The 134505-nt window shown below is 47.0% G+C and overlaps 7 protein-coding genes, 1 long non-coding RNA gene and 1 other non-coding gene across 13 annotated transcripts; 2 read left to right on the top strand and 7 right to left on the bottom strand.

The window, feature by feature from the left end:
• Positions 1–14564: 14564 nt before the first annotated feature.
• Positions 14565–20577, top strand: LOC143735312 (uncharacterized). Of its 5 annotated transcripts, XR_013203085.1 has the most exons (5): positions 14565–14776; positions 14868–15124; positions 15272–15360; positions 15472–15717; positions 15753–16868. XR_013203085.1 is itself a non-coding variant. In XM_077225458.1 (4 exons), the coding sequence occupies exons 1-4, from the start codon at positions 14574–14576 to the stop codon at positions 20224–20226; spliced, it is 576 nt and encodes a 191-aa protein (XP_077081573.1). In that variant the 5' UTR covers positions 14565–14573; the 3' UTR covers positions 20227–20577. The 5 variants fall into 5 exon arrangements, 3 of the variants coding, with proteins under 3 accessions (XP_077081573.1, XP_077081574.1, XP_077081575.1); XM_077225458.1 differs by lacking the exons at positions 15272–15360; positions 15472–15717; positions 15753–16868 and adding exons at positions 19641–19700; positions 20171–20577; XM_077225459.1 differs by having other exon boundaries at positions 15472–16868.
• On the bottom strand, positions 20088–20194 carry LOC143736391 (U6 spliceosomal RNA). The gene has a single exon (XR_013203421.1). It is a non-coding gene; the product is annotated as a U6 spliceosomal RNA (small nuclear RNA).
• Positions 20578–26280: 5703 nt separating the features above from the next.
• Positions 26281–27154, top strand: LOC143735385 (uncharacterized). Its single transcript, XR_013203150.1, has 3 exons — positions 26281–26554; positions 26647–26790; positions 26876–27154. It is a non-coding gene; the product is annotated as an uncharacterized LOC143735385 (long non-coding RNA).
• Positions 27155–48298: 21144 nt separating this feature from the next.
• LOC143736388 (uncharacterized) lies at positions 48299–53710 on the bottom strand. Its single transcript, XM_077227128.1, has 12 exons — positions 53514–53710; positions 53228–53424; positions 53093–53143; positions 52832–52923; positions 52254–52711; positions 51409–51727; positions 50502–51300; positions 50173–50397; positions 49813–50078; positions 49468–49724; positions 49141–49389; positions 48299–49051 (listed from the first exon to the last, which is right to left on the bottom strand). Exons 1-12 carry the CDS (start codon positions 53708–53710, stop codon positions 48385–48387), a joined length of 3777 nt encoding a protein of 1258 aa, XP_077083243.1. The 3' UTR covers positions 48299–48384.
• A 10305-nt stretch (positions 53711–64015) lies between these two features.
• LOC143736387 (uncharacterized) lies at positions 64016–69427 on the bottom strand. Its single transcript, XM_077227127.1, has 12 exons — positions 69231–69427; positions 68945–69141; positions 68810–68860; positions 68549–68640; positions 67971–68428; positions 67126–67444; positions 66219–67017; positions 65890–66114; positions 65530–65795; positions 65185–65441; positions 64858–65106; positions 64016–64768 (listed from the first exon to the last, which is right to left on the bottom strand). The coding sequence occupies exons 1-12, from the start codon at positions 69425–69427 to the stop codon at positions 64102–64104; spliced, it is 3777 nt and encodes a 1258-aa protein (XP_077083242.1). The 3' UTR covers positions 64016–64101.
• Positions 69428–79736: 10309 nt separating this feature from the next.
• LOC143736386 (uncharacterized) lies at positions 79737–85148 on the bottom strand. Its single transcript, XM_077227126.1, has 12 exons — positions 84952–85148; positions 84666–84862; positions 84531–84581; positions 84270–84361; positions 83692–84149; positions 82847–83165; positions 81940–82738; positions 81611–81835; positions 81251–81516; positions 80906–81162; positions 80579–80827; positions 79737–80489 (listed from the first exon to the last, which is right to left on the bottom strand). Exons 1-12 carry the CDS (start codon positions 85146–85148, stop codon positions 79823–79825), a joined length of 3777 nt encoding a protein of 1258 aa, XP_077083241.1. The 3' UTR covers positions 79737–79822.
• A 7901-nt stretch (positions 85149–93049) lies between these two features.
• On the bottom strand, positions 93050–100873 carry LOC143736385 (uncharacterized). The gene is made up of 16 exons (XM_077227125.1): positions 100677–100873; positions 100391–100587; positions 100256–100306; positions 99995–100086; positions 99399–99856; positions 98554–98872; positions 97787–98445; positions 97661–97713; positions 97332–97556; positions 96972–97237; positions 96627–96883; positions 96300–96548; positions 95874–96210; positions 93695–94035; positions 93275–93603; positions 93050–93195 (listed from the first exon to the last, which is right to left on the bottom strand). The coding sequence occupies exons 1-16, from the start codon at positions 100871–100873 to the stop codon at positions 93050–93052; spliced, it is 4176 nt and encodes a 1391-aa protein (XP_077083240.1).
• A 10303-nt stretch (positions 100874–111176) lies between these two features.
• LOC143736384 (uncharacterized) lies at positions 111177–114598 on the bottom strand. Its single transcript, XM_077227124.1, has 7 exons — positions 114293–114598; positions 113386–114184; positions 113057–113281; positions 112697–112962; positions 112352–112608; positions 112025–112273; positions 111177–111935 (listed from the first exon to the last, which is right to left on the bottom strand). The coding sequence occupies exons 1-7, from the start codon at positions 114596–114598 to the stop codon at positions 111269–111271; spliced, it is 2769 nt and encodes a 922-aa protein (XP_077083239.1). The 3' UTR covers positions 111177–111268.
• A 9890-nt stretch (positions 114599–124488) lies between these two features.
• On the bottom strand, positions 124489–132312 carry LOC143736383 (uncharacterized). Its single transcript, XM_077227123.1, has 16 exons — positions 132116–132312; positions 131830–132026; positions 131695–131745; positions 131434–131525; positions 130838–131295; positions 129993–130311; positions 129226–129884; positions 129100–129152; positions 128771–128995; positions 128411–128676; positions 128066–128322; positions 127739–127987; positions 127313–127649; positions 125134–125474; positions 124714–125042; positions 124489–124634 (listed from the first exon to the last, which is right to left on the bottom strand). Exons 1-16 carry the CDS (start codon positions 132310–132312, stop codon positions 124489–124491), a joined length of 4176 nt encoding a protein of 1391 aa, XP_077083238.1.
• Positions 132313–134505: the final 2193 nt, after the last annotated feature.

Below are 134505 nucleotides of genomic sequence, written 5' to 3'. Positions count from 1 at the left end.
CCCCTATCAAGCATTATTAAATGTGATCAGAATAACTAATAAAACAAACATTATCTTCCTTAAATTAAGGATCTAAAGTGAACATACTTTAATAACTTAGTTTCAAGCTTCTCTACTTTTTTGAAAAAAGTGATTTTTTTGTTGTTGTTGTAAAGCTTTAAAGTAAACACTGATTTTGAATTAGCAAGGGAACAAATAATTTTCTTTCCTTTTTTCCTCCCTTTGTTACATAGTGATTATTAACCTGAGAACTCACTAATCACTAATGTAATAACATAACTTTACCCTTTTAACAACAACAGTGTGATCAGGAAAGATGTTTATGTTAGAGCAGAACCTATTAATATAAAGCCTGAGGTCAATCTCAATCTGTTAGAGCGAGAGGTAATGCCTGGCTCACACTACAGGAGTTTTAGGCCGATTTATGCCCGATTTCCCCTTCCCGAGAATCGGAGAAAATATCTTGTCGAGGACCTCGATCGGTTCCGATGTTCGGCACAGATTATCTGGTAATGTGAGGCGTTCACAGATCGAATCTTGCACCTCCCGATCTGCTCTCACACAAATCGGGCTCGCCCCGATCATATCAAACATGTTTGATATTTATCGGGATGAGCAAGATTGTGATTACGTCAGTACTGTCACAATAGCCAATAAGAAACAAGTAGGGCTGTCGTGGTGAAGGAATGAGGTAATTTTGAGTGACTCATCAGCGTGATATGCACATAGACTGTAAAAAAGGATATGCGGTATTATCTTTATTTATTATCTTTAATTATTTATTTATTTATTGCTAAAAAAAAGTGTTACACTGTTGTCAGCAGGCACGAAGACTAGTACATGTTCAGTGATGAAACCGAAACAAAAGAAAGTGGAGTAAACAGAAGATACAGTGTCAAAATAAGGGTCCACATAGTATAACAGAACATAAACCTGACACAAGCTTGTTAGATCATTGTTATATAACAGTTAGTTACGATCCTGTAATCTCACCAAACGAGAGGCTTTCTGCTGATATTTCACCAGTATCGTCATTGCTCGTCTCTGCGTGTTTATAGTAGACAGGCTGTCACACAGTCCAGTTACACAGTTAGGCCACTAGGTGGCGGCAAGAGACTGCCTTTGAGTGAGTCATACACTTCCATTGAATTAACAAAGAAATTCGGATTCATTCTAATATATATGTAATGAAACAAGCTGTTAATTATTTTAACATTTAATTTTAACTTTGAGCTCCACTTTATAAGGCTCAGCTGCCCATTCCGGCGCATGGGCAAGGCAACGCTGAAGCTGTCACGTCACCTCATAGAGATGACGCCATTCATTAGAAATATCCTTAAATGTTAAAAGGATGATTTTTTTTTTTTGAAAGATTTCGCTTTAATTGGTCACGGCATATTTTTCAAATATAACTTGATCTGAAGGACAGATATTTAGTTTACATCCACTTTTCCGCTTCCGATCGCTTGCGTGAGATCACGTGATCATGGTGGAATGATATCTGGCATGCTAATCTTATTAACATTTTGTAGTGTGTGATGCGCCACGATTTTCAACTCTTGTAGTGTGAGCATGTTTAAGATTTGAGGGAAGAAAATCTGCAAAGATTCTCCTTAAGTGTGTGGTGCAACCAGATTTCAAAATCGGTTAGGATTTTAAAACTCCTGTAGTGTGAGCCAGGCATTAATGACATGGTTTTGTCCAAAACTCTGTCTAATCCAGAATAACCCTGTTACCGTTGATGTAGCCCGCATGTCCTCTGTAAGACACATTCTGGCCTGCCGCCCTGGCTTGCTCCATCTTCGGCCATGCAGCTGCGCGAGCCTCCCTGTCAGCTTTGCAAAAGTCTTGCTTGAAGTGAATTCCCATATCTTTGCAAATCTTAGAGTTTTTGGACAACTTCCAGAAGGAATCCCGGTGGAATCTCATGGTGAACTGGATAATAACCTGACGGTCTCTCCCCTCTTCTTTTCTCCCGATGCGGTGCACAGTATCAACTACCGAATCCATCAATGTATCCCACTGCGGTGCTAATTTGGAAAGGATACTCTTGACCACATCTCGGGTGTTTTCGTCAACTTTTTCTTTCAAACCATGTATTTTAAGGTTCCAGCGTCTCTTGTAACGCTCCAGCTCCGTGACTTTATCTTTCAGCTCCTCGTTTTCCTTTACGAGACGGGGCATTTCTTTTTCTATCGCTTGAATCTTGACCTTGCATTCTTTAATCTCAGTGGCATTCAGCTCCACTAGTCTGGTGACATTAGCCACCATGACAGAGTTTTCTCTCAGCTGGTCACCGAAGCGGTCAATTCTGGAGGTGAGCTTTTCTATAGCTTCAACAAGAGACGCCTTTGGAACTTCAGACGAATCCTGTGAGGTTTTTACCTTCGAAGGTGGCGCTGGAACTTTCGTTGGAGTAAGAGGGGAACTCTTTCTCTTTGTCCCACCACTGGTTGAAACATCCATCTGAGCGTAACCATAGTCCATGTTTGCTTGGCCTGATGTAGCGGCTGATTTAGGTTCGGTCTTTCCGTTTGGCATGTTCGGTTAAAACTTCGATTGGGCTTTAATAAGTTTCTGAAATAAAATGTTTCTATCACTTATTTAAATGTTCAATTTACCTTTTATAAATCTTTTGACCAATCACATTGAACTTTGAAGTAAAAATTTCGGGGCAGGTGAATGAGAGCTCAGAAAGTGTTGCTTGCCCGTTCCGCCATCTTGCCGAATCGGAACGCTGCAAAGTCGTGAGTCGTGGTTTGACATTCGGACTTCCGCGTTTAAACACCTTTTCAATAGGCTAGTGCAAAAAAGCTAATTTTTGCTAATTCTAAGCAACTACATGATGTTGACAACAAAGATGGTCAACTACTACATTTTCCACAATCGATCAAAATGGGCAAGTATTGTTTTAATGGCACACTTACTTGCGAATGTCCACTGAATGTCCAATGTAGTGTGCAAACAGACAACTAAGTTACATTTTAGCCAACTACAGATTGACCAGCAAATATCTCTCACATGTGTTCTAATGCTGTTGATTGTCCTTTAGAAACAATAAAAAGTTCATTGTAATGACCTGCCTCATTTTAAACAAATATTTTTAGAATCAAATTACATGAATTTACCAAAGTGATTTTTAATTATCCAAAGTTTGTAGCATGTTCCTATTGAACAGACTGACTTACTCAAGGTGGAATTTTGACAAAATCTCCCTTACTGTGAGTACAATAATCAAATATGTTTATGAAAAAAATACTGTAATTAATCTAAAGTATTTTTTCATGTTCCAAAGGGCGTAGTGCTTTACTAATGACCAGACTGACTTACTACAGGTGAAATTTTAACAATACCTCTTACTGTATGTACAATTGTCAAATAAGTTTATGAAAAAATTACTGTAATTTACCTAAAGTATTTTTTTCATGTTCCAAAGGGCGTAGTGCTGTCCCAGTGTCCAGACTGACTTACTACAGGTGAAACTTTGACAATACCTGCCTTACTGTACTTACAAAAATCAAATATGTTTATGAAAAAAATACTGTAATTCGCCGTAAGTATTTTTTCGTGTTCCAAAGACTGTAGTGCTTTCCTAGTGACCGGGATGACTTACTACAGGTCAAATGTCCACCATAACTCGGATAGTGGATACTGTACAATTATATATATATATATATATATATATATATATATATATATATATATATATATATATAGATTACATATGTTTATTACGTATGTTTATGTAATAAACTGTAATATATGGAGATTTTTAATTGGCGATCTACTGATATTCCTGGCGTTCCTGGATGTTAAATGTTGAAATTTCTGTGGGATTTCAACCACTGAATTTATGGAAGTGAATTTGTAAAACGAAATAAAATGGACTGAAAATTGCCTGTTGAGTATTATAGGTTGTATTTTTAAACAGAATGAACATTTTGGAAGGGAAATCTGAAAGGTGAATATGGATTATTGAATTTTTAATAATGAAGATGTGTGTAAAATGTTTTGAATTGAAATATTCACAGCTTAAAGGGATAGTTCACCCAAAAAAGAAAATTCTGTCAGTATTTACTCACCCTCATGTTGTTCCAACCTCGTAAGACCTTCGTTCATCTTCGGAACACGAATTATGATATTTTTGATTAAATCTGAGAGCTGGATCACTCCTCCATAGGCTTCTTAAGGGATTGAAGCTTGCCAGCCCCTAAAAGTTATTAAAGATATCGTTAAAATAGTCCAAGTGACTACAGTGACTCAATCTTAAGTTTATCAAACGACGAGAATACTTTTTCTCGTCAACATGAGGGTGAGTAATTACTGACAGTAATAAAAACAGTAATAACAACATGAGGGTGAGTAATTACTGACAGAATTTTCATTTTTGGGTGAACTATCCCTTTAAATAACCATGTTGAATTTCAGCCAATAAAAATGCAAGCCCTTAAAATACAATGCATTGAAATGCCAGCAGGGTTAATGTAATGCATGTTTTTTTTTTCAAGTAGTGCAATTCAACAAGCTTTTTTTGTTTAATAAAAAAAGTGTCATTATTTACTTCCATGTAAAGACAGCTATGTCCAAAGGTTTTGGAAATAAATAATGTACAATGTGTGATATTTTGTTGATATTAAGGAATTGAAGGAGAAAGATATTGTCTGTTGTATAAAGGAAATTATGGGTCGGGGTTAATTTGATTGGACAAGTGTGACTAAAGTTAAGTTAAACAGAAACTTTTTTGTAAAAACTCCTTATAATAAATTGAGCATTTGCTAGAAACATGCTAGTAATGAGTTAAATCATGCTTGTCACATGCTAGATCATGCTAGCAACATTGATTTTAGGAGATTTTAATCCTTGTTTTATTGCTTTATAATCGGTAGGCTACTCAACACGTAGTACCCCAGAGTGCAGTCTGGACGATGGGGCAGGGCGACACGTGTCGCTCCGCCCACCCCCAATTTAATTGGTTTATAATACCGCAATCTTATTGGTGTACACGATTTAGGTCTGAGCATGCGCATTGTTTTATGTATGATTTTGTGAATGATTTGGCCGTATCGAAGAAATATTAAATGCTAACTTTAATCGTATCTTATTAACGGTTTGCCAGGGTTAAACAAACAGGCTTATTGTTAATGCATAAAACATACACTTAAACTTTATATTTTGATTTCACGTGGTGATATTATAATCTTAAGGGTCTAAAGATACTAACTGTATGGTCTTTTCATAATTTAAGTTTGTTTTCAGAGATCGTCACATATTGTAATTAAACTGTAGCATCCTAGCTAAAGTCCCATTAATTAGCCACGGTGAGCAGTCAATAGCAGCGTTGCTGATCAATGTTTCTACTATCGAACGCGCAATAATCTCAGATAACTCAATCCAGCTATACTAATCATAACCGGCAGGTGTGTTCGAAGAACCTAATTAGCCGGATCCTGATGAGCACTATGATATTATCTTGGATGTCTCGTTTGATCTCGGATGTTTTAAGCAACGTACGAAGAACGGGCCCCAGGTTACATTATGATTATTTTTTTGGCAATGTTATTATTGTATTGTATCTTATGGGAGGTTTTCTATTCCCTGTACATTTAATGAATTCTCATGAATGGAAAATCTGCATTGTGAATTCTACTATTATCCGGTATGTACTTTATCACTTGAATCCTAGATGGAAAACCCAAGGTTTAGATGGAGGGGAAAGGAGCTGGCCATGCACTTCACGCCTGAGGCTCAGTCCATCAGGGCCAAGCCTGAACAGCCTGTGGTTTGCAAGAAGCTGGAAGAATGTGAGGCAGAGGCCCGGGCCCGTGTCGTCTCAGAGGGTGGTGATCCTGACTCCGCGATGCTGGTTCTGAGCCGGTATGCGGTTCAGTTCGGCATGTACCGGGGTCAGACCTTTAAGTGGCTCCTCGAAAATGACGTGGCTGGGTTGTGGGGCTGGTGGCTAGCCATCAGCAGGAGCGTGAGCGCAGCGACTCCACATCTCCACTGATGGTCCACAAGGATGCCTTGGCCTGCCTCACAGCCTGGACAGGAGGGCCAAGCCCTTGTTGGATTTCATAGGTGCAGGGCAGAGACACTGAAGGAACTATATGAGTCCAAGGACAAGGACCACATTGGGTGAGAACAGTCATTTATGGCTATGTGACGTCAGAGCTCGTAACTGGGAGTACATCGATCTAGTACGAGTTCACGGGTGGGAAGTCACGGGTTTGACTGCCGTTCCAGAGCACTTTCACGGTATAAGGTTGGAAAAACACGGGTTACAGGTTGCCTGGAACGCGGCAATAGTAGGCCTACTATTTTCGGAAATCATAGGCTATATTGCGCAGGTGCACGTGATGCAATGCCGTCAGAGCCGACAGAGTGTGTAATTTCAGTGCCAAATAATTAGGTCAAAAACGATTTAATATACTGCAAATAGCCTATTATTATTAATTTTTATATATATATATATATAATTAATTTAAGCGGACAAGGCTAACAAGTAGGCTGCGCAGCCAATTATTCTAACGTTCAATGGGGGTGGGGGTGGGGGGGGAGGTTCTCGCATTTCAAGTTCGAACAGGGCCTCGCACATCTGCGACGGCACTGCTAACATGTATATATTCCAAATATACTTGAGTTCAGTATAATAACGATCACTGATTAATGCTTTACTGTGTTGTATGTTTAAATAATGTATAGATCCGTTCTGTGATGATCATATAGATATTTGCTAGCTTATTGTGTAATGACTGAGCAAAGACATTTCGGATAATGCCGTTTATGAGCGCTACGGGCCACTTAGTGGTAAGAATCGCTATTACAGTAAAGAATGTTATGTTTATAATAAAACGATATTGGGATAAATGCCTGCTGTTGTTAATGATTTTGGAAATGTTTGATGTGATCTAATTTGATGTGATCTAATTATTGTTTATTATTCACTGTTTCAGACCACACAACATACTACCTCAGATACCATATCTAAAAGGATAATTCCATTCAATGCCCTGTGGTCTGACTGTGCCGTTCATTGTGCCAAATATTCATGCTGGACCTAATTAAAACTGTTATTCCTGATTACTGCCTCCTGTGTTCTGACCGACACACCAGTGTGAGCACAGCTAGTTTGAACCAGTGCAAATACAGTCCTCAGTAAATTTATTAATACAATATATTTATAAAATTGAAGTATTTAATATAAAATTGAAATGTAAGCTAATATAAATACACAATATCAAATATAGAGTATTTAAATGAATATTTTATTTAACAAATAAATGAGCGACGGCTGGTGGTACCATCACAGAGAGGCACAAAATCACTCCAGAACATTTCCGTTCACGGTTCTCTGCTTGGTGGAATGATCTCGCTGCCTTCATCTGGGATGCAGAATCCCTGGCAACATTCAAAAGACAACTGAAAACTGAGCATTTAACCGCATCATCAAAATAATAATAATAATAATAAAATGCTATGCTTTCACTTTCCTTTAATCCCTCTCTAGTTTATGCTACTCAAAGCAAAGTCTGAAATTGTATTTTGAGCACTTCTTTTGTTGCCTTTTCACGACCTATTCCTCATTTGTAAGTCGCTTTGGATAAAAAGTGTCTGCAAAATTATTAATGTAAATACAGAATGTCAGATATTAAGTCTAATTTCAATATTACAATTTACATTTATTTAATACACTTATTTAACAATATCATTTCAATTTTGTGATCTAATTTTAGATTACATATCTAATTAATATCTAATATGTTCTAATGATAATGTGACAATAGCACATGACTCCGGAAGCACATGGCTACTTAATATGCAAGTCTCAAACGCCCCCAGATTATGCCAAATTCAGCAATTTGTCTAATTTAAACAGGACAAGCATCCCACAACCCCACAGATGACCCCATTGGGGTTTGGGGAGCATTACCCTGGCGTTCAGGGTCACTGTGTGCTCCCTGTGGCTCTGGGGGGCACAGTGGGCCCATAGAGAAGATCCATCAGTATCTGCATCAGTATTATCTGCGAGCCGATGTTCGGTTCCCTATGTTCCACTTTCCCAGCGTTCTGATTGGCCCGTCCACTTGCTCGCCATTGGTCGCAGCGAAGTTCCACTTAGAGTGCATCCCTATATGGTCATTATGTGAGGTTTGTCATTGGTCCTTCTCGAAAGTTCCACTAAGCCCGCATCCTGATTGGCCGGTGGGCGGGACCACTACCGAGCGCGTTTGACGAAGTGGGGGAGGTATTGCTCAACAGTACTACGCAGTGCTTTGAACATTTTAACCAGATTTTATTACGGATCAACTGATTTTTTAAATAATTTGTTTGTTTAATTTTTGTGTGTGCTTCAAATGTGCATAAAGTAAGAGGTAATTAAGGGCGAACACATGTTTGCATTTTTATTTTTCGTATTTACATTGAATCCAAATGTCATGGTTGATTATCATGAATATTAATATGAAGCAATGGCTTTGTCGTGTTGATTTATTTTCTTGATCTATAGTTACCGCAATTCTGTGTGGTTTTGTAAGATTTTATGTGCCTCGAATTAATATTTTGAAAAAAAAAATATGAAAGCATAATGCCATACATTTTAATTACTGTAGTAAAGCAATGGTAAGTTCGTGGTCACTTTACTGATGTTTTACTGTGTTATTTTAATACATAGTTACTTTAGTAAAACTATGTCTACCTCTTATTATTTTATTATTATTTGCATTAATTTAAAGTATTCAATTCGATTCACATTAATTTGTATAGTGCTTTTCACTATACACATCGTTTCAAAACAGCTTTACAGAAAATGCAAGTTTCTAGATTACAAGATATTATATTGATATATATACAAGATATTATCTGTTATCAGAGGTGACTGTCATAATAATGTCCATGTCAAAAATGTACAAAAATAAATACAAATAAGTACAAAAATAATACAAATCATGCAGTTAGCAAACATCATGTATTCATTTAGACAGAAGCAATGAGCTTTATATAAAGCAATTATTACAGGTTTTGATCATAATGATTACAATATAAAGAAAATTTAACTGTTTTGATTTGGTTGCCATTGGTTGTGTGTGTGTGTGTGTGTGTGTGTGTGTGTGTGTGTGTGTGTGTGTGTGTGTGTGTGTGTGTGTGTGTGTGTGTGTGTGTGTGTGTGTGTGTGTGTGTGTGTGTTTCTTGTAGAAAATGGATTTCAATCCTCGATTTCAAAGAGAGCCCAGTGGTGAGCTCACCCTTAAGCCCTCTTCTGAGGCAGCGGCCCTCGCTGCTGTCTACCTGAGAAATCCCACTCCGGGACGCCCATGGCCTGCCATAAGGGTGAAGGAGGAGGCCGTTGCTCGTGTGTCAGCACAAGGAGGTGACACATCCAGTCACCAGCTCGTGCTGAGTGAGAGCGCCCTGCAGTTCGGCCAGTATACCGGGGTAAAACCTTAAAATGGTTGCTATCAAATGACATTGGATATGCATCCATGGTGCTGGCCGTCCATCAACGGGAGCGTGAGGGAGGAGACACCACCCAGTCTGCCATAATGGGGAACAAGGATGCCTTCCTTCGATACGCTGGGAAGGGTACATGAGCTTATCAGGCTCTACGAGGCCCTGTCACCATACAACAGGGCCCGAGTAGTTTACCCTCCCCGCTACAGGGACAGGCCAGCTCGGGGGCGCTTCATGGCAGCGAAGCCAAGCCGCACCACTATACCTGGTGTGGAAAGCTTGAGGCGGTAAGGCTACACTTCCTTCATACATTTCCCTGATGTACAAACAAGCTGCTTTATGCTATGTTGCCCATTATCATGCTCATATCTGTCATTGTTTTTGTCCATTGTCCACAGCTGCCTGGTCGGAGAGACCTCTGGACCTGCCAGCAGTCCCAGCGCAAGCCGGCTGGTAGAGGCGGTATGCACCCAGCTCTGCCGCTTGATCCCCTCGGGCAGCCGTGCGCGCGGTGTCCGGAGGTCGCGGTGGGACAGCATACTGCTTCGGTACCAGCACATCCGGGACCTTGTGCTGGGCCACCAGAGGCTGATGGCTCGGGCGCCCATACAGCTCTATGAGCTGAACTGCAGGACCCTCTCGCTGTGGTATGTTTGATGCTTTGGGCAGTGTTATGGTAATGACATGTTTGAATGACATGCTCTCAAAATTGTACACGTAACTAAAATACTACGTTGAAATCCGTTCTCATGTTCACCAGGACGCAGCGGGAGAAGCGGATGACTGTGCTAGCTTCAGGCGTTGCAGCAGAGGGACGACAGCCAGCGGCTGCGGGTTCGGCGACGGCGCCGTGCCCAGCAGCAGCGGTGGATCGTTCTCCGGCAGCAGCAACAGGCCAGGCGAGGACAGCAGCGCCAAGGGCGGCGGGACCTCTGGCAGCAGCACCGGCTGTGGCAGCACCGGTGCCTGTTCTGCCAGCGCCAGTGCGCCCACTGGCGCCTTTACCGCCTGCCCCCTCAGCTATTGTCCTGGCTATACCACCGGCTGCTGCAGCTGCAACAGGACCTTTTCCAGCAACACAGCCTCTCTTTCTGGAACTCTCACTGCCCCAGCAGAGTGTGAGGGTGCTCCCCATACCAACGCTCCCTCGGACAACGCCAGCCCCACACGTCCTCCCTCTGCCGCTGGCTGCCGCACATCACGCCGGCCCTCGGCTGCCTGCACTGCAGCTGCTGCCAGGACAGCAAGGACAACAAGCAGTGCAGGCAGCACCTCCTGCTCCCCCTCCTCAGCCTCGCTCTGCGTACAAAACTGAATGGCTGAGGAGGAAGAGGGCTGAGCAGAGGGCAGCGGCAGGAGCAGTTGTCGCTGCCCGGGCCGGCGTGCCACAAGAACAAAAGTGCAGGAGATGCGGCCAGCCAAAGCGGAGGGAGACCGGACACACATTGTCTGTCCCATTCACACCTGTATAACACATTCACACCTGTATAACACATTGTCATGCATTTGTGCTGTTCTGATTTTATGCGCTGACAAGTTATATAGGCCTTTTGGAGATGTGGGTATGTTCAATAATGTGGTCACTGTCTTTGGAGTTACGTCCAGTTGCCACTGGCTCTGTTGCCGCCGCGTTGGTACTTCACACTGTATGCTGCTGCGTTATGTATCCATGCATGTCTGTAATGAGCCCTTATACTATGCGTCTGTCTGCTGTGATTGATGTGGTTTAAAATAAGAGGAATGAAGCCTTGTGCCACTGTTCTGCATCAATACCACTGTTCTGCATCTCGCCCCAGAACATTTATGCCATGTTTCTGCTCTGATGCTCTATTTTTATTATTATTACTATCATCATCATCATCATCATCATCATCATCATCAAAATCATCATCATCATGTTTTATTGTATTGTAGTTTGAAATAAATAATCTATTTCACACTGTAGTCTACTGCTGCTGTGTTTGGTGTTTTCTGCATCTATACATCATCATCATCATCAACAACAACAACAACAACTGATATTTAATTGATATATTTTTTACTGAAGAAAAAGGTGAAACGAATAATACATGGCATGTAACTTTTATTTATACATTGAAATAAAATTATTGACATAATATAAATGTAATATAATGTTTAACATAACAAATTTTAATATATATGCAGAAAAAGGTGAAACAAATAATACACGGCATGTTACTTTTATGTATACACATGAAATAGGCATAATATGAATATAATAGTGTGTAATATAATGTTTAATATTTGTGCTTCGGTCGGGATTCGATCCTGCGTTTTGATGGTGTCTCGTTTGTACCGCGTTTGTGCGACTGGGCATGCGCGAAGGCACTAAAGCTCGTATTGTCGAGCGTTTGTCGAGCGTTTTCGGTTTTGGGCCAATCAGCAGCTCGTATTGTCGAGCTTTTGTCGAGCGTTTTCGGTTTTGGGCCAATCAGCAGCTCGTATTGTCGAGCGTTTGTCGAGCGTTTTGGGCCAATCAACGGTTAGTATACTCAAGCGTTTGTCGAGCGTTTTGGGCCAATCAACGGTTAGTATACTCAAGCGTTTGTCACTCATAGCAACCAACAAATCCAACGGAGAGAGTCTGACCAAAGAGTATAGAAGAACAAGAGGCGAAACTCAATAGAACGTTCCATTGCAACAAACGCGCCCAGCAGCAGCGCTACGCTTCTGACATTTTGGGGTGAAAGCGCCTCGGCAGTGTTAATGTGTCGTTCGCGAACGAGCCGCTCTAAAAGCCGATTCTTTGAAAAGAGCCGGACTTCCCATCACTATCCACTTGCTTTTTCCTGTCGCTATGGCAATATCAGCTGCTTTGTTTTTTTAGTTTGTTTTTTTAGAGTAACGTTACATTAAAGATCAAATCCAAACTGAATGATGACAACAGAATACAATCGCTAGATTAGTGATCATCAAATCCCTTTTAACAGTTTATTTCACAGACTTAGACAAGTTTTCTACTTTTTTTCCCCACAAAACCTTTAGTATTAGCATTACAAACACTGAATTAATACCAACATATAAAAGTAAAGGACGTGCTATATCAGATAATTGGGAATGTTGGACAATATTTATATATAACAGCAATAGAATAGCTTTACAGACAACTTTTTTTTTTTTTTGCAGTAGCTACTATCTTATATTAATGACCACTATGTAAACAAAAAAACACAGCCACTGTCCACCATGTTCTATAAGATCATCATGTTTGTAGCATGATCCATGGGATTACCCATACAGAAATTTAATATATGTCAATATAAGTAAATTACATATATAATGTCAGTGCCCATGTATGTCTGCTGCCTATATGAGAATATATGCAAAATTCATATATATAAAACACATAGACATATATGAAACAATATAGCAAAAATGGCCGTTTTCATGTAAGTGCCATATATTTTCCCATATATGCACATACATGTTAAGTATATGTAGCCTAAGACGCATATATGTATATATGCATGTACTTATTTCAATGCATCAGTATCACATGCATGTATGTTTACATACATTTATTAAATATGTGGGAAACAAATATGTATGTCACATATTTATACTTAATGTTGTCCATATATGCGAGGAACCAATACTATACTGTAATACATGCAGATATATGGTATCATATGGATGAACTCAAATATTTTCTTCACATGTTTGGACACATAATGTTCATATATGTTGCAGGCATATATTGTGTTCTCAGATTAGTCAAATATATGTATAGATATGTCATGCTATTTAAAATATAAGTACATATATGGCCATATATTACATTTTTGTAAGGGTAAAACGTACAAAATATATTTCAGGCCTAGTGGAGTTGGTAACTAATAATAGTAGTAAATGTGTAAAGTTGCTTAAAATGTAAATACTCAACAAAGCAACTGTTATCTGTGCTGTTGTCCAGTGATCCAGTTGGAATTTTCACCCCAAAATGGCGGCCGCGCTACCGAATCGCCACCTAGTGGCTGTTACCAAAAAAGCATCAGAGTTTCGCCTCTTGTTCTTCTATACTCTTTGGTCTGACTGACTGAGTGAGTGAGTGAGTGAGTAAAACAAAAATAAATAGAATATTACGAATGTACTGACATAACATTGTCTTCCCAGAGTACTTTTACAATGTACTGACATGGAATTTGTCGATGTATTATTACGTCTCTCCGTCGATCTCTGGTTTTTATATTTAAAGAAACGTTAACGTATGTTAGTTAATTAACGTCAACGTCAGGCGTCCTGTTTACACATTTAAATCATATTTACACTTTGAATTTCGACTCCAAGCTGTAGTAACTACATTTACATGGTCTAAGGAAGATAACCAGGTAGTCTGATCAAAGATTAAATACATTTTGAGAGATCGCTAACATGTAATGTAATGCAATGCATTGGAAATTAATGGGACAACATGTGGCGATCTCTGAAAACAAAATTAAATTATGAAAAGACTATACATTTAGTATCTTTAGACCCTTAAGATTATAATATCACCACGTGAAATCAAAATATAAAGATTAAGTGTATGTTTTATAAATTAACAATAAGCCTGTTTGTTTAATGGCTGCCAGTGAATAGGGGGCTGACCCTGGGGTCATCATTTACCTGTTGTGTCACGTTATGTTAATTTGTTAACGTTAATATTTCAATAGTGAATGTGTAGTACTAGTATATCATTAATCTAATGTATGATATTCCTGTTAATATGGCAGTTAACATGTAGTTTAACCTGTAATGCTCGCTTAATGCTGTGCTGTGTCATTGTAGAGATGGTTTTTGCAAATTTTAAAATGACGGCCTCGCAGCAGCTTGTCCTGCGGGCCTCTGATGAGGCGGTGGTCTTCATCGCCGCTAAGGGGCCACGCGGGACCGCCGCTGCTGCGAGGGCCAAGAAGCCAGAGGAGGTGGAGAAGGAGGCCCAAGCCCACGTCGTCTCCAAGGGCGGTGACCCTGGTAACCACATGCTGGTGCTGGGCTGCCACAGCATCCAGTTTGGTAAGTACCAGGGTCAAACGTTCCGTTGGCTCCTGGAGAACGACGTGGGCTACACCACGCAGTTGGTTGCCAGCCACCAGCGGGAGAAAAGTGTCTCCGACAGCCCCCTTATGGCCAACAAGGACGCACTCGCCCGGTACTCGTGCGCCCACCCTGCTTTTGCAGAGCAGCTGCGGTACCACCGGGTGCACGAGGAGGCCCGGGCTCGCGCCACTCAGCCCGGGTGTGAGGGCGAGGCGCTTGTTGGCTTTGGGGACTACAAGGAGGCCACCCTGAAGGACCTGTACGACTCTAAGGAGAAGAAGCACCAGACGTAAGTCCTGTTGTGGTGAAGGGCAGTGGACTGTTGACAGGGTGCTGTGACTTGTTGATATGCGTGTTAATCTTTGATCATTGTCTTGCAGCTTTGTCAAGTGGCTACGGCGGAAGACACCGCAGCCTGGGACCTCGATGGACGCCGCCAGGAAGTACATCCTGGATCGAGACATGGAGCGGTCGGCAGAGGCGACTACTACCCCCCCACCTCCCACCAGCAGCAGCAGCAGCACCACCACCACCAGCAGTGGCCCCAGCAAGGCCGCTGCCTCCACCACGCTGCCGCCTCGCAAGCCGATCGCTCCCATGTTCTCGGCCCAACTGGGAAGGCGTCCAATGGCCCCAGGTGAGCTGCAGGCCAAGGTCAGGAAGCTGATGACCACACCAGCACGGCCTGCAGTTCCAGGTAGATCTCTTTCTTTCTCTTTAACACAACAGAGGTTCAGTGTACAGGATTAACTAACCATTGCCCAACCCAATCTACATCCGTCAGAGACCAGCGCCCCTCGGTTCCGCCGCCGCCCCCCACCACAGAGGTGACGGACAAGGAACTGGTCCAGATGGCCACTGACTTAGAAACGGGTAACTGGCACCACACTGGACGTGTCACACTGTAACATTTGCCTTCAATATATATTCTTCTGTGAGTATTTTTGTATTAACTGTAATGGTTTCATTTACTGGTCGCTACAGCTGATGCTTGAAGGACAAAGGTAGGTTTGGCAGGTAATGTAGCCGTCTTTGTCGGAGGTAGATGTGCCATCCTCACTAACGTAGTGGTAATGTAGATTTGATTAAACACCTTCACATGTCTACTTCCCTTGGCCCTGCTGCATCTCTTAACATCCACCTTGTAGCACTAGACCATCTGCCCTATCACTGTCATGCTGCACGTCATCTAATCACTGGCATGCTGCACGTCATGTGAACAGGATATATGTATGTTTGTATGTATGCCTATGGAAATACAGGAGTAAGACACTTTGGGAACAGCTGGGAAGGGACCTTTGACCCTGTTTTAATTATTCTGATTTCTTTTGATTATTTTAATTTCTTCTATATACAGCACTTTGAATTACCACTGAAATGTGCTATATAAATAAACTTGCCTTGCCTTGCCTTGCCTAGTATTTACCCTAGTATTTACCTTTGGTGGTCTTAAGTGTTAACTATTGATGAATAGAAGGTGCACGGGGGAAAAGAAACCCGCTGAGTAAAGACCTTGAGAATAGTAAAAAGCCTCTTCCTGTCAGTGTCTCACTCACACAGCGTAACTTCTGTGTGGTGACTGGGTCCTTCTTGCAAGAATAAATACCTTTTAAAAGACAGTTTGTTTCAGAATGTCTCTTACGCAGTGATGATGGTTTGATAATGAATTTTCGCCACAACATTTATATGCACATGATGTAGATTTTTAATGAATTTTGAATTGTTACTGTCCCCCCAATGTTCAAGACATGGTTACGGCCTTTCTTCTAAAACCTTGGTTCTTGGTTCATTCTTTTTTAAATATCTTAGAAGTATGATAATGTAAAGAATGTTTTATTAGTCTTTCAGTGCTAAAGAAGATTCAGAGTTATCTTTAAAGGTGCTTACATCGGCTAAAGAAACATCGGATGGTAAATGCGATCATTGGGAATACTTGCAACATTTTCTTTGCTTGGAAGCAGACCATCTCTTCCTGTTACTTCTTTCAACCCAAGTTGAAGGTGTGAAATCTACTGTGAGCCAGTGAGACGCTAATGCGAGACTGACAGGAGAAAGTCTCAGGCGGTGATATAGCTTTACTTCTAAAACATTGGTTGCATTCTTTTTTCATATGATAATGTCAAGAATGTTTTATTAAGTCTTTCAGTGCTTTATATACATGGCATCTCATTCTCTTTCCTTCCCTGTTGTCTTTCTTATTGCCCTTTTTGAAGAGGCAGTACAAATGATGTACATGGTTACAAAATGAAAGTATTTGGTCCAAACACACAGTGGCGGTCTTAACATACAGGCATAGGTGGGCGGCTGCTTGGGGCCCCCTACCAGCGGTCATAGTAGGGGGCTCCCAACCATCCTCAAAAAAAAGAAAAAGAAAAGAAAAAGCCCCTTATCATCATGAACGCTTCAAAAGCATGGTACATTTTATTCATATTCTTAAGAAATACGTTGAAACGTTGAAGTAGTAGTTAAAATGTCCAGTTCATCTGTCCCTACAGACACACCCCCTAAGCAAAGATGACAAACTTTTTTACGGCTACTGTGAGAAGAAGTCAACAAGTAGGACTCTCTCTGTGTCGGAGGCGTGTGATGTGGAGAACAATCTCTCTTTTCTCTCTCTCAAAGACTCTCACTCACTCACTTACTCTCTCTCTCTCTCTCTCACTCTCAGACTCTCTCTTTCTCACACACACACACACACACACACACACACACACACACACACCGTCTCATTCTCACTCACACACACACACACACACACACACACACACACACACACACACACACACACACACACACACACACACACACACACACACACTCCATATGGATTTGCTTAGAGCTAAATGCCACCTAGCTCTCTCCAGTTCGCCCCTCTCACTCACTTACTCACACACACACACACACACACACACACACACACACACACACACACACAGGTTTGTTTGTAGAATGTTTGAAATGTCAATTTCAAGTGCAATGCCAATTGCAACCTCACTCACTCCCTTACATCAATTATTCATATTGGCAATATTAGCTACATTTACACATTTACATTTAGTCATTTAGCAGACGCTTTTATCCAAAGCGACTTACATTTGAGGATTAAACCAAGCGAGTCATCATGGAGAGGCAAAAACAACGCAAGAAGTGCTCAGAATACAAAGTTCAAACATTGCTCAGAGTAGCATAAACCAGACAAGTGAAGATTTCAAGAAAAAGTTTTTTTTTTCTTTTTTTTTCTTTTTTTTTCTTCTATGTTAAGTGCTCACGGAGGAGATGAGTTTTCAGTTGTCTTTTGAATGCTGTCAGGGATTCTGCATTCCGGACGAGGGTGGGTAGGTCATTCCACCAGCATGGAACCGTGAATGAGAATGTTCTGGACAGTGATTTTGTGCCTCGCTGTGAAGGCACCACGAGCCGTCGCTCCTTGGCCGATCGTAGGCTTCTGGTAGGAATGTAGACCCGTAGGAGCGAGTGAAAGTAGGAGGGAGCTGAGCCGGTGGATAATCTGTAAGCAAGTGTCAGCGCCTTGAACTTGATTCGAGCAGCGAGTGGTAGCCAATGCAGGGAGATGAACAGCGGAGTGACGTGGGCCCTTTTGGGCTCGTTGAAGACAAGACGAGCAGCAGCATTCTGGATCATTTGTAAGGGTTTAGTTGCACATGATGGAAGACCAGCTAGAAGAGCATTGCAGTAATCAAGCCTAGAAATAACCAGGGCCTGGACAAGAAGTTGTGTTGCATGCTCAGTTAGGAAAGGCCTGATCTTCCTGATGTTGTGCATTGCAAACCTGCATGATCGAGCTGTCTTTGAAATGTGGTCTGTGAAGGTTAGCTGGTCATCAAAGATTACTCCAAGATTTCTGACTGACCTTGATGGGGTGATTGAGGATGAGTCTAGCTGGATAGTGAAGTCGTGCTGTAGAGACGGATTGGCAGGGAGAACGAGAAGCTCAGTCTTTGCCAGATTGAGCTGCAGGTGATGTTCCTTCATCCATGCCGAGATGTCCGCCAGACAGCTAGAGACAGCTAGACAGCTAGACAGCTAGGTATATGGCTGTTTGTGGGGGTTTACCCTAACTACTTATCTTGCTGGTTATATTGACATTGATTTGATCTTAAAAAAAAAAGAATAAACAGTGCTGGTTTTCCTGGCATTTTGGCAAAGACAGGTGTTATCTGAAACCTTATTCTCTGTTGGGTTCCATCGTGACTATTAGTTTGTTTTGTGTGTTCTTTGCTTTCCTTCATTTTGGAGTAAAGAAGTGTATGCGCAGGGTTTAAAGGGGAAGTTTTTTTTCTCCTCTCCAACCCCGTAGATTAGCTTTACCTGCCTATCCACCATTCAGTCGGTACATTTTTTTAGAAAATAATTTGTTTTTATAACGAAGTCTCAAATATTAAACTGTTTTTATCCTTTTCACTTAATACTCTAACAATTGCAGAAAATAGTCTTGGATGTTTAAACTGACGTTTAGAGAAATAGCCTACAATGATTGACAAATATGATATCCAGTCATAGCCTACATCTATAACTAGCCCACTTCAGTTTAGTTCAGCGATAGCCTACACAACAAGTTAGACAACCTTTCAGACCAACACAATCTCATGAAAGTGCGTATCTATACCACGAATATTATTTCTCGTGCCAATTATAAGCCAAAAATGGTTTTAGCGTGCATATGCTACGCACTGAAAACCCCTTGGGTAGGATTAGGGTGGGGAGTGCGTGCGTAGGCTATTACACGCCATAAAGTGCGTAGCCTATCATATGCACGCGAAAACTGCGTAGCATATGCACGCAAAACCTCTTTTTGGCGTATAAATGGCACGAGAAATAACATGCGTTGTATAGATACGCACTTTCATGAGATCGGGCTCTTCAGTCTCAACTCTAGCATAATTTAGTTTTGAACATCGACTTTTATGATGTTTCTTTAGTTTGATCTGTCAGATGAATCATGATGCTCGGAAGGAGAAAGCTGTAACAGTCCTGAATGCAGCGAAAAGCGTTTGTCCTGCAATTCCTCTCAATTACGAAGCTTGGAATTCATTTAGCCTATGTAGAGACATTTTTTGACAAGTTTGTGTTTGTGGTGAGTGAAAATTAAAATACACTTTGTATATAATTCTCGTTTTCTCTCTGTGTTTAAGAAAAACAAGCCAAGAAGAACGACGCACATTTGTCAACCAAGACAGCGAAAACAACACATGGTAAGTGAATTTCAATTACTTTATACATTAGCGTTCAGTCTATATAAACATATTTGATAAATTCGTGTCGATATCTGCTAGTTTGAGTAAAAGGGAACGAAGAATCGGAATGATCATTAACGTTGCGAATACTGTCAGATTAAGATACTGAGGAAACATTAGGATGGTAAATGCAATCATTACAAATACTTTTTTGATTGGAAACTAAATGTTATAAGTGTAAATTCAGTAAATTCCAGTGAGCCGCTCTAGCGCCAGACTGCAGTGCGATGCTGCGCTCTAGTGTGAAGGCTGCGTATTGCAGGCTTAAACACTGTTTTTTTCACTTGAAACTGTGTGCAATATTAATATTTACAGTTATTTCATAATTAATAACTAATAATTAATAAAAATGAGGAACGCTTCACGAATTTGCGTGTCATCCTTGCGCAGGGGCCATGCTAATCTTCTCTGTATCGTTCCAATTTTAGTATATGTGCTGCCGAAGCAAGCACGAACTAGGAGAATCGAGGAGAGCTATTTATAGCCAGGACCTCCAGGAATGTGCCTCAGTGTTGGTAAGTGGACAAACCACTTTATCTACTCACTTATGTCAAATGTGACTGTAAATCATGGTGATATGAACCCTTAAACCTATAAAAACCATGATATTTTCAAATCAGCAGTTTTGTTTTGGTTTACCGTAGTATAATCTGTGATCTCTAGACCATATGCAAAGAAAGACTGTCTCTACGTGCTGGGATAGGACATCTCGGTGTGACGCAGAGACGCTCTTTGTCTGGTGTTACGCGCCCTCCCCCGCAGAATGCGCAGGACTTTGCCCGTCTACGGGGGAGGGCGTTTAACAGGAGACAAAGAGCTCCTCTCTGCCTCCCACCCATGGTCCCACCGAGACGTCCTATCCTATCAGAGCTAGTAGAGACAGGCTTCTATCGCATAGAGTCTACAGCTCAGATTATACTATCACATTTACAGTCACATTTGTTATAAGTGAGTAGAATAAGTGGTTTATCAACTTGCAACCACTAAACCACATCCCTCTGGGTCCTGACAGGCTTCTTTCACACATGGTCTACTGCTCAAATTTGATCAGTCAGATCACATTTGATATCCGCGTTTCTGGCACAATAGGCTCAGAGACCAGGAAACTCTTTTCAGAACAACTGTGGCAGTGAAAACACTGTGAAATGTCTAAGAATCACCAAACTCAGAACAGCCACTAGAAAGAGTTGATCTGACGTCAGGATCAACGGGGGTTGTGCAACATACTTCCGTATTCGGGTCAAATAGGTTGCAGCGCTTCCGGGTCAGGTCTTTTGTATGTTTTTCTGTTACTTTGAAGATGCCTTTAAAGGAGCTACCGAAGATGAGCAAAACTGATGTCCAGATTACATTCGGATATTAAAATTGAATAAAACGCCGACACTAAAAATAACTAGCTAGGTTAACTTAAAAGTCCATAGATATCACGTCAGTTCATACTTCTGTTGTTAACAGCAGATTTTTTTCTGCAAAGCTTAATGTGGCCATGGGTTTTGTTAATAAATCCATCAGAGTGATGCCAATGATGATGGTTAAATCAAAGGGGAGAAGGTACATGTTATGTGGAATATGACTAAAAATGACCACCAAACCCTGTCTAAACTTATTTGAAAAAGTAGTGGGCCCGGTGCAATGTATAGTCAGGGTAACCTGAGAGATACAATACAAATTGTTTCAAATTGTTTCAAATTGTTTCAAATTTGTTTCAAATTGTTTCAAATTTGTTTCAAATTGTTTAAAGCTTCAAATTTAGCTGTAAAGCAGCTCTAACAAGCCAACAGTGTCATTATACAGCTCAAGTGTGCTCTGTGTTGATTCGGTTCATAATAACTGTTAAGATAATCAATTGTGCATACATACTGTGTATACAATGTATTTGTGCACACACATGTACGTGTGAGTGACGTGACACACTCCTGTGTGCTCCACTGCACACTGAACAAGCAAAAGACACAAGATATTACTGTTTTACATTTGATTTGTCATATCCATGTGTAGTTTGGTGGTTTGTGTGTAGAGTTACTATGCAAAAACACAATTTTTTAGAAGTGTTTGCTTTTGCATTAGTGTGTGTGATGTTTTGAGTATTGAGAAAAGGAGCTATAGCTTCAGAAATTGTTTATAAGCATTCAATATATATATATATATATATATATATATATATATAGGCTATGTAGTAAATAACACCCAAAAGACACTCACTTGTCGCCATCTAGTGGTGTTATTGTTTTCCAAGTTAGTTTTGCCATCACAGGAATAAATTACGTTTTAAAGTATTTTAAAACAGGAAAAAATAAGTTATTTTAAGTTGTAACAACTTTTTACAATATTACGGTTTCACAGTATTTTTGATCAAAAAAATGCATCCTTGGTATTAAATGTCAAAAAGGCAACAAAACAAAAAGTCACTCACTTGCACTGGTCAAAAATACACTCAAAAGTCACTCACTTGCACTGGTCAAAAATACACTCAAAAGACACTCACTTGTCGCCATCTAGTGGCATAATTAAGTTTCCCCACTGTCTTAAAAATAACTCACCCTGAGAAATATTCAGTTTTACCAAAAAAAATATATGAATCATTTACCCCTTTGTGGCCATATACCGATTCTGATGTTTTACGAATAATCAATTTGCAAAGACCTTTAAACCGTTTTCAACATTTAGCACTAACCATATTAAAGAAACAAAGACCATTGTTGGCATTATTTGAGGTATAGGCCTACGATCAGTCGGCACTTTTGTGTGATACGTTTTTAAAGCTCTTTTCACTGCCAGTTTTCACTGGTAATTGTTCACTGCAATTATATTGACGAACGCGTGCAGGATATTAAATAATAATAAAAAAAATCTCGTTTTGTTATTTTGACCAATCGCTTTGCAAAATGGTTCACCGTTTCGAGGCAGCCGTTCGCAACGACACACGCTGGTGTCTAGATACTTGTTCAAATGCTCGCCGCTGGGGGGCGATAACCCTTTTGTGGTCAGAAAAGAGTCATACCTCATACGGCATAGCCAGAGAACAACAGTAGCCTACTAACGCGTTAGGAACATCAGGATAGTAAACTTTTGAACACTATAGAGGAGCTTTACAACGTGTCCTAACCGGCCCTAACCTAACGCGGTTACGAAAACGTTTTAATTCGATACGAAACCGAAACTCTCTCTCTATATATAGCCTATACAGTTTAGTCCAAAACGCCACGTGACTCACGTGCTGGCCAGGTTTTGATAAATACCAGGTCCCAAAAGTGATCTTTCTAGGGGCCAGGGGGGTTTCATGTTCCAAACGAAGTTTAATTAATAGATGATTTAATAACATTCATTTTATGTACCCTCAGCTCCCCTACTTCCAGCGGGTATTCCCTCATGTTGTACCAAACCCATAAGACCTTTGTTCATCTTTGAAACATGACTAAAGATGTTTTATTTCTCTCTATTTTTTTTATTTTTTATCTAATGAACATTTTCAAGCTTAAAAAAGTAGTCTATAGGTTATGAATAGATCGGTTCCATCTGGTTTAAGCAGTTTAAAAGTTTCATGGCTCAATCACAGATTTAATTTAAACTTTATTCATATACAAACTTTGATAAATGCAAATATATAGAGCTCATCAAATATGGTAAATTGAATCCGTAGGCTTGATGCATAAGAACCAGTGAGTTTTTTCTCTCTCACACTTTTAACATTTAAAATAGACTAAGATAGACTAAAATATCTTCATTTGTGATCCGAAAATGCACAAAAGTCTTATAGGTTTGGAGTGACAGTGAGTAAATCACTTTAGGCTCTGAATTAAGATTTTTGGGTGAATTATCCCAAGAATTAAACATAAAACATACTACATTGCATCAATTTTTTTAAACAAACCCCTGGTTTCACAGACAAGGCTTAAGCCTATAAGACTAAAATGCATGTTTGAGCTGGTTTAACTGAAAGCAACTTGCACTGATAAATTTGTCTTAAAATTAGTCTATTGAGTCATTGTTTTGTCTCAAGATACACACCTGTAATGTTTTTTTTTTCTAAGGCACATTTTAAAAAGCTACTTAATGTCCTAATTGAGCTAAGGCCTTCCAGACCAAATTGGTCACCGTGATTTTGCCAAGTAAGATGTGTCGATATCCTTTGTTGACCCTGGAGCAACATTTAATCAACCAATCACAAGCCTCCGATGTCATCAGCGTGTGACGACCAAATGCAGTCATTTTGATTTAATTACCAAAGCTTGCTATTCTCCATAACTCCTCACAGTCTTCTGTCTCAAACTATTACACACGTTCTGTTTAGCCTTAACAATTTAATCCAATTTAATAATCATTTTTAAAAATACCATTAACTCCAGGTCTTTAAAACAGACTAATATTATTTTGGTCAGAATAAATTATGTTAAAAAGTAAATGCTAAATTATAGGCTAATGTTTCCTTGTGTTTTCAGAGTTATTGAAGGAGCCAAATGTGGTGATTGTTCAACCAGTAGATGGTGGTGTGCACCAGTGGTGTTGGTGTAGGTCACCTGTTCATATCACATGATATTTGAAAACTTCTTTTGGGTTGTGTGAAGGGGACAGGTGGTTCATACATATGGTTCTTATAGATCCACTGCTTTTAAACTCATTTTGAAACTGATCTTGCTGTGGATATTGTTTTTTTCCAAACTATGAGCGATCTTGCCACCTCACTGTGGCTTATATAGGAAAGCCACTACAGTTATTGCTATTCTGAAAATGATCTTTTAATTCAGTAACACTGAATTTTAAACTTTCTGGGAAATCACGTTTGATACAATCCTTTGCATTTTTTCCCACGTTTTTCTTCCTCTGTCAAACAGTTTCTCATCGGGTTTCAATGTTTCTGTAGTAGATTAAAGAGTAAATGGTTATATTCCTGTTCATAGCAGCATTTTGTTCACTGGTATGATATATATTTAGTGTTGAGAGATGATCAGCCGTCAATCTGTGTAGTTTATCAGTGATTCATGATGGGTAAGAATACGGTTTGACCTCTGACTCTGATTTGACTGTTTTTTGAGTCTTTTTTTTTTTACTGTAAAGCTGTTTTGTGAGGGAATCAACTGTGAGGTTCATAACAGCAGGACAGGAAGAAACTATTCACCTACAAACTGAACAAAGATTAAACAAATGGCCTCATACAAGATGTTTGTCCACCAACAGATCAAAGCACATTTCTGAAGAAAAGTGACCGCAGCAGTTTCAGTCTGACTCAGTTTAACTGCGAGTGTCACACACACCTCGGTACGACTGGCAGTGTGAGATGGCAGATGTTTTTAGGCTACTGTTTGCAACATGTGAATTACTATTATAAAACCATTTAAACACCCACAAGCATGATTTAATCATGAAATTTAGCTCGACTAATCTAATATTCATGCAATATACCCTTCTTCTTGTAGGACATATTTTAACAGCCTGAAAACTACTTTTATTATTTTATATTTGATATATGTTAAATGATAAAACGCAAGAATGTTTTCCACTATTAAAAACAATTAAAGTCTGAATAAGAACCAAAGAGCATTTATACCTAACTATGTATCATGCGTAAAGAGTGTGTGCTTTTGATCCACTAGGAGGGTCAAACTCTGTCGTGGGAGGATTCACACACCAGATGAACAGATCGAGTGTGTTTGGCGGATAGTCTTATTCGATTTCACCGAACAAATGTAGAAAATGGTTTGCACGCTTGTTTTGTTCTGTTTGTGCTGGTGGCGTTTGACTGGTGAGTTATAAAATCATTTGTACGATTTAATTTTATTCCCGTTTCAGCGAAATAAAGCCTCTACTGTTCAAATTAGTCAGAGGATTTTCATTTGTTGTTCTTCCCAGATAAATCAAATCGAGCGGAGATATTATGTTGGGATAGGCTATACTCTGAGTTCATGACTTTCAGTGACACGGTTTTCTAAAGTTCCCAGCAGATTTAAATGACCTGGTCATGTAAATTCACATATTTATTTTGTTTTAAGCAGATATAATTTTAAAGTTCAAATTATTAGTTCTCACAACCATCTGTAAATTTCCTTTTCTTTTGTTTGGGATGTCAGTTCACATTGAATTACAAACTAGAACTGATTTCAGGCTTTGTAAACCAACAAGAGCCATAACTTATTCCTGTTGAGACCTGTGAGACGCACGCACCGGTCTCTCGTGCCGCTCTCTCCCTCGTCCTGCTCGCCACAAATAGAAAAAGAGATGTTTCACACAAATCATTTTAACACTCATATTATTTATGTCTTTAGCTGACTGAGTATTTCAAGGTTTACATCACAGCTTCATTCACTTCCAATGCAAGTGGTAATATTTGTTCTGGTAATCATTATAAATTATGCTAATTACTAAATGGTGAGTTTAACTTGTACCGAATCTCTAAAATTCCTTTAACGATTTACATACTGAGGTGATTTATCATTTTATAGTTTGAGATATCAGAAACACTCACTGACTGTCAACACACCGAATATAAGATTGTTGTGTAGATTTACCCCTATTTCTAATTTATTCTCTCATGTTTTTGCAGCTCGTCTGCCCACTCCTTACATTACCAGAGATTATTCTCAAAATCTTTCATCACACCAGAATTGTTCACTGGTGTGTTCATCAGCGTTGAGTGCGAGTGATGCGACTCTCTCCTGGTACAAAGGAATCAGTGTATTGTCCAGCATCAGTGTGAGTGATCTCAGCATCAGTCTCTCTTTATCAGGATAAAAACACCTACAGCTGTGTGCTGAACAATCCCATCAGCAACCAGACCACACATCTGGACATCAACACACTCTGTCACACATGTGCAGGTACCACAGCACTGATGATATTAGTTGAAGTCAGTGCTGATATTAGCGTTAATTGACTGATCTGATCTCAGTTTGATGTTTTTATTCCTCAGACTCCGTCCACTGTTGTGGTCCTACTGAAGCTGTGATCCGATTGGTCCTCTCTGCTCTGGTGGGCGTGGCTACTGTCATTGTTCTGGTTTATGACATCAGATCCAGAAGAGCTGGACAAGATCAAGCACATATTCACTTATCAGGTACCTAACTGATGATGTCATTTCTCACAAACTGTTTTTGCATAAATATTTGTTAGATTTATGGCTTTATGTTCATCTTTTTCAGGAAGTATTGAAATCTAAAGCAGCCCACTGAACATCAAAGGTTCTTCAAGTGTATTTCTTGTTTTTCTAGTGTTTTCCTTTTAAATGTAGTTTATTACTCAAGCTTGTGCTCTCCCTTTGCATTTTCAGTGTCTTGATATTTTTAAATACAGTTTGAAGGGCTTTATTGTTCATATTTCAGATATGTAAAACAAATGAATAAAGAGACACACAGATCTCACTTTACTACTACTGCTCTCCATTTGTCATACTTTGCTTAAATAAAGTTTTCTCACTCTGAGGTTCAAGAGTCTCTCCATGTTTTATTACATTTATTATGTCGAACCGTGACTCCTGGAGGAATTAAAACGTTATACATATTTTAACAAGTTCAGCAGTGCACCTCGAAAAGCTTTACATTAATAAAACAAAATTTATTAATGTTTACCTTACTATTAAGCTTATTCTTCTCTAAAACATTTTTTTTTTAATTATTGTATTTGTGCAAGATCCTCTGCAAGATTTTCTAGTGCAAACCATCACATAGCCTACAGCTAAAACAATTTTTTTATTAATTTATTGAAAAATGTACATTATTATTACATTAGAGTTTTCCTATATGGACTGTTTTAACACAAGGTTCAACAGAAACGGATATCTCATCCAACACTCATGCAAAATTTCACTCTTCTGCTCTTAGTTTTCATACGGGCCATAATTCATTTGAAAATGTACGATCAACAAAATCTTGTTGATTCTCATGATGTTAAAGGAGATGGACGTGTGAGGGGAAAGGGGAAAGCCAGATAAATATCACAGGTCAGTCGTGTTTCAGATCAATCTGAGTGTTTTCAGACATTTTAAGCATCACTATCGTGGGGTTTTCAGTGAAAGAAAGAAAATGTTTCTTAAATATGTTCTGTTATAGCGTCTGGTTGGTGAGTTTGAAATGTGTTTTTATGCCTTAAGTTGCTTCTGTTCTGGTACCATGTAATAAATTACTGGTTAAATTAGTCAGAGACTATTCATTCACTGTTCTCATGTGTAAATGACATCGAGCGCCCTCTGGAGGAATACGAACATAATGTCAGCAGTGCGCCACTTTTTTAAATTTTTTATAATTGTATAATTATAATTTTAACTTATTGAATTACTATTAAACTCATTCTTCGTTGTCTTATTGATGCAATATATATATTTTTTATATATTTATTAAAATGTTATTTTTGATCCACTGCAAGATTTTCCAAAATATACAGCTAAAACATTATCACTATTTTTACTAAGGTACTGCCTAAATTTCATGCATAACAGCATCATAAAATTAGGTTTTTGAAAATACACAAGATTAGATTAAAAGACGTCAGCCGTTACGAGTTAATCAGATCTGTTTTAATAACACTATCACATGAACATACAAAGATCTTTCAAGTTCTTTTCCCTTTTCCAGAAAATAATAGTTTATTTGGGCTAAATGTAAAAGCATGTTTTCCTTGTCTGATGCAACTGAGGTCGTGGGGTTTTCGTGAGAAGTTTGGCCTATTATGATACTTAAGCCATGACTTTGAAATTAAAAAGTATTAAATAAAAATTAAATTAAAAAAGTAAAAAAATAAAATAAATTCACCCAAATTTAGATTTCACCCCTCATTGCTTAGAACTGTCTAAATGAATACATGATGTTTGCTAATATTATCCTAGAACTGTTTGACATGGACAGCCACCTCTGATAACAGATAATATCTTGTATATATATCAATATAATATCTTGTAGTCTAGAAACTTGCATTTTTGGTAAAGCAGCTTTGAAACGATGTGTATAGTGAAAAGCGATATATAAATAAATGTGAATCGAATTGAATACTTTAAATTGATGAAAATAATAATAAAATAATAAGAGGCACAGACAATCAGACAGCCTTGAACAAATCAATCATAGTTTTACTAAGAGTAGCTAAATATATTAAATAACACAGTACAACAACAGTATAACCACGAACTATTGCTTAACTAGCCTAGTAGGCTAAGTAAAATTATGGCATTATGCTTTCATTTTTTCAAAATATTAATTTGAGGCACATAAAATCTTACAAAACCACACATAGGCTAATTGCGGAAAATTAACCATGGTTTTAAACACAGTATCTATAGATCAAGAAAATAAATCAACAAAGCCATTGCTTCGTATTAATAATCATGATCATATTTCAACCATGACATTTGGATTAAATGTAAATACGAAAAATAAAAATGCAAACATGTGTTCGCCCTTACCTCTTACTTTATGCACGTTTGAAGCAAACGAAAAAATTAAACAAACAATTATTCAAAAATCAGTTGATCCGTAATAAAATCTGGTTAAAATGTTCAAAGCACTGCGTAGTACTAGCAATACCTCCCCCACTTCGTCAATCGCGCTCGGTAGCGGTCCCGCCCACCGGCCAATCAGGATGCGGGCTTAGTGGAACTTTCGAGAAGGACCAATGACAAACCTCACATAATGACCATATAGGGATGCCCTCTAAGTGGAACTTCGCTGCGTTGAGACTTGCATATTAAGTAGCCATGTGCTTCCGGAGTCATGTGCTATTGTCACAGTGTCATTAGAACATATTAATGTTCTAATTTCTAATAATTTCAAAATTGAAATTATATTGTTACATAAGTGTATTAAATAAATGTAAATTGTAAACTGTAATATTGAAATTAGACTTAATATTTGTCATTGTGTATTTGCATGTATTCATTTTGCAGACGCTTTTATCCAAAGCGACCTTCAAATGAGGAATAGGTCTTGAAAAGGCAACAAAACACAAGAAGTGCTCAAAATACAATTTCAGACTTTGCTTTGAGTAGCATAAACTAGAGAGGGATTCAAGGAAAGTGAAAGGATAGAATTTTGTTATTATTATTATTTTGATGATGCGGTTAAATGCTCAGTTTTCAGTTGTCTTTTGAATGTTGCCAGGGATTCTGCATCCCAGATGAAGGCAGCGAGATCATTCCACCAAGCAGAGAACCGTGAACGGAAATGTTCTGGAGTGATTTTGTGCCTCTCTGTGATGGTACCACCAGCCGTCGCTCATTTATTTGTTAAATAAAATATTCATTTAAATACTCTATATTTGATATTGTGTATTTATATTAGCTTACATTTCAATTTTATATTCAATACTTCAATTTTATAAATATATTGTATTAATAAGTTTGAGCCGTCGCTCATTTATTTTATTACTCTATATTATTATTATATTTAAATAGTATATGTTTTTATTTCATTAGAATACTCAATATGATGCCTGTCTCTTGGTATACAGGTAGGTATTGCACAAATGTATAACAAAACAGAAATATACACAGATATGAGAAAAAAAATATTTATTTATGAACAAATATTAACTAAATCATATTTATACAAAATGAATTTTTTATTATTAATGATTATCAATGTATTATTATTTATTTTACAAAACAAAGATATTTATACAAATGTATAAATGCAGTATTGTTTAGCACCCTGTCCTTTCTTAATTTCCTCCATCCACTGCCCCACAGTCTTCCCAGAGGCCTTTGCAGAAAAATGGACATCCCGGAACTGGCTGTGGCCAAACTCTTTAGTTTTTGAGCGTCCACATTTTTGGCAAAGGTACTGTTCCGGGTTTTTGTCTTTTTCTATGCGTCAACCCTTGTGCTGCGGCTGCTGCAGCTGCCTCTGCCTGATTTTTTCTGCCGCCAAGCTGTTGTCTTAGGCAACTTTTGGTCATGTGTGTTGCAGGTGTTGGTACAGCAGCGGGTGCATGTGTGTGTTCTGGTAGGGGTGCAGCAGGTGCTGCAGGTGAATGCAGCAGGTGCTGGAGGAGGTGGAGAAGGAGGATGGCGGCCTCGAACATGTACTCTTGCCAGTCCAGATGCATCCTCACTGATGGCGAACACAAAGGCTGAGTGCACATGCTGGACTGGTTGTTTAAGTTATGACAGCATGTGTGGTAAGTGTTCAGAGGCCACCAAGGGAGCAGAAAACGGCTGGACGTTTTGCTGCAAGACCTCCTTCTCCTGCCTCTTCTTTTTGGCATTATGCCTACCTACAGAAAAGACGACATGGCGATAGTCTGACCAGCAGGGTAAATGCGGCAGAGAGACAGGCAGATAAAAAGCCTTGTATGCCACAGGTACGTCACACTGTAATGCTGCTGCGTTACGTATCCATGCATGTCTGTACTGAGCGCTTATACTATGTGTCTGTCTGCTGTGATTGATGTGGTTTAAAAAAAGAGGAATGAAGCCTTGTGCCCACTGTTCTGCATCTCTGCACAGAACAGTAATGCCATGTGTCTGCTCTGATGCTTAAAGGGGTGGTAAAACACGATTTCACTTTTCTAACTGTGAAATGTTGCTGTTTGAGCATAAACAACATCTGCAAAGTTACAATGCTCATAGTTCAAAGCAAAGGGAGTTATTTGCTTTTAAAGAAAAGGACTACAACAAACGGCTGGTAGGGACTACACGACATTCCTCCCAGGTTAGTGACATCAGCAACCCTAAAATGTACATAAACCCCGCCCCCGGGACACGCAGTCCATGTTGAGAAGAGGAAAAGTTGTTTTATAAGAAGAACATTTGTGAGTCAGCTCAAACTTTAGCATCCTTCTTTTCACATGCAATAAAAAGTCACTCTGTGTGCATCTCACAACAGTTCCTATAGGAGCGATTTATAGATTATCATGACAGAATTATGCTAATTGAAGATAGTTAACTCCACATCAGAAACATAAATTCATCAACTAACCATTCAGAGACGTCCTGTTGCATTCTACATGTTGTCACTTCTTCTTGAGTCTCTCCATCTTTGTCTGACTCTGTTTTATACCCCCCTGGTTTTTTTAAATTGTAAACATGGTTACTCACAGCTGATGTAGCCAGCGCATTTATTTATTAATTTCGAACGGTAAACAGTCAGATTCACCAGAACTCCTTTACTAGGTGTCCTCTGTCACTTTTTAACGGACATCCTGCAGCCAGAATCGAGTACTCACCCAGACCATGGTATAATAGAATGCTAATGCATAATTTAAATACATAAAAAAGCTCCACAAATAAAATAAATGGGCAAGACAATTAGCATGATCTTCATGAAGACAAATAAATGTTCTATAAATGTCATTAAGGACTGTTAACATGGCCTTTGTGAAGGCAGATTAACATTCTAAAATAAAGAACAGTCTTTTATGACTGTTTAATGACCCTCATGGGAGAAAATAAGTGTTCTAAAATAAAGAACAAGCATTTAAGACTATTAACATGGCCTTAACTGTGGGATCCCTATATACCCTTTGTTTAATTAAAATCTGTACAAGTACAACAAATATGTATAAATGTAATAATACATACGTACATATATTAATTATATATATAGGTCAGACATGGCCTATTTTAACAGAGAAGCATTCTGAAATAAAGAAGGACTGTTTCGTGGTTTTTATGAGGGCAAATAAATGTGCAAAAGTAAAAAACTATAATTTAGGGAAATTTACATGACTCATGAAGGCAGGTAAACCCTAAATTAGGTTTTGATATATATTAACATGGCATTTATTGAGGGCACATAAATGTTCTCAAATAAAAGAACAATCGTTAAATGTTCTAAAATAAATAATCATTATTAAGGACAATTTATATGACCGTTATGAAGGCAGATAAACCTTTTGAAATAAAGAACAATCACTTTGGAATAATTACATGCTCTTTATTAAATGCAATTAAATATTCCTTAATAATAAGAAACAGGACATTTACAATATTTACACAAATAACTATTTACAGTGAAGCATTTCTCCTCTCCTGCAGCCACTCTTCTACAGTCTTTCCCTCTGCTGTGGCACAGAAGAAGAAGCTGCCCACCCTGGTGTGCCCAAACTCTTTTTTTCTGGGCTGCCCACATCGACTGCATGTGTAATCTTTTCTTTCACGTTGCTGTGGAGGGGGCAGCCCTTGCTTCTGGGCTAAAAACTCTTCTGCCTTTCTCTTCCTCCACAAAGTTGTTCTGCTCAAAGATGGAGCAGAGAGTGACGCCGGCAGTGGAGCAGAGAGCGATGCTACCGGTGGAGCAGAGAGTGACGCCGGCGGTGGAGCAGAGAGCGATGCTACCGGTGGAGCAGAGAGTGACGCCAGCGGTGGAGCAGAGAGCGATGCTACCGGTGGAGCAGAGAGTGACGCCGGCGGTGGAGCAGAGAGCGATGCTACCGGTGGAGCAGAGAGTGACGCCGGCGGTGGAGCAGAGAGAGACGCTGGCGGTGGAGCAGACAGGGCGGGTGCTGATGCGGGGGGAGGATGTCGCTGATTGAGTGCTGATTGAGGTGCAGCGGGCACTGACGTCTTCTGTTTGGCTACAGGAAGAAGGGTGTTAGACACCATGCGGATCTGAGGCAAGGGCACACTCAGAGCCAGCACGTCTGCTTCCAGCTTCTTCCAGTAGTTGTTGTACCTGTTTAAAATGGCACAATTAATAGGATGAACAGAATATGAGAATTGTAAAATTCCTTTTATAGCTGGCTTTAAAAAGAAACTACTTACCAGACAGAAAGCGTCCGCTGATTGACCTCAAACAGCTGAATCCTTGCCCGTCCCCTCAGTGCTGGGCAGTTCCCCACCAGCCTCCGTATGGCCTGGTAGTCGTGTAGAACGGCAGCCCAGCGGTTCAATGAAACTCCCCACTTCACCTTCCCCGCTGGATGAATGGAGGAAAGCTCCAGACATACTGCCTCTACAATTCGACTAATATTGGGCCATTGCGCAGGGCCCGACCCCTGCCCCAGCACACACCTGTAAAATAAAATAGGGAATTATAAAGCATATAGTCATTTACATTATTAAAGCTCTGTGTGCAAATATTTAACTTACCGCTTCAGGCTCTCCTTTCCATGACAGGTGGAGGTTTTGGAGTGGGTGGCCTTAAACCTGCCTTGTAAGAGTCTCCCCTTGTGTCTCGTCGGATAGGAAACACCTTTTTTGTCACTGTCCGGCAGTCTGTCCCACAGCCGAACAATGTCAGTGGCTTCCCTATCTGAGACACAAGGCTTTTCTCTCAGCTCGACGAGGTACCTGGCCAGGTCCACCACTCTGTCAAAACCTGGTGTCCCGTCTGGTCCTCTGCACACCTAACAAGAAGAAAGAAGAAATTAGTGGATGGATAAAAAAAGTCCTCCATATGATGGCATGGCAAGGGATGCCTGCATGCATACAAAAATCTTCTTGGGGCTCAGGAGGCAGGTCCTGGGAGGACTGAGAGGGTGAGGCTGAATCCTGAGACAAGCGTACAGCTTCCTGGGTGGACACTAAGGAAAGAGGGGAGATGGTGTGGTCCTGCTCCTCTGCCTCATCCCCAAATCCCTCATCTTCTGCCTCCCCTAGGTCATCTGGGATTCTATCTGGGGCATCTGGGTCCCGCCCAAAGTCCTCCCTGAACTCCCAGGACTGCTGCGAGCACAGGTACTCCACCCCGATGAGCTCGCCTGACAAAACAAAATTAAATTGAAAACAAGGTTTTAAAACCGACACCTGTGCATTACAAAGAAAACAACAAAGCATGGCATTATAGACACATACCCGTGTACTGTCCTGGCTTTGAATGGTCTTGTACAAGACTACAGCCAAGAAGACGCTGACTGAGCTCATTGAGGCTGTGCTGGAGCGAGGCACTGTAGCAGCGCAGGGACGACGGGCCCTCATCCATTACGGTAGCAGCAGCAGCAGCAGCAGCGCGGTCCTCGTTCCACCGCTCCAAACCCTCAAGCAGATAAGCCTGGAAATTTTCCAGGTTAGCGCTCGTTCCTGATAAAAAAAAAAGGAAACATTAACACTAATTTATAATTACAAAAGAGATAAAAACAGACAATCACAAAAAAAAACATTGAGGTGGATGTGTGTAATCTCACCGGGTATGAAGCGGTTGAGGTGGTTGTGGAAGGACTCCAGGGAAGTGAAACCCCTAGCGCAGCGGTAGACAGGAAGTGTGAGCCCTCCCCTTGTCATACTTCCTGTCTGGGTGTACAGCTGCACACCAGGGGGGTCCTGGATGCAGGGAAGATGGCGTCTTTGCGTGTCCCATATGACGTCCATCCTCTCCTGGTCCACCAAGGGGATGCCCATGGTTTCCCTGGCGTCCTTGAAGGCCTCCAGCAACGTACAGATTAGCTGCTCTGTCTCCTCCACGCCACGTGTGCAGCGTCGACAGTGCAGCGCCAACTGTCTGGAGGTGAGCCTGCTGGTTAGCTGGTCATCAGTGAGGCCTCTGATGCCATGCTGTTGCTCTAGCTCCCTCATTTTGGCCTCCCTCAGCAGAGCCACATCTCCCTCGTCCCAGACGAAAATGCAGGCAGAGAGCTTCGCCATGAACAGACCGTAGAGCGGGTGGCTGTCAGTGTGCAGACCAGCGGCGAAGCGCCGCATGAAGTGCCACACATCGAGACGTACCACCACATCACTCCAGCCGCTGAACATGGCACCTGCTCTGGATGTGCCCACAGAAGAGCAGCAGTCTCTGTCCACATAAAGGAGCGTGGGGGGAGCGACACCAGCCGCCTCGTACCTCTTCACCAGGCCTGTGGTCATGGGCAGCAGTCCCTGACCCTCGTGTGAGGTGAGCACAGACATGAGGACCTGTCCGTGCTCATTGCCCACATTGGTGACCCAGGCTGCGGTCCCAGCTGCAGCTCCTGCCAGTTTTTTGGCCACCTGTTGTTGGAAAACAGAAAATTCAGTACAGATAACCTACAAATTTTTTATCTACACCTGTATATACACATTTGGGCCTTTGAAACTATTATTTGATTAATATGTTACCTTTTTTGTGGAGGCCATCTTCAGGATGGACCCAAAGACAGAGGTGACCCTGGCTTTGAGCTCACCATACCGGGACCGGATATCCTCTGCGTGGACAGAGAGGAGCCACTTGGCGGTTGGTACAGGCGGCTTGGGTGGTGGAGGTGAGATGGGCTGTGTGGTGGTGCCCTGGAACCGGTGACACACAGAGAGATATTGCAGGGACCTCTCCATCCATTCCTCACTATGCTGTTCACACAGCTTGTGATACAGCATAGAGACGCTGTTGCCGAGAGATCGCTCCCTCATCAACTTTGCCACATGCATATCACAAGAGAACCTGTTAAAACACACAGACAAAGGCAAAGTTTATTAAAGTTCCTTTAAAGTGTTATCTTTTCCAGAGCAGAGGAAAGGTGCGATGTTTCCCATACAAAAAGATAAAAAAACTGTACAGACTTTGATATTGTTTTAAGACTGACATCTATCGAAGGTCAAGCAAGGCTCAATGGGGGGCCGTTAACACATCTTGAATAGAACCTCAGCTGTCAGGCTAGGTGTCTCAAGGTGTTGGAATGTTATTGTTCTGAGCTTGACACCTTTGAAAGGTCAAGCAAAGATCAATGGGGGTGGGTCGCTCACACATTCTGTATAGAACCTTGACTGGCAGACACAGTGTCGTGGGGAAAAACTACAAAAGCTTGTTTTGTGTACAAATTATTACATGTAATTAATTTTAAAAGTACTAAGAAAAATATTATTTTTAAGTAATTTAAGTTACATTATTACCATTACATCCTAGTTAACGGTGTAACATGTTAGTAGGTAATTGCACCTGCAGTAAGAATAATTTTCTCATGACTCACCGGTAAGTGAGGATAGCTGGGAACATCCTGCGGTGAGCCGGATCCAGCTGGTCCAGGACGTCATAGGACCACGCGGCGAGCTTCTTGTGGCAGCGCTGACACTCCAGGTACTCTGTTGCCAGAAAATACCAGCCGTGTAAATTCAGCACCCGCCTCACTGTCTTGTAGAGCCCACATGATGTCAGTCGCCGACCAGACCGTCTGCAGTCTGGCGAGCTGCAGATCAGCTTGTAGGACCACATTCTGTAGGGCATCCACAAACACAGCGGCCAGGTGAAGAACACGTCCGGCGATGCTGGAGGCTGATGATACTGCAGACGAGGCTGGGGAGGGTACCACCACATCTGCAGGTTATCTGTCAGCGCTGCCCTTCCACCCTGGCGTCGGAAGAGGGAGCGGCCGATCCACTCGTGTTGTTCTTTTGGAAGGGAGTGCTTCCAGGCCTCAGGGAGAACAACCTATAGGAACACAAAAATATGTCATGTATGAATAAAAACAAAATGAGTAAATTAATAATAATATATATATATATATATATATATATATATATGTGCAAACTTCTGGTGTGAAAACTGTACCTCAGAAGCCGCTGACACCAGCCTTTGAGCGGCTCTTTGCTCCAAGCGAGGTGAGCGGATCGGCGCTGAAGGTGGTGGTGCTGGTGTAAGTACTGTGAAGAACACATCATTTTAATTTTGTAATTAGTACTAATGATTTAATAATTTGAAGACATTTATGGTTACATAACAATACCATATGATGTTAGGAAATGTATTAGTGATCACATAAGATCAGGTGAGCATGCTTTTTCTACACACAAAAGAAAACAAAACACTCACACTGTGGCTCCACCTCCATGGCTGAAGCCAGCAGATCTTCATCTGTTGGCTCTGAGGGCAGAAAAATTACAATGTTATTCATAATTCCATTAGAACGTGCATAGAATTACACCACTTATAGATCTAAAAACTCACTGTGTGCTGTGGCTGGCTGGGAATGGGAGCTTTGGGTGGGAGGAGGAGAAGTCAGGCGTGAAGGGTGCGGGACAGCAGGCTGGGATGCAGAGGATGACTTTTTTTCCCTTTGCTGGTCCCTCAGCAAGATGTACTTTTTCAGGGCGTCCATCTTGCTGCCTGTATTGGTGCCCTTGTGCCGGATGAACTCCACATAACTACATAAGAAACACAATAGTTTACATGATAAGAGTAAAATAAATACAAAACAGCAATACAATAACAAGCAAGCAGAAGCACATATTACCTTTTCCTCTCCCTGTCCTTAGCCTCATAGAGCTCCTTGTAGGTGCTCTTCTTGTGGACCCCAAAGCCCACCAGACAGTCACCCTCACAGCCAGGTAACGTGCCCTCTCTCTGGACTTTCTCTACGGTGGCTGCCTGCTTAGAAGGCCTAAGCACCAGCTCTCCAGCCTCCACACGCAGGTTGGGTGTGCTTTCCATTCTGCAACAGTAAAGCAATGCAAACAATGAAAACCCCCACTGAAAACCCCCATACACAATAAATATTCATGGAAAATTTTAAATCAGTGGCATTAGTACTAATTTTTTTCTTTTTAGTTATATATTTTTATAATTTTAAACGAATTTCGTTTTCTTTTTCCATAGTTGTTGATTATTCGGATCATAAAACTGACATAAAGTGAGTAAAGGGTCAAACGAACGCTCATCAGAAGAAGTCTGCATACATTATATTTTTGAGAGAAAAAAAAGTGGATTTACTGGCGTCGATGAAAATCATGAATGAAACTGTACATTTTATACAGAATTATATGTTTTACGTCAGCTGCTTATGAACTGCTCGATATATTAGCCCATTGTTTTTCTCACGCCACTTCTGCATGCATTGCACATAGTTAAAAGAAAGAAAACCTGCACTTTACTGGGTGTCGATGAAAATCATGAATGAAACTGTACTTTTTATACAGAATTATAAGGTTTAGGCGGGTCAAACGTCATTCCAACGTAACGACTCGGCATCACCCCAATTTTTTTTCACCCGCCTCTTCTGCATGCAGTACACTTTGATAAAAGGCTTATTATGTGCCTCTTTTAAAAATACAATACAGATAAAACAAGAGAAAGGGAAAGAAATATGCTTACTTACGTGCTCAACGAAAAAATACAGGGTAGAAAAACCCACAAAAAAAGAGAGCAAAAAGGCTAAAAAATGATCCGTGTGCAGAAAATTGCAGCGTTTTTAAAAAAACGTTTGTGTTAAATATTGTTTTAAATGGAGTAAAACAGCAAAAGATGGTTATTTCCGGTTATTTCGGGGCAATTCGTGATTCAGACAGAGTGAATCGAGTGAATGACGTCGGAGTCGACGTTGGCGCCGGCGACGAGGCCTCGGCCAATAGGAGCCGAGGCAGGGCTCCCGGCCAATGGGAGGAACCGCCTAGGGGAGGAACGAACGTCTCTGAAACATCACAAACTGCCATATGTAGCTGCCTGGTTTAAGAAAGATTGGACTCTTTGACTGATGATTCCCACCCTTTATTCGAATGTCCGTCATCACAGATAAAGGCACCGTCGAACAACGTCTCTGGAACGAACGTCTCTGAAACATCACAAACTGCCATATACTTAGCAAATATTGCTAATATGAATAATTGATGTGAGTAAGTGAGTGAGTGAGGTTGCAATTGGCATTGCACTTGAGATTGACATATATACATATATATATATTGTACAACTGGGCATGCGCAAAGGCGCTACTGGGCATGCGCAAAAACAGAGAAAAATGCGCGGTGGGGATGCTAAAGCTTCGCCATCGTTCTTCTCTGTTTTCGCGCATGCGCATTAGTGCCTTCGCGCATGCCCAGTCGCACAAACGCGGTACAAACGAGACACCATCAAAGCGTAGGATCGAATCCCGACCGAAGCACAAATATTAAACATTATATTACACACTATTATATTCATATTATGCCTATTTCATGTGTATACATAAAAGTAACATGCCGTGCGTTATTTGTTTCACCTTTTTCTGCATAGATATTAAAATCTGTTGTGTTAAACATTATATTGTATTTATATTGTTTATGTTAAATAATATACTGTATTCATATTGTTTCCCCTTTTTATATTGTTTCACCCTTTTCTGCATAGATATATTGTATTTATATTGTTTCACCTTTTTCTGCATATATATAAAAATTTGTTATGTTAAACATTATATTACATTTATATTATGTCAATAATTTTATTTCAATGTATAAATAAAAGTTACATGCCGTGTATTATTCGTTTCACCTTTTTCTTCAGTAAAAAAAATATCAATTAAATATCAGTAGTTGTTGTTGTTGTTGTAGTTGTTGTTGATGATGATGATGTATAGATGCAGAAAACACCAAACACAGCAGCAGTAGACTACAGTGTGAAATAGATTATTTATTTCAAACTACAATACAATAAAACATGATGATTTTGATGATGATGATGATGATAATAATAATACAAATAGAGCATCAGAGCAGACACATGGCATAAATGTTCTGGGGCGAGATGCAGAACAGTGGTATTGATGCAGAACAGTGGCACAAGGCTTCATTCCTCTTATTTTAAACCACATCAATCACAGCAGACAGACGCATAGTATAAGGGCTCATTACAGACATGCATGGATAAATAATGCAGCAGCATACAGTGTGAAGTACCAACGCGGCGGCAACAGAGCCAGTGGCAACTGGACGTAACTCCAAAGACAGTGACCACATTATTGAACATACCCACATGTCCAAAAGGCCTATATAACTTGTCAGCGCATAAAATCAGAACAGCACAAATGCATGACAATGTGTTATACAGGTGTGAATGTGTTATACAGGTGTGAATGGGACAGACAATGTTTTCTTTTCTTTTTCTTAAGCCATATGATAGGCAGCATACACACACAGTATAGGCCTATATAACTTGTCAGTGCAAAGAATCAGAATAGTACAAAGGCATGGCAATGTTATACAGGTGTGAATGGGATACACAATGTTTTTTTTGCTGTAGAAAAGTTGTGGCAGGTGTGGACCGGTGTTTGTAGGAAGCCTCCACACCGCGGCAAGGTCCCGGTCCTTGTGGAGGGTAAAGTCAATGTCTTTAAAAAACAAACAAACAAACACTGAAACAACTATATACACCTGCCCCAGCGAGAATGCGAAATCAGTCCGGGGCTCGACCCTGGTCCTTCATCTCCCTCAGCCAGTCCTCCACACTCTTACCCGCTGCGGCGGCAGAGCAAAAATGTACATTGCCGTAGCGGGTGTGTCCGGTCTCCCTCCGCTTTGGCTGGCCGCATCTCCTGCACTTTTGTTCTTGTGGCACGCCGGCCCGGGCAGCGACGACTGTTCCTGCCGCTGCCCTCTGCTCAGCCCTCTTCCTCCTCAGCCATTCAGTTTTGTACGCAGAGCGAGGCTGAGGAGGGGGAGCAGGAGGTGGTGCAGGCAGCCGAGGGCCGGCGTGATGTGCGGCGGCCAGCGGCAGAGGGAGGACGTGTGGGGCTGGCGTTGTCCGAGGGAGCGTTGGGATGGGGAGCACCCTCACACTCTGCTGGGGCAGTGAGAGGTCCAGAAAGAGAGGCTGTGTTGCCGGAAAAGGTCCTGTTGCAGCTGCAGCAGCCGGTGGTATGGCCAGGACAACAGCTGAGGGGGCAGGCGGTAAAGGCGCCAGTGGGCGCACTGGCGCTGGCAGAACAGGCACCGGTGCTGCCACGGCCGGTGCTGCTGCCAGAGGTCCCGCCGCCCTTGGCGCTGCTGTCCTCGCCTGGCCTGTTGCTGCTGCCGGAGAACGATCCACCGCTGTTGCTGGGCACGGCGCCGAACCCGCTGCCGCTGCCGCTGGTGGTCGTCCCTCTGCTGCAACGCCTGAAGCTAGCACAGTCCTCTCCTTCTCCCGCTGCATCCTGGTGAACCTGAAAACGGATTTCAACGTAGTGTTTTAGTTACATGTACAATTTTGAGAGCATGCCATTCAAGCATGTCATTACCATAACATCAAAAGCATCAAACATACCACAGCGAGAGGGTCCTGGCGTTCAGCTCAAAGAGCTGTATGGGCGCCCGAGCCATCAGCCTCTGGTGGCCCAGCACAAGGTCCCGGATGTGCTGGTACCGAAGCAGTATGCTGTCCCACCGCGACCTCCGGGCACCGCGCGCACGGCTGCCCGAGGGGATCAAGCGGCAGAGCTGGGTGCATACTGCCTCTACCAGCCGGCTTGCGCTGGGACTGCTGGCAGGTCCAGAGGTCTCTCCGACCAGGCAGCTGTGGACAATGGACAAAAACAATGACAGATATGAGCATGATAATGGGCAACATTACATAAAGCAGCTTGTTTGTACACCAGGGAAATGTATGATGGAAGCGTAGCCTTACCGTCTCAAGCTTTCCACACCAGGTATACTGGGGCGGCTTGGCTTGGCTGCCATGAAGCGCCCCTGAGCTGGCCTGTCCCTGTAGCGGGGAGGGTAAACCACTCGGGCCCTGTCGTACGGTGACAGGGCCTCGTAGAGCCTGATAAGCTCGTCTACCCTCCCCTCTGGCAAGGCCGGGTCGTGACGCAACCCCACCAAGGCCGTGGCCAACTGGACCACGGCCAGGTACCCCGGCTGGTCATCCGGTCCTCTGTAGTCCTGCAGACACACAAGAAGAGATGGAAAACAATAAGTCAGGTGGATGGAACAGAGCGAGCGCAGTTTTTGGTGATGCGAGATGCACTGCAGTCGCAGACCACAAAGAGGTGGCGTGCTTACCTCAGCAGCCTGCTGAGGCTCTGGCGAGGACCGGCCGGGGGAGTGGGGTGCGGGCTCGGGGGCACCGGTCGGACTGGATGGCTCGGGCGCGGGTGCGTCAGCCGGTCGCCCTGACCGCGGGTCCGTCTGAGGAGCTGGGAACTCGCCAGGCACGTGCAGGGTGAGGTCCTCCACCTCCTGCGGGCCGTCGGCGAGCTCGTCATCCTCGACGAGTTGGGGAACGTCCCCCCCCGCGTCCGGAATGTCAGGGTCCAAGCTGACGTCCTGCAGCACTCTGCCCGTCTGGGAGTACAGGTACTCGATGCCGATGAGTTCCCCTGAAGTACAACAACACAAATCGCATCAGTCAGTCTGGTACAAATATCATTCAGTGTGGACACGTGTAAGCGCGGTGGCTTGAGTGTTCTTACCCGTGTACTCCCTGGGCTTGGTGTAATCCTTGACCACACTCGTGCCAAGCACCCTTTGGCTGAGCTGGTCAAGGGAGTGCTGCAGGGGGCCATTGTAGGAGCGGAGCAGCGGCCGTCCCTCCTGTGCCACGGACGCCGCCCTGTCGGCGTTCCACCGCGTCAACCCCTCCAGGAGAAATGCCTGGAAGTGCCAGGGATTGGCACTTTCTCCTGAGGAGGAACACAGATCTGTTTAGCAGTTTATTCAGTGCACACAATGTGAATGACAGCGAGTCGATGACAGTGAAAGATTGACATGACAGTGAAGCATGTGAAACATACCTGGAATGAAGCGGTTGAGATGCAGGTGGAACGACTCCAGGGACGTGGAGCCTCGTGCACAACGGTACACCGGCAGGCTGATCCCCCCCTTGGTCACCCTGCCGGTCTCAGTGTACAGCTCCACGCCCGGCGGGTCCTGGATGCAATGGAGGTGGCGCCGCTGCTCCGTCCAGATCTTCTGGATGCGGTCTTGGTCCAGCAGGGAAATCCCCATGGTGTCTCGTCCGTTGGCACCGCCGAAGGTTTCCAGGAGGTCACCGATCAGCCGCTCCGTCTCCGCCGCTCCACGCGTGCGGCGACGGCAATGGAGAGCCATATTCTTGCGGCTGACGTGCCTCCACACTCCGGCGTCGGACGAGAAGGTCATCCCCTGCGCCTCAAGCATCCTCTTCTTCGCCTTGAGCAACCGGGCTGCGTCCTCTGGGTCCCACAGGAAGATGCACGAAGACAGCTGCTGCAGGAAGGGTTTATACAGCTGGTGGCTCTCGGTGGTGACACCTGTTATGGAAAAATGCATGTTACATCAAGTTATGGAACCATGATGTCTCTTACTGTGATGCTGTTTGTTTAATTATTGTTTTTGCCACAACGCACCTGACGCGAACCGCCGCATCAGGTGCCAGATGTCCAGCCGGACCACCAGCTTGTCCCACTTCCCGAACATGTCAGCTGTCTTGGATCCCCCGTGGGACGAACAACAGTCCCGGTCGACGTAGAGGAGCTGAGGCGGCTCCACCCCAGCGTCCCGATACCGCCGCATTAACCCCGCAGCCATGGACAACAGGCCGGCACCCTCGGCGTCCGTGAGCACGGACATGAGCACCTGTCCGTGCTCGTTGCCGACGTTCGTTGCCCACGCTGCGGTCTGGGCGGCAGCACCGGCGAGCTTCCGGGTCACCTGTTTGAAAGAATAAAGCATCTCAGTAAGGCTGCACGCACATAGCCAGAGCGTGATACTCCGCACCACATTTATATACATATATATTTATACATACATAGCACCACATTTACCTTCTTGGTCGAATCCATCTTCAAGACCGTTCCGAAGACGGAGGTGACCCGGGCCTTCACGTCCTCCAGGCGGGAGAGGATGTCGTGGCAGTACACCATTAACAGCCACGCGTACTGGGGCACGGGTGGCGGTTTTGGTGGTGGGGTGCACATGCGCACGACACCTCGCGACGTGAAGGGCTCCATGACGCTGAGGTAGTGTATGGACCGCCGCATCCAGGCCTCTGTGTGTGCCTCACAGAGTTTTTTGTACAGCTGCGTGGCGCTGTTCCCCCGAGTACGCTCACGCAGCTGGATGATTACCCGCCGGTCGCAGGCGAGCCTACAGAGAGGAGCACATCATGTGTTACAGAAGAGCCACACACAGACACACTGTGACAGTGTTCAGACAGGTACTTACTTGTAGGTGAGGATTGCCGGCAAGAGGGCGCAACACACAGACACACTGTGACAGTGGTCAGACAGCTACTTACTTGTAGGTGAGGATTGCCGGGAAGAGGGCGCCACAAACAGACATACTGTGACAGTGTTCAGACAGCTACTTACTTGTAGGTGAGGATTGCCGGGAAGAGGGCGCGATGCCCCTCTCCCAGCTGACCCACGACCTCCTGCGACCAGGCAGCTACCTTCCTCTTACACCGACGGCACTCCAGGTACTCGGTGGCCATCAAGTACCAGCCGTCGATGTCCAGGACCCTCCGGATGGTCCTGTAGAGCCCACACTTGGTGAGGGCCCTATTACAGCATGTCGGCCGGACGCCCCACAGACGCAGGGGCGTCCAGAGGAACAGCCGACACGCGAAGAAGGCAGCTGGTGAGGCGGATGGCTGAGTGTAACTCGGCCGGGGCTGAGGGGGGTCCCACCACAGCTTGAGGTCTGTGGTGAGTTTGGTCCTCCCCTCGCTGTCTGTCTTGAACAGCTCCCGGCCGATCCACTCCTGCTCTTCCACGGTGAGAGCTGTCCGCCAGCTCTCAGGCAACCGGGACTGTGAGGGAAAAAAACAACACAAACAAACACACTGTAAGGAGGCTGAGAGGAGGTGCTGCATGCAGTTTGACAGTCAACTTCACTGAGTTGTGCCGTCCATGAGTACGGGCACGGTGTGTGTGTGTGTGTGTGTGTGTGTCTGTGTTTGTGTTTGTACCTCAGCCGAAGCAGGAGTGGGCGTTGCGGGCTGCTCCACTTTCCTCTCCTTCCTCTTCCTCTTCTCCGGCGCTGGTGCCAGGGTGGCCTCCCCAGATGGCGTCTCCTCCACGGAGACGCGACGGGGCTCCTCCCTGGTCAACGCCGGAGCCCGAGCCGGAACCGCGAGCGTAGGTGGAGCAGCCGCAACTCGAGGTGGTGGCGGTGGGGGAGGGATGGAGGACAACGCCGGAGGAGGTGGAGATGGAGGCCTCACCACCAGCGGGAGAGTCTGAAGGACCTGTACGTGAGCTTCAGACACATTCACACACAACAAAATGGCATCAGCACAATGATAGTCATGGGGCAACACACAGGCAGGCAAGACTAAGTGAGTCTGAGTGTTAATGACGTGCAGCATGCCAGTGATTAGATGACGTGCAGAATGCAAGTAATTAGATGACGTACAGCATGCCAGTGATGGGCCAGATGGTTTAGTGCTACAAGGTGAATGTCAAGAGATGCAGCAGGGCCAAGGGAAGTAGACATGTGAAGGTGGTTAAGCAAATCTACATTGCCACTACGTTCTACACATCTACCACCGACAAAGACGGCTACATTACCTGCCAAACCTACCTTTGGTCTTCAAGCATCAGCTGTAGAGACCAGTAAATGAAACCATTACAGTTAATACAAAAATACCGCCAGAAGAATATATATTGAGGGCAAATGTTACAGTGTGACGTGTCCAGTGTGGTGCCAGTTACCCGTTTCTAAGTCAGTGGCCATCTGGACCAGATCCTCGTCCGTCACCTCTGTGGGGGGGGGGGGGGCGGCGGCGGAACCGAGGGGCACTGGTCTCTGACGGATGTAGACACCGCTGTGGGGTGGGAGGGCAATGGTTAGTTAATCCTGTACACTGAACCACTGTTGTGTTAAAGAGAAAGAAAGAGATCTACCTGGAACTGCAGGCCGTGCTGGTGTGGTCATCAGCTTCCTGACCTTGGCCTGCAGCTCACCTGGGGCCATTGGACGCCTTCCCAGTAGGGCCGAGAACATGGGAGCGATCGGCTTGCGCGGCGGCAGTGCGGTGGAAGCAGCGGCCTTGCTGGGGCCACTGCTGGTGGTGGGGGTGCTGCTGCTGCTGCTGCTGCTGCTGCTGGTGGGAGGTGGGGGGGTAGCAGCCACCTCTGCCGACCGCTCCTTGTCTCGGCCCAGGATGTACTTCCTGGCGGCGTCCATCGAGGTCCCAGGCTGCGGTGTCTTCCGCCGTAGCCACTTGACAAAGCTGCAAGACAATGATCAAAGATTAACACGCATATCAACAAGTCACAGCACCCTGTCGACAGTTCACTGCCCTTCACCACAACAGGACTTACTTCTGGTGCTGCTTCTCCTTGGAGTCGTACAGGTCCTTCAGGGTGGCCTCCTTGTAGTCCCCAAAGCCAACAAGCGCCTCGCCCTCACACCCGGGCTGAGTGGCGCGAGCCCGGGCCTCCTCGTGCACCCGGTGGTAACGCAGCTGCTCAGCAAAAGCAGGGTGGGCGCACGAGTACCGGGCGAGTGCGTCCTTGTTGGCCATAAGGGGGCTGTCGGAGGCACTTTTCTCCCGCTCCCGCTGGTGGCTGGCAACCAACTGCGTGGTGTAGCCCACGTCGTTCTCCAGGAGCCAACGGAAAGTTTGACCCTGGTACTTGCCAAACTGGATGCTGTGGCATCTCTGCACAGAACAGTAATGCCATGTGTCTGCTCTGATGCTTAAAGGGGTGGTAAAACACGATTTCACTTTTCTAACTGTGAAATGTTGCTGTTTGAGCATAAACAACATCTGCAAAGTTACAATGCTCAAAGTTCAAAGCAAAGGGAGTTATTTGCTTTTAAAGAAAAGGACTACAACAAACGGCTGGTAGGGACTACACGACATTCCTCCCAGGTTAGTGACATCAGCAACCCTAAAATGTACATAAACCCCGCCCCCGGGACACGCAGTCCATGTTGAGAAGAGGAAAAGTTGTTTTATAAGAAGAACATTTGTGAGTCAGCTCAAACTTTAGCATCCTTCTTTTCACATGCAATAAAAAGTCACTCTGTGTGCATCTCACAACAGTTCCTATAGGAGCGATTTATAGATTATCATGACAGAATTATGCTAATTGAAGATAGTTAACTCCACATCAGAAACATAAATTCATCAACTAACCATTCAGAGACGTCCTGTTGCATTCTACATGTTGTCACTTCTTCTTGAGTCTCTCCATCTTTGTCTGACTCTGTTTTATACCCCCCTGGTTTTTTTAAATTGTAAACATGGTTACTCACAGCTGATGTAGCCAGCGCATTTATTTATTAATTTCGAACGGTAAACAGTCAGATTCACCAGAACTCCTTTACTAGGTGTCCTCTGTCACTTTTTAACGGACATCCTGCAGCCAGAATCGAGTACTCACCCAGACCATGGTATAATAGAATGCTAATGCATAATTTAAATACATAAAAAAGCTCCACAAATAAAATAAATGGGCAAGACAATTAGCATGATCTTCATGAAGACAAATAAATGTTCTATAAATGTCATTAAGGACTGTTAACATGGCCTTTGTGAAGGCAGATTAACATTCTAAAATAAAGAACAGTCTTTTATGACTGTTTAATGACCCTCATGGGAGAAAATAAGTGTTCTAAAATAAAGAACAAGCATTTAAGACTATTAACATGGCCTTAACTGTGGGATCCCTATATACCCTTTGTTTAATTAAAATCTGTACAAGTACAACAAATATGTATAAATGTAATAATACATACGTACATATATTAATTATATATATAGGTCAGACATGGCCTATTTTAACAGAGAAGCATTCTGAAATAAAGAAGGACTGTTTCGTGGTTTTTATGAGGGCAAATAAATGTGCAAAAGTAAAAAACTATAATTTAGGGAAATTTACATGACTCATGAAGGCAGGTAAACCCTAAATTAGGTTTTGATATATATTAACATGGCATTTATTGAGGGCACATAAATGTTCTCAAATAAAAGAACAATCGTTAAATGTTCTAAAATAAATAATCATTATTAAGGACAATTTATATGACCGTTATGAAGGCAGATAAACCTTTTGAAATAAAGAACAATCACTTTGGAATAATTACATGCTCTTTATTAAATGCAATTAAATATTCCTTAATAATAAGAAACAGGACATTTACAATATTTACACAAATAACTATTTACAGTGAAGCATTTCTCCTCTCCTGCAGCCACTCTTCTACAGTCTTTCCCTCTGCTGTGGCACAGAAGAAGAAGCTGCCCACCCTGGTGTGCCCAAACTCTTTTTTTCTGGGCTGCCCACATCGACTGCATGTGTAATCTTTTCTTTCACGTTGCTGTGGAGGGGGCAGCCCTTGCTTCTGGGCTAAAAACTCTTCTGCCTTTCTCTTCCTCCACAAAGTTGTTCTGCTCAAAGATGGAGCAGAGAGTGACGCCGGCAGTGGAGCAGAGAGCGATGCTACCGGTGGAGCAGAGAGTGACGCCGGCGGTGGAGCAGAGAGAGATGCTACCGGTGGAGCAGAGAGTGACGCCAGCGGTGGAGCAGAGAGCGATGCTACCGGTGGAGCAGAGAGTGACGCCGGCGGTGGAGCAGAGAGCGATGCTACCGGTGGAGCAGAGAGTGACGCCGGCGGTGGAGCAGAGAGAGACGCTGGCGGTGGAGCAGACAGGGCGGGTGCTGATGCGGGGGGAGGATGTCGCTGATTGAGTGCTGATTGAGGTGCAGCGGGCACTGACGTCTTCTGTTTGGCTACAGGAAGAAGGGTGTTAGACACCATGCGGATCTGAGGCAAGGGCACACTCAGAGCCAGCACGTCTGCTTCCAGCTTCTTCCAGTAGTTGTTGTACCTGTTTAAAATGGCACAATTAATAGGATGAACAGAATATGAGAATTGTAAAATTCCTTTTATAGCTGGCTTTAAAAAGAAACTACTTACCAGACAGAAAGCGTCCGCTGATTGACCTCAAACAGCTGAATCCTTGCCCGTCCCCTCAGTGCTGGGCAGTTCCCCACCAGCCTCCGTATGGCCTGGTAGTCGTGTAGAACGGCAGCCCAGCGGTTCAATGAAACTCCCCACTTCACCTTCCCCGCTGGATGAATGGAGGAAAGCTCCAGACATACTGCCTCTACAATTCGACTAATATTGGGCCATTGCGCAGGGCCCGACCCCTGCCCCAGCACACACCTGTAAAATAAAATAGGGAATTATAAAGCATATAGTCATTTACATTATTAAAGCTCTGTGTGCAAATATTTAACTTACCGCTTCAGGCTCTCCTTTCCATGACAGGTGGAGGTTTTGGAGTGGGTGGCCTTAAACCTGCCTTGTAAGAGTCTCCCCTTGTGTCTCGTCGGATAGGAAACACCTTTTTTGTCACTGTCCGGCAGTCTGTCCCACAGCCGAACAATGTCAGTGGCTTCCCTATCTGAGACACAAGGCTTTTCTCTCAGCTCGACGAGGTACCTGGCCAGGTCCACCACTCTGTCAAAACCTGGTGTCCCGTCTGGTCCTCTGCACACCTAACAAGAAGAAAGAAGAAATTAGTGGATGGATAAAAAAAGTCCTCCATATGATGGCATGGCAAGGGATGCCTGCATGCATACATACATCTTCTTGGGGCTCAGGAGGCAGGTCCTGGGAGGACTGAGAGGGTGAGGCTGAATCCTGAGACAAGCGTACAGCTTCCTGGGTGGACACTAAGGAAAGAGGGGAGATGGTGTGGTCCTGCTCCTCTGCCTCATCCCCAAATCCCTCATCTTCTGCCTCCCCTAGGTCATCTGGGATTCTATCTGGGGCATCTGGGTCCCGCCCAAAGTCCTCCCTGAACTCCCAGGACTGCTGCGAGCACAGGTACTCCACCCCGATGAGCTCGCCTGACAAAACAAAATTAAATTGAAAACAAGGTTTTAAAACCGACACCTGTGCATTACAAAGAAAACAACAAAGCATGGCATTATAGACACATACCCGTGTACTGTCCTGGCTTTGAATGGTCTTGTACAAGACTACAGCCAAGAAGACGCTGACTGAGCTCATTGAGGCTGTGCTGGAGCGAGGCACTGTAGCAGCGCAGGGACGACGGGCCCTCATCCATTACGGTAGCAGCAGCAGCAGCAGCAGCGCGGTCCTCGTTCCACCGCTCCAAACCCTCAAGCAGATAAGCCTGGAAATTTTCCAGGTTAGCGCTCGTTCCTGATAAAAAAAAAAGGAAACATTAACACTAATTTATAATTACAAAAGAGATAAAAACAGACAATCACAAAAAAAAACATTGAGGTGGATGTGTGTAATCTCACCGGGTATGAAGCGGTTGAGGTGGTTGTGGAAGGACTCCAGGGAAGTGAAACCCCTAGCGCAGCGGTAGACAGGAAGTGTGAGCCCTCCCCTTGTCATACTTCCTGTCTGGGTGTACAGCTGCACACCAGGGGGGTCCTGGATGCAGGGAAGATGGCGTCTTTGCGTGTCCCATATGACGTCCATCCTCTCCTGGTCCACCAAGGGGATGCCCATGGTTTCCCTGGCGTCCTTGAAGGCCTCCAGCAACGTACAGATTAGCTGCTCTGTCTCCTCCACGCCACGTGTGCAGCGTCGACAGTGCAGCGCCAACTGTCTGGAGGTGAGCCTGCTGGTTAGCTGGTCATCAGTGAGGCCTCTGATGCCATGCTGTTGCTCTAGCTCCCTCATTTTGGCCTCCCTCAGCAGAGCCACATCTCCCTCGTCCCAGACGAAAATGCAGGCAGAGAGCTTCGCCATGAACAGACCGTAGAGCGGGTGGCTGTCAGTGTGCAGACCAGCGGCGAAGCGCCGCATGAAGTGCCACACATCGAGACGTACCACCACATCACTCCAGCCGCTGAACATGGCACCTGCTCTGGATGTGCCCACAGAAGAGCAGCAGTCTCTGTCCACATAAAGGAGCGTGGGGGGAGCGACACCAGCCGCCTCGTACCTCTTCACCAGGCCTGTGGTCATGGGCAGCAGTCCCTGACCCTCGTGTGAGGTGAGCACAGACATGAGGACCTGTCCGTGCTCATTGCCCACATTGGTGACCCAGGCTGCGGTCCCAGCTGCAGCTCCTGCCAGTTTTTTGGCCACCTGTTGTTGGAAAACAGAAAATTCAGTACAGATAACCTACAAATTTTTTATCTACACCTGTATATACACATTTGGGCCTTTGAAACTATTATTTGATTAATATGTTACCTTTTTTGTGGAGGCCATCTTCAGGATGGACCCAAAGACAGAGGTGACCCTGGCTTTGAGCTCACCATACCGGGACCGGATATCCTCTGCGTGGACAGAGAGGAGCCACTTGGCGGTTGGTACAGGCGGCTTGGGTGGTGGAGGTGAGATGGGCTGTGTGGTGGTGCCCTGGAACCGGTGACACACAGAGAGATATTGCAGGGACCTCTCCATCCATTCCTCACTATGCTGTTCACACAGCTTGTGATACAGCATAGAGACGCTGTTGCCGAGAGATCGCTCCCTCATCAACTTTGCCACATGCATATCACAAGAGAACCTGTTAAAACACACAGACAAAGGCAAAGTTTATTAAAGTTCCTTTAAAGTGTTATCTTTTCCAGAGCAGAGGAAAGGTGCGATGTTTCCCATACAAAAAGATAAAAAAACTGTACAGACTTTGATATTGTTTTAAGACTGACATCTATCGAAGGTCAAGCAAGGCTCAATGGGGGGCCGTTAACACATCTTGAATAGAACCTCAGCTGTCAGGCTAGGTGTCTCAAGGTGTTGGAATGTTATTGTTCTGAGCTTGACACCTTTGAAAGGTCAAGCAAAGATCAATGGGGGTGGGTCGCTCACACATTCTGTATAGAACCTTGACTGGCAGACACAGTGTCGTGGGGAAAAACTACAAAAGCTTGTTTTGTGTACAAATTATTACATGTAATTAATTTTAAAAGTACTAAGAAAAATATTATTTTTAAGTAATTTAAGTTACATTATTACCATTACATCCTAGTTAACGGTGTAACATGTTAGTAGGTAATTGCACCTGCAGTAAGAATAATTTTCTCATGACTCACCGGTAAGTGAGGATAGCTGGGAACATCCTGCGGTGAGCCGGATCCAGCTGGTCCAGGACGTCATAGGACCACGCGGCGAGCTTCTTGTGGCAGCGCTGACACTCCAGGTACTCTGTTGCCAGAAAATACCAGCCGTGTAAATTCAGCACCCGCCTCACTGTCTTGTAGAGCCCACATGATGTCAGTCGCCGACCAGACCGTCTGCAGTCTGGCGAGCTGCAGATCAGCTTGTAGGACCACATTCTGTAGGGCATCCACAAACACAGCGGCCAGGTGAAGAACACGTCCGGCGATGCTGGAGGCTGATGATACTGCAGACGAGGCTGGGGAGGGTACCACCACATCTGCAGGTTATCTGTCAGCGCTGCCCTTCCACCCTGGCGTCGGAAGAGGGAGCGGCCGATCCACTCGTGTTGTTCTTTTGGAAGGGAGTGCTTCCAGGCCTCAGGGAGAACAACCTATAGGAACACAAAAATATGTCATGTATGAATAAAAACAAAATGAGTAAATTAATAATAATATATATATATATATATATATATATATATATGTGCAAACTTCTGGTGTGAAAACTGTACCTCAGAAGCCGCTGACACCAGCCTTTGAGCGGCTCTTTGCTCCAAGCGAGGTGAGCGGATCGGCGCTGAAGGTGGTGGTGCTGGTGTAAGTACTGTGAAGAACACATCATTTTAATTTTGTAATTAGTACTAATGATTTAATAATTTGAAGACATTTATGGTTACATAACAATACCATATGATGTTAGGAAATGTATTAGTGATCACATAAGATCAGGTGAGCATGCTTTTTCTACACACAAAAGAAAACAAAACACTCACACTGTGGCTCCACCTCCATGGCTGAAGCCAGCAGATCTTCATCTGTTGGCTCTGAGGGCAGAAAAATTACAATGTTATTCATAATTCCATTAGAACGTGCATAGAATTACACCACTTATAGATCTAAAAACTCACTGTGTGCTGTGGCTGGCTGGGAATGGGAGCTTTGGGTGGGAGGAGGAGAAGTCAGGCGTGAAGGGTGCGGGACAGCAGGCTGGGATGCAGAGGATGACTTTTTTTCCCTTTGCTGGTCCCTCAGCAAGATGTACTTTTTCAGGGCGTCCATCTTGCTGCCTGTATTGGTGCCCTTGTGCCGGATGAACTCCACATAACTACATAAGAAACACAATAGTTTACATGATAAGAGTAAAATAAATACAAAACAGCAATACAATAACAAGCAAGCAGAAGCACATATTACCTTTTCCTCTCCCTGTCCTTAGCCTCATAGAGCTCCTTGTAGGTGCTCTTCTTGTGGACCCCAAAGCCCACCAGACAGTCACCCTCACAGCCAGGTAACGTGCCCTCTCTCTGGACTTTCTCTACGGTGGCTGCCTGCTTAGAAGGCCTAAGCACCAGCTCTCCAGCCTCCACACGCAGGTTGGGTGTGCTTTCCATTCTGCAACAGTAAAGCAATGCAAACAATGAAAACCCCCACTGAAAACCCCCATACACAATAAATATTCATGGAAAATTTTAAATCAGTGGCATTAGTACTAATTTTTTTCTTTTTAGTTATATATTTTTATAATTTTAAACGAATTTCGTTTTCTTTTTCCATAGTTGTTGATTATTCGGATCATAAAACTGACATAAAGTGAGTAAAGGGTCAAACGAACGCTCATCAGAAGAAGTCTGCATACATTATATTTTTGAGAGAAAAAAAAGTGGATTTACTGGCGTCGATGAAAATCATGAATGAAACTGTACATTTTATACAGAATTATATGTTTTACGTCAGCTGCTTATGAACTGCTCGATATATTAGCCCATTGTTTTTCTCACGCCACTTCTGCATGCATTGCACATAGTTAAAAGAAAGAAAACCTGCACTTTACTGGGTGTCGATGAAAATCATGAATGAAACTGTACTTTTTATACAGAATTATAAGGTTTAGGCGGGTCAAACGTCATTCCAACGTAACGACTCGGCATCACCCCAATTTTTTTTCACCCGCCTCTTCTGCATGCAGTACACTTTGATAAAAGGCTTATTATGTGCCTCTTTTAAAAATACAATACAGATAAAACAAGAGAAAGGGAAAGAAATATGCTTACTTACGTGCTCAACGAAAAAATACAGGGTAGAAAAACCCACAAAAAAAGAGAGCAAAAAGGCTAAAAAATGATCCGTGTGCAGAAAATTGCAGCGTTTTTAAAAAAACGTTTGTGTTAAATATTGTTTTAAATGGAGTAAAACAGCAAAAGATGGTTATTTCCGGTTATTTCGGGGCAATTCGTGATTCAGACAGAGTGAATCGAGTGAATGACGTCGGAGTCGACGTTGGCGCCGGCGACGAGGCCTCGGCCAATAGGAGCCGAGGCAGGGCTCCCGGCCAATGGGAGGAACCGCCTAGGGGAGGAACGAACGTCTCTGAAACATCACAAACTGCCATATGTAGCTGCCTGGTTTAAGAAAGATTGGACTCTTTGACTGATGATTCCCACCCTTTATTCGAATGTCCGTCATCACAGATAAAGGCACCGTCGAACAACGTCTCTGGAACGAACGTCTCTGAAACATCACAAACTGCCATATACTTAGCAAATATTGCTAATATGAATAATTGATGTGAGTAAGTGAGTGAGTGAGGTTGCAATTGGCATTGCACTTGAGATTGACATATATACATATATATATATTGTACAACTGGGCATGCGCAAAGGCGCTACTGGGCATGCGCAAAAACAGAGAAAAATGCGCGGTGGGGATGCTAAAGCTTCGCCATCGTTCTTCTCTGTTTTCGCGCATGCGCATTAGTGCCTTCGCGCATGCCCAGTCGCACAAACGCGGTACAAACGAGACACCATCAAAGCGTAGGATCGAATCCCGACCGAAGCACAAATATTAAACATTATATTACACACTATTATATTCATATTATGCCTATTTCATGTGTATACATAAAAGTAACATGCCGTGCGTTATTTGTTTCACCTTTTTCTGCATAGATATTAAAATCTGTTGTGTTAAACATTATATTGTATTTATATTGTTTATGTTAAATAATATACTGTATTCATATTGTTTCCCCTTTTTATATTGTTTCACCCTTTTCTGCATAGATATATTGTATTTATATTGTTTCACCTTTTTCTGCATATATATAAAAATTTGTTATGTTAAACATTATATTACATTTATATTATGTCAATAATTTTATTTCAATGTATAAATAAAAGTTACATGCCGTGTATTATTCGTTTCACCTTTTTCTTCAGTAAAAAAAATATCAATTAAATATCAGTAGTTGTTGTTGTTGTTGTAGTTGTTGTTGATGATGATGATGTATAGATGCAGAAAACACCAAACACAGCAGCAGTAGACTACAGTGTGAAATAGATTATTTATTTCAAACTACAATACAATAAAACATGATGATTTTGATGATGATGATGATGATAATAATAATACAAATAGAGCATCAGAGCAGACACATGGCATAAATGTTCTGGGGCGAGATGCAGAACAGTGGTATTGATGCAGAACAGTGGCACAAGGCTTCATTCCTCTTATTTTAAACCACATCAATCACAGCAGACAGACGCATAGTATAAGGGCTCATTACAGACATGCATGGATAAATAATGCAGCAGCATACAGTGTGAAGTACCAACGCGGCGGCAACAGAGCCAGTGGCAACTGGACGTAACTCCAAAGACAGTGACCACATTATTGAACATACCCACATGTCCAAAAGGCCTATATAACTTGTCAGCGCATAAAATCAGAACAGCACAAATGCATGACAATGTGTTATACAGGTGTGAATGTGTTATACAGGTGTGAATGGGACAGACAATGTTTTCTTTTCTTTTTCTTAAGCCATATGATAGGCAGCATACACACACAGTATAGGCCTATATAACTTGTCAGTGCAAAGAATCAGAATAGTACAAAGGCATGGCAATGTTATACAGGTGTGAATGGGATACACAATGTTTTTTTTGCTGTAGAAAAGTTGTGGCAGGTGTGGACCGGTGTTTGTAGGAAGCCTCCACACCGCGGCAAGGTCCCGGTCCTTGTGGAGGGTAAAGTCAATGTCTTTAAAAAACAAACAAACAAACACTGAAACAACTATATACACCTGCCCCAGCGAGAATGCGAAATCAGTCCGGGGCTCGACCCTGGTCCTTCATCTCCCTCAGCCAGTCCTCCACACTCTTACCCGCTGCGGCGGCAGAGCAAAAATGTACATTGCCGTAGCGGGTGTGTCCGGTCTCCCTCCGCTTTGGCTGGCCGCATCTCCTGCACTTTTGTTCTTGTGGCACGCCGGCCCGGGCAGCGACGACTGTTCCTGCCGCTGCCCTCTGCTCAGCCCTCTTCCTCCTCAGCCATTCAGTTTTGTACGCAGAGCGAGGCTGAGGAGGGGGAGCAGGAGGTGGTGCAGGCAGCCGAGGGCCGGCGTGATGTGCGGCGGCCAGCGGCAGAGGGAGGACGTGTGGGGCTGGCGTTGTCCGAGGGAGCGTTGGGATGGGGAGCACCCTCACACTCTGCTGGGGCAGTGAGAGGTCCAGAAAGAGAGGCTGTGTTGCCGGAAAAGGTCCTGTTGCAGCTGCAGCAGCCGGTGGTATGGCCAGGACAACAGCTGAGGGGGCAGGCGGTAAAGGCGCCAGTGGGCGCACTGGCGCTGGCAGAACAGGCACCGGTGCTGCCACGGCCGGTGCTGCTGCCAGAGGTCCCGCCGCCCTTGGCGCTGCTGTCCTCGCCTGGCCTGTTGCTGCTGCCGGAGAACGATCCACCGCTGTTGCTGGGCACGGCGCCGAACCCGCTGCCGCTGCCGCTGGTGGTCGTCCCTCTGCTGCAACGCCTGAAGCTAGCACAGTCCTCTCCTTCTCCCGCTGCATCCTGGTGAACCTGAAAACGGATTTCAACGTAGTGTTTTAGTTACATGTACAATTTTGAGAGCATGCCATTCAAGCATGTCATTACCATAACATCAAAAGCATCAAACATACCACAGCGAGAGGATCCTGGCGTTCAGCTCAAAGAGCTGTATGGGCGCCCGAGCCATCAGCCTCTGGTGGCCCAGCACAAGGTCCCGGATGTGCTGGTACCGAAGCAGTATGCTGTCCCACCGCGACCTCCGGGCACCGCGCGCACGGCTGCCCGAGGGGATCAAGCGGCAGAGCTGGGTGCATACTGCCTCTACCAGCCGGCTTGCGCTGGGACTGCTGGCAGGTCCAGAGGTCTCTCCGACCAGGCAGCTGTGGACAATGGACAAAAACAATGACAGATATGAGCATGATAATGGGCAACATTACATAAAGCAGCTTGTTTGTACACCAGGGAAATGTATGATGGAAGCGTAGCCTTACCGTCTCAAGCTTTCCACACCAGGTATACTGGGGCGGCTTGGCTTGGCTGCCATGAAGCGCCCCTGAGCTGGCCTGTCCCTGTAGCGGGGAGGGTAAACCACTCGGGCCCTGTCGTACGGTGACAGGGCCTCGTAGAGCCTGATAAGCTCGTCTACCCTCCCCTCTGGCAAGGCCGGGTCGTGACGCAACCCCACCAAGGCCGTGGCCAACTGGACCACGGCCAGGTACCCCGGCTGGTCATCCGGTCCTCTGTAGTCCTGCAGACACACAAGAAGAGATGGAAAACAATAAGTCAGGTGGATGGAACAGAGCGAGCGCAGTTTTTGGTGATGCGAGATGCACTGCAGTCGCAGACCACAAAGAGGTGGCGTGCTTACCTCAGCAGCCTGCTGAGGCTCTGGCGAGGACCGGCCGGGGGAGTGGGGTGCGGGCTCGGGGGCACCGGTCGGACTGGATGGCTCGGGCGCGGGTGCGTCAGCCGGTCGCCCTGACCGCGGGTCCGTCTGAGGAGCTGGGAACTCGCCAGGCACGTGCAGGGTGAGGTCCTCCACCTCCTGCGGGCCGTCGGCGAGCTCGTCATCCTCGACGAGTTGGGGAACGTCCCCCCCCGCGTCCGGAATGTCAGGGTCCAAGCTGACGTCCTGCAGCACTCTGCCCGTCTGGGAGTACAGGTACTCGATGCCGATGAGTTCCCCTGAAGTACAACAACACAAATCGCATCAGTCAGTCTGGTACAAATATCATTCAGTGTGGACACGTGTAAGCGCGGTGGCTTGAGTGTTCTTACCCGTGTACTCCCTGGGCTTGGTGTAATCCTTGACCACACTCGTGCCAAGCACCCTTTGGCTGAGCTGGTCAAGGGAGTGCTGCAGGGGGCCATTGTAGGAGCGGAGCAGCGGCCGTCCCTCCTGTGCCACGGACGCCGCCCTGTCGGCGTTCCACCGCGTCAACCCCTCCAGGAGAAATGCCTGGAAGTGCCAGGGATTGGCACTTTCTCCTGAGGAGGAACACAGATCTGTTTAGCAGTTTATTCAGTGCACACAATGTGAATGACAGCGAGTCGATGACAGTGAAAGATTGACATGACAGTGAAGCATGTGAAACATACCTGGAATGAAGCGGTTGAGATGCAGGTGGAACGACTCCAGGGACGTGGAGCCTCGTGCACAACGGTACACCGGCAGGCTGATCCCCCCCTTGGTCACCCTGCCGGTCTCAGTGTACAGCTCCACGCCCGGCGGGTCCTGGATGCAATGGAGGTGGCGCCGCTGCTCCGTCCAGATCTTCTGGATGCGGTCTTGGTCCAGCAGGGAAATCCCCATGGTGTCTCGTCCGTTGGCACCGCCGAAGGTTTCCAGGAGGTCACCGATCAGCCGCTCCGTCTCCGCCGCTCCACGCGTGCGGCGACGGCAATGGAGAGCCATATTCTTGCGGCTGACGTGCCTCCACACTCCGGCGTCGGACGAGAAGGTCATCCCCTGCGCCTCAAGCATCCTCTTCTTCGCCTTGAGCAACCGGGCTGCGTCCTCTGGGTCCCACAGGAAGATGCACGAAGACAGCTGCTGCAGGAAGGGTTTATACAGCTGGTGGCTCTCGGTGGTGACACCTGTTATGGAAAAATGCATGTTACATCAAGTTATGGAACCATGATGTCTCTTACTGTGATGCTGTTTGTTTAATTATTGTTTTTGCCACAACGCACCTGACGCGAACCGCCGCATCAGGTGCCAGATGTCCAGCCGGACCACCAGCTTGTCCCACTTCCCGAACATGTCAGCTGTCTTGGATCCCCCGTGGGACGAACAACAGTCCCGGTCGACGTAGAGGAGCTGAGGCGGCTCCACCCCAGCGTCCCGATACCGCCGCATTAACCCCGCAGCCATGGACAACAGGCCGGCACCCTCGGCGTCCGTGAGCACGGACATGAGCACCTGTCCGTGCTCGTTGCCGACGTTCGTTGCCCACGCTGCGGTCTGGGCGGCAGCACCGGCGAGCTTCCGGGTCACCTGTTTGAAAGAATAAAGCATCTCAGTAAGGCTGCACGCACATAGCCAGAGCGTGATACTCCGCACCACATTTATATACATATATATTTATACATACATAGCACCACATTTACCTTCTTGGTCGAATCCATCTTCAAGACCGTTCCGAAGACGGAGGTGACCCGGGCCTTCACGTCCTCCAGGCGGGAGAGGATGTCGTGGCAGTACACCATTAACAGCCACGCGTACTGGGGCACGGGTGGCGGTTTTGGTGGTGGGGTGCACATGCGCACGACACCTCGCGACGTGAAGGGCTCCATGACGCTGAGGTAGTGTATGGACCGCCGCATCCAGGCCTCTGTGTGTGCCTCACAGAGTTTTTTGTACAGCTGCGTGGCGCTGTTCCCCCGAGTACGCTCACGCAGCTGGATGATTACCCGCCGGTCGCAGGCGAGCCTACAGAGAGGAGCACATCATGTGTTACAGAAGAGCCACACACAGACACACTGTGACAGTGTTCAGACAGGTACTTACTTGTAGGTGAGGATTGCCGGCAAGAGGGCGCAACACACAGACACACTGTGACAGTGGTCAGACAGCTACTTACTTGTAGGTGAGGATTGCCGGGAAGAGGGCGCCACAAACAGACATACTGTGACAGTGTTCAGACAGCTACTTACTTGTAGGTGAGGATTGCCGGGAAGAGGGCGCGATGCCCCTCTCCCAGCTGACCCACGACCTCCTGCGACCAGGCAGCTACCTTCCTCTTACACCGACGGCACTCCAGGTACTCGGTGGCCATCAAGTACCAGCCGTCGATGTCCAGGACCCTCCGGATGGTCCTGTAGAGCCCACACTTGGTGAGGGCCCTATTACAGCATGTCGGCCGGACGCCCCACAGACGCAGGGGCGTCCAGAGGAACAGCCGACACGCGAAGAAGGCAGCTGGTGAGGCGGATGGCTGAGTGTAACTCGGCCGGGGCTGAGGGGGGTCCCACCACAGCTTGAGGTCTGTGGTGAGTTTGGTCCTCCCCTCGCTGTCTGTCTTGAACAGCTCCCGGCCGATCCACTCCTGCTCTTCCACGGTGAGAGCTGTCCGCCAGCTCTCAGGCAACCGGGACTGTGAGGGAAAAAAACAACACAAACAAACACACTGTAAGGAGGCTGAGAGGAGGTGCTGCATGCAGTTTGACAGTCAACTTCACTGAGTTGTGCCGTCCATGAGTACGGGCACGGTGTGTGTGTGTGTGTGTGTGTGTGTCTGTGTTTGTGTTTGTACCTCAGCCGAAGCAGGAGTGGGCGTTGCGGGCTGCTCCACTTTCCTCTCCTTCCTCTTCCTCTTCTCCGGCGCTGGTGCCAGGGTGGCCTCCCCAGATGGCGTCTCCTCCACGGAGACGCGACGGGGCTCCTCCCTGGTCAACGCCGGAGCCCGAGCCGGAACCGCGAGCGTAGGTGGAGCAGCCGCAACTCGAGGTGGTGGCGGTGGGGGAGGGATGGAGGACAACGCCGGAGGAGGTGGAGATGGAGGCCTCACCACCAGCGGGAGAGTCTGAAGGACCTGTACGTGAGCTTCAGACACATTCACACACAACAAAATGGCATCAGCACAATGATAGTCATGGGGCAACACACAGGCAGGCAAGACTAAGTGAGTCTGAGTGTTAATGACGTGCAGCATGCCAGTGATTAGATGACGTGCAGAATGCAAGTAATTAGATGACGTACAGCATGCCAGTGATGGGGCAGATGGTTTAGTGCTACAAGGTGAATGTCAAGAGATGCAGCAGGGCCAAGGGAAGTAGACATGTGAAGGTGGTTAAGCAAATCTACATTGCCACTACGTTCTACACATCTACCACCGACAAAGACGGCTACATTACCTGCCAAACCTACCTTTGGTCTTCAAGCATCAGCTGTAGAGACCAGTAAATGAAACCATTACAGTTAATACAAAAATACCGCCAGAAGAATATATATTGAGGGCAAATGTTACAGTGTGACGTGTCCAGTGTGGTGCCAGTTACCCGTTTCTAAGTCAGTGGCCATCTGGACCAGATCCTCGTCCGTCACCTCTGTGGGGGGGGGGGGGGCGGCGGCGGAACCGAGGGGCACTGGTCTCTGACGGATGTAGACACCGCTGTGGGGTGGGAGGGCAATGGTTAGTTAATCCTGTACACTGAACCACTGTTGTGTTAAAGAGAAAGAAAGAGATCTACCTGGAACTGCAGGCCGTGCTGGTGTGGTCATCAGCTTCCTGACCTTGGCCTGCAGCTCACCTGGGGCCATTGGACGCCTTCCCAGTAGGGCCGAGAACATGGGAGCGATCGGCTTGCGCGGCGGCAGTGCGGTGGAAGCAGCGGCCTTGCTGGGGCCACTGCTGGTGGTGGGGGTGCTGCTGCTGCTGCTGCTGCTGCTGCTGGTGGGAGGTGGGGGGGTAGCAGCCACCTCTGCCGACCGCTCCTTGTCTCGGCCCAGGATGTACTTCCTGGCGGCGTCCATCGAGGTCCCAGGCTGCGGTGTCTTCCGCCGTAGCCACTTGACAAAGCTGCAAGACAATGATCAAAGATTAACACGCATATCAACAAGTCACAGCACCCTGTCGACAGTTCACTGCCCTTCACCACAACAGGACTTACTTCTGGTGCTGCTTCTCCTTGGAGTCGTACAGGTCCTTCAGGGTGGCCTCCTTGTAGTCCCCAAAGCCAACAAGCGCCTCGCCCTCACACCCGGGCTGAGTGGCGCGAGCCCGGGCCTCCTCGTGCACCCGGTGGTAACGCAGCTGCTCAGCAAAAGCAGGGTGGGCGCACGAGTACCGGGCGAGTGCGTCCTTGTTGGCCATAAGGGGGCTGTCGGAGGCACTTTTCTCCCGCTCCCGCTGGTGGCTGGCAACCAACTGCGTGGTGTAGCCCACGTCGTTCTCCAGGAGCCAACGGAAAGTTTGACCCTGGTACTTGCCAAACTGGATGCTGTGGCATCTCTGCACAGAACAGTAATGCCATGTGTCTGCTCTGATGCTTAAAGGGGTGGTAAAACACGATTTCACTTTTCTAACTGTGAAATGTTGCTGTTTGAGCATAAACAACATCTGCAAAGTTACAATGCTCAAAGTTCAAAGCAAAGGGAGTTATTTGCTTTTAAAGAAAAGGACTACAACAAACGGCTGGTAGGGACTACACGACATTCCTCCCAGGTTAGTGACATCAGCAACCCTAAAATGTACATAAACCCCGCCCCCGGGACACGCAGTCCATGTTGAGAAGAGGAAAAGTTGTTTTATAAGAAGAACATTTGTGAGTCAGCTCAAACTTTAGCATCCTTCTTTTCACATGCAATAAAAAGTCACTCTGTGTGCATCTCACAACAGTTCCTATAGGAGCGATTTATAGATTATCATGACAGAATTATGCTAATTGAAGATAGTTAACTCCACATCAGAAACATAAATTCATCAACTAACCATTCAGAGACGTCCTGTTGCATTCTACATGTTGTCACTTCTTCTTGAGTCTCTCCATCTTTGTCTGACTCTGTTTTATACCCCCCTGGTTTTTTTAAATTGTAAACATGGTTACTCACAGCTGATGTAGCCAGCGCATTTATTTATTAATTTCGAACGGTAAACAGTCAGATTCACCAGAACTCCTTTACTAGGTGTCCTCTGTCACTTTTTAACGGACATCCTGCAGCCAGAATCGAGTACTCACCCAGACCATGGTATAATAGAATGCTAATGCATAATTTAAATACATAAAAAAGCTCCACAAATAAAATAAATGGGCAAGACAATTAGCATGATCTTCATGAAGACAAATAAATGTTCTATAAATGTCATTAAGGACTGTTAACATGGCCTTTGTGAAGGCAGATTAACATTCTAAAATAAAGAACAGTCTTTTATGACTGTTTAATGACCCTCATGGGAGAAAATAAGTGTTCTAAAATAAAGAACAAGCATTTAAGACTATTAACATGGCCTTAACTGTGGGATCCCTATATACCCTTTGTTTAATTAAAATCTGTACAAGTACAACAAATATGTATAAATGTAATAATACATACGTACATATATTAATTATATATATAGGTCAGACATGGCCTATTTTAACAGAGAAGCATTCTGAAATAAAGAAGGACTGTTTCGTGGTTTTTATGAGGGCAAATAAATGTGCAAAAGTAAAAAACTATAATTTAGGGAAATTTACATGACTCATGAAGGCAGGTAAACCCTAAATTAGGTTTTGATATATATTAACATGGCATTTATTGAGGGCACATAAATGTTCTCAAATAAAAGAACAATCGTTAAATGTTCTAAAATAAATAATCATTATTAAGGACAATTTATATGACCGTTATGAAGGCAGATAAACCTTTTGAAATAAAGAACAATCACTTTGGAATAATTACATGCTCTTTATTAAATGCAATTAAATATTCCTTAATAATAAGAAACAGGACATTTACAATATTTACACAAATAACTATTTACAGTGAAGCATTTCTCCTCTCCTGCAGCCACTCTTCTACAGTCTTTCCCTCTGCTGTGGCACAGAAGAAGAAGCTGCCCACCCTGGTGTGCCCAAACTCTTTTTTTCTGGGCTGCCCACATCGACTGCATGTGTAATCTTTTCTTTCACGTTGCTGTGGAGGGGGCAGCCCTTGCTTCTGGGCTAAAAACTCTTCTGCCTTTCTCTTCCTCCACAAAGTTGTTCTGCTCAAAGATGGAGCAGAGAGTGACGCCGGCAGTGGAGCAGAGAGCGATGCTACCGGTGGAGCAGAGAGTGACGCCGGCGGTGGAGCAGAGAGAGATGCTACCGGTGGAGCAGAGAGTGACGCCAGCGGTGGAGCAGAGAGCGATGCTACCGGTGGAGCAGAGAGTGACGCCGGCGGTGGAGCAGAGAGCGATGCTACCGGTGGAGCAGAGAGTGACGCCGGCGGTGGAGCAGAGAGAGACGCTGGCGGTGGAGCAGACAGGGCGGGTGCTGATGCGGGGGGAGGATGTCGCTGATTGAGTGCTGATTGAGGTGCAGCGGGCACTGACGTCTTCTGTTTGGCTACAGGAAGAAGGGTGTTAGACACCATGCGGATCTGAGGCAAGGGCACACTCAGAGCCAGCACGTCTGCTTCCAGCTTCTTCCAGTAGTTGTTGTACCTGTTTAAAATGGCACAATTAATAGGATGAACAGAATATGAGAATTGTAAAATTCCTTTTATAGCTGGCTTTAAAAAGAAACTACTTACCAGACAGAAAGCGTCCGCTGATTGACCTCAAACAGCTGAATCCTTGCCCGTCCCCTCAGTGCTGGGCAGTTCCCCACCAGCCTCCGTATGGCCTGGTAGTCGTGTAGAACGGCAGCCCAGCGGTTCAATGAAACTCCCCACTTCACCTTCCCCGCTGGATGAATGGAGGAAAGCTCCAGACATACTGCCTCTACAATTCGACTAATATTGGGCCATTGCGCAGGGCCCGACCCCTGCCCCAGCACACACCTGTAAAATAAAATAGGGAATTATAAAGCATATAGTCATTTACATTATTAAAGCTCTGTGTGCAAATATTTAACTTACCGCTTCAGGCTCTCCTTTCCATGACAGGTGGAGGTTTTGGAGTGGGTGGCCTTAAACCTGCCTTGTAAGAGTCTCCCCTTGTGTCTCGTCGGATAGGAAACACCTTTTTTGTCACTGTCCGGCAGTCTGTCCCACAGCCGAACAATGTCAGTGGCTTCCCTATCTGAGACACAAGGCTTTTCTCTCAGCTCGACGAGGTACCTGGCCAGGTCCACCACTCTGTCAAAACCTGGTGTCCCGTCTGGTCCTCTGCACACCTAACAAGAAGAAAGAAGAAATTAGTGGATGGATAAAAAAAGTCCTCCATATGATGGCATGGCAAGGGATGCCTGCATGCATACATACATCTTCTTGGGGCTCAGGAGGCAGGTCCTGGGAGGACTGAGAGGGTGAGGCTGAATCCTGAGACAAGCGTACAGCTTCCTGGGTGGACACTAAGGAAAGAGGGGAGATGGTGTGGTCCTGCTCCTCTGCCTCATCCCCAAATCCCTCATCTTCTGCCTCCCCTAGGTCATCTGGGATTCTATCTGGGGCATCTGGGTCCCGCCCAAAGTCCTCCCTGAACTCCCAGGACTGCTGCGAGCACAGGTACTCCACCCCGATGAGCTCGCCTGACAAAACAAAATTAAATTGAAAACAAGGTTTTAAAACCGACACCTGTGCATTACAAAGAAAACAACAAAGCATGGCATTATAGACACATACCCGTGTACTGTCCTGGCTTTGAATGGTCTTGTACAAGACTACAGCCAAGAAGACGCTGACTGAGCTCATTGAGGCTGTGCTGGAGCGAGGCACTGTAGCAGCGCAGGGACGACGGGCCCTCATCCATTACGGTAGCAGCAGCAGCAGCAGCAGCGCGGTCCTCGTTCCACCGCTCCAAACCCTCAAGCAGATAAGCCTGGAAATTTTCCAGGTTAGCGCTCGTTCCTGATAAAAAAAAAAGGAAACATTAACACTAATTTATAATTACAAAAGAGATAAAAACAGACAATCACAAAAAAAAACATTGAGGTGGATGTGTGTAATCTCACCGGGTATGAAGCGGTTGAGGTGGTTGTGGAAGGACTCCAGGGAAGTGAAACCCCTAGCGCAGCGGTAGACAGGAAGTGTGAGCCCTCCCCTTGTCATACTTCCTGTCTGGGTGTACAGCTGCACACCAGGGGGGTCCTGGATGCAGGGAAGATGGCGTCTTTGCGTGTCCCATATGACGTCCATCCTCTCCTGGTCCACCAAGGGGATGCCCATGGTTTCCCTGGCGTCCTTGAAGGCCTCCAGCAACGTACAGATTAGCTGCTCTGTCTCCTCCACGCCACGTGTGCAGCGTCGACAGTGCAGCGCCAACTGTCTGGAGGTGAGCCTGCTGGTTAGCTGGTCATCAGTGAGGCCTCTGATGCCATGCTGTTGCTCTAGCTCCCTCATTTTGGCCTCCCTCAGCAGAGCCACATCTCCCTCGTCCCAGACGAAAATGCAGGCAGAGAGCTTCGCCATGAACAGACCGTAGAGCGGGTGGCTGTCAGTGTGCAGACCAGCGGCGAAGCGCCGCATGAAGTGCCACACATCGAGACGTACCACCACATCACTCCAGCCGCTGAACATGGCACCTGCTCTGGATGTGCCCACAGAAGAGCAGCAGTCTCTGTCCACATAAAGGAGCGTGGGGGGAGCGACACCAGCCGCCTCGTACCTCTTCACCAGGCCTGTGGTCATGGGCAGCAGTCCCTGACCCTCGTGTGAGGTGAGCACAGACATGAGGACCTGTCCGTGCTCATTGCCCACATTGGTGACCCAGGCTGCGGTCCCAGCTGCAGCTCCTGCCAGTTTTTTGGCCACCTGTTGTTGGAAAACAGAAAATTCAGTACAGATAACCTACAAATTTTTTATCTACACCTGTATATACACATTTGGGCCTTTGAAACTATTATTTGATTAATATGTTACCTTTTTTGTGGAGGCCATCTTCAGGATGGACCCAAAGACAGAGGTGACCCTGGCTTTGAGCTCACCATACCGGGACCGGATATCCTCTGCGTGGACAGAGAGGAGCCACTTGGCGGTTGGTACAGGCGGCTTGGGTGGTGGAGGTGAGATGGGCTGTGTGGTGGTGCCCTGGAACCGGTGACACACAGAGAGATATTGCAGGGACCTCTCCATCCATTCCTCACTATGCTGTTCACACAGCTTGTGATACAGCATAGAGACGCTGTTGCCGAGAGATCGCTCCCTCATCAACTTTGCCACATGCATATCACAAGAGAACCTGTTAAAACACACAGACAAAGGCAAAGTTTATTAAAGTTCCTTTAAAGTGTTATCTTTTCCAGAGCAGAGGAAAGGTGCGATGTTTCCCATACAAAAAGATAAAAAAACTGTACAGACTTTGATATTGTTTTAAGACTGACATCTATCGAAGGTCAAGCAAGGCTCAATGGGGGGCCGTTAACACATCTTGAATAGAACCTCAGCTGTCAGGCTAGGTGTCTCAAGGTGTTGGAATGTTATTGTTCTGAGCTTGACACCTTTGAAAGGTCAAGCAAAGATCAATGGGGGTGGGTCGCTCACACATTCTGTATAGAACCTTGACTGGCAGACACAGTGTCGTGGGGAAAAACTACAAAAGCTTGTTTTGTGTACAAATTATTACATGTAATTAATTTTAAAAGTACTAAGAAAAATATTATTTTTAAGTAATTTAAGTTACATTATTACCATTACATCCTAGTTAACGGTGTAACATGTTAGTAGGTAATTGCACCTGCAGTAAGAATAATTTTCTCATGACTCACCGGTAAGTGAGGATAGCTGGGAACATCCTGCGGTGAGCCGGATCCAGCTGGTCCAGGACGTCATAGGACCACGCGGCGAGCTTCTTGTGGCAGCGCTGACACTCCAGGTACTCTGTTGCCAGAAAATACCAGCCGTGTAAATTCAGCACCCGCCTCACTGTCTTGTAGAGCCCACATGATGTCAGTCGCCGACCAGACCGTCTGCAGTCTGGCGAGCTGCAGATCAGCTTGTAGGACCACATTCTGTAGGGCATCCACAAACACAGCGGCCAGGTGAAGAACACGTCCGGCGATGCTGGAGGCTGATGATACTGCAGACGAGGCTGGGGAGGGTACCACCACATCTGCAGGTTATCTGTCAGCGCTGCCCTTCCACCCTGGCGTCGGAAGAGGGAGCGGCCGATCCACTCGTGTTGTTCTTTTGGAAGGGAGTGCTTCCAGGCCTCAGGGAGAACAACCTATAGGAACACAAAAATATGTCATGTATGAATAAAAACAAAATGAGTAAATTAATAATAATATATATATATATATATATATATATATATATGTGCAAACTTCTGGTGTGAAAACTGTACCTCAGAAGCCGCTGACACCAGCCTTTGAGCGGCTCTTTGCTCCAAGCGAGGTGAGCGGATCGGCGCTGAAGGTGGTGGTGCTGGTGTAAGTACTGTGAAGAACACATCATTTTAATTTTGTAATTAGTACTAATGATTTAATAATTTGAAGACATTTATGGTTACATAACAATACCATATGATGTTAGGAAATGTATTAGTGATCACATAAGATCAGGTGAGCATGCTTTTTCTACACACAAAAGAAAACAAAACACTCACACTGTGGCTCCACCTCCATGGCTGAAGCCAGCAGATCTTCATCTGTTGGCTCTGAGGGCAGAAAAATTACAATGTTATTCATAATTCCATTAGAACGTGCATAGAATTACACCACTTATAGATCTAAAAACTCACTGTGTGCTGTGGCTGGCTGGGAATGGGAGCTTTGGGTGGGAGGAGGAGAAGTCAGGCGTGAAGGGTGCGGGACAGCAGGCTGGGATGCAGAGGATGACTTTTTTTCCCTTTGCTGGTCCCTCAGCAAGATGTACTTTTTCAGGGCGTCCATCTTGCTGCCTGTATTGGTGCCCTTGTGCCGGATGAACTCCACATAACTACATAAGAAACACAATAGTTTACATGATAAGAGTAAAATAAATACAAAACAGCAATACAATAACAAGCAAGCAGAAGCACATATTACCTTTTCCTCTCCCTGTCCTTAGCCTCATAGAGCTCCTTGTAGGTGCTCTTCTTGTGGACCCCAAAGCCCACCAGACAGTCACCCTCACAGCCAGGTAACGTGCCCTCTCTCTGGACTTTCTCTACGGTGGCTGCCTGCTTAGAAGGCCTAAGCACCAGCTCTCCAGCCTCCACACGCAGGTTGGGTGTGCTTTCCATTCTGCAACAGTAAAGCAATGCAAACAATGAAAACCCCCACTGAAAACCCCCATACACAATAAATATTCATGGAAAATTTTAAATCAGTGGCATTAGTACTAATTTTTTTCTTTTTAGTTATATATTTTTATAATTTTAAACGAATTTCGTTTTCTTTTTCCATAGTTGTTGATTATTCGGATCATAAAACTGACATAAAGTGAGTAAAGGGTCAAACGAACGCTCATCAGAAGAAGTCTGCATACATTATATTTTTGAGAGAAAAAAAAGTGGATTTACTGGCGTCGATGAAAATCATGAATGAAACTGTACATTTTATACAGAATTATATGTTTTACGTCAGCTGCTTATGAACTGCTCGATATATTAGCCCATTGTTTTTCTCACGCCACTTCTGCATGCATTGCACATAGTTAAAAGAAAGAAAACCTGCACTTTACTGGGTGTCGATGAAAATCATGAATGAAACTGTACTTTTTATACAGAATTATAAGGTTTAGGCGGGTCAAACGTCATTCCAACGTAACGACTCGGCATCACCCCAATTTTTTTTCACCCGCCTCTTCTGCATGCAGTACACTTTGATAAAAGGCTTATTATGTGCCTCTTTTAAAAATACAATACAGATAAAACAAGAGAAAGGGAAAGAAATATGCTTACTTACGTGCTCAACGAAAAAATACAGGGTAGAAAAACCCACAAAAAAAGAGAGCAAAAAGGCTAAAAAATGATCCGTGTGCAGAAAATTGCAGCGTTTTTAAAAAAACGTTTGTGTTAAATATTGTTTTAAATGGAGTAAAACAGCAAAAGATGGTTATTTCCGGTTATTTCGGGGCAATTCGTGATTCAGACAGAGTGAATCGAGTGAATGACGTCGGAGTCGACGTTGGCGCCGGCGACGAGGCCTCGGCCAATAGGAGCCGAGGCAGGGCTCCCGGCCAATGGGAGGAACCGCCTAGGGGAGGAACGAACGTCTCTGAAACATCACAAACTGCCATATGTAGCTGCCTGGTTTAAGAAAGATTGGACTCTTTGACTGATGATTCCCACCCTTTATTCGAATGTCCGTCATCACAGATAAAGGCACCGTCGAACAACGTCTCTGGAACGAACGTCTCTGAAACATCACAAACTGCCATATACTTAGCAAATATTGCTAATATGAATAATTGATGTGAGTAAGTGAGTGAGTGAGGTTGCAATTGGCATTGCACTTGAGATTGACATATATACATATATATATATTGTACAACTGGGCATGCGCAAAGGCGCTACTGGGCATGCGCAAAAACAGAGAAAAATGCGCGGTGGGGATGCTAAAGCTTCGCCATCGTTCTTCTCTGTTTTCGCGCATGCGCATTAGTGCCTTCGCGCATGCCCAGTCGCACAAACGCGGTACAAACGAGACACCATCAAAGCGTAGGATCGAATCCCGACCGAAGCACAAATATTAAACATTATATTACACACTATTATATTCATATTATGCCTATTTCATGTGTATACATAAAAGTAACATGCCGTGCGTTATTTGTTTCACCTTTTTCTGCATAGATATTAAAATCTGTTGTGTTAAACATTATATTGTATTTATATTGTTTATGTTAAATAATATACTGTATTCATATTGTTTCCCCTTTTTATATTGTTTCACCCTTTTCTGCATAGATATATTGTATTTATATTGTTTCACCTTTTTCTGCATATATATAAAAATTTGTTATGTTAAACATTATATTACATTTATATTATGTCAATAATTTTATTTCAATGTATAAATAAAAGTTACATGCCGTGTATTATTCGTTTCACCTTTTTCTTCAGTAAAAAAAATATCAATTAAATATCAGTAGTTGTTGTTGTTGTTGTAGTTGTTGTTGATGATGATGATGTATAGATGCAGAAAACACCAAACACAGCAGCAGTAGACTACAGTGTGAAATAGATTATTTATTTCAAACTACAATACAATAAAACATGATGATTTTGATGATGATGATGATGATAATAATAATACAAATAGAGCATCAGAGCAGACACATGGCATAAATGTTCTGGGGCGAGATGCAGAACAGTGGTATTGATGCAGAACAGTGGCACAAGGCTTCATTCCTCTTATTTTAAACCACATCAATCACAGCAGACAGACGCATAGTATAAGGGCTCATTACAGACATGCATGGATAAATAATGCAGCAGCATACAGTGTGAAGTACCAACGCGGCGGCAACAGAGCCAGTGGCAACTGGACGTAACTCCAAAGACAGTGACCACATTATTGAACATACCCACATGTCCAAAAGGCCTATATAACTTGTCAGCGCATAAAATCAGAACAGCACAAATGCATGACAATGTGTTATACAGGTGTGAATGTGTTATACAGGTGTGAATGGGACAGACAATGTTTTCTTTTCTTTTTCTTAAGCCATATGATAGGCAGCATACACACACAGTATAGGCCTATATAACTTGTCAGTGCAAAGAATCAGAATAGTACAAAGGCATGGCAATGTTATACAGGTGTGAATGGGATACACAATGTTTTTTTTGCTGTAGAAAAGTTGTGGCAGGTGTGGACCGGTGTTTGTAGGAAGCCTCCACACCGCGGCAAGGTCCCGGTCCTTGTGGAGGGTAAAGTCAATGTCTTTAAAAAACAAACAAACAAACACTGAAACAACTATATACACCTGCCCCAGCGAGAATGCGAAATCAGTCCGGGGCTCGACCCTGGTCCTTCATCTCCCTCAGCCAGTCCTCCACACTCTTACCCGCTGCGGCGGCAGAGCAAAAATGTACATTGCCGTAGCGGGTGTGTCCGGTCTCCCTCCGCTTTGGCTGGCCGCATCTCCTGCACTTTTGTTCTTGTGGCACGCCGGCCCGGGCAGCGACGACTGTTCCTGCCGCTGCCCTCTGCTCAGCCCTCTTCCTCCTCAGCCATTCAGTTTTGTACGCAGAGCGAGGCTGAGGAGGGGGAGCAGGAGGTGGTGCAGGCAGCCGAGGGCCGGCGTGATGTGCGGCGGCCAGCGGCAGAGGGAGGACGTGTGGGGCTGGCGTTGTCCGAGGGAGCGTTGGGATGGGGAGCACCCTCACACTCTGCTGGGGCAGTGAGAGGTCCAGAAAGAGAGGCTGTGTTGCCGGAAAAGGTCCTGTTGCAGCTGCAGCAGCCGGTGGTATGGCCAGGACAACAGCTGAGGGGGCAGGCGGTAAAGGCGCCAGTGGGCGCACTGGCGCTGGCAGAACAGGCACCGGTGCTGCCACGGCCGGTGCTGCTGCCAGAGGTCCCGCCGCCCTTGGCGCTGCTGTCCTCGCCTGGCCTGTTGCTGCTGCCGGAGAACGATCCACCGCTGTTGCTGGGCACGGCGCCGAACCCGCTGCCGCTGCCGCTGGTGGTCGTCCCTCTGCTGCAACGCCTGAAGCTAGCACAGTCCTCTCCTTCTCCCGCTGCATCCTGGTGAACCTGAAAACGGATTTCAACGTAGTGTTTTAGTTACATGTACAATTTTGAGAGCATGCCATTCAAGCATGTCATTACCATAACATCAAAAGCATCAAACATACCACAGCGAGAGGGTCCTGGCGTTCAGCTCAAAGAGCTGTATGGGCGCCCGAGCCATCAGCCTCTGGTGGCCCAGCACAAGGTCCCGGATGTGCTGGTACCGAAGCAGTATGCTGTCCCACCGCGACCTCCGGGCACCGCGCGCACGGCTGCCCGAGGGGATCAAGCGGCAGAGCTGGGTGCATACTGCCTCTACCAGCCGGCTTGCGCTGGGACTGCTGGCAGGTCCAGAGGTCTCTCCGACCAGGCAGCTGTGGACAATGGACAAAAACAATGACAGATATGAGCATGATAATGGGCAACATTACATAAAGCAGCTTGTTTGTACACCAGGGAAATGTATGATGGAAGCGTAGCCTTACCGTCTCAAGCTTTCCACACCAGGTATACTGGGGCGGCTTGGCTTGGCTGCCATGAAGCGCCCCTGAGCTGGCCTGTCCCTGTAGCGGGGAGGGTAAACCACTCGGGCCCTGTCGTACGGTGACAGGGCCTCGTAGAGCCTGATAAGCTCGTCTACCCTCCCCTCTGGCAAGGCCGGGTCGTGACGCAACCCCACCAAGGCCGTGGCCAACTGGACCACGGCCAGGTACCCCGGCTGGTCATCCGGTCCTCTGTAGTCCTGCAGACACACAAGAAGAGATGGAAAACAATAAGTCAGGTGGATGGAACAGAGCGAGCGCAGTTTTTGGTGATGCGAGATGCACTGCAGTCGCAGACCACAAAGAGGTGGCGTGCTTACCTCAGCAGCCTGCTGAGGCTCTGGCGAGGACCGGCCGGGGGAGTGGGGTGCGGGCTCGGGGGCACCGGTCGGACTGGATGGCTCGGGCGCGGGTGCGTCAGCCGGTCGCCCTGACCGCGGGTCCGTCTGAGGAGCTGGGAACTCGCCAGGCACGTGCAGGGTGAGGTCCTCCACCTCCTGCGGGCCGTCGGCGAGCTCGTCATCCTCGACGAGTTGGGGAACGTCCCCCCCCGCGTCCGGAATGTCAGGGTCCAAGCTGACGTCCTGCAGCACTCTGCCCGTCTGGGAGTACAGGTACTCGATGCCGATGAGTTCCCCTGAAGTACAACAACACAAATCGCATCAGTCAGTCTGGTACAAATATCATTCAGTGTGGACACGTGTAAGCGCGGTGGCTTGAGTGTTCTTACCCGTGTACTCCCTGGGCTTGGTGTAATCCTTGACCACACTCGTGCCAAGCACCCTTTGGCTGAGCTGGTCAAGGGAGTGCTGCAGGGGGCCATTGTAGGAGCGGAGCAGCGGCCGTCCCTCCTGTGCCACGGACGCCGCCCTGTCGGCGTTCCACCGCGTCAACCCCTCCAGGAGAAATGCCTGGAAGTGCCAGGGATTGGCACTTTCTCCTGAGGAGGAACACAGATCTGTTTAGCAGTTTATTCAGTGCACACAATGTGAATGACAGCGAGTCGATGACAGTGAAAGATTGACATGACAGTGAAGCATGTGAAACATACCTGGAATGAAGCGGTTGAGATGCAGGTGGAACGACTCCAGGGACGTGGAGCCTCGTGCACAACGGTACACCGGCAGGCTGATCCCCCCCTTGGTCACCCTGCCGGTCTCAGTGTACAGCTCCACGCCCGGCGGGTCCTGGATGCAATGGAGGTGGCGCCGCTGCTCCGTCCAGATCTTCTGGATGCGGTCTTGGTCCAGCAGGGAAATCCCCATGGTGTCTCGTCCGTTGGCACCGCCGAAGGTTTCCAGGAGGTCACCGATCAGCCGCTCCGTCTCCGCCGCTCCACGCGTGCGGCGACGGCAATGGAGAGCCATATTCTTGCGGCTGACGTGCCTCCACACTCCGGCGTCGGACGAGAAGGTCATCCCCTGCGCCTCAAGCATCCTCTTCTTCGCCTTGAGCAACCGGGCTGCGTCCTCTGGGTCCCACAGGAAGATGCACGAAGACAGCTGCTGCAGGAAGGGTTTATACAGCTGGTGGCTCTCGGTGGTGACACCTGTTATGGAAAAATGCATGTTACATCAAGTTATGGAACCATGATGTCTCTTACTGTGATGCTGTTTGTTTAATTATTGTTTTTGCCACAACGCACCTGACGCGAACCGCCGCATCAGGTGCCAGATGTCCAGCCGGACCACCAGCTTGTCCCACTTCCCGAACATGTCAGCTGTCTTGGATCCCCCGTGGGACGAACAACAGTCCCGGTCGACGTAGAGGAGCTGAGGCGGCTCCACCCCAGCGTCCCGATACCGCCGCATTAACCCCGCAGCCATGGACAACAGGCCGGCACCCTCGGCGTCCGTGAGCACGGACATGAGCACCTGTCCGTGCTCGTTGCCGACGTTCGTTGCCCACGCTGCGGTCTGGGCGGCAGCACCGGCGAGCTTCCGGGTCACCTGTTTGAAAGAATAAAGCATCTCAGTAAGGCTGCACGCACATAGCCAGAGCGTGATACTCCGCACCACATTTATATACATATATATTTATACATACATAGCACCACATTTACCTTCTTGGTCGAATCCATCTTCAAGACCGTTCCGAAGACGGAGGTGACCCGGGCCTTCACGTCCTCCAGGCGGGAGAGGATGTCGTGGCAGTACACCATTAACAGCCACGCGTACTGGGGCACGGGTGGCGGTTTTGGTGGTGGGGTGCACATGCGCACGACACCTCGCGACGTGAAGGGCTCCATGACGCTGAGGTAGTGTATGGACCGCCGCATCCAGGCCTCTGTGTGTGCCTCACAGAGTTTTTTGTACAGCTGCGTGGCGCTGTTCCCCCGAGTACGCTCACGCAGCTGGATGATTACCCGCCGGTCGCAGGCGAGCCTACAGAGAGGAGCACATCATGTGTTACAGAAGAGCCACACACAGACACACTGTGACAGTGTTCAGACAGGTACTTACTTGTAGGTGAGGATTGCCGGCAAGAGGGCGCAACACACAGACACACTGTGACAGTGGTCAGACAGCTACTTACTTGTAGGTGAGGATTGCCGGGAAGAGGGCGCCACAAACAGACATACTGTGACAGTGTTCAGACAGCTACTTACTTGTAGGTGAGGATTGCCGGGAAGAGGGCGCGATGCCCCTCTCCCAGCTGACCCACGACCTCCTGCGACCAGGCAGCTACCTTCCTCTTACACCGACGGCACTCCAGGTACTCGGTGGCCATCAAGTACCAGCCGTCGATGTCCAGGACCCTCCGGATGGTCCTGTAGAGCCCACACTTGGTGAGGGCCCTATTACAGCATGTCGGCCGGACGCCCCACAGACGCAGGGGCGTCCAGAGGAACAGCCGACACGCGAAGAAGGCAGCTGGTGAGGCGGATGGCTGAGTGTAACTCGGCCGGGGCTGAGGGGGGTCCCACCACAGCTTGAGGTCTGTGGTGAGTTTGGTCCTCCCCTCGCTGTCTGTCTTGAACAGCTCCCGGCCGATCCACTCCTGCTCTTCCACGGTGAGAGCTGTCCGCCAGCTCTCAGGCAACCGGGACTGTGAGGGAAAAAAACAACACAAACAAACACACTGTAAGGAGGCTGAGAGGAGGTGCTGCATGCAGTTTGACAGTCAACTTCACTGAGTTGTGCCGTCCATGAGTACGGGCACGGTGTGTGTGTGTGTGTGTGTGTGTGTCTGTGTTTGTGTTTGTGTTTGTACCTCAGCCGAAGCAGGAGTGGGCGTTGCGGGCTGCTCCACTTTCCTCTCCTTCCTCTTCCTCTTCTCCGGCGCTGGTGCCAGGGTGGCCTCCCCAGATGGCGTCTCCTCCACGGAGACGCGACGGGGCTCCTCCCTGGTCAACGCCGGAGCCCGAGCCGGAACCGCGAGCGTAGGTGGAGCAGCCGCAACTCGAGGTGGTGGCGGTGGGGGAGGGATGGAGGACAACGCCGGAGGAGGTGGAGATGGAGGCCTCACCACCAGCGGGAGAGTCTGAAGGACCTGTACGTGAGCTTCAGACACATTCACACACAACAAAATGGCATCAGCACAATGATAGTCATGGGGCAACACACAGGCAGGCAAGACTAAGTGAGTCTGAGTGTTAATGACGTGCAGCATGCCAGTGATTAGATGACGTGCAGAATGCAAGTAATTAGATGACGTACAGCATGCCAGTGATGGGGCAGATGGTTTAGTGCTACAAGGTGAATGTCAAGAGATGCAGCAGGGCCAAGGGAAGTAGACATGTGAAGGTGGTTAAGCAAATCTACATTGCCACTACGTTCTACACATCTACCACCGACAAAGACGGCTACATTACCTGCCAAACCTACCTTTGGTCTTCAAGCATCAGCTGTAGAGACCAGTAAATGAAACCATTACAGTTAATACAAAAATACCGCCAGAAGAATATATATTGAGGGCAAATGTTACAGTGTGACGTGTCCAGTGTGGTGCCAGTTACCCGTTTCTAAGTCAGTGGCCATCTGGACCAGATCCTCGTCCGTCACCTCTGTGGGGGGGGGGGGCGGCGGCGGAACCGAGGGGCACTGGTCTCTGACGGATGTAGACACCGCTGTGGGGTGGGAGGGCAATGGTTAGTTAATCCTGTACACTGAACCACTGTTGTGTTAAAGAGAAAGAAAGAGATCTACCTGGAACTGCAGGCCGTGCTGGTGTGGTCATCAGCTTCCTGACCTTGGCCTGCAGCTCACCTGGGGCCATTGGACGCCTTCCCAGTAGGGCCGAGAACATGGGAGCGATCGGCTTGCGCGGCGGCAGCGCGGTGGAAGCAGCGGCCTTGCTGGGGCCACTGCTGGTGGTGGGGGTGCTGCTGCTGCTGCTGCTGCTGCTGCTGGTGGGAGGTGGGGGGGTAGCAGCCACCTCTGCCGACCGCTCCTTGTCTCGGCCCAGGATGTACTTCCTGGCGGCGTCCATCGAGGTCCCAGGCTGCGGTGTCTTCCGCCGTAGCCACTTGACAAAGCTGCAAGACAATGATCAAAGATTAACACGCATATCAACAAGTCACAGCACCCTGTCGACAGTTCACTGCCCTTCACCACAACAGGACTTACTTCTGGTGCTGCTTCTCCTTGGAGTCGTACAGGTCCTTCAGGGTGGCCTCCTTGTAGTCCCCAAAGCCAACAAGCGCCTCGCCCTCACACCCGGGCTGAGTGGCGCGAGCCCGGGCCTCCTCGTGCACCCGGTGGTAACGCAGCTGCTCAGCAAAAGCAGGGTGGGCGCACGAGTACCGGGCGAGTGCGTCCTTGTTGGCCATAAGGGGGCTGTCGGAGGCACTTTTCTCCCGCTCCCGCTGGTGGCTGGCAACCAACTGCGTGGTGTAGCCCACGTCGTTCTCCAGGAGCCAACGGAAAGTTTGACCCTGGTACTTGCCAAACTGGATGCTGTGGCATCTCTGCACAGAACAGTAATGCCATGTGTCTGCTCTGATGCTTAAAGGGGTGGTAAAACACGATTTCACTTTTCTAACTGTGAAATGTTGCTGTTTGAGCATAAACAACATCTGCAAAGTTACAATGCTCAAAGTTCAAAGCAAAGGGAGTTATTTGCTTTTAAAGAAAAGGACTACAACAAACGGCTGGTAGGGACTACACGACATTCCTCCCAGGTTAGTGACATCAGCAACCCTAAAATGTACATAAACCCCGCCCCCGGGACACGCAGTCCATGTTGAGAAGAGGAAAAGTTGTTTTATAAGAAGAACATTTGTGAGTCAGCTCAAACTTTAGCATCCTTCTTTTCACATGCAATAAAAAGTCACTCTGTGTGCATCTCACAACAGTTCCTATAGGAGCGATTTATAGATTATCATGACAGAATTATGCTAATTGAAGATAGTTAACTCCACATCAGAAACATAAATTCATCAACTAACCATTCAGAGACGTCCTGTTGCATTCTACATGTTGTCACTTCTTCTTGAGTCTCTCCATCTTTGTCTGACTCTGTTTTATACCCCCCTGGTTTTTTTAAATTGTAAACATGGTTACTCACAGCTGATGTAGCCAGCGCATTTATTTATTAATTTCGAACGGTAAACAGTCAGATTCACCAGAACTCCTTTACTAGGTGTCCTCTGTCACTTTTTAACGGACATCCTGCAGCCAGAATCGAGTACTCACCCAGACCATGGTATAATAGAATGCTAATGCATAATTTAAATACATAAAAAAGCTCCACAAATAAAATAAATGGGCAAGACAATTAGCATGATCTTCATGAAGACAAATAAATGTTCTATAAATGTCATTAAGGACTGTTAACATGGCCTTTGTGAAGGCAGATTAACATTCTAAAATAAAGAACAGTCTTTTATGACTGTTTAATGACCCTCATGGGAGAAAATAAGTGTTCTAAAATAAAGAACAAGCATTTAAGACTATTAACATGGCCTTAACTGTGGGATCCCTATATACCCTTTGTTTAATTAAAATCTGTACAAGTACAACAAATATGTATAAATGTAATAATACATACGTACATATATTAATTATATATATAGGTCAGACATGGCCTATTTTAACAGAGAAGCATTCTGAAATAAAGAAGGACTGTTTCGTGGTTTTTATGAGGGCAAATAAATGTGCAAAAGTAAAAAACTATAATTTAGGGAAATTTACATGACTCATGAAGGCAGGTAAACCCTAAATTAGGTTTTGATATATATTAACATGGCATTTATTGAGGGCACATAAATGTTCTCAAATAAAAGAACAATCGTTAAATGTTCTAAAATAAATAATCATTATTAAGGACAATTTATATGACCGTTATGAAGGCAGATAAACCTTTTGAAATAAAGAACAATCACTTTGGAATAATTACATGCTCTTTATTAAATGCAATTAAATATTCCTTAATAATAAGAAACAGGACATTTACAATATTTACACAAATAACTATTTACAGTGAAGCATTTCTCCTCTCCTGCAGCCACTCTTCTACAGTCTTTCCCTCTGCTGTGGCACAGAAGAAGAAGCTGCCCACCCTGGTGTGCCCAAACTCTTTTTTTCTGGGCTGCCCACATCGACTGCATGTGTAATCTTTTCTTTCACGTTGCTGTGGAGGGGGCAGCCCTTGCTTCTGGGCTAAAAACTCTTCTGCCTTTCTCTTCCTCCACAAAGTTGTTCTGCTCAAAGATGGAGCAGAGAGTGACGCCGGCAGTGGAGCAGAGAGCGATGCTACCGGTGGAGCAGAGAGTGACGCCGGCGGTGGAGCAGAGAGAGATGCTACCGGTGGAGCAGAGAGTGACGCCAGCGGTGGAGCAGAGAGCGATGCTACCGGTGGAGCAGAGAGTGACGCCGGCGGTGGAGCAGAGAGCGATGCTACCGGTGGAGCAGAGAGTGACGCCGGCGGTGGAGCAGAGAGAGACGCTGGCGGTGGAGCAGACAGGGCGGGTGCTGATGCGGGGGGAGGATGTCGCTGATTGAGTGCTGATTGAGGTGCAGCGGGCACTGACGTCTTCTGTTTGGCTACAGGAAGAAGGGTGTTAGACACCATGCGGATCTGAGGCAAGGGCACACTCAGAGCCAGCACGTCTGCTTCCAGCTTCTTCCAGTAGTTGTTGTACCTGTTTAAAATGGCACAATTAATAGGATGAACAGAATATGAGAATTGTAAAATTCCTTTTATAGCTGGCTTTAAAAAGAAACTACTTACCAGACAGAAAGCGTCCGCTGATTGACCTCAAACAGCTGAATCCTTGCCCGTCCCCTCAGTGCTGGGCAGTTCCCCACCAGCCTCCGTATGGCCTGGTAGTCGTGTAGAACGGCAGCCCAGCGGTTCAATGAAACTCCCCACTTCACCTTCCCCGCTGGATGAATGGAGGAAAGCTCCAGACATACTGCCTCTACAATTCGACTAATATTGGGCCATTGCGCAGGGCCCGACCCCTGCCCCAGCACACACCTGTAAAATAAAATAGGGAATTATAAAGCATATAGTCATTTACATTATTAAAGCTCTGTGTGCAAATATTTAACTTACCGCTTCAGGCTCTCCTTTCCATGACAGGTGGAGGTTTTGGAGTGGGTGGCCTTAAACCTGCCTTGTAAGAGTCTCCCCTTGTGTCTCGTCGGATAGGAAACACCTTTTTTGTCACTGTCCGGCAGTCTGTCCCACAGCCGAACAATGTCAGTGGCTTCCCTATCTGAGACACAAGGCTTTTCTCTCAGCTCGACGAGGTACCTGGCCAGGTCCACCACTCTGTCAAAACCTGGTGTCCCGTCTGGTCCTCTGCACACCTAACAAGAAGAAAGAAGAAATTAGTGGATGGATAAAAAAAGTCCTCCATATGATGGCATGGCAAGGGATGCCTGCATGCATACATACATCTTCTTGGGGCTCAGGAGGCAGGTCCTGGGAGGACTGAGAGGGTGAGGCTGAATCCTGAGACAAGCGTACAGCTTCCTGGGTGGACACTAAGGAAAGAGGGGAGATGGTGTGGTCCTGCTCCTCTGCCTCATCCCCAAATCCCTCATCTTCTGCCTCCCCTAGGTCATCTGGGATTCTATCTGGGGCATCTGGGTCCCGCCCAAAGTCCTCCCTGAACTCCCAGGACTGCTGCGAGCACAGGTACTCCACCCCGATGAGCTCGCCTGACAAAACAAAATTAAATTGAAAACAAGGTTTTAAAACCGACACCTGTGCATTACAAAGAAAACAACAAAGCATGGCATTATAGACACATACCCGTGTACTGTCCTGGCTTTGAATGGTCTTGTACAAGACTACAGCCAAGAAGACGCTGACTGAGCTCATTGAGGCTGTGCTGGAGCGAGGCACTGTAGCAGCGCAGGGACGACGGGCCCTCATCCATTACGGTAGCAGCAGCAGCAGCAGCAGCGCGGTCCTCGTTCCACCGCTCCAAACCCTCAAGCAGATAAGCCTGGAAATTTTCCAGGTTAGCGCTCGTTCCTGATAAAAAAAAAAGGAAACATTAACACTAATTTATAATTACAAAAGAGATAAAAACAGACAATCACAAAAAAAAACATTGAGGTGGATGTGTGTAATCTCACCGGGTATGAAGCGGTTGAGGTGGTTGTGGAAGGACTCCAGGGAAGTGAAACCCCTAGCGCAGCGGTAGACAGGAAGTGTGAGCCCTCCCCTTGTCATACTTCCTGTCTGGGTGTACAGCTGCACACCAGGGGGGTCCTGGATGCAGGGAAGATGGCGTCTTTGCGTGTCCCATATGACGTCCATCCTCTCCTGGTCCACCAAGGGGATGCCCATGGTTTCCCTGGCGTCCTTGAAGGCCTCCAGCAACGTACAGATTAGCTGCTCTGTCTCCTCCACGCCACGTGTGCAGCGTCGACAGTGCAGCGCCAACTGTCTGGAGGTGAGCCTGCTGGTTAGCTGGTCATCAGTGAGGCCTCTGATGCCATGCTGTTGCTCTAGCTCCCTCATTTTGGCCTCCCTCAGCAGAGCCACATCTCCCTCGTCCCAGACGAAAATGCAGGCAGAGAGCTTCGCCATGAACAGACCGTAGAGCGGGTGGCTGTCAGTGTGCAGACCAGCGGCGAAGCGCCGCATGAAGTGCCACACATCGAGACGTACCACCACATCACTCCAGCCGCTGAACATGGCACCTGCTCTGGATGTGCCCACAGAAGAGCAGCAGTCTCTGTCCACATAAAGGAGCGTGGGGGGAGCGACACCAGCCGCCTCGTACCTCTTCACCAGGCCTGTGGTCATGGGCAGCAGTCCCTGACCCTCGTGTGAGGTGAGCACAGACATGAGGACCTGTCCGTGCTCATTGCCCACATTGGTGACCCAGGCTGCGGTCCCAGCTGCAGCTCCTGCCAGTTTTTTGGCCACCTGTTGTTGGAAAACAGAAAATTCAGTACAGATAACCTACAAATTTTTTATCTACACCTGTATATACACATTTGGGCCTTTGAAACTATTATTTGATTAATATGTTACCTTTTTTGTGGAGGCCATCTTCAGGATGGACCCAAAGACAGAGGTGACCCTGGCTTTGAGCTCACCATACCGGGACCGGATATCCTCTGCGTGGACAGAGAGGAGCCACTTGGCGGTTGGTACAGGCGGCTTGGGTGGTGGAGGTGAGATGGGCTGTGTGGTGGTGCCCTGGAACCGGTGACACACAGAGAGATATTGCAGGGACCTCTCCATCCATTCCTCACTATGCTGTTCACACAGCTTGTGATACAGCATAGAGACGCTGTTGCCGAGAGATCGCTCCCTCATCAACTTTGCCACATGCATATCACAAGAGAACCTGTTAAAACACACAGACAAAGGCAAAGTTTATTAAAGTTCCTTTAAAGTGTTATCTTTTCCAGAGCAGAGGAAAGGTGCGATGTTTCCCATACAAAAAGATAAAAAAACTGTACAGACTTTGATATTGTTTTAAGACTGACATCTATCGAAGGTCAAGCAAGGCTCAATGGGGGGCCGTTAACACATCTTGAATAGAACCTCAGCTGTCAGGCTAGGTGTCTCAAGGTGTTGGAATGTTATTGTTCTGAGCTTGACACCTTTGAAAGGTCAAGCAAAGATCAATGGGGGTGGGTCGCTCACACATTCTGTATAGAACCTTGACTGGCAGACACAGTGTCGTGGGGAAAAACTACAAAAGCTTGTTTTGTGTACAAATTATTACATGTAATTAATTTTAAAAGTACTAAGAAAAATATTATTTTTAAGTAATTTAAGTTACATTATTACCATTACATCCTAGTTAACGGTGTAACATGTTAGTAGGTAATTGCACCTGCAGTAAGAATAATTTTCTCATGACTCACCGGTAAGTGAGGATAGCTGGGAACATCCTGCGGTGAGCCGGATCCAGCTGGTCCAGGACGTCATAGGACCACGCGGCGAGCTTCTTGTGGCAGCGCTGACACTCCAGGTACTCTGTTGCCAGAAAATACCAGCCGTGTAAATTCAGCACCCGCCTCACTGTCTTGTAGAGCCCACATGATGTCAGTCGCCGACCAGACCGTCTGCAGTCTGGCGAGCTGCAGATCAGCTTGTAGGACCACATTCTGTAGGGCATCCACAAACACAGCGGCCAGGTGAAGAACACGTCCGGCGATGCTGGAGGCTGATGATACTGCAGACGAGGCTGGGGAGGGTACCACCACATCTGCAGGTTATCTGTCAGCGCTGCCCTTCCACCCTGGCGTCGGAAGAGGGAGCGGCCGATCCACTCGTGTTGTTCTTTTGGAAGGGAGTGCTTCCAGGCCTCAGGGAGAACAACCTATAGGAACACAAAAATATGTCATGTATGAATAAAAACAAAATGAGTAAATTAATAATAATATATATATATATATATATATATATATATATGTGCAAACTTCTGGTGTGAAAACTGTACCTCAGAAGCCGCTGACACCAGCCTTTGAGCGGCTCTTTGCTCCAAGCGAGGTGAGCGGATCGGCGCTGAAGGTGGTGGTGCTGGTGTAAGTACTGTGAAGAACACATCATTTTAATTTTGTAATTAGTACTAATGATTTAATAATTTGAAGACATTTATGGTTACATAACAATACCATATGATGTTAGGAAATGTATTAGTGATCACATAAGATCAGGTGAGCATGCTTTTTCTACACACAAAAGAAAACAAAACACTCACACTGTGGCTCCACCTCCATGGCTGAAGCCAGCAGATCTTCATCTGTTGGCTCTGAGGGCAGAAAAATTACAATGTTATTCATAATTCCATTAGAACGTGCATAGAATTACACCACTTATAGATCTAAAAACTCACTGTGTGCTGTGGCTGGCTGGGAATGGGAGCTTTGGGTGGGAGGAGGAGAAGTCAGGCGTGAAGGGTGCGGGACAGCAGGCTGGGATGCAGAGGATGACTTTTTTTCCCTTTGCTGGTCCCTCAGCAAGATGTACTTTTTCAGGGCGTCCATCTTGCTGCCTGTATTGGTGCCCTTGTGCCGGATGAACTCCACATAACTACATAAGAAACACAATAGTTTACATGATAAGAGTAAAATAAATACAAAACAGCAATACAATAACAAGCAAGCAGAAGCACATATTACCTTTTCCTCTCCCTGTCCTTAGCCTCATAGAGCTCCTTGTAGGTGCTCTTCTTGTGGACCCCAAAGCCCACCAGACAGTCACCCTCACAGCCAGGTAACGTGCCCTCTCTCTGGACTTTCTCTACGGTGGCTGCCTGCTTAGAAGGCCTAAGCACCAGCTCTCCAGCCTCCACACGCAGGTTGGGTGTGCTTTCCATTCTGCAACAGTAAAGCAATGCAAACAATGAAAACCCCCACTGAAAACCCCCATACACAATAAATATTCATGGAAAATTTTAAATCAGTGGCATTAGTACTAATTTTTTTCTTTTTAGTTATATATTTTTATAATTTTAAACGAATTTCGTTTTCTTTTTCCATAGTTGTTGATTATTCGGATCATAAAACTGACATAAAGTGAGTAAAGGGTCAAACGAACGCTCATCAGAAGAAGTCTGCATACATTATATTTTTGAGAGAAAAAAAAGTGGATTTACTGGCGTCGATGAAAATCATGAATGAAACTGTACATTTTATACAGAATTATATGTTTTACGTCAGCTGCTTATGAACTGCTCGATATATTAGCCCATTGTTTTTCTCACGCCACTTCTGCATGCATTGCACATAGTTAAAAGAAAGAAAACCTGCACTTTACTGGGTGTCGATGAAAATCATGAATGAAACTGTACTTTTTATACAGAATTATAAGGTTTAGGCGGGTCAAACGTCATTCCAACGTAACGACTCGGCATCACCCCAATTTTTTTTCACCCGCCTCTTCTGCATGCAGTACACTTTGATAAAAGGCTTATTATGTGCCTCTTTTAAAAATACAATACAGATAAAACAAGAGAAAGGGAAAGAAATATGCTTACTTACGTGCTCAACGAAAAAATACAGGGTAGAAAAACCCACAAAAAAAGAGAGCAAAAAGGCTAAAAAATGATCCGTGTGCAGAAAATTGCAGCGTTTTTAAAAAAACGTTTGTGTTAAATATTGTTTTAAATGGAGTAAAACAGCAAAAGATGGTTATTTCCGGTTATTTCGGGGCAATTCGTGATTCAGACAGAGTGAATCGAGTGAATGACGTCGGAGTCGACGTTGGCGCCGGCGACGAGGCCTCGGCCAATAGGAGCCGAGGCAGGGCTCCCGGCCAATGGGAGGAACCGCCTAGGGGAGGAACGAACGTCTCTGAAACATCACAAACTGCCATATGTAGCTGCCTGGTTTAAGAAAGATTGGACTCTTTGACTGATGATTCCCACCCTTTATTCGAATGTCCGTCATCACAGATAAAGGCACCGTCGAACAACGTCTCTGGAACGAACGTCTCTGAAACATCACAAACTGCCATATACTTAGCAAATATTGCTAATATGAATAATTGATGTGAGTAAGTGAGTGAGTGAGGTTGCAATTGGCATTGCACTTGAGATTGACATATATACATATATATATATTGTACAACTGGGCATGCGCAAAGGCGCTACTGGGCATGCGCAAAAACAGAGAAAAATGCGCGGTGGGGATGCTAAAGCTTCGCCATCGTTCTTCTCTGTTTTCGCGCATGCGCATTAGTGCCTTCGCGCATGCCCAGTCGCACAAACGCGGTACAAACGAGACACCATCAAAGCGTAGGATCGAATCCCGACCGAAGCACAAATATTAAACATTATATTACACACTATTATATTCATATTATGCCTATTTCATGTGTATACATAAAAGTAACATGCCGTGCGTTATTTGTTTCACCTTTTTCTGCATAGATATTAAAATCTGTTGTGTTAAACATTATATTGTATTTATATTGTTTATGTTAAATAATATACTGTATTCATATTGTTTCCCCTTTTTATATTGTTTCACCCTTTTCTGCATAGATATATTGTATTTATATTGTTTCACCTTTTTCTGCATATATATAAAAATTTGTTATGTTAAACATTATATTACATTTATATTATGTCAATAATTTTATTTCAATGTATAAATAAAAGTTACATGCCGTGTATTATTCGTTTCACCTTTTTCTTCAGTAAAAAAAATATCAATTAAATATCAGTAGTTGTTGTTGTTGTTGTAGTTGTTGTTGATGATGATGATGTATAGATGCAGAAAACACCAAACACAGCAGCAGTAGACTACAGTGTGAAATAGATTATTTATTTCAAACTACAATACAATAAAACATGATGATTTTGATGATGATGATGATGATAATAATAATACAAATAGAGCATCAGAGCAGACACATGGCATAAATGTTCTGGGGCGAGATGCAGAACAGTGGTATTGATGCAGAACAGTGGCACAAGGCTTCATTCCTCTTATTTTAAACCACATCAATCACAGCAGACAGACGCATAGTATAAGGGCTCATTACAGACATGCATGGATAAATAATGCAGCAGCATACAGTGTGAAGTACCAACGCGGCGGCAACAGAGCCAGTGGCAACTGGACGTAACTCCAAAGACAGTGACCACATTATTGAACATACCCACATGTCCAAAAGGCCTATATAACTTGTCAGCGCATAAAATCAGAACAGCACAAATGCATGACAATGTGTTATACAGGTGTGAATGTGTTATACAGGTGTGAATGGGACAGACAATGTTTTCTTTTCTTTTTCTTAAGCCATATGATAGGCAGCATACACACACAGTATAGGCCTATATAACTTGTCAGTGCAAAGAATCAGAATAGTACAAAGGCATGGCAATGTTATACAGGTGTGAATGGGATACACAATGTTTTTTTTGCTGTAGAAAAGTTGTGGCAGGTGTGGACCGGTGTTTGTAGGAAGCCTCCACACCGCGGCAAGGTCCCGGTCCTTGTGGAGGGTAAAGTCAATGTCTTTAAAAAACAAACAAACAAACACTGAAACAACTATATACACCTGCCCCAGCGAGAATGCGAAATCAGTCCGGGGCTCGACCCTGGTCCTTCATCTCCCTCAGCCAGTCCTCCACACTCTTACCCGCTGCGGCGGCAGAGCAAAAATGTACATTGCCGTAGCGGGTGTGTCCGGTCTCCCTCCGCTTTGGCTGGCCGCATCTCCTGCACTTTTGTTCTTGTGGCACGCCGGCCCGGGCAGCGACGACTGTTCCTGCCGCTGCCCTCTGCTCAGCCCTCTTCCTCCTCAGCCATTCAGTTTTGTACGCAGAGCGAGGCTGAGGAGGGGGAGCAGGAGGTGGTGCAGGCAGCCGAGGGCCGGCGTGATGTGCGGCGGCCAGCGGCAGAGGGAGGACGTGTGGGGCTGGCGTTGTCCGAGGGAGCGTTGGGATGGGGAGCACCCTCACACTCTGCTGGGGCAGTGAGAGGTCCAGAAAGAGAGGCTGTGTTGCCGGAAAAGGTCCTGTTGCAGCTGCAGCAGCCGGTGGTATGGCCAGGACAACAGCTGAGGGGGCAGGCGGTAAAGGCGCCAGTGGGCGCACTGGCGCTGGCAGAACAGGCACCGGTGCTGCCACGGCCGGTGCTGCTGCCAGAGGTCCCGCCGCCCTTGGCGCTGCTGTCCTCGCCTGGCCTGTTGCTGCTGCCGGAGAACGATCCACCGCTGTTGCTGGGCACGGCGCCGAACCCGCTGCCGCTGCCGCTGGTGGTCGTCCCTCTGCTGCAACGCCTGAAGCTAGCACAGTCCTCTCCTTCTCCCGCTGCATCCTGGTGAACCTGAAAACGGATTTCAACGTAGTGTTTTAGTTACATGTACAATTTTGAGAGCATGCCATTCAAGCATGTCATTACCATAACATCAAAAGCATCAAACATACCACAGCGAGAGGGTCCTGGCGTTCAGCTCAAAGAGCTGTATGGGCGCCCGAGCCATCAGCCTCTGGTGGCCCAGCACAAGGTCCCGGATGTGCTGGTACCGAAGCAGTATGCTGTCCCACCGCGACCTCCGGGCACCGCGCGCACGGCTGCCCGAGGGGATCAAGCGGCAGAGCTGGGTGCATACTGCCTCTACCAGCCGGCTTGCGCTGGGACTGCTGGCAGGTCCAGAGGTCTCTCCGACCAGGCAGCTGTGGACAATGGACAAAAACAATGACAGATATGAGCATGATAATGGGCAACATTACATAAAGCAGCTTGTTTGTACACCAGGGAAATGTATGATGGAAGCGTAGCCTTACCGTCTCAAGCTTTCCACACCAGGTATACTGGGGCGGCTTGGCTTGGCTGCCATGAAGCGCCCCTGAGCTGGCCTGTCCCTGTAGCGGGGAGGGTAAACCACTCGGGCCCTGTCGTACGGTGACAGGGCCTCGTAGAGCCTGATAAGCTCGTCTACCCTCCCCTCTGACAAGGCCGGGTCGTGACGCAACCCCACCAAGGCCGTGGCCAACTGGACCACGGCCAGGTACCCCGGCTGGTCATCCGGTCCTCTGTAGTCCTGCAGACACACAAGAAGAGATGGAAAACAATAAGTCAGGTGGATGGAACAGAGCGAGCGCAGTTTTTGGTGATGCGAGATGCACTGCAGTCGCAGACCACAAAGAGATGGCGTGCTTACCTCAGCAGCCTGCTGAGGCTCTGGCGAGGACCGGCCGGGGGAGTGGGGTGCGGGCTCGGGGGCACCGGTCGGACTGGATGGCTCGGGCGCGGGTGCGTCAGCCGGTCGCCCTGACCGCGGGTCCGTCTGAGGAGCTGGGAACTCGCCAGGCACGTGCAGGGTGAGGTCCTCCACCTCCTGCGGGCCGTCGGCGAGCTCGTCATCCTCGACGAGTTGGGGAACGTCCCCCCCCGCGTCCGGAATGTCAGGGTCCAAGCTGACGTCCTGCAGCACTCTGCCCGTCTGGGAGTACAGGTACTCGATGCCGATGAGTTCCCCTGAAGTACAACAACACAAATCGCATCAGTCAGTCTGGTACAAATATCATTCAGTGTGGACACGTGTAAGCGCGGTGGCTTGAGTGTTCTTACCCGTGTACTCCCTGGGCTTGGTGTAATCCTTGACCACACTCGTGCCAAGCACCCTTTGGCTGAGCTGGTCAAGGGAGTGCTGCAGGGGGCCATTGTAGGAGCGGAGCAGCGGCCGTCCCTCCTGTGCCACGGACGCCGCCCTGTCGGCGTTCCACCGCGTCAACCCCTCCAGGAGAAATGCCTGGAAGTGCCAGGGATTGGCACTTTCTCCTGAGGAGGAACACAGATCTGTTTAGCAGTTTATTCAGTGCACACAATGTGAATGACAGCGAGTCGATGACAGTGAAAGATTGACATGACAGTGAAGCATGTGAAACATACCTGGAATGAAGCGGTTGAGATGCAGGTGGAACGACTCCAGGGACGTGGAGCCTCGTGCACAACGGTACACCGGCAGGCTGATCCCCCCCTTGGTCACCCTGCCGGTCTCAGTGTACAGCTCCACGCCCGGCGGGTCCTGGATGCAATGGAGGTGGCGCCGCTGCTCCGTCCAGATCTTCTGGATGCGGTCTTGGTCCAGCAGGGAAATCCCCATGGTGTCTCGTCCGTTGGCACCGCCGAAGGTTTCCAGGAGGTCACCGATCAGCCGCTCCGTCTCCGCCGCTCCACGCGTGCGGCGACGGCAATGGAGAGCCATATTCTTGCGGCTGACGTGCCTCCACACTCCGGCGTCGGACGAGAAGGTCATCCCCTGCGCCTCAAGCATCCTCTTCTTCGCCTTGAGCAACCGGGCTGCGTCCTCTGGGTCCCACAGGAAGATGCACGAAGACAGCTGCTGCAGGAAGGGTTTATACAGCTGGTGGCTCTCGGTGGTGACACCTGTTATGGAAAAATGCATGTTACATCAAGTTATGGAACCATGATGTCTCTTACTGTGATGCTGTTTGTTTAATTATTGTTTTTGCCACAACGCACCTGACGCGAACCGCCGCATCAGGTGCCAGATGTCCAGCCGGACCACCAGCTTGTCCCACTTCCCGAACATGTCAGCTGTCTTGGATCCCCCGTGGGACGAACAACAGTCCCGGTCGACGTAGAGGAGCTGAGGCGGCTCCACCCCAGCGTCCCGATACCGCCGCATTAACCCCGCAGCCATGGACAACAGGCCGGCACCCTCGGCGTCCGTGAGCACGGACATGAGCACCTGTCCGTGCTCGTTGCCGACGTTCGTTGCCCACGCTGCGGTCTGGGCGGCAGCACCGGCGAGCTTCCGGGTCACCTGTTTGAAAGAATAAAGCATCTCAGTAAGGCTGCACGCACATAGCCAGAGCGTGATACTCCGCACCACATTTATATACATATATATTTATACATACATAGCACCACATTTACCTTCTTGGTCGAATCCATCTTCAAGACCGTTCCGAAGACGGAGGTGACCCGGGCCTTCACGTCCTCCAGGCGGGAGAGGATGTCGTGGCAGTACACCATTAACAGCCACGCGTACTGGGGCACGGGTGGCGGTTTTGGTGGTGGGGTGCACATGCGCACGACACCTCGCGACGTGAAGGGCTCCATGACGCTGAGGTAGTGTATGGACCGCCGCATCCAGGCCTCTGTGTGTGCCTCACAGAGTTTTTTGTACAGCTGCGTGGCGCTGTTCCCCCGAGTACGCTCACGCAGCTGGATGATTACCCGCCGGTCGCAGGCGAGCCTACAGAGAGGAGCACATCATGTGTTACAGAAGAGCCACACACAGACACACTGTGACAGTGTTCAGACAGGTACTTACTTGTAGGTGAGGATTGCCGGCAAGAGGGCGCAACACACAGACACACTGTGACAGTGGTCAGACAGCTACTTACTTGTAGGTGAGGATTGCCGGGAAGAGGGCGCCACAAACAGACATACTGTGACAGTGTTCAGACAGCTACTTACTTGTAGGTGAGGATTGCCGGGAAGAGGGCGCGATGCCCCTCTCCCAGCTGACCCACGACCTCCTGCGACCAGGCAGCTACCTTCCTCTTACACCGACGGCACTCCAGGTACTCGGTGGCCATCAAGTACCAGCCGTCGATGTCCAGGACCCTCCGGATGGTCCTGTAGAGCCCACACTTGGTGAGGGCCCTATTACAGCATGTCGGCCGGACGCCCCACAGACGCAGGGGCGTCCAGAGGAACAGCCGACACGCGAAGAAGGCAGCTGGTGAGGCGGATGGCTGAGTGTAACTCGGCCGGGGCTGAGGGGGGTCCCACCACAGCTTGAGGTCTGTGGTGAGTTTGGTCCTCCCCTCGCTGTCTGTCTTGAACAGCTCCCGGCCGATCCACTCCTGCTCTTCCACGGTGAGAGCTGTCCGCCAGCTCTCAGGCAACCGGGACTGTGAGGGAAAAAAACAACACAAACAAACACACTGTAAGGAGGCTGAGAGGAGGTGCTGCATGCAGTTTGACAGTCAACTTCACTGAGTTGTGCCGTCCATGAGTACGGGCACGGTGTGTGTGTGTGTGTGTGTGTGTGTGTGTGTCTGTGTTTGTGTTTGTACCTCAGCCGAAGCAGGAGTGGGCGTTGCGGGCTGCTCCACTTTCCTCTCCTTCCTCTTCCTCTTCTCCGGCGCTGGTGCCAGGGTGGCCTCCCCAGATGGCGTCTCCTCCACGGAGACGCGACGGGGCTCCTCCCTGGTCAACGCCGGAGCCCGAGCCGGAACCGCGAGCGTAGGTGGAGCAGCCGCAACTCGAGGTGGTGGCGGTGGGGGAGGGATGGAGGACAACGCCGGAGGAGGTGGAGATGGAGGCCTCACCACCAGCGGGAGAGTCTGAAGGACCTGTACGTGAGCTTCAGACACATTCACACACAACAAAATGGCATCAGCACAATGATAGTCATGGGGCAACACACAGGCAGGCAAGACTAAGTGAGTCTGAGTGTTAATGACGTGCAGCATGCCAGTGATTAGATGACGTGCAGAATGCAAGTAATTAGATGACGTACAGCATGCCAGTGATGGGGCAGATGGTTTAGTGCTACAAGGTGAATGTCAAGAGATGCAGCAGGGCCAAGGGAAGTAGACATGTGAAGGTGGTTAAGCAAATCTACATTGCCACTACGTTCTACACATCTACCACCGACAAAGACGGCTACATTACCTGCCAAACCTACCTTTGGTCTTCAAGCATCAGCTGTAGAGACCATCAAATGAAACCATTACAGTTAATACAAAAATACCGCCAGAAGAATATATATTGAGGGCAAATGTTACAGTGTGACGTGTCCAGTGTGGTGCCAGTTACCCGTTTCTAAGTCAGTGGCCATCTGGACCAGATCCTCGTCCGTCACCTCTGTGGGGGGGGGGGGCGGCGGCGGAACCGAGGGGCACTGGTCTCTGACGGATGTAGACACCGCTGTGGGGTGGGAGGGCAATGGTTAGTTAATCCTGTACACTGAACCACTGTTGTGTTAAAGAGAAAGAAAGAGATCTACCTGGAACTGCAGGCCGTGCTGGTGTGGTCATCAGCTTCCTGACCTTGGCCTGCAGCTCACCTGGGGCCATTGGACGCCTTCCCAGTAGGGCCGAGAACATGGGAGCGATCGGCTTGCGCGGCGGCAGCGCGGTGGAAGCAGCGGCCTTGCTGGGGCCACTGCTGGTGGTGGGGGTGCTGCTGCTGCTGCTGCTGCTGCTGCTGGTGGGAGGTGGGGGGGTAGCAGCCACCTCTGCCGACCGCTCCTCGTCTCGGCCCAGGATGTACTTCCTGGCGGCGTCCATCGAGGTCCCAGGCTGCGGTGTCTTCCGCCGTAGCCACTTGACAAAGCTGCAAGACAATGATCAAAGATTAACACGCATATCAACAAGTCACAGCACCCTGTCGACAGTTCACTGCCCTTCACCACAACAGGACTTACTTCTGGTGCTGCTTCTCCTTGGAGTCGTACAGGTCCTTCAGGGTGGCCTCCTTGTAGTCCCCAAAGCCAACAAGCGCCTCGCCCTCACACCCGGGCTGAGTGGCGCGAGCCCGGGCCTCCTCGTGCACCCGGTGGTAACGCAGCTGCTCAGCAAAAGCAGGGTGGGCGCACGAGTACCGGGCGAGTGCGTCCTTGTTGGCCATAAGGGGGCTGTCGGAGGCACTTTTCTCCCGCTCCCGCTGGTGGCTGGCAACCAACTGCGTGGTGTAGCCCACGTCGTTCTCCAGGAGCCAACGGAAAGTTTGACCCTGGTACTTGCCAAACTGGATGCTGTGGCATCTCTGCACAGAACAGTAATGCCATGTGTCTGCTCTGATGCTTAAAGGGGTGGTAAAACACGATTTCACTTTTCTAACTGTGAAATGTTGCTGTTTGAGCATAAACAACATCTGCAAAGTTACAATGCTCAAAGTTCAAAGCAAAGGGAGTTATTTGCTTTTAAAGAAAAGGACTACAACAAACGGCTGGTAGGGACTACACGACATTCCTCCCAGGTTAGTGACATCAGCAACCCTAAAATGTACATAAACCCCGCCCCCGGGACACGCAGTCCATGTTGAGAAGAGGAAAAGTTGTTTTATAAGAAGAACATTTGTGAGTCAGCTCAAACTTTAGCATCCTTCTTTTCACATGCAATAAAAAGTCACTCTGTGTGCATCTCACAACAGTTCCTATAGGAGCGATTTATAGATTATCATGACAGAATTATGCTAATTGAAGATAGTTAACTCCACATCAGAAACATAAATTCATCAACTAACCATTCAGAGACGTCCTGTTGCATTCTACATGTTGTCACTTCTTCTTGAGTCTCTCCATCTTTGTCTGACTCTGTTTTATACCCCCCTGGTTTTTTTAAATTGTAAACATGGTTACTCACAGCTGATGTAGCCAGCGCATTTATTTATTAATTTCGAACGGTAAACAGTCAGATTCACCAGAACTCCTTTACTAGGTGTCCTCTGTCACTTTTTAACGGACATCCTGCAGCCAGAATCGAGTACTCACCCAGACCATGGTATAATAGAATGCTAATGCATAATTTAAATACATAAAAAAGCTCCACAAATAAAATAAATGGGCAAGACAATTAGCATGATCTTCATGAAGACAAATAAATGTTCTATAAATGTCATTAAGGACTGTTAACATGGCCTTTGTGAAGGCAGATTAACATTCTAAAATAAAGAACAGTCTTTTATGACTGTTTAATGACCCTCATGGGAGAAAATAAGTGTTCTAAAATAAAGAACAAGCATTTAAGACTATTAACATGGCCTTAACTGTGGGATCCCTATATACCCTTTGTTTAATTAAAATCTGTACAAGTACAACAAATATGTATAAATGTAATAATACATACGTACATATATTAATTATATATATAGGTCAGACATGGCCTATTTTAACAGAGAAGCATTCTGAAATAAAGAAGGACTGTTTCGTGGTTTTTATGAGGGCAAATAAATGTGCAAAAGTAAAAAACTATAATTTAGGGAAATTTACATGACTCATGAAGGCAGGTAAACCCTAAATTAGGTTTTGATATATATTAACATGGCATTTATTGAGGGCACATAAATGTTCTCAAATAAAAGAACAATCGTTAAATGTTCTAAAATAAATAATCATTATTAAGGACAATTTATATGACCGTTATGAAGGCAGATAAACCTTTTGAAATAAAGAACAATCACTTTGGAATAATTACATGCTCTTTATTAAATGCAATTAAATATTCCTTAATAATAAGAAACAGGACATTTACAATATTTACACAAATAACTATTTACAGTGAAGCATTTCTCCTCTCCTGCAGCCACTCTTCTACAGTCTTTCCCTCTGCTGTGGCACAGAAGAAGAAGCTGCCCACCCTGGTGTGCCCAAACTCTTTTTTTCTGGGCTGCCCACATCGACTGCATGTGTAATCTTTTCTTTCACGTTGCTGTGGAGGGGGCAGCCCTTGCTTCTGGGCTAAAAACTCTTCTGCCTTTCTCTTCCTCCACAAAGTTGTTCTGCTCAAAGATGGAGCAGAGAGTGACGCCGGCAGTGGAGCAGAGAGCGATGCTACCGGTGGAGCAGAGAGTGACGCCGGCGGTGGAGCAGAGAGAGATGCTACCGGTGGAGCAGAGAGTGACGCCAGCGGTGGAGCAGAGAGCGATGCTACCGGTGGAGCAGAGAGTGACGCCGGCGGTGGAGCAGAGAGCGATGCTACCGGTGGAGCAGAGAGTGACGCCGGCGGTGGAGCAGAGAGAGACGCTGGCGGTGGAGCAGACAGGGCGGGTGCTGATGCGGGGGGAGGATGTCGCTGATTGAGTGCTGATTGAGGTGCAGCGGGCACTGACGTCTTCTGTTTGGCTACAGGAAGAAGGGTGTTAGACACCATGCGGATCTGAGGCAAGGGCACACTCAGAGCCAGCACGTCTGCTTCCAGCTTCTTCCAGTAGTTGTTGTACCTGTTTAAAATGGCACAATTAATAGGATGAACAGAATATGAGAATTGTAAAATTCCTTTTATAGCTGGCTTTAAAAAGAAACTACTTACCAGACAGAAAGCGTCCGCTGATTGACCTCAAACAGCTGAATCCTTGCCCGTCCCCTCAGTGCTGGGCAGTTCCCCACCAGCCTCCGTATGGCCTGGTAGTCGTGTAGAACGGCAGCCCAGCGGTTCAATGAAACTCCCCACTTCACCTTCCCCGCTGGATGAATGGAGGAAAGCTCCAGACATACTGCCTCTACAATTCGACTAATATTGGGCCATTGCGCAGGGCCCGACCCCTGCCCCAGCACACACCTGTAAAATAAAATAGGGAATTATAAAGCATATAGTCATTTACATTATTAAAGCTCTGTGTGCAAATATTTAACTTACCGCTTCAGGCTCTCCTTTCCATGACAGGTGGAGGTTTTGGAGTGGGTGGCCTTAAACCTGCCTTGTAAGAGTCTCCCCTTGTGTCTCGTCGGATAGGAAACACCTTTTTTGTCACTGTCCGGCAGTCTGTCCCACAGCCGAACAATGTCAGTGGCTTCCCTATCTGAGACACAAGGCTTTTCTCTCAGCTCGACGAGGTACCTGGCCAGGTCCACCACTCTGTCAAAACCTGGTGTCCCGTCTGGTCCTCTGCACACCTAACAAGAAGAAAGAAGAAATTAGTGGATGGATAAAAAAAGTCCTCCATATGATGGCATGGCAAGGGATGCCTGCATGCATACATACATCTTCTTGGGGCTCAGGAGGCAGGTCCTGGGAGGACTGAGAGGGTGAGGCTGAATCCTGAGACAAGCGTACAGCTTCCTGGGTGGACACTAAGGAAAGAGGGGAGATGGTGTGGTCCTGCTCCTCTGCCTCATCCCCAAATCCCTCATCTTCTGCCTCCCCTAGGTCATCTGGGATTCTATCTGGGGCATCTGGGTCCCGCCCAAAGTCCTCCCTGAACTCCCAGGACTGCTGCGAGCACAGGTACTCCACCCCGATGAGCTCGCCTGACAAAACAAAATTAAATTGAAAACAAGGTTTTAAAACCGACACCTGTGCATTACAAAGAAAACAACAAAGCATGGCATTATAGACACATACCCGTGTACTGTCCTGGCTTTGAATGGTCTTGTACAAGACTACAGCCAAGAAGACGCTGACTGAGCTCATTGAGGCTGTGCTGGAGCGAGGCACTGTAGCAGCGCAGGGACGACGGGCCCTCATCCATTACGGTAGCAGCAGCAGCAGCAGCAGCGCGGTCCTCGTTCCACCGCTCCAAACCCTCAAGCAGATAAGCCTGGAAATTTTCCAGGTTAGCGCTCGTTCCTGATAAAAAAAAAAGGAAACATTAACACTAATTTATAATTACAAAAGAGATAAAAACAGACAATCACAAAAAAAAACATTGAGGTGGATGTGTGTAATCTCACCGGGTATGAAGCGGTTGAGGTGGTTGTGGAAGGACTCCAGGGAAGTGAAACCCCTAGCGCAGCGGTAGACAGGAAGTGTGAGCCCTCCCCTTGTCATACTTCCTGTCTGGGTGTACAGCTGCACACCAGGGGGGTCCTGGATGCAGGGAAGATGGCGTCTTTGCGTGTCCCATATGACGTCCATCCTCTCCTGGTCCACCAAGGGGATGCCCATGGTTTCCCTGGCGTCCTTGAAGGCCTCCAGCAACGTACAGATTAGCTGCTCTGTCTCCTCCACGCCACGTGTGCAGCGCCAACTGTCTGGAGGTGAGCCTGCTGGTTAGCTGGTCATCAGTGAGGCCTCTGATGCCATGCTGTTGCTCTAGCTCCCTCATTTTGGCCTCCCTCAGCAGAGCCACATCTCCCTCGTCCCAGACGAAAATGCAGGCAGAGAGCTTCGCCATGAACAGACCGTAGAGCGGGTGGCTGTCAGTGTGCAGACCAGCGGCGAAGCGCCGCATGAAGTGCCACACATCGAGACGTACCACCACATCACTCCAGCCGCTGAACATGGCACCTGCTCTGGATGTGCCCACAGAAGAGCAGCAGTCTCTGTCCACATAAAGGAGCGTGGGGGGAGCGACACCAGCCACCTCGTACCTCTTCACCAGGCCTGTGGTCATGGGCAGCAGTCCCTGACCCTCGTGTGAGGTGAGCACAGACATGAGGACCTGTCCGTGCTCATTGCCCACATTGGTGACCCAGGCTGCGGTCCCAGCTGCAGCTCCTGCCAGTTTTTTGGCCACCTGTTGTTGGAAAACAGAAAATTCAGTACAGATAACCTACAAATTTTTTATCTACACCTGTATATACACATTTGGGCCTTTGAAACTAATATTTGATTAATATGTTACCTTTTTTGTGGAGGCCATCTTCAGGATGGACCCAAAGACAGAGGTGACCCTGGCTTTGAGCTCACCATACCGGGACCGGATATCCTCTGCGTGGACAGAGAGGAGCCACTTGGCGGTTGGTACAGGCGGCTTGGGTGGTGGAGGTGAGATGGGCTGTGTGGTGGTGCCATGGAACCGGTGACACACAGAGAGATATTGCAGGGACCTCTCCATCCATTCCTCACTATGCTGTTCACACAGCTTGTGATACAGCATAGAGACGCTGTTGCCGAGAGATCGCTCCCTCATCAACTTTGCCACATGCATATCACAAGAGAACCTGTTAAAACACACAGACAAAGGCAAAGTTTATTAAAGTTCCTTTAAAGTGTTATCTTTTCCAGAGCAGAGGAAAGGTGCGATGTTTCCCATACAAAAAGATAAAAAAACTGTACAGACTTTGATATTGTTTTAAGACTGACATCTATCGAAGGTCAAGCAAGGCTCAATGGGGGGCCGTTAACACATCTTGAATAGAACCTCAGCTGTCAGGCTAGGTGTCTCAAGGTGTTGGAATGTTATTGTTCTGAGCTTGACACCTTTGAAAGGTCAAGCAAAGATCAATGGGGGTGGGTCGTTCACACATTCTGTATAGAACCTTGACTGGCAGACACAGTGTCGTGGGGAAAAACTACAGAAGCTTGTTTTGTGTACAAATTATTACATGTAATTAATTTTAAAAGTACTAAGAAAAATATTATTTTTAAGTAATTTAAGTTACATTATTACCATTACATCCTAGTTAACGGTGTAACATGTTAGTAGGTAATTGCACCTGCAGTAAGAATAATTTTCTCATGACTCACCGGTAAGTGAGGATAGCTGGGAACATCCTGCGGTGAGCCGGATCCAGCTGGTCCAGGACGTCATAGGACCACGCGGCGAGCTTCTTGTGGCAGCGCTGACACTCCAGGTACTCTGTTGCCAGAAAATACCAGCCGTGTAAATTCAGCACCCGCCTCACTGTCTTGTAGAGCCCACATGATGTCAGTCGCCGACCAGACCGTCTGCAGTCTGGCGAGCTGCAGATCAGCTTGTAGGACCACATTCTGTAGGGCATCCACAAACACAGCGGCCAGGTGAAGAACACGTCCGGCGATGCTGGAGGCTGATGATACTGCAGACGAGGCTGGGGAGGGTACCACCACATCTGCAGGTTATCTGTCAGCGCTGCCCTTCCACCCTGGCGTCGGAAGAGGGAGCGGCCGATCCACTCGTGTTGTTCTTTTGGAAGGGAGTGCTTCCAGGCCTCAGGGAGAACAACCTATAGGAACACAAAAATATGTCATGTATGAATAAAAACAAAATGAGTAAATTAATAATAATATATATATATATATATATATATATATATATATATATATATATATATATGTGCAAACTTCTGGTGTGAAAACTGTACCTCAGAAGCCGCTGACACCAGCCTTTGAGCGGCTCTTTGCTCCAAGCGAGGTGAGCGGATCGGCGCTGAAGGTGGTGGTGCTGGTGTAAGTACTGTGAAGAACACATCATTTTAATTTTGTAATTAGTACTAATGATTTAATAATTTGAAGACATTTATGGTTACATAACAATACCATATGATGTTAGGAAATGTATTAGTGATCACATAAGATCAGGTGAGCATGCTTTTTCTACACACAAAAGAAAACAAAACACTCACACTGTGGCTCCACCTCCATGGCTGAAGCCAGCAGATCTTCATCTGTTGGCTCTGAGGGCAGAAAAATTACAATGTTATTCATAATTCCATTAGAACGTGCATAGAATTACACCACTTATAGATCTAAAAACTCACTGTGTGCTGTGGCTGGCTGGGAATGGGAGCTTTGGGTGGGAGGAGGAGAAGTCAGGCGTGAAGGGTGCGGGACAGCAGGCTGGGATGCAGAGGATGACTTTTTTTCCCTTTGCTGGTCCCTCAGCAAGATGTACTTTTTCAGGGCGTCCATCTTGCTGCCTGTATTGGTGCCCTTGTGCCGGATGAACTCCACATAACTACATAAGAAACACAATAGTTTACATGATAAGAGTAAAATAAATACAAAACAGCAATACAATAACAAGCAAGCAGAAGCACATATTACCTTTTCCTCTCCCTGTCCTTAGCCTCATAGAGCTCCTTGTAGGTGCTCTTCTTGTGGACCCCAAAGCCCACCAGACAGTCACCCTCACAGCCAGGTAACGTGCCCTCTCTCTGGACTTTCTCTACGGTGGCTGCCTGCTTAGAAGGCCTAAGCACCAGCTCTCCAGCCTCCACACGCAGGTTGGGTGTGCTTTCCATTCTGCAACAGTAAAGCAATGCAAACAATGAAAACCCCCACTGAAAACCCCCATACACAATAAATATTCATGGAAAATTTTAAATCAGTGGCATTAGTACTAATTTTTTTCTTTTTAGTTATATATTTTTATAATTTTAAACGAATTTCGTTTTCTTTTTCCATAGTTGTTGATTATTCGGATCATAAAACTGACATAAAGTGAGTAAAGGGTCAAACGAACGCTCATCAGAAGAAGTCTGCATACATTATATTTTTGAGAGAAAAAAAAGTGGATTTACTGGCGTCGATGAAAATCATGAATGAAACTGTACATTTTATACAGAATTATATGTTTTACGTCAGCTGCTTATGAACTGCTCGATATATTAGCCCATTGTTTTTCTCACGCCACTTCTGCATGCATTGCACATAGTTAAAAGAAAGAAAACCTGCACTTTACTGGGTGTCGATGAAAATCATGAATGAAACTGTACTTTTTATACAGAATTATAAGGTTTAGGCGGGTCAAACGTCATTCCAACGTAACGACTCGGCATCACCCCAATTTTTTTTCACCCGCCTCTTCTGCATGCAGTACACTTTGATAAAAGGCTTATTATGTGCCTCTTTTAAAAATACAATACAGATAAAACAAGAGAAAGGGAAAGAAATATGCTTACTTACGTGCTCAACGAAAAAATACAGGGTAGAAAAACCCACAAAAAAAGAGAGCAAAAAGGCTAAAAAATGATCCGTGTGCAGAAAATTGCAGCGTTTTTAAAAAAACGTTTGTGTTAAATATTGTTTTAAATGGAGTAAAACAGCAAAAGATGGTTATTTCCGGTTATTTCGGGGCAATTCGTGATTCAGACAGAGTGAATCGAGTGAATGACGTCGGAGTCGACGTTGGCGCCGGCGACGAGGCCTCGGCCAATAGGAGCCGAGGCAGGGCTCCCGGCCAATGGGAGGAACCGCCTAGGGGAGGAACGAACGTCTCTGAAACATCACAAACTGCCATATGTAGCTGCCTGGTTTAAGAAAGATTGGACTCTTTGACTGATGATTCCCACCCTTTATTCGAATGTCCGTCATCACAGATAAAGGCACCGTCGAACAACGTCTCTGGAACGAACGTCTCTGAAACATCACAAACTGCCATATACTTAGCAAATATTGCTAATATGAATAATTGATGTGAGTAAGTGAGTGAGTGAGGTTGCAATTGGCATTGCACTTGAGATTGACATATATACATATATATATATTGTACAACTGGGCATGCGCAAAGGCGCTACTGGGCATGCGCAAAAACAGAGAAAAATGCGCGGTGGGGATGCTAAAGCTTCGCCATCGTTCTTCTCTGTTTTCGCGCATGCGCATTAGTGCCTTCGCGCATGCCCAGTCGCACAAACGCGGTACAAACGAGACACCATCAAAGCGTAGGATCGAATCCCGACCGAAGCACAAATATTAAACATTATATTACACACTATTATATTCATATTATGCCTATTTCATGTGTATACATAAAAGTAACATGCCGTGCGTTATTTGTTTCACCTTTTTCTGCATAGATATTAAAATCTGTTGTGTTAAACATTATATTGTATTTATATTGTTTATGTTAAATAATATACTGTATTCATATTGTTTCCCCTTTTTATATTGTTTCACCCTTTTCTGCATAGATATATTGTATTTATATTGTTTCACCTTTTTCTGCATATATATAAAAATTTGTTATGTTAAACATTATATTACATTTATATTATGTCAATAATTTTATTTCAATGTATAAATAAAAGTTACATGCCGTGTATTATTCGTTTCACCTTTTTCTTCAGTAAAAAAAATATCAATTAAATATCAGTAGTTGTTGTTGTTGTTGTAGTTGTTGTTGATGATGATGATGTATAGATGCAGAAAACACCAAACACAGCAGCAGTAGACTACAGTGTGAAATAGATTATTTATTTCAAACTACAATACAATAAAACATGATGATTTTGATGATGATGATGATGATAATAATAATACAAATAGAGCATCAGAGCAGACACATGGCATAAATGTTCTGGGGCGAGATGCAGAACAGTGGTATTGATGCAGAACAGTGGCACAAGGCTTCATTCCTCTTATTTTAAACCACATCAATCACAGCAGACAGACGCATAGTATAAGGGCTCATTACAGACATGCATGGATAAATAATGCAGCAGCATACAGTGTGAAGTACCAACGCGGCGGCAACAGAGCCAGTGGCAACTGGACGTAACTCCAAAGACAGTGACCACATTATTGAACATACCCACATGTCCAAAAGGCCTATATAACTTGTCAGCGCATAAAATCAGAACAGCACAAATGCATGACAATGTGTTATACAGGTGTGAATGTGTTATACAGGTGTGAATGGGACAGACAATGTTTTCTTTTCTTTTTCTTAAGCCATATGATAGGCAGCATACACACACAGTATAGGCCTATATAACTTGTCAGTGCAAAGAATCAGAATAGTACAAAGGCATGGCAATGTTATACAGGTGTGAATGGGATACACAATGTTTTTTTTGCTGTAGAAAAGTTGTGGCAGGTGTGGACCGGTGTTTGTAGGAAGCCTCCACACCGCGGCAAGGTCCCGGTCCTTGTGGAGGGTAAAGTCAATGTCTTTAAAAAACAAACAAACAAACACTGAAACAACTATATACACCTGCCCCAGCGAGAATGCGAAATCAGTCCGGGGCTCGACCCTGGTCCTTCATCTCCCTCAGCCAGTCCTCCACACTCTTACCCGCTGCGGCGGCAGAGCAAAAATGTACATTGCCGTAGCGGGTGTGTCCGGTCTCCCTCCGCTTTGGCTGGCCGCATCTCCTGCACTTTTGTTCTTGTGGCACGCCGGCCCGGGCAGCGACGACTGTTCCTGCCGCTGCCCTCTGCTCAGCCCTCTTCCTCCTCAGCCATTCAGTTTTGTACGCAGAGCGAGGCTGAGGAGGGGGAGCAGGAGGTGGTGCAGGCAGCCGAGGGCCGGCGTGATGTGCGGCGGCCAGCGGCAGAGGGAGGACGTGTGGGGCTGGCGTTGTCCGAGGGAGCGTTGGGATGGGGAGCACCCTCACACTCTGCTGGGGCAGTGAGAGGTCCAGAAAGAGAGGCTGTGTTGCCGGAAAAGGTCCTGTTGCAGCTGCAGCAGCCGGTGGTATGGCCAGGACAACAGCTGAGGGGGCAGGCGGTAAAGGCGCCAGTGGGCGCACTGGCGCTGGCAGAACAGGCACCGGTGCTGCCACGGCCGGTGCTGCTGCCAGAGGTCCCGCCGCCCTTGGCGCTGCTGTCCTCGCCTGGCCTGTTGCTGCTGCCGGAGAACGATCCACCGCTGTTGCTGGGCACGGCGCCGAACCCGCTGCCGCTGCCGCTGGTGGTCGTCCCTCTGCTGCAACGCCTGAAGCTAGCACAGTCCTCTCCTTCTCCCGCTGCATCCTGGTGAACCTGAAAACGGATTTCAACGTAGTGTTTTAGTTACATGTACAATTTTGAGAGCATGCCATTCAAGCATGTCATTACCATAACATCAAAAGCATCAAACATACCACAGCGAGAGGGTCCTGGCGTTCAGCTCAAAGAGCTGTATGGGCGCCCGAGCCATCAGCCTCTGGTGGCCCAGCACAAGGTCCCGGATGTGCTGGTACCGAAGCAGTATGCTGTCCCACCGCGACCTCCGGGCACCGCGCGCACGGCTGCCCGAGGGGATCAAGCGGCAGAGCTGGGTGCATACTGCCTCTACCAGCCGGCTTGCGCTGGGACTGCTGGCAGGTCCAGAGGTCTCTCCGACCAGGCAGCTGTGGACAATGGACAAAAACAATGACAGATATGAGCATGATAATGGGCAACATTACATAAAGCAGCTTGTTTGTACACCAGGGAAATGTATGATGGAAGCGTAGCCTTACCGTCTCAAGCTTTCCACACCAGGTATACTGGGGCGGCTTGGCTTGGCTGCCATGAAGCGCCCCTGAGCTGGCCTGTCCCTGTAGCGGGGAGGGTAAACCACTCGGGCCCTGTCGTACGGTGACAGGGCCTCGTAGAGCCTGATAAGCTCGTCTACCCTCCCCTCTGGCAAGGCCGGGTCGTGACGCAACCCCACCAAGGCCGTGGCCAACTGGACCACGGCCAGGTACCCCGGCTGGTCATCCGGTCCTCTGTAGTCCTGCAGACACACAAGAAGAGATGGAAAACAATAAGTCAGGTGGATGGAACAGAGCGAGCGCAGTTTTTGGTGATGCGAGATGCACTGCAGTCGCAGACCACAAAGAGGTGGCGTGCTTACCTCAGCAGCCTGCTGAGGCTCTGGCGAGGACCGGCCGGGGGAGTGGGGTGCGGGCTCGGGGGCACCGGTCGGACTGGATGGCTCGGGCGCGGGTGCGTCAGCCGGTCGCCCTGACCGCGGGTCCGTCTGAGGAGCTGGGAACTCGCCAGGCACGTGCAGGGTGAGGTCCTCCACCTCCTGCGGGCCGTCGGCGAGCTCGTCATCCTCGACGAGTTGGGGAACGTCCCCCCCCGCGTCCGGAATGTCAGGGTCCAAGCTGACGTCCTGCAGCACTCTGCCCGTCTGGGAGTACAGGTACTCGATGCCGATGAGTTCCCCTGAAGTACAACAACACAAATCGCATCAGTCAGTCTGGTACAAATATCATTCAGTGTGGACACGTGTAAGCGCGGTGGCTTGAGTGTTCTTACCCGTGTACTCCCTGGGCTTGGTGTAATCCTTGACCACACTCGTGCCAAGCACCCTTTGGCTGAGCTGGTCAAGGGAGTGCTGCAGGGGGCCATTGTAGGAGCGGAGCAGCGGCCGTCCCTCCTGTGCCACGGACGCCGCCCTGTCGGCGTTCCACCGCGTCAACCCCTCCAGGAGAAATGCCTGGAAGTGCCAGGGATTGGCACTTTCTCCTGAGGAGGAACACAGATCTGTTTAGCAGTTTATTCAGTGCACACAATGTGAATGACAGCGAGTCGATGACAGTGAAAGATTGACATGACAGTGAAGCATGTGAAACATACCTGGAATGAAGCGGTTGAGATGCAGGTGGAACGACTCCAGGGACGTGGAGCCTCGTGCACAACGGTACACCGGCAGGCTGATCCCCCCCTTGGTCACCCTGCCGGTCTCAGTGTACAGCTCCACGCCCGGCGGGTCCTGGATGCAATGGAGGTGGCGCCGCTGCTCCGTCCAGATCTTCTGGATGCGGTCTTGGTCCAGCAGGGAAATCCCCATGGTGTCTCGTCCGTTGGCACCGCCGAAGGTTTCCAGGAGGTCACCGATCAGCCGCTCCGTCTCCGCCGCTCCACGCGTGCGGCGACGGCAATGGAGAGCCATATTCTTGCGGCTGACGTGCCTCCACACTCCGGCGTCGGACGAGAAGGTCATCCCCTGCGCCTCAAGCATCCTCTTCTTCGCCTTGAGCAACCGGGCTGCGTCCTCTGGGTCCCACAGGAAGATGCACGAAGACAGCTGCTGCAGGAAGGGTTTATACAGCTGGTGGCTCTCGGTGGTGACACCTGTTATGGAAAAATGCATGTTACATCAAGTTATGGAACCATGATGTCTCTTACTGTGATGCTGTTTGTTTAATTATTGTTTTTGCCACAACGCACCTGACGCGAACCGCCGCATCAGGTGCCAGATGTCCAGCCGGACCACCAGCTTGTCCCACTTCCCGAACATGTCAGCTGTCTTGGATCCCCCGTGGGACGAACAACAGTCCCGGTCGACGTAGAGGAGCTGAGGCGGCTCCACCCCAGCGTCCCGATACCGCCGCATTAACCCCGCAGCCATGGACAACAGGCCGGCACCCACGGCGTCCGTGAGCACGGACATGAGCACCTGTCCGTGCTCGTTGCCGACGTTCGTTGCCCACGCTGCGGTCTGGGCGGCAGCACCGGCGAGCTTCCGGGTCACCTGTTTGAAAGAATAAAGCATCTCAGTAAGGCTGCACGCACATAGCCAGAGCGTGATACTCCGCACCACATTTATATACATATATATTTATACATACATAGCACCACATTTACCTTCTTGGTCGAATCCATCTTCAAGACCGTTCCGAAGACGGAGGTGACCCGGGCCTTCACGTCCTCCAGGCGGGAGAGGATGTCGTGGCAGTACACCATTAACAGCCACGCGTACTGGGGCACGGGTGGCGGTTTTGGTGGTGGGGTGCACATGCGCACGACACCTCGCGACGTGAAGGGCTCCATGACGCTGAGGTAGTGTATGGACCGCCGCATCCAGGCCTCTGTGTGTGCCTCACAGAGTTTTTTGTACAGCTGCGTGGCGCTGTTCCCCCGAGTACGCTCACGCAGCTGGATGATTACCCGCCGGTCGCAGGCGAGCCTACAGAGAGGAGCACATCATGTGTTACAGAAGAGCCACACACAGACACACTGTGACAGTGTTCAGACAGGTACTTACTTGTAGGTGAGGATTGCCGGCAAGAGGGCGCAACACACAGACACACTGTGACAGTGGTCAGACAGCTACTTACTTGTAGGTGAGGATTGCCGGGAAGAGGGCGCCACAAACAGACATACTGTGACAGTGTTCAGACAGCTACTTACTTGTAGGTGAGGATTGCCGGGAAGAGGGCGCGATGCCCCTCTCCCAGCTGACCCACGACCTCCTGCGACCAGGCAGCTACCTTCCTCTTACACCGACGGCACTCCAGGTACTCGGTGGCCATCAAGTACCAGCCGTCGATGTCCAGGACCCTCCGGATGGTCCTGTAGAGCCCACACTTGGTGAGGGCCCTATTACAGCATGTCGGCCGGACGCCCCACAGACGCAGGGGCGTCCAGAGGAACAGCCGACACGCGAAGAAGGCAGCTGGTGAGGCGGATGGCTGAGTGTAACTCGGCCGGGGCTGAGGGGGGTCCCACCACAGCTTGAGGTCTGTGGTGAGTTTGGTCCTCCCCTCGCTGTCTGTCTTGAACAGCTCCCGGCCGATCCACTCCTGCTCTTCCACGGTGAGAGCTGTCCGCCAGCTCTCAGGCAACCGGGACTGTGAGGGAAAAAAACAACACAAACAAACACACTGTAAGGAGGCTGAGAGGAGGTGCTGCATGCAGTTTGACAGTCAACTTCACTGAGTTGTGCCGTCCATGAGTACGGGCACGGTGTGTGTGTGTGTGTGTGTGTGTGTGTGTGTCTGTGTTTGTGTTTGTACCTCAGCCGAAGCAGGAGTGGGCGTTGCGGGCTGCTCCACTTTCCTCTCCTTCCTCTTCCTCTTCTCCGGCGCTGGTGCCAGGGTGGCCTCCCCAGATGGCGTCTCCTCCACGGAGACGCGACGGGGCTCCTCCCTGGTCAACGCCGGAGCCCGAGCCGGAACCGCGAGCGTAGGTGGAGCAGCCGCAACTCGAGGTGGTGGCGGTGGGGGAGGGATGGAGGACAACGCCGGAGGAGGTGGAGATGGAGGCCTCACCACCAGCGGGAGAGTCTGAAGGACCTGTACGTGAGCTTCAGACACATTCACACACAACAAAATGGCATCAGCACAATGATAGTCATGGGGCAACACACAGGCAGGCAAGACTAAGTGAGTCTGAGTGTTAATGACGTGCAGCATGCCAGTGATTAGATGACGTGCAGAATGCAAGTAATTAGATGACGTACAGCATGCCAGTGATGGGGCAGATGGTTTAGTGCTACAAGGTGAATGTCAAGAGATGCAGCAGGGCCAAGGGAAGTAGACATGTGAAGGTGGTTAAGCAAATCTACATTGCCACTACGTTCTACACATCTACCACCGACAAAGACGGCTACATTACCTGCCAAACCTACCTTTGGTCTTCAAGCATCAGCTGTAGAGACCAGTAAATGAAACCATTACAGTTAATACAAAAATACCGCCAGAAGAATATATATTGAGGGCAAATGTTACAGTGTGACGTGTCCAGTGTGGTGCCAGTTACCCGTTTCTAAGTCAGTGGCCATCTGGACCAGATCCTCGTCCGTCACCTCTGTGGGGGGGGGGGGCGGCGGCGGAACCGAGGGGCACTGGTCTCTGACGGATGTAGACACCGCTGTGGGGTGGGAGGGCAATGGTTAGTTAATCCTGTACACTGAACCACTGTTGTGTTAAAGAGAAAGAAAGAGATCTACCTGGAACTGCAGGCCGTGCTGGTGTGGTCATCAGCTTCCTGACCTTGGCCTGCAGCTCACCTGGGGCCATTGGACGCCTTCCCAGTAGGGCCGAGAACATGGGAGCGATCGGCTTGCGCGGCGGCAGCGCGGTGGAAGCAGCGGCCTTGCTGGGGCCACTGCTGGTGGTGGGGGTGCTGCTGCTGCTGCTGCTGCTGCTGCTGGTGGGAGGTGGGGGGGTAGCAGCCACCTCTGCCGACCGCTCCTTGTCTCGGCCCAGGATGTACTTCCTGGCGGCGTCCATCGAGGTCCCAGGCTGCGGTGTCTTCCGCCGTAGCCACTTGACAAAGCTGCAAGACAATGATCAAAGATTAACACGCATATCAACAAGTCACAGCACCCTGTCGACAGTTCACTGCCCTTCACCACAACAGGACTTACTTCTGGTGCTGCTTCTCCTTGGAGTCGTACAGGTCCTTCAGGGTGGCCTCCTTGTAGTCCCCAAAGCCAACAAGCGCCTCGCCCTCACACCCGGGCTGAGTGGCGCGAGCCCGGGCCTCCTCGTGCACCCGGTGGTAACGCAGCTGCTCAGCAAAAGCAGGGTGGGCGCACGAGTACCGGGCGAGTGCGTCCTTGTTGGCCATAAGGGGGCTGTCGGAGGCACTTTTCTCCCGCTCCCGCTGGTGGCTGGCAACCAACTGCGTGGTGTAGCCCACGTCGTTCTCCAGGAGCCAACGGAAAGTTTGACCCTGGTACTTGCCAAACTGGATGCTGTGGCATCTCTGCACAGAACAGTAATGCCATGTGTCTGCTCTGATGCTTAAAGGGGTGGTAAAACACGATTTCACTTTTCTAACTGTGAAATGTTGCTGTTTGAGCATAAACAACATCTGCAAAGTTACAATGCTCAAAGTTCAAAGCAAAGGGAGTTATTTGCTTTTAAAGAAAAGGACTACAACAAACGGCTGGTAGGGACTACACGACATTCCTCCCAGGTTAGTGACATCAGCAACCCTAAAATGTACATAAACCCCGCCCCCGGGACACGCAGTCCATGTTGAGAAGAGGAAAAGTTGTTTTATAAGAAGAACATTTGTGAGTCAGCTCAAACTTTAGCATCCTTCTTTTCACATGCAATAAAAAGTCACTCTGTGTGCATCTCACAACAGTTCCTATAGGAGCGATTTATAGATTATCATGACAGAATTATGCTAATTGAAGATAGTTAACTCCACATCAGAAACATAAATTCATCAACTAACCATTCAGAGACGTCCTGTTGCATTCTACATGTTGTCACTTCTTCTTGAGTCTCTCCATCTTTGTCTGACTCTGTTTTATACCCCCCTGGTTTTTTTAAATTGTAAACATGGTTACTCACAGCTGATGTAGCCAGCGCATTTATTTATTAATTTCGAACGGTAAACAGTCAGATTCACCAGAACTCCTTTACTAGGTGTCCTCTGTCACTTTTTAACGGACATCCTGCAGCCAGAATCGAGTACTCACCCAGACCATGGTATAATAGAATGCTAATGCATAATTTAAATACATAAAAAAGCTCCACAAATAAAATAAATGGGCAAGACAATTAGCATGATCTTCATGAAGACAAATAAATGTTCTATAAATGTCATTAAGGACTGTTAACATGGCCTTTGTGAAGGCAGATTAACATTCTAAAATAAAGAACAGTCTTTTATGACTGTTTAATGACCCTCATGGGAGAAAATAAGTGTTCTAAAATAAAGAACAAGCATTTAAGACTATTAACATGGCCTTAACTGTGGGATCCCTATATACCCTTTGTTTAATTAAAATCTGTACAAGTACAACAAATATGTATAAATGTAATAATACATACGTACATATATTAATTATATATATAGGTCAGACATGGCCTATTTTAACAGAGAAGCATTCTGAAATAAAGAAGGACTGTTTCGTGGTTTTTATGAGGGCAAATAAATGTGCAAAAGTAAAAAACTATAATTTAGGGAAATTTACATGACTCATGAAGGCAGGTAAACCCTAAATTAGGTTTTGATATATATTAACATGGCATTTATTGAGGGCACATAAATGTTCTCAAATAAAAGAACAATCGTTAAATGTTCTAAAATAAATAATCATTATTAAGGACAATTTATATGACCGTTATGAAGGCAGATAAACCTTTTGAAATAAAGAACAATCACTTTGGAATAATTACATGCTCTTTATTAAATGCAATTAAATATTCCTTAATAATAAGAAACAGGACATTTACAATATTTACACAAATAACTATTTACAGTGAAGCATTTCTCCTCTCCTGCAGCCACTCTTCTACAGTCTTTCCCTCTGCTGTGGCACAGAAGAAGAAGCTGCCCACCCTGGTGTGCCCAAACTCTTTTTTTCTGGGCTGCCCACATCGACTGCATGTGTAATCTTTTCTTTCACGTTGCTGTGGAGGGGGCAGCCCTTGCTTCTGGGCTAAAAACTCTTCTGCCTTTCTCTTCCTCCACAAAGTTGTTCTGCTCAAAGATGGAGCAGAGAGTGACGCCGGCAGTGGAGCAGAGAGCGATGCTACCGGTGGAGCAGAGAGTGACGCCGGCGGTGGAGCAGAGAGAGATGCTACCGGTGGAGCAGAGAGTGACGCCAGCGGTGGAGCAGAGAGCGATGCTACCGGTGGAGCAGAGAGTGACGCCGGCGGTGGAGCAGAGAGCGATGCTACCGGTGGAGCAGAGAGTGACGCCGGCGGTGGAGCAGAGAGAGACGCTGGCGGTGGAGCAGACAGGGCGGGTGCTGATGCGGGGGGAGGATGTCGCTGATTGAGTGCTGATTGAGGTGCAGCGGGCACTGACGTCTTCTGTTTGGCTACAGGAAGAAGGGTGTTAGACACCATGCGGATCTGAGGCAAGGGCACACTCAGAGCCAGCACGTCTGCTTCCAGCTTCTTCCAGTAGTTGTTGTACCTGTTTAAAATGGCACAATTAATAGGATGAACAGAATATGAGAATTGTAAAATTCCTTTTATAGCTGGCTTTAAAAAGAAACTACTTACCAGACAGAAAGCGTCCGCTGATTGACCTCAAACAGCTGAATCCTTGCCCGTCCCCTCAGTGCTGGGCAGTTCCCCACCAGCCTCCGTATGGCCTGGTAGTCGTGTAGAACGGCAGCCCAGCGGTTCAATGAAACTCCCCACTTCACCTTCCCCGCTGGATGAATGGAGGAAAGCTCCAGACATACTGCCTCTACAATTCGACTAATATTGGGCCATTGCGCAGGGCCCGACCCCTGCCCCAGCACACACCTGTAAAATAAAATAGGGAATTATAAAGCATATAGTCATTTACATTATTAAAGCTCTGTGTGCAAATATTTAACTTACCGCTTCAGGCTCTCCTTTCCATGACAGGTGGAGGTTTTGGAGTGGGTGGCCTTAAACCTGCCTTGTAAGAGTCTCCCCTTGTGTCTCGTCGGATAGGAAACACCTTTTTTGTCACTGTCCGGCAGTCTGTCCCACAGCCGAACAATGTCAGTGGCTTCCCTATCTGAGACACAAGGCTTTTCTCTCAGCTCGACGAGGTACCTGGCCAGGTCCACCACTCTGTCAAAACCTGGTGTCCCGTCTGGTCCTCTGCACACCTAACAAGAAGAAAGAAGAAATTAGTGGATGGATAAAAAAAGTCCTCCATATGATGGCATGGCAAGGGATGCCTGCATGCATACATACATCTTCTTGGGGCTCAGGAGGCAGGTCCTGGGAGGACTGAGAGGGTGAGGCTGAATCCTGAGACAAGCGTACAGCTTCCTGGGTGGACACTAAGGAAAGAGGGGAGATGGTGTGGTCCTGCTCCTCTGCCTCATCCCCAAATCCCTCATCTTCTGCCTCCCCTAGGTCATCTGGGATTCTATCTGGGGCATCTGGGTCCCGCCCAAAGTCCTCCCTGAACTCCCAGGACTGCTGCGAGCACAGGTACTCCACCCCGATGAGCTCGCCTGACAAAACAAAATTAAATTGAAAACAAGGTTTTAAAACCGACACCTGTGCATTACAAAGAAAACAACAAAGCATGGCATTATAGACACATACCCGTGTACTGTCCTGGCTTTGAATGGTCTTGTACAAGACTACAGCCAAGAAGACGCTGACTGAGCTCATTGAGGCTGTGCTGGAGCGAGGCACTGTAGCAGCGCAGGGACGACGGGCCCTCATCCATTACGGTAGCAGCAGCAGCAGCAGCAGCGCGGTCCTCGTTCCACCGCTCCAAACCCTCAAGCAGATAAGCCTGGAAATTTTCCAGGTTAGCGCTCGTTCCTGATAAAAAAAAAAGGAAACATTAACACTAATTTATAATTACAAAAGAGATAAAAACAGACAATCACAAAAAAAAACATTGAGGTGGATGTGTGTAATCTCACCGGGTATGAAGCGGTTGAGGTGGTTGTGGAAGGACTCCAGGGAAGTGAAACCCCTAGCGCAGCGGTAGACAGGAAGTGTGAGCCCTCCCCTTGTCATACTTCCTGTCTGGGTGTACAGCTGCACACCAGGGGGGTCCTGGATGCAGGGAAGATGGCGTCTTTGCGTGTCCCATATGACGTCCATCCTCTCCTGGTCCACCAAGGGGATGCCCATGGTTTCCCTGGCGTCCTTGAAGGCCTCCAGCAACGTACAGATTAGCTGCTCTGTCTCCTCCACGCCACGTGTGCAGCGTCGACAGTGCAGCGCCAACTGTCTGGAGGTGAGCCTGCTGGTTAGCTGGTCATCAGTGAGGCCTCTGATGCCATGCTGTTGCTCTAGCTCCCTCATTTTGGCCTCCCTCAGCAGAGCCACATCTCCCTCGTCCCAGACGAAAATGCAGGCAGAGAGCTTCGCCATGAACAGACCGTAGAGCGGGTGGCTGTCAGTGTGCAGACCAGCGGCGAAGCGCCGCATGAAGTGCCACACATCGAGACGTACCACCACATCACTCCAGCCGCTGAACATGGCACCTGCTCTGGATGTGCCCACAGAAGAGCAGCAGTCTCTGTCCACATAAAGGAGCGTGGGGGGAGCGACACCAGCCGCCTCGTACCTCTTCACCAGGCCTGTGGTCATGGGCAGCAGTCCCTGACCCTCGTGTGAGGTGAGCACAGACATGAGGACCTGTCCGTGCTCATTGCCCACATTGGTGACCCAGGCTGCGGTCCCAGCTGCAGCTCCTGCCAGTTTTTTGGCCACCTGTTGTTGGAAAACAGAAAATTCAGTACAGATAACCTACGAATTTTTTATCTACACCTGTATATACACATTTGGGCCTTTGAAACTAATATTTGATTAATATGTTACCTTTTTTGTGGAGGCCATCTTCAGGATGGACCCAAAGACAGAGGTGACCCTGGCTTTGAGCTCACCATACCGGGACCGGATATCCTCTGCGTGGACAGAGAGGAGCCACTTGGCGGTTGGTACAGGCGGCTTGGGTGGTGGAGGTGAGATGGGCTGTGTGGTGGTGCCATGGAACCGGTGACACACAGAGAGATATTGCAGGGACCTCTCCATCCATTCCTCACTATGCTGTTCACACAGCTTGTGATACAGCATAGAGACGCTGTTGCCGAGAGATCGCTCCCTCATCAACTTTGCCACATGCATATCACAAGAGTTTATTAAAGTTCCTTTAAAGTGTTATCTTTTCCAGAGCAGAGGAAAGGTGCGATGTTTCCCATACAAAAAGATAAAAAAACTGTACAGACTTTGATATTGTTTTAAGACTGACATCTATCGAAGGTCAAGCAAGGCTCAATGGGGGGCCGTTAACACATCTTGAATAGAACCTCAGCTGTCAGGCTAGGTGTCTCAAGGTGTTGGAATGTTATTGTTCTGAGCTTGACACCTTTGAAAGGTCAAGCAAAGATCAATGGGGGTGGGTCGTTCACACATTCTGTATAGAACCTTGACTGGCAGACACAGTGTCGTGGGGAAAAACTACAGAAGCTTGTTTTGTGTACAAATTATTACATGTAATTAATTTTAAAAGTACTAAGAAAAATATTATTTTTAAGTAATTTAAGTTACATTATTACCATTACATCCTAGTTAACGGTGTAACATGTTAGTAGGTAATTGCACCTGCAGTAAGAATAATTTTCTCATGACTCACCGGTAAGTGAGGATAGCTAGGAACATCCTGCGGTGAGCCGGATCCAGCTGGTCCAGGACGTCATAGGACCACGCGGCGAGCTTCTTGTGGCAGCGCTGACACTCCAGGTACTCTGTTGCCAGAAAATACCAGCCGTGTAAATTCAGCACCCGCCTCACTGTCTTGTAGAGCCCACATGATGTCAGTCGCCGACCAGACCGTCTGCAGTCTGGCGAGCTGCAGATCAGCTTGTAGGACCACATTCTGTAGGGCATCCACAAACACAGCGGCCAGGTGAAGAACACGTCCGGCGATGCTGGAGGCTGATGATACTGCAGACGAGGCTGGGGAGGGTACCACCACATCTGCAGGTTATCTGTCAGCGCTGCCCTTCCACCCTGGCGTCGGAAGAGGGAGCGGCCGATCCACTCGTGTTGTTCTTTTGGAAGGGAGTGCTTCCAGGCCTCAGGGAGAACAACCTATAGGAACACAAAAATATGTCATGTATGAATAAAAACAAAATGAGTAAATTAATAATAATATATATATATATATATATATATATATATATATATATATATATATATATATATATGTGCAAACTTCTGGTGTGAAAACTGTACCTCAGAAGCCGCTGACACCAGCCTTTGAGCGGCTCTTTGCTCCAAGCGAGGTGAGCGGATCGGCGCTGAAGGTGGTGGTGCTGGTGTAAGTACTGTGAAGAACACATCATTTTAATTTTGTAATTAGTACTAATGATTTAATAATTTGAAGACATTTATGGTTACATAACAATACCATATGATGTTAGGAAATGTATTAGTGATCACATAAGATCAGGTGAGCATGCTTTTTCTACACACAAAAGAAAACAAAACACTCACACTGTGGCTCCACCTCCATGGCTGAAGCCAGCAGATCTTCATCTGTTGGCTCTGAGGGCAGAAAAATTACAATGTTATTCATAATTCCATTAGAACGTGCATAGAATTACACCACTTATAGATCTAAAAACTCACTGTGTGCTGTGGCTGGCTGGGAATGGGAGCTTTGGGTGGGAGGAGGAGAAGTCAGGCGTGAAGGGTGCGGGACAGCAGGCTGGGATGCAGAGGATGACTTTTTTTCCCTTTGCTGGTCCCTCAGCAAGATGTACTTTTTCAGGGCGTCCATCTTGCTGCCTGTATTGGTGCCCTTGTGCCGGATGAACTCCACATAACTACATAAGAAACACAATAGTTTACATGATAAGAGTAAAATAAATACAAAACAGCAATACAATAACAAGCAAGCAGAAGCACATATTACCTTTTCCTCTCCCTGTCCTTAGCCTCATAGAGCTCCTTGTAGGTGCTCTTCTTGTGGACCCCAAAGCCCACCAGACAGTCACCCTCACAGCCAGGTAACGTGCCCTCTCTCTGGACTTTCTCTACGGTGGCTGCCTGCTTAGAAGGCCTAAGCACCAGCTCTCCAGCCTCCACACGCAGGTTGGGTGTGCTTTCCATTCTGCAACAGTAAAGCAATGCAAACAATGAAAACCCCCACTGAAAACCCCCATACACAATAAATATTCATGGAAAATTTTAAATCAGTGGCATTAGTACTAATTTTTTTCTTTTTAGTTATATATTTTTATAATTTTAAACGAATTTCGTTTTCTTTTTCCATAGTTGTTGATTATTCGGATCATAAAACTGACATAAAGTGAGTAAAGGGTCAAACGAACGCTCATCAGAAGAAGTCTGCATACATTATATTTTTGAGAGAAAAAAAAGTGGATTTACTGGCGTCGATGAAAATCATGAATGAAACTGTACATTTTATACAGAATTATATGTTTTACGTCAGCTGCTTATGAACTGCTCGATATATTAGCCCATTGTTTTTCTCACGCCACTTCTGCATGCATTGCACATAGTTAAAAGAAAGAAAACCTGCACTTTACTGGGTGTCGATGAAAATCATGAATGAAACTGTACTTTTTATACAGAATTATAAGGTTTAGGCGGGTCAAACGTCATTCCAACGTAACGACTCGGCATCACCCCAATTTTTTTTCACCCGCCTCTTCTGCATGCAGTACACTTTGATAAAAGGCTTATTATGTGCCTCTTTTAAAAATACAATACAGATAAAACAAGAGAAAGGGAAAGAAATATGCTTACTTACGTGCTCAACGAAAAAATACAGGGTAGAAAAACCCACAAAAAAAGAGAGCAAAAAGGCTAAAAAATGATCCGTGTGCAGAAAATTGCAGCGTTTTTAAAAAAACGTTTGTGTTAAATATTGTTTTAAATGGAGTAAAACAGCAAAAGATGGTTATTTCCGGTTATTTCGGGGCAATTCGTGATTCAGACAGAGTGAATCGAGTGAATGACGTCGGAGTCGACGTTGGCGCCGGCGACGAGGCCTCGGCCAATAGGAGCCGAGGCAGGGCTCCCGGCCAATGGGAGGAACCGCCTAGGGGAGGAACGAACGTCTCTGAAACATCACAAACTGCCATATGTAGCTGCCTGGTTTAAGAAAGATTGGACTCTTTGACTGATGATTCCCACCCTTTATTCGAATGTCCGTCATCACAGATAAAGGCACCGTCGAACAACGTCTCTGGAACGAACGTCTCTGAAACATCACAAACTGCCATATACTTAGCAAATATTGCTAATATGAATAATTGATGTGAGTAAGTGAGTGAGTGAGGTTGCAATTGGCATTGCACTTGAGATTGACATATATACATATATATATATTGTACAACTGGGCATGCGCAAAGGCGCTACTGGGCATGCGCAAAAACAGAGAAAAATGCGCGGTGGGGATGCTAAAGCTTCGCCATCGTTCTTCTCTGTTTTCGCGCATGCGCATTAGTGCCTTCGCGCATGCCCAGTCGCACAAACGCGGTACAAACGAGACACCATCAAAGCGTAGGATCGAATCCCGACCGAAGCACAAATATTAAACATTATATTACACACTATTATATTCATATTATGCCTATTTCATGTGTATACATAAAAGTAACATGCCGTGCGTTATTTGTTTCACCTTTTTCTGCATAGATATTAAAATCTGTTGTGTTAAACATTATATTGTATTTATATTGTTTATGTTAAATAATATACTGTATTCATATTGTTTCCCCTTTTTATATTGTTTCACCCTTTTCTGCATAGATATATTGTATTTATATTGTTTCACCTTTTTCTGCATATATATAAAAATTTGTTATGTTAAACATTATATTACATTTATATTATGTCAATAATTTTATTTCAATGTATAAATAAAAGTTACATGCCGTGTATTATTCGTTTCACCTTTTTCTTCAGTAAAAAAAATATCAATTAAATATCAGTAGTTGTTGTTGTTGTTGTAGTTGTTGTTGATGATGATGATGTATAGATGCAGAAAACACCAAACACAGCAGCAGTAGACTACAGTGTGAAATAGATTATTTATTTCAAACTACAATACAATAAAACATGATGATTTTGATGATGATGATGATGATAATAATAATACAAATAGAGCATCAGAGCAGACACATGGCATAAATGTTCTGGGGCGAGATGCAGAACAGTGGTATTGATGCAGAACAGTGGCACAAGGCTTCATTCCTCTTATTTTAAACCACATCAATCACAGCAGACAGACGCATAGTATAAGGGCTCATTACAGACATGCATGGATAAATAATGCAGCAGCATACAGTGTGAAGTACCAACGCGGCGGCAACAGAGCCAGTGGCAACTGGACGTAACTCCAAAGACAGTGACCACATTATTGAACATACCCACATGTCCAAAAGGCCTATATAACTTGTCAGCGCATAAAATCAGAACAGCACAAATGCATGACAATGTGTTATACAGGTGTGAATGTGTTATACAGGTGTGAATGGGACAGACAATGTTTTCTTTTCTTTTTCTTAAGCCATATGATAGGCAGCATACACACACAGTATAGGCCTATATAACTTGTCAGTGCAAAGAATCAGAATAGTACAAAGGCATGGCAATGTTATACAGGTGTGAATGGGATACACAATGTTTTTTTTGCTGTAGAAAAGTTGTGGCAGGTGTGGACCGGTGTTTGTAGGAAGCCTCCACACCGCGGCAAGGTCCCGGTCCTTGTGGAGGGTAAAGTCAATGTCTTTAAAAAACAAACAAACAAACACTGAAACAACTATATACACCTGCCCCAGCGAGAATGCGAAATCAGTCCGGGGCTCGACCCTGGTCCTTCATCTCCCTCAGCCAGTCCTCCACACTCTTACCCGCTGCGGCGGCAGAGCAAAAATGTACATTGCCGTAGCGGGTGTGTCCGGTCTCCCTCCGCTTTGGCTGGCCGCATCTCCTGCACTTTTGTTCTTGTGGCACGCCGGCCCGGGCAGCGACGACTGTTCCTGCCGCTGCCCTCTGCTCAGCCCTCTTCCTCCTCAGCCATTCAGTTTTGTACGCAGAGCGAGGCTGAGGAGGGGGAGCAGGAGGTGGTGCAGGCAGCCGAGGGCCGGCGTGATGTGCGGCGGCCAGCGGCAGAGGGAGGACGTGTGGGGCTGGCGTTGTCCGAGGGAGCGTTGGGATGGGGAGCACCCTCACACTCTGCTGGGGCAGTGAGAGGTCCAGAAAGAGAGGCTGTGTTGCCGGAAAAGGTCCTGTTGCAGCTGCAGCAGCCGGTGGTATGGCCAGGACAACAGCTGAGGGGGCAGGCGGTAAAGGCGCCAGTGGGCGCACTGGCGCTGGCAGAACAGGCACCGGTGCTGCCACGGCCGGTGCTGCTGCCAGAGGTCCCGCCGCCCTTGGCGCTGCTGTCCTCGCCTGGCCTGTTGCTGCTGCCGGAGAACGATCCACCGCTGTTGCTGGGCACGGCGCCGAACCCGCTGCCGCTGCCGCTGGTGGTCGTCCCTCTGCTGCAACGCCTGAAGCTAGCACAGTCCTCTCCTTCTCCCGCTGCATCCTGGTGAACCTGAAAACGGATTTCAACGTAGTGTTTTAGTTACATGTACAATTTTGAGAGCATGCCATTCAAGCATGTCATTACCATAACATCAAAAGCATCAAACATACCACAGCGAGAGGGTCCTGGCGTTCAGCTCAAAGAGCTGTATGGGCGCCCGAGCCATCAGCCTCTGGTGGCCCAGCACAAGGTCCCGGATGTGCTGGTACCGAAGCAGTATGCTGTCCCACCGCGACCTCCGGGCACCGCGCGCACGGCTGCCCGAGGGGATCAAGCGGCAGAGCTGGGTGCATACTGCCTCTACCAGCCGGCTTGCGCTGGGACTGCTGGCAGGTCCAGAGGTCTCTCCGACCAGGCAGCTGTGGACAATGGACAAAAACAATGACAGATATGAGCATGATAATGGGCAACATTACATAAAGCAGCTTGTTTGTACACCAGGGAAATGTATGATGGAAGCGTAGCCTTACCGTCTCAAGCTTTCCACACCAGGTATACTGGGGCGGCTTGGCTTGGCTGCCATGAAGCGCCCCTGAGCTGGCCTGTCCCTGTAGCGGGGAGGGTAAACCACTCGGGCCCTGTCGTACGGTGACAGGGCCTCGTAGAGCCTGATAAGCTCGTCTACCCTCCCCTCTGACAAGGCCGGGTCGTGACGCAACCCCACCAAGGCCGTGGCCAACTGGACCACGGCCAGGTACCCCGGCTGGTCATCCGGTCCTCTGTAGTCCTGCAGACACACAAGAAGAGATGGAAAACAATAAGTCAGGTGGATGGAACAGAGCGAGCGCAGTTTTTGGTGATGCGAGATGCACTGCAGTCGCAGACCACAAAGAGATGGCGTGCTTACCTCAGCAGCCTGCTGAGGCTCTGGCGAGGACCGGCCGGGGGAGTGGGGTGCGGGCTCGGGGGCACCGGTCGGACTGGATGGCTCGGGCGCGGGTGCGTCAGCCGGTCGCCCTGACCGCGGGTCCGTCTGAGGAGCTGGGAACTCGCCAGGCACGTGCAGGGTGAGGTCCTCCACCTCCTGCGGGCCGTCGGCGAGCTCGTCATCCTCGACGAGTTGGGGAACGTCCCCCCCCGCGTCCGGAATGTCAGGGTCCAAGCTGACGTCCTGCAGCACTCTGCCCGTCTGGGAGTACAGGTACTCGATGCCGATGAGTTCCCCTGAAGTACAACAACACAAATCGCATCAGTCAGTCTGGTACAAATATCATTCAGTGTGGACACGTGTAAGCGCGGTGGCTTGAGTGTTCTTACCCGTGTACTCCCTGGGCTTGGTGTAATCCTTGACCACACTCGTGCCAAGCACCCTTTGGCTGAGCTGGTCAAGGGAGTGCTGCAGGGGGCCATTGTAGGAGCGGAGCAGCGGCCGTCCCTCCTGTGCCACGGACGCCGCCCTGTCGGCGTTCCACCGCGTCAACCCCTCCAGGAGAAATGCCTGGAAGTGCCAGGGATTGGCACTTTCTCCTGAGGAGGAACACAGATCTGTTTAGCAGTTTATTCAGTGCACACAATGTGAATGACAGCGAGTCGATGACAGTGAAAGATTGACATGACAGTGAAGCATGTGAAACATACCTGGAATGAAGCGGTTGAGATGCAGGTGGAACGACTCCAGGGACGTGGAGCCTCGTGCACAACGGTACACCGGCAGGCTGATCCCCCCCTTGGTCACCCTGCCGGTCTCAGTGTACAGCTCCACGCCCGGCGGGTCCTGGATGCAATGGAGGTGGCGCCGCTGCTCCGTCCAGATCTTCTGGATGCGGTCTTGGTCCAGCAGGGAAATCCCCATGGTGTCTCGTCCGTTGGCACCGCCGAAGGTTTCCAGGAGGTCACCGATCAGCCGCTCCGTCTCCGCCGCTCCACGCGTGCGGCGACGGCAATGGAGAGCCATATTCTTGCGGCTGACGTGCCTCCACACTCCGGCGTCGGACGAGAAGGTCATCCCCTGCGCCTCAAGCATCCTCTTCTTCGCCTTGAGCAACCGGGCTGCGTCCTCTGGGTCCCACAGGAAGATGCACGAAGACAGCTGCTGCAGGAAGGGTTTATACAGCTGGTGGCTCTCGGTGGTGACACCTGTTATGGAAAAATGCATGTTACATCAAGTTATGGAACCATGATGTCTCTTACTGTGATGCTGTTTGTTTAATTATTGTTTTTGCCACAACGCACCTGACGCGAACCGCCGCATCAGGTGCCAGATGTCCAGCCGGACCACCAGCTTGTCCCACTTCCCGAACATGTCAGCTGTCTTGGATCCCCCGTGGGACGAACAACAGTCCCGGTCGACGTAGAGGAGCTGAGGCGGCTCCACCCCAGCGTCCCGATACCGCCGCATTAACCCCGCAGCCATGGACAACAGGCCGGCACCCTCGGCGTCCGTGAGCACGGACATGAGCACCTGTCCGTGCTCGTTGCCGACGTTCGTTGCCCACGCTGCGGTCTGGGCGGCAGCACCGGCGAGCTTCCGGGTCACCTGTTTGAAAGAATAAAGCATCTCAGTAAGGCTGCACGCACATAGCCAGAGCGTGATACTCCGCACCACATTTATATACATATATATTTATACATACATAGCACCACATTTACCTTCTTGGTCGAATCCATCTTCAAGACCGTTCCGAAGACGGAGGTGACCCGGGCCTTCACGTCCTCCAGGCGGGAGAGGATGTCGTGGCAGTACACCATTAACAGCCACGCGTACTGGGGCACGGGTGGCGGTTTTGGTGGTGGGGTGCACATGCGCACGACACCTCGCGACGTGAAGGGCTCCATGACGCTGAGGTAGTGTATGGACCGCCGCATCCAGGCCTCTGTGTGTGCCTCACAGAGTTTTTTGTACAGCTGCGTGGCGCTGTTCCCCCGAGTACGCTCACGCAGCTGGATGATTACCCGCCGGTCGCAGGCGAGCCTACAGAGAGGAGCACATCATGTGTTACAGAAGAGCCACACACAGACACACTGTGACAGTGTTCAGACAGGTACTTACTTGTAGGTGAGGATTGCCGGCAAGAGGGCGCAACACACAGACACACTGTGACAGTGGTCAGACAGCTACTTACTTGTAGGTGAGGATTGCCGGGAAGAGGGCGCCACAAACAGACATACTGTGACAGTGTTCAGACAGCTACTTACTTGTAGGTGAGGATTGCCGGGAAGAGGGCGCGATGCCCCTCTCCCAGCTGACCCACGACCTCCTGCGACCAGGCAGCTACCTTCCTCTTACACCGACGGCACTCCAGGTACTCGGTGGCCATCAAGTACCAGCCGTCGATGTCCAGGACCCTCCGGATGGTCCTGTAGAGCCCACACTTGGTGAGGGCCCTATTACAGCATGTCGGCCGGACGCCCCACAGACGCAGGGGCGTCCAGAGGAACAGCCGACACGCGAAGAAGGCAGCTGGTGAGGCGGATGGCTGAGTGTAACTCGGCCGGGGCTGAGGGGGGTCCCACCACAGCTTGAGGTCTGTGGTGAGTTTGGTCCTCCCCTCGCTGTCTGTCTTGAACAGCTCCCGGCCGATCCACTCCTGCTCTTCCACGGTGAGAGCTGTCCGCCAGCTCTCAGGCAACCGGGACTGTGAGGGAAAAAAACAACACAAACAAACACACTGTAAGGAGGCTGAGAGGAGGTGCTGCATGCAGTTTGACAGTCAACTTCACTGAGTTGTGCCGTCCATGAGTACGGGCACGGTGTGTGTGTGTGTGTGTGTGTGTGTGTGTGTCTGTGTTTGTGTTTGTACCTCAGCCGAAGCAGGAGTGGGCGTTGCGGGCTGCTCCACTTTCCTCTCCTTCCTCTTCCTCTTCTCCGGCGCTGGTGCCAGGGTGGCCTCCCCAGATGGCGTCTCCTCCACGGAGACGCGACGGGGCTCCTCCCTGGTCAACGCCGGAGCCCGAGCCGGAACCGCGAGCGTAGGTGGAGCAGCCGCAACTCGAGGTGGTGGCGGTGGGGGAGGGATGGAGGACAACGCCGGAGGAGGTGGAGATGGAGGCCTCACCACCAGCGGGAGAGTCTGAAGGACCTGTACGTGAGCTTCAGACACATTCACACACAACAAAATGGCATCAGCACAATGATAGTCATGGGGCAACACACAGGCAGGCAAGACTAAGTGAGTCTGAGTGTTAATGACGTGCAGCATGCCAGTGATTAGATGACGTGCAGAATGCAAGTAATTAGATGACGTACAGCATGCCAGTGATGGGGCAGATGGTTTAGTGCTACAAGGTGAATGTCAAGAGATGCAGCAGGGCCAAGGGAAGTAGACATGTGAAGGTGGTTAAGCAAATCTACATTGCCACTACGTTCTACACATCTACCACCGACAAAGACGGCTACATTACCTGCCAAACCTACCTTTGGTCTTCAAGCATCAGCTGTAGAGACCAGTAAATGAAACCATTACAGTTAATACAAAAATACCGCCAGAAGAATATATATTGAGGGCAAATGTTACAGTGTGACGTGTCCAGTGTGGTGCCAGTTACCCGTTTCTAAGTCAGTGGCCATCTGGACCAGATCCTCGTCCGTCACCTCTGTGGGGGGGGGGGGCGGCGGCGGAACCGAGGGGCACTGGTCTCTGACGGATGTAGACACCGCTGTGGGGTGGGAGGGCAATGGTTAGTTAATCCTGTACACTGAACCACTGTTGTGTTAAAGAGAAAGAAAGAGATCTACCTGGAACTGCAGGCCGTGCTGGTGTGGTCATCAGCTTCCTGACCTTGGCCTGCAGCTCACCTGGGGCCATTGGACGCCTTCCCAGTAGGGCCGAGAACATGGGAGCGATCGGCTTGCGCGGCGGCAGCGCGGTGGAAGCAGCGGCCTTGCTGGGGCCACTGCTGGTGGTGGGGGTGCTGCTGCTGCTGCTGCTGCTGCTGCTGGTGGGAGGTGGGGGGGTAGCAGCCACCTCTGCCGACCGCTCCTTGTCTCGGCCCAGGATGTACTTCCTGGCGGCGTCCATCGAGGTCCCAGGCTGCGGTGTCTTCCGCCGTAGCCACTTGACAAAGCTGCAAGACAATGATCAAAGATTAACACGCATATCAACAAGTCACAGCACCCTGTCGACAGTTCACTGCCCTTCACCACAACAGGACTTACTTCTGGTGCTGCTTCTCCTTGGAGTCGTACAGGTCCTTCAGGGTGGCCTCCTTGTAGTCCCCAAAGCCAACAAGCGCCTCGCCCTCACACCCGGGCTGAGTGGCGCGAGCCCGGGCCTCCTCGTGCACCCGGTGGTAACGCAGCTGCTCAGCAAAAGCAGGGTGGGCGCACGAGTACCGGGCGAGTGCGTCCTTGTTGGCCATAAGGGGGCTGTCGGAGGCACTTTTCTCCCGCTCCCGCTGGTGGCTGGCAACCAACTGCGTGGTGTAGCCCACGTCGTTCTCCAGGAGCCAACGGAAAGTTTGACCCTGGTACTTGCCAAACTGGATGCTGTGGCATCTCTGCACAGAACAGTAATGCCATGTGTCTGCTCTGATGCTTAAAGGGGTGGTAAAACACGATTTCACTTTTCTAACTGTGAAATGTTGCTGTTTGAGCATAAACAACATCTGCAAAGTTACAATGCTCAAAGTTCAAAGCAAAGGGAGTTATTTGCTTTTAAAGAAAAGGACTACAACAAACGGCTGGTAGGGACTACACGACATTCCTCCCAGGTTAGTGACATCAGCAACCCTAAAATGTACATAAACCCCGCCCCCGGGACACGCAGTCCATGTTGAGAAGAGGAAAAGTTGTTTTATAAGAAGAACATTTGTGAGTCAGCTCAAACTTTAGCATCCTTCTTTTCACATGCAATAAAAAGTCACTCTGTGTGCATCTCACAACAGTTCCTATAGGAGCGATTTATAGATTATCATGACAGAATTATGCTAATTGAAGATAGTTAACTCCACATCAGAAACATAAATTCATCAACTAACCATTCAGAGACGTCCTGTTGCATTCTACATGTTGTCACTTCTTCTTGAGTCTCTCCATCTTTGTCTGACTCTGTTTTATACCCCCCTGGTTTTTTTAAATTGTAAACATGGTTACTCACAGCTGATGTAGCCAGCGCATTTATTTATTAATTTCGAACGGTAAACAGTCAGATTCACCAGAACTCCTTTACTAGGTGTCCTCTGTCACTTTTTAACGGACATCCTGCAGCCAGAATCGAGTACTCACCCAGACCATGGTATAATAGAATGCTAATGCATAATTTAAATACATAAAAAAGCTCCACAAATAAAATAAATGGGCAAGACAATTAGCATGATCTTCATGAAGACAAATAAATGTTCTATAAATGTCATTAAGGACTGTTAACATGGCCTTTGTGAAGGCAGATTAACATTCTAAAATAAAGAACAGTCTTTTATGACTGTTTAATGACCCTCATGGGAGAAAATAAGTGTTCTAAAATAAAGAACAAGCATTTAAGACTATTAACATGGCCTTAACTGTGGGATCCCTATATACCCTTTGTTTAATTAAAATCTGTACAAGTACAACAAATATGTATAAATGTAATAATACATACGTACATATATTAATTATATATATAGGTCAGACATGGCCTATTTTAACAGAGAAGCATTCTGAAATAAAGAAGGACTGTTTCGTGGTTTTTATGAGGGCAAATAAATGTGCAAAAGTAAAAAACTATAATTTAGGGAAATTTACATGACTCATGAAGGCAGGTAAACCCTAAATTAGGTTTTGATATATATTAACATGGCATTTATTGAGGGCACATAAATGTTCTCAAATAAAAGAACAATCGTTAAATGTTCTAAAATAAATAATCATTATTAAGGACAATTTATATGACCGTTATGAAGGCAGATAAACCTTTTGAAATAAAGAACAATCACTTTGGAATAATTACATGCTCTTTATTAAATGCAATTAAATATTCCTTAATAATAAGAAACAGGACATTTACAATATTTACACAAATAACTATTTACAGTGAAGCATTTCTCCTCTCCTGCAGCCACTCTTCTACAGTCTTTCCCTCTGCTGTGGCACAGAAGAAGAAGCTGCCCACCCTGGTGTGCCCAAACTCTTTTTTTCTGGGCTGCCCACATCGACTGCATGTGTAATCTTTTCTTTCACGTTGCTGTGGAGGGGGCAGCCCTTGCTTCTGGGCTAAAAACTCTTCTGCCTTTCTCTTCCTCCACAAAGTTGTTCTGCTCAAAGATGGAGCAGAGAGTGACGCCGGCAGTGGAGCAGAGAGCGATGCTACCGGTGGAGCAGAGAGTGACGCCGGCGGTGGAGCAGAGAGAGATGCTACCGGTGGAGCAGAGAGTGACGCCAGCGGTGGAGCAGAGAGCGATGCTACCGGTGGAGCAGAGAGTGACGCCGGCGGTGGAGCAGAGAGCGATGCTACCGGTGGAGCAGAGAGTGACGCCGGCGGTGGAGCAGAGAGAGACGCTGGCGGTGGAGCAGACAGGGCGGGTGCTGATGCGGGGGGAGGATGTCGCTGATTGAGTGCTGATTGAGGTGCAGCGGGCACTGACGTCTTCTGTTTGGCTACAGGAAGAAGGGTGTTAGACACCATGCGGATCTGAGGCAAGGGCACACTCAGAGCCAGCACGTCTGCTTCCAGCTTCTTCCAGTAGTTGTTGTACCTGTTTAAAATGGCACAATTAATAGGATGAACAGAATATGAGAATTGTAAAATTCCTTTTATAGCTGGCTTTAAAAAGAAACTACTTACCAGACAGAAAGCGTCCGCTGATTGACCTCAAACAGCTGAATCCTTGCCCGTCCCCTCAGTGCTGGGCAGTTCCCCACCAGCCTCCGTATGGCCTGGTAGTCGTGTAGAACGGCAGCCCAGCGGTTCAATGAAACTCCCCACTTCACCTTCCCCGCTGGATGAATGGAGGAAAGCTCCAGACATACTGCCTCTACAATTCGACTAATATTGGGCCATTGCGCAGGGCCCGACCCCTGCCCCAGCACACACCTGTAAAATAAAATAGGGAATTATAAAGCATATAGTCATTTACATTATTAAAGCTCTGTGTGCAAATATTTAACTTACCGCTTCAGGCTCTCCTTTCCATGACAGGTGGAGGTTTTGGAGTGGGTGGCCTTAAACCTGCCTTGTAAGAGTCTCCCCTTGTGTCTCGTCGGATAGGAAACACCTTTTTTGTCACTGTCCGGCAGTCTGTCCCACAGCCGAACAATGTCAGTGGCTTCCCTATCTGAGACACAAGGCTTTTCTCTCAGCTCGACGAGGTACCTGGCCAGGTCCACCACTCTGTCAAAACCTGGTGTCCCGTCTGGTCCTCTGCACACCTAACAAGAAGAAAGAAGAAATTAGTGGATGGATAAAAAAAGTCCTCCATATGATGGCATGGCAAGGGATGCCTGCATGCATACATACATCTTCTTGGGGCTCAGGAGGCAGGTCCTGGGAGGACTGAGAGGGTGAGGCTGAATCCTGAGACAAGCGTACAGCTTCCTGGGTGGACACTAAGGAAAGAGGGGAGATGGTGTGGTCCTGCTCCTCTGCCTCATCCCCAAATCCCTCATCTTCTGCCTCCCCTAGGTCATCTGGGATTCTATCTGGGGCATCTGGGTCCCGCCCAAAGTCCTCCCTGAACTCCCAGGACTGCTGCGAGCACAGGTACTCCACCCCGATGAGCTCGCCTGACAAAACAAAATTAAATTGAAAACAAGGTTTTAAAACCGACACCTGTGCATTACAAAGAAAACAACAAAGCATGGCATTATAGACACATACCCGTGTACTGTCCTGGCTTTGAATGGTCTTGTACAAGACTACAGCCAAGAAGACGCTGACTGAGCTCATTGAGGCTGTGCTGGAGCGAGGCACTGTAGCAGCGCAGGGACGACGGGCCCTCATCCATTACGGTAGCAGCAGCAGCAGCAGCAGCGCGGTCCTCGTTCCACCGCTCCAAACCCTCAAGCAGATAAGCCTGGAAATTTTCCAGGTTAGCGCTCGTTCCTGATAAAAAAAAAAGGAAACATTAACACTAATTTATAATTACAAAAGAGATAAAAACAGACAATCACAAAAAAAAACATTGAGGTGGATGTGTGTAATCTCACCGGGTATGAAGCGGTTGAGGTGGTTGTGGAAGGACTCCAGGGAAGTGAAACCCCTAGCGCAGCGGTAGACAGGAAGTGTGAGCCCTCCCCTTGTCATACTTCCTGTCTGGGTGTACAGCTGCACACCAGGGGGGTCCTGGATGCAGGGAAGATGGCGTCTTTGCGTGTCCCATATGACGTCCATCCTCTCCTGGTCCACCAAGGGGATGCCCATGGTTTCCCTGGCGTCCTTGAAGGCCTCCAGCAACGTACAGATTAGCTGCTCTGTCTCCTCCACGCCACGTGTGCAGCGCCAACTGTCTGGAGGTGAGCCTGCTGGTTAGCTGGTCATCAGTGAGGCCTCTGATGCCATGCTGTTGCTCTAGCTCCCTCATTTTGGCCTCCCTCAGCAGAGCCACATCTCCCTCGTCCCAGACGAAAATGCAGGCAGAGAGCTTCGCCATGAACAGACCGTAGAGCGGGTGGCTGTCAGTGTGCAGACCAGCGGCGAAGCGCCGCATGAAGTGCCACACATCGAGACGTACCACCACATCACTCCAGCCGCTGAACATGGCACCTGCTCTGGATGTGCCCACAGAAGAGCAGCAGTCTCTGTCCACATAAAGGAGCGTGGGGGGAGCGACACCAGCCACCTCGTACCTCTTCACCAGGCCTGTGGTCATGGGCAGCAGTCCCTGACCCTCGTGTGAGGTGAGCACAGACATGAGGACCTGTCCGTGCTCATTGCCCACATTGGTGACCCAGGCTGCGGTCCCAGCTGCAGCTCCTGCCAGTTTTTTGGCCACCTGTTGTTGGAAAACAGAAAATTCAGTACAGATAACCTACAAATTTTTTATCTACACCTGTATATACACATTTGGGCCTTTGAAACTAATATTTGATTAATATGTTACCTTTTTTGTGGAGGCCATCTTCAGGATGGACCCAAAGACAGAGGTGACCCTGGCTTTGAGCTCACCATACCGGGACCGGATATCCTCTGCGTGGACAGAGAGGAGCCACTTGGCGGTTGGTACAGGCGGCTTGGGTGGTGGAGGTGAGATGGGCTGTGTGGTGGTGCCATGGAACCGGTGACACACAGAGAGATATTGCAGGGACCTCTCCATCCATTCCTCACTATGCTGTTCACACAGCTTGTGATACAGCATAGAGACGCTGTTGCCGAGAGATCGCTCCCTCATCAACTTTGCCACATGCATATCACAAGAGAACCTGTTAAAACACACAGACAAAGGCAAAGTTTATTAAAGTTCCTTTAAAGTGTTATCTTTTCCAGAGCAGAGGAAAGGTGCGATGTTTCCCATACAAAAAGATAAAAAAACTGTACAGACTTTGATATTGTTTTAAGACTGACATCTATCGAAGGTCAAGCAAGGCTCAATGGGGGGCCGTTAACACATCTTGAATAGAACCTCAGCTGTCAGGCTAGGTGTCTCAAGGTGTTGGAATGTTATTGTTCTGAGCTTGACACCTTTGAAAGGTCAAGCAAAGATCAATGGGGGTGGGTCGTTCACACATTCTGTATAGAACCTTGACTGGCAGACACAGTGTCGTGGGGAAAAACTACAGAAGCTTGTTTTGTGTACAAATTATTACATGTAATTAATTTTAAAAGTACTAAGAAAAATATTATTTTTAAGTAATTTAAGTTACATTATTACCATTACATCCTAGTTAACGGTGTAACATGTTAGTAGGTAATTGCACCTGCAGTAAGAATAATTTTCTCATGACTCACCGGTAAGTGAGGATAGCTGGGAACATCCTGCGGTGAGCCGGATCCAGCTGGTCCAGGACGTCATAGGACCACGCGGCGAGCTTCTTGTGGCAGCGCTGACACTCCAGGTACTCTGTTGCCAGAAAATACCAGCCGTGTAAATTCAGCACCCGCCTCACTGTCTTGTAGAGCCCACATGATGTCAGTCGCCGACCAGACCGTCTGCAGTCTGGCGAGCTGCAGATCAGCTTGTAGGACCACATTCTGTAGGGCATCCACAAACACAGCGGCCAGGTGAAGAACACGTCCGGCGATGCTGGAGGCTGATGATACTGCAGACGAGGCTGGGGAGGGTACCACCACATCTGCAGGTTATCTGTCAGCGCTGCCCTTCCACCCTGGCGTCGGAAGAGGGAGCGGCCGATCCACTCGTGTTGTTCTTTTGGAAGGGAGTGCTTCCAGGCCTCAGGGAGAACAACCTATAGGAACACAAAAATATGTCATGTATGAATAAAAACAAAATGAGTAAATTAATAATAATATATATATATATATATATATATATATATATATATATATATATATATATGTGCAAACTTCTGGTGTGAAAACTGTACCTCAGAAGCCGCTGACACCAGCCTTTGAGCGGCTCTTTGCTCCAAGCGAGGTGAGCGGATCGGCGCTGAAGGTGGTGGTGCTGGTGTAAGTACTGTGAAGAACACATCATTTTAATTTTGTAATTAGTACTAATGATTTAATAATTTGAAGACATTTATGGTTACATAACAATACCATATGATGTTAGGAAATGTATTAGTGATCACATAAGATCAGGTGAGCATGCTTTTTCTACACACAAAAGAAAACAAAACACTCACACTGTGGCTCCACCTCCATGGCTGAAGCCAGCAGATCTTCATCTGTTGGCTCTGAGGGCAGAAAAATTACAATGTTATTCATAATTCCATTAGAACGTGCATAGAATTACACCACTTATAGATCTAAAAACTCACTGTGTGCTGTGGCTGGCTGGGAATGGGAGCTTTGGGTGGGAGGAGGAGAAGTCAGGCGTGAAGGGTGCGGGACAGCAGGCTGGGATGCAGAGGATGACTTTTTTTCCCTTTGCTGGTCCCTCAGCAAGATGTACTTTTTCAGGGCGTCCATCTTGCTGCCTGTATTGGTGCCCTTGTGCCGGATGAACTCCACATAACTACATAAGAAACACAATAGTTTACATGATAAGAGTAAAATAAATACAAAACAGCAATACAATAACAAGCAAGCAGAAGCACATATTACCTTTTCCTCTCCCTGTCCTTAGCCTCATAGAGCTCCTTGTAGGTGCTCTTCTTGTGGACCCCAAAGCCCACCAGACAGTCACCCTCACAGCCAGGTAACGTGCCCTCTCTCTGGACTTTCTCTACGGTGGCTGCCTGCTTAGAAGGCCTAAGCACCAGCTCTCCAGCCTCCACACGCAGGTTGGGTGTGCTTTCCATTCTGCAACAGTAAAGCAATGCAAACAATGAAAACCCCCACTGAAAACCCCCATACACAATAAATATTCATGGAAAATTTTAAATCAGTGGCATTAGTACTAATTTTTTTCTTTTTAGTTATATATTTTTATAATTTTAAACGAATTTCGTTTTCTTTTTCCATAGTTGTTGATTATTCGGATCATAAAACTGACATAAAGTGAGTAAAGGGTCAAACGAACGCTCATCAGAAGAAGTCTGCATACATTATATTTTTGAGAGAAAAAAAAGTGGATTTACTGGCGTCGATGAAAATCATGAATGAAACTGTACATTTTATACAGAATTATATGTTTTACGTCAGCTGCTTATGAACTGCTCGATATATTAGCCCATTGTTTTTCTCACGCCACTTCTGCATGCATTGCACATAGTTAAAAGAAAGAAAACCTGCACTTTACTGGGTGTCGATGAAAATCATGAATGAAACTGTACTTTTTATACAGAATTATAAGGTTTAGGCGGGTCAAACGTCATTCCAACGTAACGACTCGGCATCACCCCAATTTTTTTTCACCCGCCTCTTCTGCATGCAGTACACTTTGATAAAAGGCTTATTATGTGCCTCTTTTAAAAATACAATACAGATAAAACAAGAGAAAGGGAAAGAAATATGCTTACTTACGTGCTCAACGAAAAAATACAGGGTAGAAAAACCCACAAAAAAAGAGAGCAAAAAGGCTAAAAAATGATCCGTGTGCAGAAAATTGCAGCGTTTTTAAAAAAACGTTTGTGTTAAATATTGTTTTAAATGGAGTAAAACAGCAAAAGATGGTTATTTCCGGTTATTTCGGGGCAATTCGTGATTCAGACAGAGTGAATCGAGTGAATGACGTCGGAGTCGACGTTGGCGCCGGCGACGAGGCCTCGGCCAATAGGAGCCGAGGCAGGGCTCCCGGCCAATGGGAGGAACCGCCTAGGGGAGGAACGAACGTCTCTGAAACATCACAAACTGCCATATGTAGCTGCCTGGTTTAAGAAAGATTGGACTCTTTGACTGATGATTCCCACCCTTTATTCGAATGTCCGTCATCACAGATAAAGGCACCGTCGAACAACGTCTCTGGAACGAACGTCTCTGAAACATCACAAACTGCCATATACTTAGCAAATATTGCTAATATGAATAATTGATGTGAGTAAGTGAGTGAGTGAGGTTGCAATTGGCATTGCACTTGAGATTGACATATATACATATATATATATTGTACAACTGGGCATGCGCAAAGGCGCTACTGGGCATGCGCAAAAACAGAGAAAAATGCGCGGTGGGGATGCTAAAGCTTCGCCATCGTTCTTCTCTGTTTTCGCGCATGCGCATTAGTGCCTTCGCGCATGCCCAGTCGCACAAACGCGGTACAAACGAGACACCATCAAAGCGTAGGATCGAATCCCGACCGAAGCACAAATATTAAACATTATATTACACACTATTATATTCATATTATGCCTATTTCATGTGTATACATAAAAGTAACATGCCGTGCGTTATTTGTTTCACCTTTTTCTGCATAGATATTAAAATCTGTTGTGTTAAACATTATATTGTATTTATATTGTTTATGTTAAATAATATACTGTATTCATATTGTTTCCCCTTTTTATATTGTTTCACCCTTTTCTGCATAGATATATTGTATTTATATTGTTTCACCTTTTTCTGCATATATATAAAAATTTGTTATGTTAAACATTATATTACATTTATATTATGTCAATAATTTTATTTCAATGTATAAATAAAAGTTACATGCCGTGTATTATTCGTTTCACCTTTTTCTTCAGTAAAAAAAATATCAATTAAATATCAGTAGTTGTTGTTGTTGTTGTAGTTGTTGTTGATGATGATGATGTATAGATGCAGAAAACACCAAACACAGCAGCAGTAGACTACAGTGTGAAATAGATTATTTATTTCAAACTACAATACAATAAAACATGATGATTTTGATGATGATGATGATGATAATAATAATACAAATAGAGCATCAGAGCAGACACATGGCATAAATGTTCTGGGGCGAGATGCAGAACAGTGGTATTGATGCAGAACAGTGGCACAAGGCTTCATTCCTCTTATTTTAAACCACATCAATCACAGCAGACAGACGCATAGTATAAGGGCTCATTACAGACATGCATGGATAAATAATG

This window comes from Siphateles boraxobius, unplaced genomic scaffold (assembly GCF_051911475.1).
Source record: "Siphateles boraxobius isolate OS27281-9 unplaced genomic scaffold, OSU_SipBor_1 13, whole genome shotgun sequence".
NCBI lineage: Eukaryota > Metazoa > Chordata > Actinopteri > Cypriniformes > Leuciscidae > Siphateles > Siphateles boraxobius.
Note: the sequence above shows the minus strand (reverse complement) of the source record. Positions and strands in the feature narration are given on the sequence as shown.

Coding starts and splice junctions, on each gene's coding strand:
- LOC143736388 (XM_077227128.1), bottom strand. CDS start 53,710: ATGGAAAGCACACCCAACCTGCGTGTGGAGGCTGGAGAGCTGGTGCTT. Junction 53,144..53,227: donor CCAGCCAGCCACAGCACACA/GTGAGTTTTTAG, acceptor TTCTGCCCTCAG/AGCCAACAGATGAAGATCTG. Junction 49,390..49,467: donor GGAAAGGAGAGCCTGAAGCG/GTAAGTTAAATA, acceptor TTTATTTTACAG/GTGTGTGCTGGGGCAGGGGT.
- LOC143735312 (XM_077225458.1), top strand. CDS start 14,574: ATGGCCAACAAGGACGCACTCGCCCGGTACTCGTGCGCCCACCCTGCT. Junction 15,125..19,640: donor AAGGCGTCCAATGGCCCCAG/GTGAGCTGCAGG, acceptor TCTGTGTTTAAG/AAAAACAAGCCAAGAAGAAC. Junction 19,701..20,170: donor GACAGCGAAAACAACACATG/GTAAGTGAATTT, acceptor TTCCAATTTTAG/TATATGTGCTGCCGAAGCAA.
- LOC143736383 (XM_077227123.1), bottom strand. CDS start 132,312: ATGGAAAGCACACCCAACCTGCGTGTGGAGGCTGGAGAGCTGGTGCTT. Junction 132,027..132,115: donor AAGGACAGGGAGAGGAAAAG/GTAATATGTGCT, acceptor TTTCTTATGTAG/TTATGTGGAGTTCATCCGGC. Junction 128,677..128,770: donor AAAGCCAGGACAGTACACGG/GTATGTGTCTAT, acceptor TTGTTTTGTCAG/GCGAGCTCATCGGGGTGGAG.
- LOC143736385 (XM_077227125.1), bottom strand. CDS start 100,873: ATGGAAAGCACACCCAACCTGCGTGTGGAGGCTGGAGAGCTGGTGCTT. Junction 97,714..97,786: donor CTGCATCCAGGACCCCCCTG/GTGTGCAGCTGT, acceptor CCGCTGCGCTAG/GGGTTTCACTTCCCTGGAGT. Junction 97,238..97,331: donor AAAGCCAGGACAGTACACGG/GTATGTGTCTAT, acceptor TTGTTTTGTCAG/GCGAGCTCATCGGGGTGGAG.
- LOC143736386 (XM_077227126.1), bottom strand. CDS start 85,148: ATGGAAAGCACACCCAACCTGCGTGTGGAGGCTGGAGAGCTGGTGCTT. Junction 83,166..83,691: donor CCAGCTATCCTCACTTACCG/GTGAGTCATGAG, acceptor GTGTTTTAACAG/GTTCTCTTGTGATATGCATG. Junction 81,163..81,250: donor CTCCTGAGCCCCAAGAAGAT/GTATGTATGCAT, acceptor TCTTCTTGTTAG/GTGTGCAGAGGACCAGACGG.
- LOC143736387 (XM_077227127.1), bottom strand. CDS start 69,427: ATGGAAAGCACACCCAACCTGCGTGTGGAGGCTGGAGAGCTGGTGCTT. Junction 68,861..68,944: donor CCAGCCAGCCACAGCACACA/GTGAGTTTTTAG, acceptor TTCTGCCCTCAG/AGCCAACAGATGAAGATCTG. Junction 65,442..65,529: donor CTCCTGAGCCCCAAGAAGAT/GTATGTATGCAT, acceptor TCTTCTTGTTAG/GTGTGCAGAGGACCAGACGG.
- LOC143736384 (XM_077227124.1), bottom strand. CDS start 114,598: ATGCATGTGGCAAAGTTGATGAGGGAGCGATCTCTCGGCAACAGCGTC. Junction 112,963..113,056: donor AAAGCCAGGACAGTACACGG/GTATGTGTCTAT, acceptor TTGTTTTGTCAG/GCGAGCTCATCGGGGTGGAG. Junction 111,936..112,024: donor CAGCGGACGCTTTCTGTCTG/GTAAGTAGTTTC, acceptor CATTTTAAACAG/GTACAACAACTACTGGAAGA.